The following is a 140170-nucleotide window of genomic DNA, read 5'->3' on the forward strand; positions in this document are numbered from 1 at the left end:
CCCACCACAGACCTCTTGCCCGCATCACCTGGACAGTTTTCCCTGTCCGCTGCCAGTGATATCCAGATCCTCCAGGGTCTCACTGACAAGTATGGGCAAGTCCTGAGTGATGCAGGATGCAGTATGGCTGGCCAAGGGATGCTGGGCGAGCCATCCATAGAGCATCATGGCTCTTCTGGCTGAAAGCCACCTGGGATGCGCAAAGGGAAGTGTGTGCATGTACGAGTGGGCACTGGGACGCACCCCTGGGCAGTGTGGGGAAAGCTAACACGGAGAGCTCTGCCGTACGCCAGGATCCTGTTACACGCCTCGCTGTAATTAGCCTCTGGCTTTCCTTGCAGAATGAGCAATCGTTTCTGTAATCTGCCAGAGCAGAGTTATGGGCATGTCAGGCTGGCACAGGGGGGCTGTAAAATCAGACCTGCCTGACCCACAGCCATCATTTGTCAAAAGGAAACCACCTGGCCAGAGAAAAAGGGATTTATTTGCTTCTTCCTTCATCCCATTCTTGCAGGCAGAATGTCAGCTCCTTGGGGAGTCCCCAGCCCTGCTGCCACAAAAAGCAGCCATTTGTGCCTCGTTCAGCTCTATTCCCTGATGCTTCTAACCTAGCATCATGCTCCACGCAGGTATCCTAAAACCCTGCACTTTCTGGTCCCAGAAATGTCCTGCACTTGTCCCCAGTAGCACAGGGAGAAGTTAGGAGAGTTTTGCACTGGCTTCAAATGGCTCTGTTCTCCAGGCCTGCTCTGCATGGAGGCAGGGTGCCTCTGCAGTGGTTTGCCCAGGGAAACACCCCATGCTTTCCCCAAATCTTTTTTGTTCTGTTTGTTTCCAGGAATGTTTCATAGGAGGTGTCTGAAATGTAGCTGCGGCCAAGGATCATCTCCAGCAGCATGGCTTTTCTACCGACCATCACCCACTGAAATCATGCATCAGGAAAAGGTCACATAATGTCCCCACAAGGAAATACCTTGTTCCCAAGCCCCTCCTGTAAGATGTCAGGTATCTTACAAGCAGATCAAGGACTTGGGATGCAACTTCATTCAAATTTAGAAGTGCATTCCTTTGAGCTGCTAAATTTGGCCTGAAAGATTCAGCCAAATTCCTGGTCCTCCTGGTGCACTGCGGAGACCTGATGAGACCTTCCAGCTCCTGCCACTTTCTGCCCACATCTGTTCCCCCTGTATCTGACCCTATCAACACCAGCAGCACTGGGCCACTTTGCTGTGTGCCAGTTTGGATGCCCAGTGCACGACAGCATCTGGTCTCATGGTAAATGACTCATGTGAGACCTGCCCCAAGTCCTACTCTGAGATTTCCACTCCACCACGTTATTAGCTCCCAGCCTTGATGGATGGGCTCATTAGCTTTAGGTTACTCATGAAGCATCTTCTGTAGTTTCTGATTAAAAACATCTTTCTGTTTCATCTTTATGGGAAGTACAGCACTTATTGCTTGGCTGCAGCTTCACTTAATCTCTTTGGCCTAAGTTAGCCAAAAGTAACTAAACACAGCAGGTTTTCAGAAAAATAACTACCTCCCAACTGTTTCTTCTGGATGTGGAGTGACATTCTGCTCAAGTGTTGGTCGCTTGCCTCCCAAGAGACCCCACTTCTTTGGGCACTGCCAGCACATGGGGGTGCTCTTTGCCTCCGGGAACCTTTTGTGGTTCAGTGGTCATGAAGGTTGGATTCAACAAAAGGCTGGGGAGGCTGACGTGTGTTTGGGGTGTCCCCATCTGCTCTGCTTGGGTACCCAGCACCTCAACATCTGCAGTTGTCCCAAGACTGTGTCTCACCTGAGGTCAGCTCAGCCAAAGGCCACAGAAACTGTCTTACCCCATCACTGAGCGCTGGTGGCATTGCTCAGTTTGTGCATGGGAGTCTACTGGTTAGAGCGGCTGGCCTGTAACCAGAAGACTGGTTTTCTAGGCTGCTGGCACCAGAGAAAACTCCTAGAAAGGGCCTGACGTACAACTTAGCTCCCTGAGGAACTTCCTTGTTGGAGAGAAGCAAAAACGAGGATTTCAGACACTTGCAAGTGGTCAAGGAGGTCAAGCAACTCTTCTGACCCGTAAGTGAGAACCTATGTGCTGGAGAGGTGCTCCAAAGGAACGCAGCCCTTCCTGATCAAAAGAGAAAGTGCCAGTCCCTGTGCCAAGCATAGGAGGTTGTCTCCAACTCTGGTCAGCCTCTGCATGCTCTGGCAGACAGTGCTGAGACTGGACAAGAGACAGCTCCAGCACTGCCCTGCCTCTCGTGTTTCCTACTGTGTGTTTCCTACTGCTGCCCAACCTGAGCCAAGCCCCACATTTCATGCACAGGTGCCTGAATCTGCTCCTAGAGCTGAGACCTCCCATTGGGTTTTGCCTGGTGGATCACTGCAAGGTGGAAGGTCTGCAGGAGAACGCTTCATCCCATGTTCAGCTCCAGCTGGATGACCATCAGGTCAAGGCAGAGGAGCTGCAGGTGAGTGTGTGTGCGCAGGACACCGAGGTTGGAAGAGCAGGGTTTGAGGGGGCTGGATTACAGCGTGCACCCAGAATGGTGTTTCAGTGGCTGGAAGTGCTGCCTGCTGTTTGCTTCCTTTATTTCACCACTTTCAGATCCAAAGAAGCAGCTGAAATCTCTGAAAGCAGCGAATTTAGAAGGGAAAAAAATAATCAGAAACTGAAAAGATCAAGGCAGCTTTGAAGGCTTTATCTTCCAAGAATCTGGGATTATTTTTGGGAAGGCAAGTGGGGCAGAATAGCGAAAGGCAGCAGATAGCCCCTGCCTCTGATCCCATCGGGCTGTGGGTGCTGTAAGGCCAGCTCATCTTGGATTCAGTTGGGCAGATCCCAGGCTGCGGAGAGCCAAGACTCAGATTTATTTCTGCAGTTTCCCATTATCTGAATGTCCTGCTGGAACAGCACCAAAACACAGCGCGGGGAGTTTTGTAACGCTATTTTCTACTGCAGCGCATGGTGCTTGCGCATCCCGCACCCAGTCTGGGCTTCCTGGTGCAAAGGGCCAGATGAGGCCAAAGGGACGCTACCTCTCCTACAGCACCCCAGATATTCAGCTCCAAGATAAACGAGCTCCCCCACAGTGTCACCGAGAGGTGAGAGAGGAAACGATACAGTTGGATGCCAGCCCCGGAGGAGGGGACACGTCCCAGCTTCACTGCTCTTTCCTGGGGTATATGCTCAGATCGCGCGGGGTGATTCATGCCTCTGCCCTGACCCTGGCTGCAACTTTGCCCTTCAGCTCTGAAAGCTCTTCCTCCCCTCTCCAGAAATACTTCTCCAGTAGGGAGCCAGGATCTAGCCACAACTATGAAACGAGGCAGACTGCCACCCATCGTGCCCACGGTTTAAAGATGCTGCAGTGAGAGACATTAGAAACATTACCCTTTGGGGCAACTAAGTCACAGTGGCCAGCAAAGGATTAGCTCCCACCAACACGTGAGCTAAAGGCAGAGATGTGATCTGTTCCTTTAATGCTGTTGGTTTTCCTGTAAAACTACAGCATCACTTAGTGCAGGGACTCCTTTCCACTGGATGCACACATGGTTGCTCTACAAAGCATGCTGGCCTGGCTACACCTGCTGGGCAGCTGGGGAAAAGTCACCTTGCTGGCCAGGAAAAGCCCACATACAATTTCCATCCATGTTTGCAGGTAGAGGAGCTGGGTAGCAGCTGCCCTCCAAGGAGATTTTTGCACATCCACAAAACAATGCTGTCTGCAGTCAAGGGGCTTTTCTGTAAAGGGTTTCTGAGGTGGCAAAAATTGGCCACTCTGTGGGTTTCTGCTTGTAACACATTACTCTTTAGGAATGTGACACTGATTTACAGAGATAACTGGTTAAAAGCTATCACACTCTCACCCTGAACTCTAAAGCACTGCAGCAAAGCATCCGTGTGAGGCAAAGGCATCCCGAGTTTGGCTGGTCCAAGCAAGGTGGGTGATTCACCCTTGCCCAGAAGCAGCGTGCTGTCTGCTCCCCTTGCCGGGAGCCTGCTCCGACTCCAGACAGACGCCGTCTTGTACACAGGTTGCACAATCCTGCTTGGCAGCGCAGGCTGCGGGGTTGCAAAACACGAAGCTGTCTGCAACAGTCACACTCTGGCAACTCATCCGGGAGCAAGCCATTGAGCTCATCTGTCAGGGGTGCCAGGCTTTCCAAAAGCACAGACAAAGATGCCGATAAGCAGGATTTTAACAAGCAGTAAACTGGGAAAGTCCATATTTCCTACTGAAACTGGGCAAGAAAAGCAGCTACTGCAATGCCCCTAATATTGCGGACGTCAAGGCGTGTGCAAGGTGCTGGCAGGGAGCGGGAGGGATGGAGAGGGAGGAGGGATCATTTTTCATTTTTCAATACATTTTTCATTAATAAAGCACCTGCGCGGGTGCACATCAGGCCCCCTGTGTGGTGGGGAGCGGGGGCAGCACCGTGCTGGGTGGTTGTGCTGGCCCCTATCACCAGGCAGGGCTGTCCTGATCTCATGCGGTCAGAAGTAATCCCACACAATTATTCTGAACAAGCACTGTTTTCCTTGGAAATAGCGAGCCTTCTTTCAAAATATCCCATTTTTATGAAAGATTGTTTTTCTGCTGCCAAGTTTGATTGGGATTTTTTCCAAAAATTATGATTTTTTAAATTTTTTTTTTTTTTTTTTTTTAATCTGAAACTCTCCCAAAAAACTCCATCGGGGAGAATGGAAAGAGTGTGGAGAGAATGTGTTTTCTGTTGGCTCAACACTGCACCCAGAGTCAGCGTGATGAGTAACTTTGGTTTATTAACAACGATACCGTGCTGCCCCAGAGCGATGCACTTGCTGTTACTGTGCACCGCAGCTTGCTGCAGACTGCGACTGTAAACCTGATGCAAGCTGAAAAACCAAGAGACTCAAATCTGGAATTGTTCAAACCTCTTCTGACTATTGTTAAGAAGCGAAGTAGCTTGCCCTGAGAATTTATGTGAAAGTACAACATTTGAGGTATGTGTGGTGGGGTAGGGAGGTTGACAGCCTGTACACAACACTCCCTCTGCCTGCTGGGCTGGCAGACCCAATTTTCTCATTTGCACTGATTTCTGCGGCGTCCCTGAGGTCCCCAGGAAACGTTTCTCTTTCCTTCATTTCTGAGGATTGGCTGTGCCTCTGCTCCCTGCTTTTCCCAGAAGATTTTTCCTCAGTTTTTCCCAGATCACAGCCCCAATTCGGGATTTCTCCTGCCTGCATCTACCTCTGCCGTGAAACCATCTTCCTTTCCCTCCTTAGGGCAGCACCAGGGAGGTGCAATTTGACCCATCCTCCAGAGCAGTTTTCCTCCCTGGAAAGATCTGAATAACAGGTTGCAACGAAGCAACTCACACCCATGCAGACATGGGGCAGGAGAAGGGCACGTGCCTGTGCACGTTGTCGTGTCACCCACTAAAACCAAACGAGGACGGTCCCGCTAAGAAACAGCACAGAGAAAATGGAAGAGGAGGAAGCCACAAAGTGCTGGTGCAGAGGAGGCGATCGAATGCTGAGGAGATGAAGGGTCCTTCCTTGGGTATCTCCTCTCCGCAGGGAGATCGTGGAAGAGGAGAAGCTTCTCGTGCGGCTCCGGCTCCCGGCAGAGGAGAGTGTGCAGCTTTGTGCTCGAGCATGCAATATGCAGCCACTAATGCTGTAACAGAGAGGCAGAAAAACACATGGAAAAAGCAAAATCCAGCAGAGTCAAATCATCAGCACCTACCACAGCACGTTCAGCACTCTTGCCTAACATACAGAAAGTGGATTAGGAATATCTCCCAGGAAAGGAAAGTAAGAAAACCTCTTTCTCCTGGGCTAGCTTCTCCTACACAGGGAGAGGGGACACAGTTCAACAACGAACTGGTGTAGGACAGCTTTTCCAACCACATGACAACGGCCCGGGTCTCTCTGTCATTAAAATTGCCAGCCTATGCTTTAAATGGCATAGTTTGCAGGCTGAACTTTAAAGCTCCTTGACTGGTCACTACAAAGTTTCCTAGAAAATTTTAGCATGGGAGCTCGTTGTTGGCATCTCATACCGATAAACAAACCTCGATGTTGGTGCTTTCCATCCCCGACACTGCAAGTGAGAACATCAGAGGTTTCTCTTTCCTGTGAAAACCCCATAAGCCAGCCAGGTAATTAATTTTCTGCTTTTGAGGAGAGCTTAGTCTGGCAAGGAGTTCAAGGCAGGAGCATTAGCACAGCTCAGCTCCTGCTGAACCCCAGGAGAGATGGATGTACCTTCTCCTAGGGTCCCGCTCAGCTGGGAGGCAGCTAGTGAAAGCAAAATAGGCTTCCTAACAGCAATCACATCCTGAGTCATTATTTTCAGATACTTGAGTGGCAGCCAAGGACATACAGCGAGTATGTCCCAGCGTGAGCCCTGTTGATTTTATCGGCCTGTTATTCCATCGTGCAAGAGGTCGCTGCCTATCCCGGGCTTTGCGTGATTGACCCAGCTCTGCCTGACTTCTCACCAGACCTCAGTGCCATCCAGCAACAAGCAGGGCCCAGTGCATGTCTCAGAAAAACGACGCAATGAGGAGGTGTTGTTGCATCCCAGGGTACAAGCATCACATCATTTCCCCGTCCAGCATGCAATGTGTGGGGGTTTCACCATGAGCTGTGGTGTTCCCACGTGGGGCATCCTCTGGGCAGGGGCAGCTCTGGTTACTCAGGGACCTGGAGGCTTTTCCAACTGCTCTTACAAACCAGACGGGTTATTGCACAAATTGCAGCAGACGTTTTCACCTTCTCCTGTCCACGGCTGCTTCAGGAGGTGCAGAGAGAAGGCTGGGGTGTTGTTTCTGCCCCCTCTCATTGTCGCAGTAGTCGTCCTAAGGGAGCGGGGTAACAGCTTTCTCCACGTGCTGGGATCGGTGACCTGCAGGTCTGTGTGAGGTGATTTGATGAAAGAAAAACACACATTTTGCCAAGTCTTTTTGCACTGTTTGCTCTTCATTGACAACTGCCGACTGTGCCCCAACCAGCTCCCCCGTGCAGGTGGCTTGGCTGGTGGCAGCAGGTCACCGTGGAGGTGCTCCTGCATGCTGAGAGCGAGAGCTCTGAGTTCACGGACAGCTGGTGGTGGCCTCTGTGCAAATCCAGATATTGCTCCCAGGTCAACTGGGCTAAACTGGCCAGTTGGGTCAACAGGCTGGGCTAGCACTGGACTTGGCAGTGCTGGGTTAACGGTTGGATTTGATGATCTTCAAGGTCTTTTCCAATCTAAACGATTCTATGATTCTATGGTTTTATGCCTGCCCAGCACACCGTTCCTTTCACGTCCCCAGTCTCAGTGCCTTGCCAGCTCTTGGCCCCGAGGGGTGTGAGCACCTCCTGAGGGTGCTCACCATGAGCAGCCACCCTGCAGACCTCGCATCCTGGGTTGGGTGCCTGGCGCATGATGCAGGACAGGTCCCTTGTTCAGGCTTGGCCTTTTGATGCTGCTGCCGCCGAAGTGGGCGCACACATCAGGAGTTTGTTATGGTCCAACGCAATGACATGGCACATCACCTCGGGGACAAATGCCTGTCTCCAAGGGGTGACACATCTTCCGTCCATTCTGCTTCTCTTCTCTGTCCCTTCCTTTGCCCCATCCTGCTGAGCCCAAAGAGCAGAAAATGACTCCGCAGCAGCTTGCTGCATTTTTGCAGGGGCTGGGGGATCCCCTCCCCCCCATGGCCGTTGCTGTGTGTAAGTGTTTTATTGTTTGCCTGTTGAGGTGTGAATGAAGTAATGGGCTTTCTCCGTCACTTCATCCGTCTCCGGCTGACAGCTTTGCTTAGACACATTGTGCTGTTCTGTATAAACCCTGTCACCTTGCCATCTCCAAACAGACAGCTTCCTCTGGGAAACTGTAATCAAGCCCTCCTGAGCACTCAGCTAGCACTGTCCGCGGCTCGTAAATCACGGCGGCTTTCCTGGAAAATCGCGAGAGGAGACAGACGGACCGACACACACACACAGTCAGCCATGAGGTCCCATGGCTCCCGGGCAGGCGGGCAGGCAGGAGCCGCGGGGCTGGCCACGGGCAGCGAGGTTTTCCGGGAAGGAGGGAAACTTTGGCTGCCGATGCAAGCACGCCTGGCTGGGGTGCGAGGACCTCAGTGAGGCGAGGAAATATTTCTGCTGACCCCAGCGCTGCACCAGCCCGTGCATTGGCTGGCACCGCCACAGCATCTCTGATGTGCCTGAGGCTGGAGGCGCCTGTTTTGGGAGCTGGGGCTGTCCCACTGGCAGTGGGGGTGCTCGCTGAGGGTCATTCATGGTCTCCATGTCCAGCTGTTAGATGGGCGACACCTTTCCCTCAGTGGTGTTGAAGTCTCCTCTGATACCAAGTCGCTGTCTCACGCCACCAGAGAGGGATTGTGAACGTGTCTGGGTTGCTGCTCCTGAGTGCTCAGCCATCTCCAGGTGGTGCTGGGCACCCCTCAAGGCCCCATCCTGGAACAAGTATCCCCTGTGAAGTGCAATGGGAGACAGCACCCAGCCTGCAAGGACCAGCTGCCTCGGGGTCACGGCTCTGCTCCTCCATGTCGTATTCTCCGCTCATCAAGTCCCATCTTCAAACTGCTCTGCTCGTGCATTGCCCTGGGCCCCCTGGCAAGCTGCCTCTGCCCGGGACCCGTCAGTCCTCCCGGGAGCCCAGCCATCAGTGCATCAGCAGCAGAGCTGCTGCATAAACCTCTCAGCATCTGGAGAGCAATGCATGGGGCTTTCCTCCGTCCACCTGGGTGTAAATGCTGTGTCAGGAAGCAAGGCGGCTGCTCCCATTAGCAACCCGTGCCTCTCACTCCGTTATTTTGGGAAGGATGCTCAGCCAGCTTCAGCCGAGAGCTGGCGGGAGGTGACCTGGCCACTGCCATGAGCTGCCACCACCATCCCTGGAGCTGCGTAGGCACCTGTGCAAAGCACCCACCTGTGCACGCCATGGGACCAGCGTCTCCTGATCAGCTGGGGCTGGGCAGAGGTGGCTGAGGGTTTTGCCCTCTCAAATGCTCACTTCTCCAGGGACCCTTCAGCTAGAAAAAAGTTGTGTGCTATTTTTTGGCCATTTTTATCCACTGGCTTGGGAATTTCATGCAGGTGGGAGCAGAAGGCGGGGGGGAATGACCGGTTCAGCACCGGCTGGAGATGGTCTGTCCTCCTTCCGAAGGGACCAGACTCCCCACTTCCTGACAGACCTTTGTTGCCATTGGAGATACCAGTTTTGGAGGACAACAAGGCTTTATGGACCAACGTCCTCATTTCATCCCTCCTTTTCCCTGGATTCCATCACCAGGCTATCAAGCCTTCCCTTTCCTGAACCCAAACCTGTGGCCGAGGCGCTGAGCTCCAGCAGGAGCTGCCTGTTTTGCAGCTCTGGCTGCAAAGGAGATGAAGGCAAATTGTTGGTCCAGCACAGTTGGCAGGGAGGCATATATCTGGCCTGTGATGATGGAGCATTAAATACCAGTGAAGCAGGAGAGGAGACAGGGGCTGAGCCGGAGTCGGGGTTCTCTGTGAAATACAAGAGGACTTTATGTCTCTTTTAGGAGCCTGCAGCAGCAGGCTGATGTTGAGCTGGAGCACGGTGCATTAACCTGGGATTACGAGAAGACTAACGATCGCCCGCCTGGTGCTGTCATCCCTCAGCGTGACGGATGCTTAAAGACTTTGCCGGCACGGTCCTGGAGGACAGACCAGTGCAGCCAGTGTGTGTGCGGAGAAGCTGCCGGCGGGGAGAGGCAGTGAGCCCGGGCCCCGAATCCCCAGCCCAATTCAGGAAACCATCAGCATGATATGCAACCCTAATTAGGGGAATAAACTTAGCAAAGAATTCAAACATAAATTTGCTCTTGCTGATTTCAGACTTCGCACACGTTCACTGAGCGGATGGGTTCCCCCAGGACCCCATACTGAGCTCTGCACTGTCTCTGATTTATAAGGTCCTCTTGGACATGCTAAATATAGTATTAAGTGTAATAAATGTAGATCACTTTCCTAAATATTCTGTGATTTATGCCCAGGCTCGTTCCCCTGAGAGCGGGGCTCATAAATCCTCTGTGCAGAGCTGTCACGGGGGGCACATTTCCTCAGGCGGGTTGGAGAGTTAATAAGCGGGAAGGGAGCACCAAGTGTGAAAGGGAGCAGGGGAGAAAAGCCAATATGGGGAGGGCCAGAGAGAAAGTGGAAGGAGCTGTGGGGAAGGAGCGGGGGTTCCCATCACCCTTTTTTTGGCGCATGTGGCACCCCTGTGTTGGGCAGCGGGATGCTGTGATGGTCCTGATAGGAAAGGGGCTGTGGATGTCTCCTCCATGCCAGGCAATATGGCCCTGAAGGAGTCTGCCAGAAGGGTCCTGAAGCTCTGGTTAATGCTCCGTGGGAAGGAAGTTGCTGCTGTGGTTTGCAGGTTTGCTTGGCTGACCATCCTCCTGTGCCAGCTTAAAATCGGTTGCATCTTACTGGTGCAGGCTGTTCTTTGCTTCCCTTCTCTGCACAGCATCCACCATGAAGATTAAACACGGAAAATGCTGACACGAAGGCTGGAGGATGTGCTGGGAAACCCCGGAGCCCAGCTGGAGGGAGTGGAAAGGGTTTTACCTACATCCAGCAGAGCACAGCCTGGGGAATGGATGTCCCATGGGATGCCCAGGGCAGCTCTCTCCCCCTCCCCTGGGGACACGTTGAGACCTGCACACCAGGATGCCCTGTGCTAGGTGGGGCAGCTCCGAGAGCATTGCAATGGCATTAACCCCACCACAGCCTGGAGACAAGGACTGCTGCAGCGCAGGGCCGTGGGGTGTGAAACAAACAGGGGAAGATGCTTTCGTCAGCTGAGCTGCCGCCTTCTTCAAACTTCCCTTGATACTTGTGTCTGCTGATGCAATCCTTCCTCCCTGCCCTCCCTCCCCTTCCCACCCCTGGGCACCTCTTTTTCCTCGCCTTAGATGTGATTCCCTCCCTTTTGTTCCTCCATCCTCCTCTGGCGAGGTCCAGACTCCTGCCCACCAGCCCATCTTTCAGCCAAGCCTTCGCAGACCTTCACTCTCCTCCCTGCCAACCATCTCTTCCCACCGCTTTCTCCAGTGCCCATTCTCCATCCCCATCATGCAGGACACCAGCTCATCATCCCAGCCTCTCCCTCCCATGGGATCATCCTCTCTGAAGCTGTTGTTGCAGCTCAAGCACTCTCCGGGCAGTGGAGGGACCAGCAGCTAAAATCGTGTCTTCCCTGAAGAAGCCAGGCCACCCTTGTTGCCATTTCCCACCCAACCCAATGAGAAAGCAGCCTAGGATGAGGTGTGCTACCTGATGGAAAAGCAACGCAGCAGGCTGGGAAGGGTTGCAAGTTCAGAGGAGGAACCTCTGGGCCAAACGGGAAGGGGACCTGTTTGAAAAGAGCCTCCCAAAGGGAGGAAAAAAGGGGAAAAAATGGGAGAAGTGAAAAAAAAAAGCTGCAGATTGACATCAGCGTGCCCTGCGGAGAAAGGCTCGTTTGTGATCGCGGACCATGCTTCCCGAGGAGGACAAGAGGGTGATTTATCTGCAGGAACAAGAGATGGGTCAGGCAGGGAGAGATGTGAAATGCGGATTTGGTCAGAGAAAACGGTCCCGCCAGCCCTCGGCACAACAAGGGAGGCTGTTGTGGGAGAGAGGATTCAGCAGTCCCTTTTTTTGGAGATGATTGCACCAGTTTGCCTCCTTGGTACACGCAAGGATAATCTCAGTGTTCAGCTTCACTGCTACTCGACCACAGCCAAAGCAGGAGGGCTAGAGCGGGGCACGAGGCCAGCTCTTTAATGACCGTACTCTGCATTACGGATTTCCAGTAAAAATCCATCATGATTAACGCGTTGAATTTGTCACAGCCTAGACTTTCATGACAAAAAACATGACTTTTTGGGTTTTCTCACAACAAGTCATGTTCTTTGTAATCTAATAAGCATTGCTCCCCCACAGTCCTTTACAAACTCAGCTCTGTTTGGTTCCCGGGTCGTCACAGATGGGAAAATGACCAGAGCTGTGAAACACTTTCATGCCATTTGTCAAGTTTTATTAAATGGCTTGGAATATTTTTATTACCAAACAAGGGTTTCTCAGTGGGGCTGGGGACCCCGCATGGGCCCTCCTCCATCTCCAGGGCTTTCATGTGTTTTGTGAGACTCTTTTCCCCCGTTTTGCCCCCACAAACAGGCAGCCTTAATGAGAATCTGAGATTTCTCAGCAGCCTTGTGTCAAGCAGGGGAAACCTAGAGGAGCATTTGTATTTAGTTGCTTGAGGTATTTCAGTGCAAAAATGTGGACTGAAAATGACGGCAAACAGGCAGTGGGGTACAAAACCCCATTTTTCCCCTATTGGAAGGAGAGAAACCCCCCCCCATGCAGATTTGTTCCCATTGGTATCAGCAGGGCTGTAAGAAGCTCCCGCAGATGAGGATGGGACATGCAGGTCACATTGCTAGCGTGACGCATCTTCTGCCCTCCATCCCTGGCCGTCTCTTCCCTGTGCCGTGCCATTTCATGCCATGCCATACCGTCCTGCCCTATCTTATCTCATCCCGTCTTGTGTTTCTCAGTGCTGGCCTCCTCGTTCCCTGCTTACAATTAGTTTGTAAGGTTGGCGCAAGGACTCTTGCACGGAGAATGCATCCTGTCCAGTCAAAAAGTCTCTTGGTCTAAATTGTGACAATGAAAATTGAGGAAGAACATGAAATCCTGACAGCTGATGTAAAGTAACATGCTGGTCTCACAGCGACCAGAGGGTATTCGTGATCCACGCCACAGAAAGCCTGCATAAAGTTTAGCTATTTATTGCAGAAATTGCAGGGATTTGGCAAAGAATGATAAGAAGGATGCAGGCTTGGAAAGCCCTCTTGGCCACGGGGCTTTTCAATGAGAGGTGGGAAGTCCCCACCGTAGGAAACCATCACGGTCACCAAGGAGGGTTTGTCTGGGAGACAAAAATACCTTGATGGCTTTGGCCAGACTTTAATTACCAGGCAGGAGGATGGGTCTTATCCTGGGGCAGACTGTCCACTCCTGTCAGGTCAGGCAAGGCACAGCCAGGACCTCAGATGACCTGGATGTCCAGGGAGACTCTGCAGCACCGCTGTGTTTCTGTGTCCTGGGCAGTGATGAGCTGCGCAGAATTTAATGCTGAAAGCTCATTTTTCTCTCTCTCGGAAATTTTCTTTCTGTGATGACAGCAGAGCTGGGCTCTCTGCCTGGACTGGTACCAGTCTGGGGGGATGAAGGTGAAGGCCAAGCACACTGGAATGCAGATGAGGGACCCACCAGAGGTGCAGAGGATGTTTCCCAGCCAGAAAGGAGTGGTGGGACAGTCCTGAAGAGAACCCCCTGCACATGTGGTATCAAACACAGACCACTGCTCAATGCCTTAGGGCAATGAATGGCACTGATTTACCCCATAAATTTTGGCACGGTAAGTTCTGCAGTACCTTGGAGGCCGGGGACTCCGTAAGATTAACTCTGAAATCAATAACCAGTAACCCTGGTCCAATAAACCAGGGTCTGTAACATAATGTCTCCTAAGTCTCAAGGGGCAGGAGTGTGATTTGGATAAAACAATGTTATGCACAGCACCAATGGAAATGGACAGGCTGCTGGGGAGTCTGCTCATCGGCTGCTGCATCATGTGTTGTGTGATCTATGTGATGGGATTATTTATCCAGAAACAACATTTTTCTCTTTGTAAAACTCAAAGCAATCACCACTGTGTAGTGTGCATTCCCCTGCTCAGCAAAGAGCAATGCACCCTCCAGCCTAACCTGTCAATAAGGAAGAAACATTTGAATTTTATGAAAGTCTCTGTAGGTTGCAAGACAGTTTATGGGACCAGATCCAGTATATGATACTGGGGTTTGCAGGCTAGTTTGGTCAGGAGGAGAAACCAGTAAGGAAAGTCTTAGCTCAATGCATTTTTTCATATTACAGGTGTCAGTCTCCCATCGCATGTATATAAAAAGGATCCAGGCAAATCCAGGGAATGGTCTTCTTCCAGGAACGGTTGCAGGTAGATGGACGGCGAAAGAAAGGACCGAGTCCTTTGTTAGGGTTTTTGACCAGAGCCTGTGTTTGTTTCCTGGGTTGAGGGTGACGGTGGGAACGTGGTCCAGCTGTGGAGTTCACAGAGTCACAGACCTGGGACACCCAGTGTCCAGTCTCCTGCCGCCCGCAGTAGCGATGGACCTCCAAGAGGTCAGTGAATTGTACTGCATCCAGGCACCTTCTATGTACTCTTCTGCCTGAGACACTGCATTTTCACTGAGCTGCAGATGACCTGGTTCTGAGCCTAACAAACTTGCTTGTATTTCTTTAGAGGTTTGCTGTGTGTTTTTATTTTGCAAATTAATATTATTTCTTTCTGTCCTTAGTCCTAAGCACACTCAGCTCTTTGCAACTTTCCCTATCCTATTTGGTGTTGGCAGTGTGTCAGGTTCTCTCCACTTTATCTTATCAGGATAGTAACTTCTCTCTCCAGATACGAATGTGTCCAACTTGCCTGTTTCCCTTCCCACCAATTTAATTTGTTTCTAATCTTACGGGTAGTTTCAGGGCTGTTGCTCAAACCACTTGGGCCCTTCTGTTGTCTTTTATGGCAAGATAGAGCGATACGGGCCCAGGCTTCCCTTACAGAACCTGCTTCAACTACCAGCATCTGCTAATTTGATGGTGCAAACAGAAAAGTGAGCCAACCGAGCAAACGTGATTGTTACAGCTCTGTACCGATCATTTATTTCCCTTTGCCATTTTGCAAGCACCACTTTTATGATCTGCCCTTCGCTTGGAAGGTGATCCTGAAACGTACAGTTACAGCAAGCGGTCTCTTGCCTCATTCGACGCAGCTCCTGAGAGCCATTCAGTTTCTCAAGAGTTTGACACTGGTTTGGTGCATCATGCATCATTGCTCCCCTGCTGCCACAGGACATGCTGCAGCGTACCCTGTCGCCATGTAAGGTTTTGGGTTTTTCACTTTTTTCTTTTTTTAAACTCCTCTTTCATAGTCAGTAGTAGCACCGGAAAACACGGTCATTTCTGAAGGACGTGAGCTCTTCCATCTGGTTTGGGAAGGCGAGGGTATTTTCTTGGAAAGGATGCATCTGAAAACTGTCTAAAGGGGCTACGTGCAAGAGAAAGCAGAAATGTCTTGGACTGGGACAATAATGCCTGGGGGAAACACAGGGTCCCAGCAGGGCTGGTGGAAGGGGGCTCGGGGGTCTCCAGACCAACCTCCACTGGCAGCAGGACTGTCTCCAGCACTAGATCGGGATGGCCATGGCTTTGTCTAGCTGAGTCCTGGAAAACTCCATCCTGCACCTCTCTGGGGACCCATCCCAAGACATGGGGAATAAGAGTTTCTCAATGTCCTGCCTGGATCTACCAAGCCCCAATATTCAACCATTGCCCCTGCTACCATCAGTTTGGCTCTGTGCTGTTTGTAACTGCCCTCCGAGTAGCTGCTGCTGCATTTCATCGCAGGATGAGGTGGATCTGCCACGACTGCCATACAGTGCCTGGGCTTGGTCAGAGCTCAGAGGAGACCCCAGAGCCAAGATGCCCAGGCACCAGCCCTTGTACATCCATGCGGCAGGCTCCCAGGGACCCCACAGCTGCCACTTGTGTGAGCAGAGGTGATTTATGCTGACTTTTCATTTTGTTGTTTAGTAAATCAGGAACTTGGAAATCAGCATGGTTTCTTGTGCGAGCCTTACTAACGGCCGAGGTTATCACAACAGCTATAAATCCCTCACGATTCTGGATAGGAAATCTCATTATTTCTCTTCTCTCCTCCCCTCCCTGGGCCATGAGACCTGGCAGAGCCACGGGAGAGAGGAGTTGATTCAATCCAGCTCCGGCTAAAGTGATCAACCATGAATCATCATCTCCTGGAGACCCTCTCCTTTGCTGAGCCTTGACTCCAAGGGAAGCTGTGCTGGCTGGTCCATGAGCAGGCACGGCCTCCAAGGCCGAAGCAGAGAGTGAGGTGGGACATCTCCTGCCCTGACAAGGCAGATCGCCATGCGAGAGAGGTGGAAACCATGCTGCTCTCCTTTTTTTGTCTACTCCTTCACTCTCTTGTGGGAACACAAAATGGCCAAGAGAGAAGGTGGACAAAGATGCTGGACAATCACTGTGAGCAGGTCTTCTAGGACTGGATAAGACTGTTAAAGGTCTTCAGCCAGCTAGGACATGAGGAAAAACACTCATGAACAAAGACAGACCCAAAGGGAATTCCTCTTCTCTCTCCTGCTGCCTTCCCATCCGTCTCTGCCCCCCAGGAGGGGAGTGTTTCCACACCACCCTGCCCCATGGGTCCCACTCTCCTGCTGCCTGCGCCCCTCCTCCTGCATCTCCTGGCCCTTGGTGCTGTCTTAAACAGAGCCTTGCAGTTGGCATGTGGGGAGGACATCTTCCTCCTTGCCAGCAGCCCAAGGGAGTCAGATGGTTTATGACCTTCCCTTGCACTTGGCAGCCCTCTGGAGAAGCTGTGGGTGTCCATGTAAGTCGTTCTTAGCTGGTACATTTTGTACGAATTGCTGCTAAAATAAGGACTGCTGCACCGCAGCACGTCAGTGAGCCCCACAGCAAGACGTCTCTTTTTCATCCGCTGTGATTCACTCCCTGCCACCCCATTTTTGGATAACAGAGCAGGGTGAGATGGAGGATACCAAGTTGTGTGGGTATCCCCATCCCAACACCTCCTCCTGGCCTGCTCACCCCATCAAACCGCCCTCCCTCCTGGTGTCCCTGGTGGAGTCCACTGCTGCTCCCCCCAGCCTTTCTGCCCCCCTATATCCCATGGGGCACGACATGACCGCAGGGGAGGGCGCTGCTCCAGAGGAGGGCACCCCGCTGGCTCGTGTGATGGCTTTATAATGTATTGCAGATTCCCCTCCATTCCCATCCCTGCTGCGTCCTATCATTTCCCTGTTTTTTTTTAATTGCTGCTGAGCACAGATCTTTGTGTGCATATTTTTGTTAGTAGCTCAGTCATTTCATTCTTATGTTCCTACACAAGTCTTGGATGCATCACTGGGGCTCAGTGACTTATTGCTCTTCAGTGTGTCAATTTATTCCACCATTTTCTTCTGACACCACTGTTGCACATTTTATAACCTGAAATGAGCAGATCCAGGGCAGCTTTCTCCCCAGCACCCTCTGCGGTCCTGAATAATCTGAAGAAACCACTCATCTTCCTATTGCTGCTTTTTCCCATCACCCTCTGTTTCTCTCCCAGGCTTCCAGCTACTCGCAAACATCAGATTTTATGTCTTTTTATGTCTTTTTATTGCTTATTTTTATACCTTTTTTATTTTATAACATTTTTTGCCATTCGCTCTGATGAAATCCCATCCTAATTCCCTTGTTAGGTAATCCCTGGCATGCTTTACGCTTGCTTCTATTGCCTGCGCTAAGGCTGGATTTCCTTTTTCTGAAGTACCCCGTTCAGCTCAAATACACGATGAAACCCTGTCGTTTCAGCAAATGCTGTTGATTTTCTTTCCCACATGGGTCTTTCTGCTTTTCCTCTTAGGATATGCAACCTTCAAAGCCTCATTGATGGGCACATACACGGCTTCCATATAAAAGCTATGGCCTTAAATGAATTTGCCTTTAGGGCCCTTTAAATGAACTCTCCTCATTTATTTATTTTGAAGTAAGTTCCCACTTTCTAACATTGAGCAGCCTCCAGCAGTTTTGGAGACAGCACTTCCCCCAGTGACTCTGGCTAATTGCGTTGTGATCACTGGAAGTTAATAGCTCGGCACTGGCAGCTTCTTGAAGTAAAACCTCCATGAGACTTCGGAGTGAGGGCAGAAACGGCGAGATATCTGTTAAAAAAACCCAAATAAACAACTGTGGCAGTCGTCGTAACTCTGTGTGTTGCTGTCTGGCTCAGATCAGTCACCCCTGCCTGAACTGGAACCCAAATCATTCGTACTGCAGTTGCAGTTATTTGTGGGAGAAGCGTCAATTTTGATAACAGTCATTACAATCTGTTTTGAGGGACACAGAAGCTTAATTGTGAATTCGAAGCAGTTTTGTCAGATGGGTTCTGGATTCCTTGACTCCAAACTAAAGACATGAAAATGAGGCTTGAAGCAGCAGATATTCCCCCAAATACTGCAGATTTCCAAACTTTTCAAACCAGAGTAAACTTGCAAGCACAATTATATGCGTGCCTGGGCTGCAATACTTAAAAGCATCCCTTGCAAAAATATCCCATGTCCACCGTGGTGAGAAACTATTCCTCTAAAGCATGCCTTGCTGGGCTGTCCCCTTGTGCTGCCCAGATGCTCCAGGGCTTGTGCTGAGGGTTTGCAGGCGTGTTGCATCTCCAATGCATCCCCAACTCCCTTGTAGCAGGGGCTGGCAGGGGCTGAGCGCAGTGTCCTGCCTGAGATGCCCTGGTCAGGACCTGTCTCCCAAAACAGCAAAGCAACTTCTCCCCCTTGAGGGCTCTCTGCACACCCGCTTATTTATAAATAGCAACTTCATCCCCGTGTCCCCGCAGAGGGGACACCGTTCCTGCTGCCCTCAGCCCCCAAATAGCTCCTGGACGAGGAGGGCGGGCTGTGGGCTTTATCGTGGGACCGCCAAGCCTGGCGGAGGCAGCTCCCTGCCAGCTCCAGCCAGGAGCCAGCATTCCTCAACCAGCAAGCCTCTCGCCCGATGAAAAGCCCCAATTCAGCTGCCTGCACGCCGAGTACCTGACACCTTCCCCAGCACAAAGAGGGCTTTCTGCCTCCCGCACCCGGCTGCTGCCGGGGAAGCGGTGGGCACAGAGAGCTGCCTCTCGCCGAGAGGGGTCACCGAGCCACATCCTGCACACACCCCGAACAAAACACGCTTGTCTTGGGGGGGCGGTGGAGAACAGAGCCCAGGGCAGGTGGCTGCCAGCCGGGATCGTGGCTCCAGGTCTGCCAGACTTCTGGATGGGATGGCTCTCCTGGGTCTCCAAGCCTTGCTCAGGATGGCGAGGCTCAAACTACAAAGGTTTTAGGACCAGCCCTGTGGCTGGGCTCCTGTCTCTGAGCTGCTGCCCTGGCCAGGCATGCTGGGGTGTCCGGCGCTCCCCTGTCCCTGTGCTCCTCTACAGCAGGCCCTGAGCTGGGATGGAGCGGGTGGTCACACCGAGACTGCCATGCTGGTGGGTCGGATGGGGCATGATGATACACAGACTTGGCTGGGAGGTGCGGGGTAATCCCAGCACTGAAAGAGGGTTTGTAGTGGATGGAGGGTAACCCATTTAGGGAGGCACCCACTGGGGAAGCACTGGCGAGGCTGTTGGTCTTTATACTATCTTCTTTGCTCTTCCCGTTCCCCAGGAGACCCAAAATTGGAAGTGGTCCACAAAAGCTCCCTCACCCGCCAGTGCCTAAATGCAGGCCACAGTGCGTGACACAGATCCTGCAGGATGTAAATTACTCAGCTCAGAGACCCTGCATCATTTCTGCTTTTCATCCAGGGGCTGTCCAATGCGATGTACATAAACCATCTAGGAGGAGAGGACCAGATCTCAGGGCTCCTATGCTGCAGCTGAGAGCCAAGGTCTCTAGACTGCAGCCAGGGCCTCCCATGCTTCTCTCTGCCTGTGCCTCGGCTCCCTGGCTCCTCAATGGTCTCCTGGTCCAATGCTCCCAATGCTGGATGTGGGGAAGTTGCCTGGGTCCCCTCCCCAGCTTCCCTGTCTATCACAGAGGGAACCCAGCCTTGCAAATCCATGTCTTGATGCAGACGCCTAAAACTCAGGCTGTGCAGTGCAGAGCACTGCAGCAAACCCCCTTCTTGGATCCGGTCCCGTGAAACTCAGAGTTAGGGTGCATATTGACTTCAGCTGGGTTTGGTTCAGACCCTGTGGTCATCCTGCTGCAGAAGCACAAGGGCCAGTCATCCTCCCCAGGTTTGGTGTCCCACAGGCCACATGTGCTGCCCAAAGAGGCTCAGCCCATTACAAGAAACCAGGGAGATGCTGGATGCATTTGCATTCCTTCTGAATACAAGTCAGATGTGATGTGAAACATACAGTTCAGGCAGATTGGCCAAGAAACGAAAACCAGCATTGTTCTCAGCAAGATGTGCAAACCCTTTCCTGTCTCCCCTAATCATCATTTTGCCTTTTATCGCGCTTACGAACTCTCTTGCAGAAAGCAGACGTGGCTTAAAAAACCCCAGATCCATTCTAGGTTATTGCCCACGTTTCCAAAGAAAGAACTGAGCGCTTTGACGGGGAAGCAAGAAATCACTATGAGGGTCTAATGAAGGGATAAAAGGCTGAAGTCCCAGGTAGGTATCATGGGATACCTTTCCCAGATGTGTGACCATTTTGCACAATTGCATATAAGCAGGTATGCCAGCACTGCTCACACATCTCATGGCCACTGTCTACCTCTGACAGCAACACCGAGTGCAGACTGCTGGACGGGTGCAGTGCTTTCAGAAAGAGATGGGAGAGCCTTGCTCCATCTGTACATAACAGCTGGGAAGAGCAAAATAAATCAGGCTCCAAAGCCTTCCCTGCCTGTTTGCTTACTGCACTGAAGGCCCTGGGCTCCAAGCTCTTAAGCAGGCGTTGCACCAGTGGCTTCGTGGAGGCTGCAGGAGTTTCCGATCCCCAGGGAAAGCTGGTGAGTAGTGCAGAAAGGACATTGTGAATGGAAAGCATCGCGGCGCTCACAGCGTAGGGCAGGTCCCTCCATCACTAACGCAGCCCTCAACAACAGCCCAGTTGCTCTGGAGGCTCTCCAGTTGCTCTCCAGGCATTCCCATGCGATCAGCAGGCACTTCTACTGGGGCGAGAATGCGGTCGGGACCATCGGGGGAGACACTTAGCTATGCTGCTGTTGCTCTTAGTGGGCTGTGCTTGGAGGTGGCATCTCTCCACCTCCTTCCTTTCCTTCCACATCTCAGCAACTTTCCCTCAACCCTTTTTCTTTCTCTCTCTTCTGCTTGGAGCTCCCCCATGCAGGCAACCAGGGCAGAGATGCTATAAACAGGATATGGTCTCTCTGGAAATCTGCAAGCAGGAGCGGCTGAAGGTATTTAAGAGTATCCCTGCAGTAAACAGGGATAAAGGGGGATCAGCTGCATGGAGCAGGGAGTCAGTATCAGATGGGGTTGCTCTGCCATGCCGACTATTTACTGAAACAGGAAACAAATATTTTTTTGGCTTTTGCCAAAGAAAGATTTCCTTAAAAATGTGTTAATATTAGAAGTAAAAATGTAGCTTTTAGACATGTTAAGTGGCCACACTCACTGGAGTTTTATTTACTATATAAAGGTTAACATTGGTCTGTTTATCCTACGGACGAGATTTCCAGCAAATTACAAGAAGGGTCATGTAACAGTCAGCTCCTGCTTGCCTGAGCTTATTTGCCAGAGCCAAATCCCTAGAGCCTGCAGAGCTGGAGCAGAGAGAAGGGATATTCAAAAGGACTCTGAGAATGGGAGAAAAGAAATAACAGAGCTTTAAGTTGCTTTGAGTTCACTCACCGGGAAGGTGGAGGCTGGGCTCGTCCCGGTGCTGGGGTGGGGTGGCGAGAGGCAGAGATGCTGTGCTGGACCCCCCGAGCCATCTGCGAGAGCAGCCAGTTGGAGTAAGGCTAAAGAAAACCCATCCTCAGTGCAAGCAAGCTGCTTTCCTGCTAACCCCAAAGAGCCAGTTTAAAGCCTGGATCAGGAGATTTTATCCCTTGGCCAACACTTCTTACGCGGTTTTACTATGATTACTCTGCTTGAGATATGGTGGTGCTCCAGAGAAACGTCCAGTCTCTGTCCTTCATCCAGGAAGGACATCCTGGGACTCGTGCTGAGGGAACACCCCCATTTAAATTTCTCTCACAGACATGCTGCCCCTTTCCTGAGGGTTCAGGCTGCCTTGCACCTCGCCCTGTCCCCCACGATCTGGCAGTCCCCTGCCTTGGGCAGGTTTGATGAGGTCGTCCCATCTCGTCCTGCCAGTTTTGGGACTTGCTTCTGCCTGCAGCTTCCCACACTGCCCTGTGGGAAGCCAATTCTCAAAACTGTTGTGAAAGTCCTGGAAAACGATTCAGTGTTAAAAAATATATCAGAAAATGGGTACATTATTAATGGCCCTGCTGTCAGCACCATAAAATCCCAACTGAACAGCGAGGCAAGGTGTTTTTTTTTTAATGAAGCAGTGCTGGTGCAATCAAGTAACACCGCTATCTGGAAGAGATGCTTTAGCCAAATTATTAGCCCTAATATAGAAAAATCAAGGTGAACATCAAAGGCTTGAGATACCTAGGAGGTTGAATTAGGTAATTTGCTACTTTTCTGGTCTTAAACTTAGTGATTTGCATAGCCTTATTAGCTGGAATCAATATGGCTTTACAATGGTCCTAGCAGCGGACAGGCAGAGAGCGGGCAGGGGAGAGCCTGGCTGCAGTCTAGAGGTCTTGGCTCTCAGCTGCGGCGTGGGAGCCCTGAGATCTGGTCCTGGTAAATGGCTGTTTGACACCTGGGGACACCTCGGACACCGATTTGTGTGGCCATTCCTCAAAGTGGTTGGCACTAAAAGGTGCAGCGTGACCTGCTGCTCATTCACGGCACGAAGAGGCACGCTGGCCCTGACTTGCCGAGTCCTGCCAGCGCTTCCACTCCACATGTGTAAAACCTGGCATCGCCACGGAGGGTGGGGGACAGGTGTCTGGAGGGGAGGGACGGCCAAAGCAAGCTAACACCAACCCGTGCACATCCAGAAAAGGGCCAGGCTTTGCCATGTGTGGTCCTGTCCGGCTTCAGAAGCTAAGGGACCATCTTGCCCGGTCATGATGGGTTTTCATGGAGGGAGGCAGTTCATTTCTCCCTGCCATGTTTCACTATCTACCCACACTGGCAAGGTGTGGGAGCTGTTTAAAGTAAAAAATAAATTAAAATGTCACAAATATCACTTCAGCTCCAAAACTGAAGGCTAGAGGCAGACACAAGCCACTCCGCAAGGGTGCACAATGGGAAGTCTCCGGCAGTGTCAGCCATATCTGCTGCTGTATGCATTGGATATCACAAGAGGGAAAACCTGAATCAGAAATAATGAACCAAGAAACCTGCATGTGGTAGGAGTGGAGACGATTGTTCCCTGAACACCAGGATCATCCCAGCATCAGGGATGATCTGAAAGGGATTGCCCCTCCTAGGTGAACCTTTCCAGGACCAGTTCTCCTCAGGGGTCCAACTTCTTGCCTTCATTGGCTGGTGAATAATGAGAGATCTCCCCAGACCCTCATTTTGCCAGAGAGGTACGAACAGCTTTCCACAACCTTCATGGATCGTGCTCAACAAGCAGGAAAGCTGAGCTCTGTCCTGCTCCAGGGAGTCATTGCAAGTGGAGAGGCCCTGAAGGAAATCTCCAGCATGCCAAATTTCCTTTCCACCTCGTGATGGAGGGGCAGCCTGCACTGTAAAGGATGGGGAGAAGAACATCTACACAGTTATATCCCAAAACATCAGGTTAACTGGGGTCTGTACCTTCTCTGAGGGATCAGCCCAACATGCCATGAAAAAGGATGAGTTTCTGCCCTCTTTTTGGAATAGGAAGCTGGGACTTCCCCCACTGCATGCAAATGTTTCCCCAGATCTCCCCATATATTTCCCCACATTCCATTAGGTTTCCCCATATCTGTGAGAGAGGGTATAGGGAAACAAAGGGAAACAAAACTGTTTTCAGGCACTCAGTGTCTCACACCCACATGCTCACAGCACCAGGACAAGTGTCCAGTGCTCAGGCACTGAGACGTATCTCCAGGTGGTCTGTCCAGAGCTCCTGGCAATGACACAGAAGAGAAGAGATGCCAGCTAGGCAGTCCTCACATCTCCCAGGCTCTCAGGCTGGCGGCCATGCACTGGCTTTGGATACACCCTTTGGTACTATTTAGGAATTGATCTTTCTTTTCATGCTGGTCCACCCCTGTGAGTCAATGGGCAACGCTGCTGATTTACACAGTTTCAACTCTTTTTTTTTTTTGAGACTCCGTTAGACTCCTTTTTTGGGCATAATTTGTCCTTAGTTATACGCTGTTCCTTTGTTTTTGGGCTGTCCTTTGTTTTCCCAGTTGGTCTGTCTTGAAAAGCTACTCACAGATGTGCTATAAGCTGAATTATCTGCTGAACTTGGTGCCATTAATGCCTGATATTCTTTTATCCCCTTTTGATATTCCTTCTGGAGCTTTGACCTCTATACATCCTCATTCAGACTTTATGTTTCTACTACATATCTCCATAGATGCTCACATCTTTTGAAGGAAACCCAGGCTACTCCTGTCCTCTGCTGTGATCAGGGAGGTTGTGTCAATAAGGCATGACTTCTGAGAGCTTTTCTCCTTCTCCTACACCCTGCCACTGGGTGGGAGTGGACACAAAAACTTTTGCATGCTGTTCAGTCTGGTGTCTGCTGGTGGTGATGGGCAATTCTGGCATTATTTCTCCTTTCCAAACAAGCTCCTCACACTCTGAGGCAGGACAAAAGACACAAAGTGGTGGGTACCAGAATGGTTTCAGTAATTTTATTCTGCATGTGTAAAGCTGGCATAGCCCTCAGGAAGAGCCTTTGTCTTCCCAGGAATAGCTGGCACAGTCTCTTCTTTCTTCTCCCCCAGGGAAGGCTTGCATCCACGTTTCTTTGACTGCTGGCAAGGTGATGTGGCCATGGTGAAGAGAGGAGTCATTTGGCTTCCAGCTGCTTGCCCTTCTCCTGTCCAGCTGGTATAACTCTAATGGAATGTCCCCTCTTTCTGGCCATTGCCATCTTCACACCATTGCTGGAAACAGAGGATTAATAAACTGCAGCTCAAAAATGTCCATGAACGTGTGGGTTGGCTGTGTTGGACAGAAGATAATTTGTGGTGAAATCCACAAAACGTCTGGGATTTGTAAATGTTTTCATGATGACTTGGCTCTTCTCCAAACACTCCCATCTACTGACAAACAAGAGCCATGAATCACCACACACAGGAAATCTTCCAAGCCCTTGACTTACTCCTCACCCAGCTCCACTAGACTGCCAGCTCTGATAGCACTCGCTGCCCGGTGAGGAATGAGGGCTTCAGGGTCAAGGTGAAGGAGATGCTTGGAAGCCCCACAGATGCTCTGTGTAAGTCCCTGGGCAAAGGAGGTGGAGACATGGCACACTGGCTTCTCTGGGTAGCAGCCCACAGGACAGTCCTAGCTGATGTCAAGGCTAAGCTCCTTGACATAGCCCAGAGATTACCTCCTTTCCCAGAGAGAGGATTTGCTTTCCACTACTGAAGGTGGGGTCCAGGCAGTTTTCTGCCTGATATCAGCTGGGGTTAATGATGCCTTTCTGCAGACTGGGCTGTTTGGGGTCTTGCAGAGCTCCTTGCTTGCTGCCTGTAGTGTTTCCCATCAATTCTTATTTTTGGATTTAGGAGTAAGCCTCGATCCAGTTGGCTTAGCAAGAAAAGCCCTCAAAAGCTGCTACTGCAGGGCATCTTTGCCATTTGCCACCCTGCATCCAGTAGGACCCTAGGGCAGGATGGTGACTCACCCTAACCAGGCAGCCTGGCTGCTGGGGACCATTCACCCGAACCCAAGTCATAAAATACTCCACCGCTGATTCATAAACAGAGTGGCTGGCAGCAGTACGTTTGCTACTGGGGCTCAGCCCGTGTGCCAGGGGCAGACTCACAAAAATAGCTGATGATTCGGGGGCAGGATGCTTTGTCCCTCTGTCCATGAGCCCATGATCCTGCCTCCATCCCCTAGTCAGGCCAGGATAAGACAGAGAAGTGACTTCCAAGCAGCTTCTCATCTCCACTGTCTCCTGGTCTCTCCAAGAGGAACACATTAAAGGGAGTCCCTCCTTGTCAGAGCTTCTCATATGGGCTGTTACAGCAGCCACGCTTTTCAATCCTGGAGCCCTGCAGCCCCTGTACCCTGAAAAGCAGCACGTCCCTGTAGGGTGGACATCCCATGGGGTGCCTTGGTAGCTTTGTGGTGTGCTGTATGCGCAATATTGCTCCTGGGATTGCAAAGTCACTGCTAACGGCATGTCCTCCTGCAGGAGGGAATCAGACTTGGGGGTCCTCTCCCTCTTCTGCTCCAGTGAGCTCCAGTGCCACAATCTTCTGTGAAAATACAACCACCACTGCTTTTTCCAGCTTTGGTGGCTGGGAAGAAGGACACGTTCTGCCAAGGAGGGCCTCCTCTGGCTTGGGGAATGCAGGTATTTATGCCACTATAGCCTCTAGCTATGGCACGGAGCCCTACAGCTCTTCTTCAGATGCATGTGGTATGTGGTATGTACCCTACCTGTAAATGCAATGGAGCCCACAGCAGTCCCTGGCAAGACACTTTATGTTTCCTCCTAAGTTACCTTCACTTTCAGCATCAAACACAAGGAAATGCCAGGTTTCACTCCTGTTTCCCCCTGGCTATGCTATGTTCTGCTTTGTTGAAGCCCCTTAGATCCTAGGACTGGTTTGAGGCCTCAGCCAGAGGCCACTCCGCTGTTTTTGTCTGATCCAAGCACTTATCTCAGAAAGGACAAAACGTGTGTCACCCTTTTGTTGCCTGGGATTGCCAGAGACTCGAGCCCATTCTCCCTACTGCAGAATTTGTCCTGTGCATTTCTAGCACCTCTTTCCTCCATCCCAGATCCCATCCTTGGCTTACAGCAGATTTTTTTTTTCTCTCTCTCACATTTCCACCTCACTTTTCCTGTGATGTGTCCCCCAAAATGGATCAGTGAGCAAATCCCTATCTGTCTGGCACAAGGTGACAGCTGATCTGGAAGCAGGATTTCCAAGCACACTGACCACCTAGCTGGTCCTGATGTCTCCTGAGAAGCAGGAGTTGCTGTGCTGTCTTCTAGATGACAGGGCAGGGCCAAGATGATGTGGAGCAGAAAGAAAGGAAACTTCCTCCAAAATCAGCTATGGACAAAATCATCCTTTCTGTTTGCCCCTTGCAACCCTCAGGTCTGGATTTGCAGAGGCTGCCTGGCCTCTCTGGCAACCTTGTTGTGATCCTGCAGAGATGGACTGGGCACCTTTGAATGGCAAGTAGAGGAGAAAAACATCTTTCCCAGCTCCAGCAGAACAGTCCAAGGTTAGGATTAGAAAAGGATACCCCACAATTTCTACTGAAAAACATTGCCACTTGTGGGAGAGACATGAGAATTTTGTTTTTCTGCTTCCTGCCTCCTTGTTAGTGATGGGATGTTAGACTGCACCTGCCTCCGTCTCCCATTTGCATTGTGGGAGAAGTGCCAGGAAGGGAAAAGGAGAACAGAGCCATGTTTTGGTGGTCAGACATGTGCCCCCAAAGCTTTGCCAACTTTTCTGCACTGGCAGTACTTAGCCCTCACATGGCAGAAGTGTTCTCCCCAAAAACCATCTGAGATCTTAGGAAATTGCCTTATTCTGAATTGGACTGACACACAAACCTCATGAAATCTTTCACAGGAGGAAAGCTACTGAGATATTTTGTTTTGGAAACACCTGCAGTCCAAACAGTTTGCTATTTCTGAAACCAAACTATTCACGACTTCCTGCAAACCTGGAAGCCACTGCTTCCTGCCAGCTGCTCTGGACGTGGCTGGGGAGCACGGGAGGGCTCGACTCGCGGTTGCCTCAATGCTGGGTGGGCAGATGAACCAGCAGGGAAGCGGGCAGAGCTCAGAGACACCAGCTTGCACTCAGTCAAAATCTGCACGTCGCATGTTCAATGATGCTGCGTTCTGCCAAAAACCATTTGCCACCAAGCTCCCAGCCTGTCCCGGTCCCACTTCCCAAGGAGATACGTACCATTTAGCACACTGTAGCAGAAAGGAGTAGCAGCCGGAATGGGTAAGCAATGGGCAGTTAGGTGTGAAGGCGGAGCATGTGGCTTCCATGCCGCGGGACCAGGAATGCTCTTCTTCCCATGCGAACCTTGAATTCATGCTTTCAGGGCAACGCATGAAATAACCTCAGCGGTGGTACCTCTATACAGGAAGGCGGTGGTGTCTGTGATGGGATGGTTAGACTAAATAGTCTGTGGCATGGACCAGTTCTCTTCCCACAAGGACGTCTTCCACTGACTGGTAGATGTGACCCTTCTGACTATAAATATCATGACATTTCCAGTGGTCTCACACCTTCCTCTGTACAGGTTTTCCTGCAGGATACCTGCCAATGGGTGCCCTGGAAGAAGGCCAGGATAAGGACAGCATTGGAGAACCAACAAGCTAGGACGAAACAAGGAAATATTTCAAACTCAGAGGCATGGAAAATGTCTCCTGATAGTGGCTTTCTGTCAAATTCCTCTTGGGTGAGTGTCATCCTTTACTTTTCTTTATCAGCAGATTTCCGTCTTGGGACTTTTGTGTTTGCTGAATGACTCGTACCCCCAGGACATGATCACTGATGTGGCAAAGGGAAAAGTCCTCACTTCTGCCAGAACTGCAGGGTCTCAGATCATTGGCCATATCTGTCACACCGCTCATGGCTACAACATCTCTGTAGGTCTTCCCAAGAGCTTGTCTGTCTCCATGCACAACTGTGGGTTTGAGATCAGATTTTGCTGGTGGCACTAGGCTTCCAGAGAGGTCATGCTGCAATACAGAAGCCAACTGGTAATTTACAGAGGTCTCATGCTAATGACACTTAGCACTTGATGGAAGCGAAGTTGCTTGAGTGGAGTTTCCAACCAGAAGGAGGTAACTAGAAGAGACGGTTTGGGAAACCCCATAGGGAGTTTGTGGGGTGTGGAGAGCAAGTCTCCCTCAAACACGTACGGCATAGTCTGTAGGGAAGGAGTCTATTTTCTGGGGATTTGCAATGAAGTTTTCATTCAGCATTGGAATTAGAATTCATTTTATTATGGGACCTTTAAATATTTCCAGAGCCTGACCTTTTCTGGAGGCTGTTGACTAATTAATGTCTGGTCTGGTATTCTTCAAACTTTCCACATAGTTCAACTTGTTGCCAGCTGCTTTCAAACACATTTTTCAAAAAATTAGGTTGTAATTAAGTACAGTTATTAATGACTGTTTTTCCTGCCTTTCCCATTGGGTTTGCAACTTACTTTGCTCCATGTGGCAGAAAAGATGGCCAATATTTCACAGGGTGAGTGAAGGAACGTCTAATATGATCTTTGACATGTTGATTTGACTCAGCTCCAACTCTGCAATGCATGGTGGTGACCACCAAACCACACAGGAGAAACCTGGGTAGAAAGTACAGCGTCAGGGTCAAGTCCCCGTAGGGGAGCTGACAGATGGGACAGGGAGCTCCTTCAGCCTTGGAGATCCAGTGTGTGGGGTGAGCGGTTCATGCAGATGGGACGATGCATTCATTGCTCTTTGCCCTGCTCCCCAAAGGATGGAGAGGAGAAGCTGCAGACCCACCAGAGTGATGGAAATCACTCTCATGCTTAAAATTCAGGGCATGCTGATCTGGGAGCTCTGCAAATAATGTCAAGCTCATTCGAGTGAACACTCCTCTCCTGCATGGTCCTCCCTCCACCCAAGAGGGACTAACAGGGAGACCCGTGTGTGGAGAGAGCAGATGGAGCCGAAAGCAGCCAAGAAGGGAAGCGGCACTCCTACGCAGAGCCCAGAAAGGTTTTACACGCTCTCCGCTCTCCGGTGTCTCTGAGGTCACTCCTCTTTGTCAGGCACATGGCAGCAAATCCCCCTCTAAGCCCCAGATCTCGGAGGCATTATAATAATAAAAGCCTGGGCTGAAGCGTCTGAGCAAACACATCGGCTGAGCAAGTGTTTTTCCCCAGCGCCGGGACCAGGTTATTCTGGGAACTGGCAGTGCTGAAACATCAAGGCGGCAACATCATCCAGCGAAATCTGCTGCCAGAGGGCCGGCAGGGGTGCGGGGGACGGTGGGCAGGTGAGGGAGCCCACCCACGAGGGGGGGACAAGGGGGGTGCATAGCACCTATTTCATTTCCTGACTGGCCTTCAACTGAGTCCTGGCAGCTCCGGGCAGCCAAGGCAGCGAGGGTGGAGGCAGATAGACGCTGACAAGTAACACACACGTGCATGGACACGGGGGCGCAGACATGAACAGCCCCTTGCCAGAGGGCTGGGATTTCTCCAGGCATTTTACATCCCTCTTTTTTCCAGAGTCTCACCCTTTTCCTTTTGCTTTCTCCCAATGGTCCCAATGCCACGCATTCCCAGTAGGGTGGAGGGGCCCGGCGGACCTTGTCCATGGGGATAAGCATGCATGCAAGCACACACAGGCTCACACACCCCCTGCACTTCTGGCACACGTGTCCACACATTGTGCACGGCAGATCTGCAGGCACAGCGCGTCCCGCAGCCAGGTGCTCCCTCGTGTGCACTGGGTGATGGGCCAATATGGACGCTGATGCTAGAGGTATCCCAATGGTACAGAAATCCATCTGTGCTCTGCTCCCAACCACAAAAGCCACACTCACGAGCGAATGATGAAAACAAGCCCAGCAGTCACCTGCCTGGAGAGGTGCTGATGGGCAGGTCAGCCCGTAGAGCATCCTTTCTCCCCATGCAGCTCCAGCCACAGCCGGGACCTGTCCCGCCTTGTGCTTTATCAGCAGATGTCCACAGTCAGGCTGTGTTGCAGTTTATGAGCATCTACTGCCTGCCCTTCAGCACCTGGGATCTGATTTTGGCTGATCTTTATGGGCGCAGTACCTGATGCCAGCCCTGGAAGCAGCTGGAGGAAGGAGCCAAGAGGGAGGTGGCAAGAGAGGAGATGGGGAGAAAAGCCGCTGATGGAGGTGAACCGAGAAAGGTGGGACTTGGCCTTGATCAGGACCCAGGGCAGCCTGTGGCCGTTCCCAGAACTGGAGCAAGGCTGGCTTCTCCGAAAGGATGAACAACAGGCCTGCTTCATCAGCTCAGCTGCTAGGAAGGACGGAGCAGAGCCAAAAATCCAGGAGAAAAATGTTATGCAAAATTGTTCATCTGTTACTGATTGGGAGGCTGAGAGCTCAATTCAAACCACCCAATAAAACCGGCTTGGACGATAATTTCCTGAATCCCAGATTAAGTGAATAAAGATGTTTCAGGAGTTCAGGGCCGCAGTTGGGTGGTTTGCACACAATTTGCTGTTGGTTTCACCCTTTGTTGCTTAATGAAGAACAGAAGGAGGATCTCCCATCTCATTTGACCAAGGGAAAAAATTATTTCTTCTAAATTTAAATTAATTTCCTGTTGCAGGCACGGCTCTGTTTATCTGACCTACGCAGGGGCTCCATCTTGGATTGCAGCTCATTCTGCTCCGTGCGAGACACTCTTCCCCTCGGGGACTGCAGCATCCCCAGGCTGGTGGCATCAAGTCAGCATGGCAGGGTTTTTTGCAAGTGGAGCTCAGAGGCTAAAAGCTAATGGTAAGAAGTGCTTTGAAAGCCAGGTCTCAGTTAAACCTGCAATTTTGCACACCCTGTGTGTCCCCCCAACTCATTCAGGGAGTAGGTCCTTTCTCGCTGTACATCTCACTACCACCAACGTGCTCCCCAGTCATGCCCGTGAAGGAAGCCCCGAGGAGCAGTGGGTGCTCGGCTCAACTGTAAGGGCTGAGCAACAGCCACGTTTGGCGAGGATCACATCCCACACCGTGCTCGCTGGGGACCGAGGGGATTCCCCGCCCTTGCAGCATCCAATGTTGGAGAGCTGCTCTACCAGGGGGGTTGCACAACCCTGCAAATTACTTATTTTAATAAGCCTTTTATTCACGGTGAGGGAAAGGAGCCAGGCTGTACGTACTGAAGTCTTTAGAAAGTTGCCAAATCATGGCTACATCTCTTGCTCCTAAAGGCATCAATCTAGATATCTGCCTATCTCCCTTTCTCTCCATCTGTCGTTCACCTTGCTAGTAAATGCTGAAGTCTCTTTTACAAACTGGAAACCTTTAAGTCACCTGGTGCCTGCATCATTCCTCTAAGTGGCATCACGTGTCTTGGTGGGACTTCAAGCTCTAATTAAGTGTGGAAAAGGGATGGAGATCCCTGGAGAAATCAGAGATCAAATTTTAAAGAAGGAAAACTAGATCAGAACAAAAGATAAAGAATCATCATGAGAAACTTCAGAAACACAGAAACAAGCTTTTTACTCAAGGGCCCATCTCTCTAAACCCTGTGCTTGATTTTGCATGAAAACCTCTCCAGAATATTCCCCTTTGCAGAATTTCTGGGGAATCTGGCTTCTTAGGAGGAGTCCAAAGGCTCCAAGGACGAAGCAACCTATTTGCAGCCTTGGGTCTGGAGCCATTACCATCGTACTGTAAAATGTAGCTTGTCTAGATGGCAACCCAGGGAAAATATGACAGTAACTGTCAGCAGGAATGTGATGGGTATGAACACCAAGGAGAGACATGCTTTCAGAGCGCCCCACAGGAGGATCAGCAGGAGTAATGGGATGTATGTGAGCAACAGCAGATTTAGGCAGAATATCAGGAAACATTTCCATCTCAGCTATTAGTTTTATTAGGAAAAGTCTCCCGTGGGAAACTGGAAGCTGCATCACTTGACTCACTCCAAGCTAAGCACTAGATAACATGAAGCAGAGAACAGGCGTGTGTTCGCGGGGGCCGATGGCCCAGATGACCTAATGGTCTTTTCCATCACTCCGATTACAATCTAGCCCGGGTAGAAGCTCTTCGCTTGTCTCTGACTCAGGGTAATGACAGGCTGGAGAATAACATGTGAGTTTGTTCCAGTGTTATTTTCCACTTTCTTCATTTGAGGTCTCTGGGTAAAAGATGGGCTGCAGAGTGACCTCAACTGAAGTGACAATATTTCCCAGTCCTCTTGCCAGGTCCTCCTCGGAGGGCTTGTGTGTGTTGGTGTGGGGGCTGCAGGGTGGCATCGGCCCCAGAGGCCAGGTCCTGGTTCAGAAATTGCTGCTTAGCAAAGGAGTGGAGGAAATACAGATACAGAAGACATCCAGAAAAGCTAGAAAAGCCTCTCACCAGTTTTTGCTGTCTCAGACATGGCTGCTCCAGAGTCTGTTGCTGCCTTTTCTCGGCAGTCGCTGGTTTCCCATGGAGGGACAGTGGGAGCAGCGGGCGATGCAGGACTTTTTGGTGCAGCTGAACAAGCAGAAGGGGCTGAGTGCATCTTCCTGGTGCTCAGGGAGAGCGCAGTTCTGCTGAGATGGGGACAGGGGAGATGCAGGGGTTCATCTCGTCCCCAAAGGGAACCCTCTAGGGAAGGCTGTTCCTCTGAAAACAAAGCTTTTCTCAGCTCCTCAGACCTCTTGCCATGGTTCGAGCTGTCCAGAGGTGTGTAGACTGTCACCTGCCTGGCTGATACCCACGTGGACCCATGCTGGGGTCCTCCTCTCTCCTCTGGGGTGGAGGTCTGGGTTTACGCTGGAGTAGGGACTTCCAAGCCCGTGATAGGTCCCTGTTCTGTTATCCTTAATGTCTGGGAGCAATGTTCCTTCTCTGCCGACTTCACTCTCCCCCTCCTTCAAATCCCCTTTTAAAACTATTCCATCAGAAATCCTCCAGCCTCTGTCCTCCCAGCCTGCCCAGGCTGTCCCTCAGAGGACACAGGGCAACAACACAGGGCACAGACCGCCCTATCTGTGTTGTTCAAAGCTGAGATGAAGCAAGCTGATGATCTACAAAATGGTTTGCACAGCCTCATCCCATCCCTCTCCCTGCCACGTGCAGAGCCAAGGGGGAATGTGCAGGTAGACAGCGAATGGCTCTGGGCTCACACTGGTGGCTCTGGAGCCCATCCAGCTCCTCTGTTGAAACCTCCCAGGTTGCTTCTTGCTTCACAGGACTTGGGTTTGACACCGGCCCTTCGGTGATACAGCCCAAACAGGTACGATCAAGCTGGCTTCTCCATGTTCCTCCCATTGCAAAGTACTTAACTGAAGTTCACCTCTTAACATTAAAGATATTTCTAAGAAGTGCTTTATTAAGGGGCACCATAACCTCTTAAATACCTTGTTAACGAAGAGCCCTGACAGCTAGATGGGAAGTATCCCCTTGAGATGTGCAGTGAGTGCATCCAGAGGAGATTGTGTGAACCCACCATCTGCCATGGAGAAAGAAGGGCAGCACTGGCCAGAGCCGTGCTCGCGTTGCAGAGCATGGGATGCACGGGGATGCTGCTGCCCCGACTCCCATCCGTCCTGGGGGTGGGTGAGGATCCTGAGCTCTGCTAAGAGGCACGTGCATGAATGCTGGAGCAAGAATTCTGGGGGATTTGGATGCTGCATTTCATTGACTCTTGTTGGCTATTTGAAAAATGGGACCTTAACTCCCATTGTCATTCGGCTTTGCCTCACTTTGCTGTCTAGTCTAGGAGCTGTCTGGGGTTCTCTGCAGCTGGAGAAGAAAGGTGGATCCCTCCAAATGGCATGTCTTTCAGTATTTCAGATGCCTTTTTAGAGTGGGGTGCGCTGTCTCTGTCAATGCCATGATACCCTTCCCAGAATGCAAACTTGGGCCTGCCTGTTATGCTTCCTAAAAAGTTCTCATTTTAGAAATACCTGACTTAATGCTGTAGAAATCAACTGGAACCGTCTGTACTGTGCAAGGTGATGGCAAAGATTTTCTTTCCCTGTTGGAAGCAACTGGTATGCTGCAAGCACAAGAACTTCATGGGAAAAGCTTGTTTATGGGATTAATGACAGTAGAGAGTGGTTGCCTGGGATGGGATAAAATCTTATCTAAAGAAAAACATAGACGGATACTTGGTGGCACAGGAAGAAATCAAGCTGGAGGGATGAGGGGTTCATAGGCACCAGAATACAGAAAAACAGGGACACTTCAGTGAACATTTAATGATTGCTTGATATCAGGTCTGCAGGCCACTTCTGCAATGACGGAGCAGGGAAAGCAGGAACTCTGGAGAGGGTTTAGGCTTCAGCTGAAACCCAGAGAACAGAAACTCCCACCGGTGCTGCAAGGCTGAATATGATCTTGATAATACACAAGCAGGGAATATCAGGGAGGTGGCATTGCTCCTGCCTGTGATTTTAGTGACATCACCACCAAAATGGCACATTCAGGTCTAGTGCTTACGCTTGAGAGTGACACTGAAAACTTGGAGAGGACTCAGGAAAGAACCAGAAAATTATCCCAGGGCTAGAAATCATTCTCAGTGAGAGACTAATGGAACATGATCTGTTTAGTTTATCTAGTTTTTAAGAGGTGATTTAATCATGGTCTGTGAGAACTGATGTGAGGGAATACTTTGAGTGCAAAGGGCTCTTTAAGAGGGCAGACAAAGACAGAAAAAGATCCAGGGATTGGAAAGCAAAGCTGGTGGTTGTCGAGCTAGAGATAAAGTAACTATTTTTAACAGTGGGAATAACTGACCATTGGAACAAGGAGCCCAGAGATGTCGTAAACTCTCCATCCCATACAGCCTTGAAAAGTAGACCGGCCACTCTTCTGTGAATATGTGAACTGAAACTCAGGCTGCTGGTCTTGGTGAAGTTAGAAATGTGAATTTTCAGCTAAGAAAACCTGAAATGACCCGTGGTGGCAAGAGAGAGATACTCCATCTTCATCACATGCTGACATGGTGGTAGGGCCAGGCCTGGCTCCTACTGACGTTTGCAAAGACAGACAAACACAAAGCCATGCTTACTCTGTGTAAAGTCCTACCTGAGACTGCAAAACTTCTGCTGTTTGAACCTCCCTTTTCTGGTACATTCATCCGTGTTGATCCTTTCTTCTTTTGTATGTTCCTGGGAGCTCGTTCTGTTTCTGGCAAATGTGAAAGAATACTTTTCTGCATCCAACTGATAGTTTTAAAATATATTTTGAAAATGTATTTTCATGAGGAGAAAGCTCCTGGGAAGTTACCTAGAACAAAACTCCCTGAAACAGGAGCGTCGTGGCTGGGTCTTGTGGCAGTCCAGGTGCTCCTTCTCACATGCAGCACAGCTAACAGCTTCTCCATCACGAATGGGCTGTAGCACTTCTCAGCCCAGCTTGACAAGGACGAAATCATGAAGCTATCAAGGGCAGGATTTCATAAGTGTGCAGATTGTCACCGTTGGTGATGATCCTGGCTGGTGACCCTTGGAGGGGGGTCTCCCCCTTTTCCTCAGCATGCAATAAAGTTTGTTTCCCCAGGCATTGCTGGGAGGCAGTCCCCATGTCTCGTTTCTCCCAAACTTATTTGGTTGCCGCATTTGGAAATTTCTGTAATTCCCCTATGAGGCAGATCTAGAACAACAGCAGAAACAAATTTTATTCTAGAAGAGCAAAAGGTTAAGTTTTTCAGGACAAAACTGGAAATAAACTTGCTAGAAGAAAACATAAAATGAGGAAAATCCATGCCTTAACTTCTCCTGACAATGTCTGCTCACGGGTCAGCAGCAGGGACGTTGGGTCCTGAAGATGCGCGTGCCAGCGGGGCAGCTCAGGTCTGCCTCCCTCCCCAAAACCACTTTGCTTAGGAACCCCCTCTTCCCAGTTATACTAGAGGGCTAGCAGATATGCTCAGACTCTTTTTGGGAGATCGCCCTCCTTCCTCTAGGAAGGATCAATATCATATCATATCTTTCACGGCTGCGGTGATGAAAACTATGCTGGACTGCAGCAGGATCAGAAGAAGTCTTTTATAGGCTGCTTTTGCCCAGGAGGAGTTAGTGGACTCGCCACTCCTCCAGGCACCTTCTTTGTCATCATGACAACACGTAGTTTCCGAATTAGGGAGACTGTCACTCCTGGGACATGCTGCAGGGGCTCCCAGGGCATTGCTGGATTATATTACAACAACTGCAGCATACAAATAACCTAGCTTTGCTCTGTGGGTGTGGGGCCCTCCTCCAAGTCTAAGAAGGTCGCAGCACTGCCAGGGTAAAACATCTTCTGGTCGGTCAGATGAAGCTTTGTGTAGGTAGGTCTTTGCACCTCAAATGTCCTTTCTCTGATGTGAAAGGGCTCAGACAAGCGTTGTGGCAGGAAGGTTGCATCTGACGTTGACGTGACTTAAACCGCAGGCTCCCCACACGGCGGCCAAGCTGGCCACCTCTCTGGTCGACTGCCCAGCAGGAAGGCTGATGCAAATAGCAACTGTGGATGCTGGCACTTGCTGGGGGACAGCACAAACACGCATCTGTGCCGTCTGCCGGTTGCTATTCAGCACCCATCTTCCTTCTGTTTGTAAAGCTTCGGGTCCACCCAATCCATGAGCAGAAGCTGTTGCATGTGGCCGAGCAGCCCAGTCAGGCTTCATGGTGAATGAACAACAAATAAGCAAAAAATATTCTGAAAATAGTTTGAGGCTAAATATTGTTTGTGCAAGTTACTTGACCAAGACTCCTGAATGAGGAAGTCATCGGCAGGAACTGAGATCACCCTGGGAAGGATTCCGAAGAGAGTGAAATTCATCGCCTCCTTTGTCTCGCTGGACAATCGCAGCTTTCATCCTTCACCAGTTGCATTTCGAAATGCATCTCATGCTTGAAGCCAGAGTGGATGCTTTGGTCAAACTATTCAGCACACTGAAATCCTGGGCTTAAACTGTACCGTTCAGCTCATTGCCACAGTAACAAGGTTTATCCAAGCATGTTACCAAAGCTGTGAGGAGTCCTGGATCGTGGTACAGAAGTGAAGAAACACAGCTGCATCCTTAACGCAGTAGTTTCTGGGCCCTGGGAAGGACTAGGATCTTCTAAATTACTTCTCTGTGAAACTGGGAATATGTTGGGAACTGCAAGATGAAGCCTTCTTCCTAACCCAGCCCAATCCATTTTACCCATCCCTAGTTGCTTCCTACATATCTGTAAACGAGCACTTTCTTGTAAAGGGACAATTGCCGTAAGCTCCGTATTAGTTGGCTGGGAAGATCGTTCATTATTATCATGTCCTAGGTCTGCCTGATCCTCACACCATGGCTGCTATTCAGGCGGGATTCATTTGTAAAGGAGTCTCAATAATTCAGTGGAAATATGTTGGAAAAAGCAGATGAGTTATTTGCCTCTGCAAAGACCCTGAGGAGAAAGAACAAAAACTGAATGGCCTGCATGTGTCTGTATGGTATGTGGTACACAGCCTCCGCTGATGGGTGTACAGGATTTGTGCGACACTGGCAAGTCCCCGTTGGACCCACGCTGGGAAAAGGATGTCTTCTTGCCCCTGGACCAGCACAGCTCTATCCACTGCCTGCATTTTCTTTTTGAGGAGGTGCTTGGAGCTGTGGCCCACCCCTGGGCTGCATGTCCAGCAGAGAGAGGCACAGCAAGACTGCTGGCTCCAGCACGAGCACATCAGGGCTGTGCAGGGAAGATCTAGCTGCTAAGAGTGTCATATGTAGCTGACTGTGGATGGTTTCAATGCCTGGACATGGACACAGCACACACTTCCCTGTGTGCTTCCTCCCTATCAATAAGAGCTTGCCCTCCCCATGGTGAGAGTGGAGGTTATCGTCATGGGCACGTCCCTCAGCCCCATTGCTGAGACGCCCCATTAGCCGAGTGCTAACTGATGGAAAACTCTTGCAGCAGAAAATTGGAACAGGAGAGGTAATAGGAATACAAGAGACACCTTACTGGGTCAGAGCTACAGCCTGTCTAGCCTGCATCTAGTAGGGCAATAGGAGTTGCTGCTTCGGGTGAGCCTTCTGCAGCCTAAGCACCTCACACTTTAGCATCCAGAGTCACTGGGCTTGGGACAGCAGAAGGCACATACCTGCCTGTTCCCTCTGATATTCCCTTACGGACCTGTTGCCCATTAGCTGGTCTAATCCCTTTCTGACCATGCAGACAGCATCTCCCTCCACAGCCTCTTGTGGCAGTAAATTCCCAAGGTTTCTTCCCTTTCCTCTGTTTCAGAGCTGTATCCCACCAGTTCCACTGACCGCCCCTAGTTCTTGTCCTTGGGATTTGATTTCATGTTCACCTGATTCACCACCTTGGCGATTTTTTAAACTTTAGTCACATCCCTCTCAGCTTTCTCCTCTCCCAAATGATGAATCCCAACCTTTTCAGGGCTTCTTCACAAGACAACTGCTCCAGCCCCTTGCTTGTTTTAATTTTTAATTGAATTGCCCTTCTTATAGGGAAGTTAAAGCCTCCAGGTTTGTTTCTATCCTCTGTTTAGTTCTGGAGAAGATCTGGAGGATCTTCTCTAGGGGCTGTAATTGCGGTGAATGAACACTCAGCTGCTTGGAAATATATCCTAAAAATATCAAATGCCTTGTTTGTGATGTTGGCTATAGTCCTTTTGGATTTATAGTTTCTTTATAGGGTATTGCTCTTGCTCCAGCAACCTGTATTGGTAGTTGAAGACATAAGTGACCTACAGCTAAAGAAAATCTCAGGAACTCAGCTCTGCAAAAAGAAAAGGCTGTTGTGGTTTAACCTCAGGCTGAGGAACAGCAAAATTGTGAAGACAACCTCAGATTGAGGTCAAAAATCTCACAGGCCAATGTCCCTGGTGGCTTACCATAAATATGCATTTAGTTAACACTGGGCTGCATGTGGTCCTGGAGCATTTGCCGGAGGATGGTTGATGTGTCTCACCCTGCTTCCAGAGCTGTCTGGAGATCCCAAGTCTTTGCTCTGCAGAAGCACAGCTGTGCTTAAGAGTCTTTTCTCAAGGCTCACTGCAAAGGTTAAGCTGCGTCAAAGGAAATTGTTTTTCCAGAGTCAGGGTTGAAGGACAGAGCTCTGGTATACCAGCATGCAGCTTGTGTGGTTGCGACAGGCCATCAGAAGGGCTTTGAGACAGAGAAGATGGACATTTATTTGTAAATTCTCTGGTCTCCTGAAATGCTCACGGATGAGTGAATGAATAAAAACCAACTCTCTGCCATGTTTCATCTGCTTCACCTTCTGCAAAAGCATACACCTCATGCACAACTGAATGGGATAAGTTCATCTTGAGCATAGCATCAAGCTAAGCATCTCCCCAACTTAATATTCACCCCACATCTTCTGCTCCTTCCTGGCCCCACGCTTGTATGTCCCCACCCCTGAAAAGACCAGGCAGAGCTTGCACTTGGCTCTTGAGCCCGTTGCCCACAGTGGCAGCTCTCCAGTGAGGATCCTGGTGGCAGTACACAGCCATCCATCAGGCTCCTGTCCATTGCGATCAGCACAGTGCGTGCAGGAAGCCATGGGGCAGGACGGGGCAGCACCAGCATTCAGGTACCTGCTCTCTGCAGGAAACCGGGTGGGCAAGCAGCAGTTCGTGACTCATGCAGAGTCCTTTTGCCATGGCCACAGATGCCAGGGAGCAGCGGGTGGTGGGCGAGGAGATACCCTCCTGCCCTGCTCCGCTGCTCTGAGACCTCTGCATCCCACGTGGGCAGATGCAGGCCTGCCCTCGGCCGTCCCCTCGCAGATCCTGTGCAGCAGGAGTGGGACACTGACCTCTCCCTGCACAAGGCTGGACGCTTTGGTCTGTGCTTTGGGACCCGCTGAGTCACACCTCTGACTCACTCCAAGGCTGAATTTCCATTGCCCCAAGTTACTCCGTTTTGCTAACCCTTAAGTGCCCCCCAGCCACGGGGATCCTCTCCCTGTGGCAGGGAGGCTCTCAGCCCTGCGGCAGGACAGCAGCAGCTTTACTGAGAGTCAGCAAAGTGGCTGAGAAATGACAAATGGGTTCATGGTTTTGGCTCCAGCATGTGCAGAACAGAGCCCTTGAGCCCTTGCACACAGCTATTGCCTGTACTTGCTACCTGCTCGCTGGAGCAGGGCAGGGGAGCCCAGGAGGCCAACTCCAGCCTCCAGCGTTAGCCTGCAGAAGGAGGCTGCCTGGGACAAGAGCTGTCTGACATCAGCCAGATGGTTGACCCCCTCAGCCCAGGGCTCCAGCCCTGCAGCCACCCGCGGACCTGCCCAATGCGTGCTCTGCTCCTAGCTGGCCACGTGCATCACCAGTGGACCACCTGGCTAGTGCTGCCCGGTGCTGCAGACCAGCCTTTCTGTTTTTCCCTCCGAAATGGGGCACATGGGGACACACGGAGCAATTTGCCTCCCTCTCAGGAAGGGATGCAGAGCCTTGCCCAGGTGGTAAAAGAGGCTGCAAGATGCAGAGGTCAGGAGGAAAGGAGAGACCAGAACGAGTGTGTGCCAGCTCCGATCTTGCTCTGGCTGCCTGGTAAGAGTGGCTCACCTTGCCTTATGATTTTCAGTGCACTCTGTGCTTCACACCCCATCTCACCAGAAACCTCTCACCCCCAAAGAGAAGCACAGTCCTCCAGGAAAGTGTCCCTCTGACAGATCCCTGTGCTGGCTGAAAGGTGCAAGAATCAGCTCTTCCCTTTGGATACAAGAAGAGGATCTGCCCTGGGTTAGGGAGAGCAGGACTGACACTTCATTTGTCCCTGTTGGCCCCAGGAATGGGGTCTCCTCAGCCCAGCTTTGCTCCCAGCCCATGCTACGGCACTGCTGGAGCAGCAAACCCACTGCCTTGGGAAGGGAGGGCAGGCTGGCTCGTACCTAGCTGGTTTGAGTTAAGTGGTGGGGATCTCCGGGATGCTTGTTGTCCCCAGAGCCTCCTCTGCCTGCCTCGGCACCTGCCTGCCCATGCTTCTTTAAAATTTATTGGTCAAAATCCCCCCCAGATCCCACTAGGATGGAGCAGCTCTGCGCTGTCCCTGGGGCCTGGCCAGGCTGGCAGCTCTCCTGGGAGGATGACTGAATGCTCACCGTCCATCTGGTCTGTTGTCCCCATGCCTGCCCTCCCCTGTAGGAGGTCAGCCTCAAGAAGAAATGACCACAGCTGCCAGGTCAGAGCAAACAGCAAAAGGTCTCTGAACTTCTACAGAGAGGAAGACTCCTGGTTCACAGCTCCCTGCCCAAGTGATCCAGATGATAGACAAACATGGGTTTCAGTTGCTTCTGCTAACCCACTACGGTTACCTCTGTCTTATTTGTACTATGTCCCAGCCAGGGCAGTCTTATCCACACAAACATGTAAGCAATTGTTGCTACAGAGATGTCCAGCACTGCCTCCTGAGGGATTACATGGCCCTCAGGGCTCAGGACCCTGGCAGGACCATGGCAGGATGTGCCTCTAGCTCCAAATGGGAGCCTGCATCTTCAGGGATGGAGAGCTTGGATGGTGTGGCTGAATTTGAAACCACTTATCATGATTGAACCACTTTCTTTTTCTGGAGGTTCCCCATCCCAGGAGATCAGGCTAGATCAAGGTCTCTGGGTTCCACCCAGATGTGTCCACCCAGTGACCCTCCACTTACAAGAGCAGTGTCCCAGCCCACCAGAACATGTGCCATTCTTCATCCTTTGCACCTGGAGTAAAAGATCTCCCAAGGTTGATTCACAGGCTCGATTAGAAACGCTGTCTCAGTCACCAACAAACTTCTGGAGCTTTGCAAGGCCCTAGAAACCTTTTGCAAGCCTATTTCTGAGACTCCCCTCCATTTTCTAGATGGTGCACATGTCTGGGAGGCACAGAGGAGGTGCTGGTAGTGTTTTTCCCAGAGGGTGACTGTTGCTGGGTACCACGCATCAGAACAGAGCGTACCGTACAGCCAGTGCAGCGTTACTGCTGCCCTGAGCCAGCTCTGGAGGGGCGGGTGGGTGGCCGCGCACAACCTGTCCCCAGTGCGTGGGGAGAGGGCTCAAACAGTCAGAGGGCTAAGCCGCTTCCCTGGCAAAGAGCTCTGTGATAGACAGACCTTTTCCAGGTCTGCCCTGCCCAGAGAGACCCCAAAATAAATATCCCCGAGGCACCGAGCCCCAGGGGAGAGAGGAGCAGGAGCAGGGAGCAGGAGCAGGCTCAGCCCCGCGCACAGGGCAGCCACACAGATCCACGCTGTTGACAGATCCAAAAATAACTCCAGCATCTCTATTTAGTGCTATTTAGAAAAACCTCCCTCTCTGAAATGGTGAGCTTCCCCAAAGACAGGATCAATATTTATAAATGCCGCGACTTCCGTGACCCGGTGATTTATACGGGAACCGGGCTGTCGGGCAGGGTCTGCATGCATTAATAGCATCAGTCATTTTTGCTGTTCCCCAGGGGAGCAGGATGGGCTGGGGCGGCCAGAGGAGGAGGGCTGGGCTGTGCAGGGAGGCTGCTGGGCAGGGGCAGCTCACACGGAGGCTGAATTTTCCTCCCACGTGAAAACATAATGAATTTTTGAGGAAATTCAGTGTCAGTGCTGAGCAGGTTGAAGCTGCCAAGTAACATTGGCTGGTGGTAAGCTGCTTTCCCACGTCAGAAAGGGCTGGGGGCTCCTCTGTGATAGCAGAGGGAGCGTGGGGCACCCCCCGGACACAGGAGACTGTCCCCATCCTCCCGTGCCCAGGATTCAGATCAGCTTGCCTCTTCCCAGCAGCCTGTCCTGCCCACGGGGAGAAGAGTCTGGAGGTCAGTGCCTCAACTTTCATGGACATGACCAAAGTTTGAACCAATAAGGAAAACTGCAAAGAAATAACCATTTTGGGTCAATGTGAACTGTGTTTTCTGGATTGCAATTTTCCAGGCCACAAATCAGCCAGCAAACACAGTACTTGCCCAGCCCTGATCAGGATGGCTGTCTCTTCCTACCAGACTGGCTGACAGTCCCCCGGTCCCCTCCCACTACAGCATGCTTTCTTGGGTGACAAAGATGATTTTAACGATTTCTCTCCTTCCTCTCACGCCTTGCCATCCCCTCTGCTGTTCCTATCCAGCTGCCTGTGGACTGCTGTAGAAAGCAGATGGGGGATATATTTAACCCCAAATCATCTCCACGGCTGGAACTTTAGCACAAACAAATGTGTCAGCAGATGGCAGGGACAACAAGCTGTGGCATGAAGATGGAGAGATGATTACTAGCAACTCCACAAACTGACTTTCCCTGATAAAAAAGCCTCCTCTGCAACACTGGTTCCCAAAATGTCCTGCCTGGCATTTGGACTGGGATGTCTGAGGGATTGCATATGGGCTGCTGGTTGCTCTGCCTGCATCAGCTAGGGATAGGTCCCACCTTGTTAGATGCCAGCCATCAGGACCTCTCCTACTTGGCCTTCACGGATCCCACAGGACAGGTCCCAGTCCATGGGAAAGGACCCTTTTGAAGTGACTGGGGTGCTACACCTCTGTGATGGAGGCCTGGAAGCAGGATGCTTCCCAGGCAGGTGCGCAGGGCACAGATTTACCAGCACGGCCGAGTGATGGAGAACATCAAGCCCTTCTCTGTTCTGCAGCTCAATTCTGCTGCCTGGAAAGGAGCTCATGATCCAAACCATAGCACTACCTTGGCACCATCAGGGGACTGCAGGAGTCTCCATCCCCTGCTCCTCCAGCAGAGAAAGCAAAGCATGGCGGTGGGAAAGCCAAGCCTACTTTCCACTCCCAGCCAGCAGCAGGCACTGGCGTGCAGCGGCCTGCATGTGCTGGGGGCCAAAACAGGGACTGGCAGGAGTCTCTGCCCCAGCAGGAACATGGTCCATGCAGCAACTGGGCTGGGACGTGCAGAGGGACATGTGCCCCAGGGGGCAGTTTGGAGGGAGAGCAGCTCAGGCAGCAGGCGAGTGCATGGCTGGAGCCCCGCCAGCACCTGCCACCTCTGCAAATAGCTCGTACAGAACCGGCTTACAGGCGTGGAGTACCCTTCCCTTGTGTTATTACGCAGCACATGATACATGAAACGTATTGGCAGCGGTCAGTCTAGGGAGAGTTGCAGCAAGAGAGGGAGAGAGATTAATAGGAAAACAAATCAGCACCTAGAAACGGAGCAAACGGACAACATGGAGGGACCCGGACCACCGGGGATGCTGGATCGCAGACAAACCATGCACATGCATGGAAGGAAAAACAGGCTGTGTGCAGAGCTGGCCACCAGGAGTAAAGACAGGAAAATGAAAGGAAAACCCTTTATTATCTAAATGGGGATACAATTTCTGGAAGAACAGACTCTTCAGCCCAGGAATGGTGTCTGAAGCACTACAACAGCTGAGAGAGGTGTTGATGGGTGCTGTTACCAGAAAAAATGAGAGTACGGAGATACTGTTTTTTACCTAAAGCCAAGACACGGGAGAAGAAATAGGTACTCGATTCTGGAGCGGGGAACTCTGCATCAGCATGGGCCTGCAGGTAGTAAAGTGGAACATGTAGGGGAGATGCTGAGAGAAGCAGATCTAACACAGAAGAAATGTCACAAGACTAACAGTTACGAGAAATGATCGATAACGAGTGGTAGCTGCTGGCTAACAGCAATGTACAATGGCCACGAGGGAACAGAGCGGACAGAAAAATGTGTGGCTCTGGGCAGCAGTGGAGGAACTGCTCTGTGCTCAGTGCCCAGCGCAGTCTGCAGCGCGCAGATCTAGGCGCAGGGATCCTGCCAAGCCAGAAACTTGCTGCTCCACTAACAGAGCATCTATGGATAGGAAGGAGGTTGTGCTCAGACCAAACAGGAGCTGCTGACCGCGTCCTCTGGAAGGGGACGAACCTACCAGCTCACGGCAGCGCATACACTGAGCGATCCCCGGTCACCATGAAGAAGCCCCTACTGAGGAGCTTTGGAGATCAGCTCTGAGAAACAAGAGTTCAAGTAAGTTAAGCTGGGCTTACCTCGCACTGCACATGCAGATTGATCTGCAGGCTTTTAGCCTGTTACAGCACTGGCATGGCTGGAAGGAGAGGCTCAAGGGCTGTTACAAAGATGCCAACAGAAACGGGTACTGAGACAGGACAAGGATTTGTACAGCGAGGCTGGTGAGATCACGGAAAATCAACGTGACAGATACCAGCAGCGCCTACCAGCAGGTGAGGGGCGAGTTCCGGGCCACATTTAGGGTGGGATTTTGCTTAAAAGAGGCCAGGCACTAATACCAGGGGACTGAAGAGCTGACATCATGGACAGATGCCTAGGCATGCTGAGTCGAGGATGAAGGCATGCCTGGAGTGGTGCCAGGGCTGCATATTGATGCTCAGCTGAAGACGAGTGCTGTGCCCCATCCTGAAAGGAATCTCTGCAGCCTCCTGAAACTTCAACCTGTCTGTGAAAAGACTGGAAGAAACCTGTTCACATTTAGTAATGGATCACAGACACGCCATCGCTGCGATAGCAACCACCGAGCCTGGGAACTGGACTTTCTTGAGGCCACTGAAGTCAAAATCTGATGGAGGAGGTGAAGATGCACTTCGGAAAGCCTGATGTTCTCAACATGTTCTGCTCAGACACTGGGCCACCACACTCAGCAACAGAGTGGACACAGCCTGGCATCCTGTGGGAACCTGGACACAGGATACCGTTCCCCACATACCACAGACTGGGGCAGGAATGGCAAATGCCAAGGAGATGGTCCCCCTTGGGAATCATTGCAATAAAAAGCAATGAAGTCAAAAGCCAAGGAAGCTGGTGAACCAGAAACTACAAGAGGGCGTTAGGAAGTCAGTCTGGGTGCCGGCAGTCCACCTCTTAAGTGAAAATTCAGTTTGGCTGGAGAAACACACAGTGAAACACTCCAAACCCATTTACAGTCCCTGCTTCTTAAGGTGAATGTCCCCTTCCTCAAAAGACCTCATCAGACTCGGTTTCGAGGGCAATTTAGCTGGAATAACAGGGCAACGTACAGTCTCCGAGTACAACCCTGGAATGTGCTGGCAAAGGCAAGAGGATGGGGCAAAAAGGGGGACAGAGACTGCTCTGCCATGGAACAGTGGCTCCCCTGGGAGGAGGGGGAAGGACTGGGGTGGGGGGAAATCTGGAGTGTGGTACACGGAGAGTGCACTTTGCTTGGTAACTCCCAGTGTCTCCTCTGGGACAGCTTGGAGGGGTTGTGCATGCTGTTCCGCTCCATTAGTAATTACTTTATGCCAGCACATGTAAATAATTATTCTGGCACAGCTTCCCAGCAGAGTGCTGTGTGCAGTCCTTCTGAGCCGTTGTAGCATTGACCCCGGAGCGCAGCCTGCTCTGCTGGCTCCCTTGGAGGCCAACACCAGGAGCGATGAGATTTGTGTTCGCACATGGCCAGGCTGCAAGTCCTTGCATCAACAGCACTTTGGAAACTTGTGGTATCTGTGCAGGTGAAGTGTATTTCCGTGTGATCAAACTCAGTGCTTCCCCTCAAGAACTGATTGTGCAGCCACCCCTTTCCCTGACATCAGACCCTCAAGAGGGAAGCTTTGGGGTTAAAAAGATGGAAGGGAGAAATGCTTACAGAAAAAGGAAGATAAGTCTCCATCACCTGACATTTTCTGTGAAAGGTTTTGCCTGAGATGGGGCGTTTATGCCAAAGTCAGAAACCCCTGCGAACAGCAAGGTTTCCAGTGGAAGCCAGAGTCCTTGCAAACTGACGTGCCTCTGCGTGGTCTGACATGAAACAAATCTTTCACCCCAGAAATCTGCCTCTTTCCAAACTCCAACAGTGCCCTCAAGTGCTCAAAGGAGAAGCCGCAAGCCAGGGATGGAGCTTGCTACCACCCAGGCTGCGGTGCAGAGGAGAGATTATGAACTAGGAGGGGAAAGATGTGGTTGTATGGCCTTGAGCTTGGCTCGGTGCTGTCCCTGCCTGTGCTAAGCTGAAATGACCGCATCCCCCTGTCTTGTGTCTGTTCCCCTGCGTGGGCAGATCTGCGATATGTGACAGCCCAGCTGTCACCAAGAGACGCTCCAAGAGCATCCAAAGCAGATCCGTGGTCTATGTTGCCTGGAAAACATGCACACGTCAAAAGCAGTGTGGTTTGGATTTGACCACTGGAGTGATCCCACCCAGCCCGACCTCCTGGACCCATCCCTCCAGAAGATGTGACCTCCTCTGGAGAGCAAAGGACCGAGTGCCAGTGTCCCAGCTTCGGCGGGAAGGTTGTGCTTCACCCCGTCTGACTCCCTGCCGTGAGCTTTCCAAGCTGTGTGGAGACAGTTTTGGCACAGCGAGGCAGGGCAGTCCTCGCTCCTTCAGTGGGCTGCCTCTCAGCAAGAGGGGCTCTTTCAGGGAACAAGAGGTAAAGCCTGCTTGGATCTGTGGGACCTCTGCCTGCTCCCAGTGAGACAGCGGGAGCTGGAGACACTGTACGTGCTCATCTGGGCCCCTTTGTGCGACACACAGGTGATCCCTGGCAGGATGGTGAGCTCAGAAACAGCTCACCTCGCACAGGTCTTCCCCTGCGGGTTCCCTGGAGAGTCACCTGGTGGAGCTTTATCCTACGGTCCTACAGTTTGGGGAAAAAACAGCTCAGATGGTACACCTCCACTCACCAGTACTTGCTGTATGAGAATTAAGATGTTTCCGGGGTGGAAACAGGGACAACAGGATGTTACTGTGATGGGAATTGACAAAGGTATATCGGGACACCATTCTTGTCCCTGTTTCCTCACCCTTTTCCTTATTCTTAGCCTGGATCATGGCGTTGGTTTGATTTACACTGTGTGGCCCCAAAACCCGTTGAGTTAAGCAGCAGAGGGGACAGACACAGGCAGATGGGGAAGGGAACTTCTGAATCCGTTTTTGTCCCTGTAGCCAGAGTATCATGGGACCGTCCCCTCCGCCCACCTTACCTTCAGCCCTTGGAGGAAAGCCTGCCTGCCTGAAGCATGTTTGTCGTTCTCTTCTGTCACTTCTCATCATGCTACTGTCCCGTCGTCTCCATGCACCACTGTCCATCACCTCCAAGGCAGGAGACCGTAGCTGCTCTCTCAGCAGGCTGCCATCATCCCGTCAGTCCACCCTGAATCACAGGCACTGCCAAGCAAACAGCGATTTCGGCTCCAGAGCCGGTTTCAGCAAAGAGCCACCCTTCTGTCACCTTTTGGTGCGCTGCCTGGGTCTGGGCGGTGATGGGCGTTCAGCTTTCTCCTCTCTCTGATCCTGGTGAAAAGCTGCTATCACAGCTGCCTGCTCCAGGGGTTCACTGCAAGTACCACAACACAAAGCCAAAGCAGACACTACACAGGCAGGCTTGCAAACACGGAGCCAAAACCTCACGCCCCACTAGACTCCTTTTAGTGCCGGAGCTGCAAGTTTCTTCCCCAAGGACCAATTCCCAAGGTACGAGACACATCGGGGCTCCTCGCTGCCACCCTAGACTTTGCAGGCAAGGTTTTGCTGCTCCGGAGAAGGCACTTACTGCAAGGCACAGCTCCTGCTCTGCTGTGGTTCACCACTGCCTCGGACAGCACGAGATGACCCTGCCAGCAAGCGCCGATCCGACAGTGATGAGGATGGTCCTTCTGGCACAGCGGGAGCGCTCACTGCCCTTCATCTCACCGATGCTCCTTGGCAAGCGCCAGCCTCTCCCTGCGGCAGATGGGGAGCGGGTTTTTCATCTGACACAGCCTGCTCATCATCTTCAGGTCAGCTGCTGCCACAGAGCAACAGACACTAGTGACTGCTCAGGGCTTCAGCATCAACTTGCTCTGCTCATCACCTGCCTGGGGCGAAAAATAACCAGATCTGGGTCCAACTTTTTTCACAGGGACCTCTTCAGCACGTAAATAGGAGCGCATATGAGAAAACTGATGGAGTGGGAATTGACAGCTGTAACAGAGACAACTAGTTGCAGCAGACCGGCACGGGACCATAGTCTGCGCAGGTCCCCCAGGAATGTCTCCACGCCGCTGCAAGAAAATGGCCTGTCCTGCTTTTCTTGCATTCACCAGAAGCGACCTTGAAGCCTGCTGCTGTGATGCCATGTCTATTCTAACGGCCAGCATAGCTGGCTGTGCCACTCACGGCTGAGGATCCCAGCCAAAAGGTATTTCCCTGGCAGAGCGCAGAGGCCCCACACCAGAGCAGGTCTCATCATGACGTTGTGGGTTTCTAATTAATACCCATTTGTGTGCAAGCTGATCTGCCCAGCCACATGCCAGCCCCAGAATTTCATCTGCATTCCTCCAGAGACGGCCTGACAGTCGCCAGGACCCAATATCCCAGGCCCTGCCAGCCTGCCTGCTGCTCTCTACCAGGTCACACACAGCCTGGTCTCAAAGCTGCATAGCCCAGGGTATCACCCTCCTCAGCCCCCTGCATTTATCCCGAAATTAGCACTTGTTTAGGCAATCCATCAATAGATGGCAGCAGATAGCCCCCTTCCAGGCCTGGGAATACGGATGGCAATGCCTGAACCTGCTGCTCCTCGCAGTCCAGCGACTTTTGGTTTTTTTTTTTTCATGCAAAATACAGCTAAAACCTTTCTGCTTCCACAGTGACACAAGTCAGACGAAACTTTCCCTGTGGGCAGAGGAAACAGTGGCTTTCAGGTGTGCGCTTTGGCACTCTGCAACCGTTCAGCTAAGAAAGCAGAAAACACCCGCCCGACGTAACACACGGGAGAGGGATCACATCTTCGCTGGCCGAGGTATGATAGTGATTGAGTGAGGCCAGCAGGGCCACTTGGTGGCCTGGCTGTTTGATGGCAGGGGCAGTCCCGCTTACTGGGGCCATCTGGAAGCTCTCAGAGCCCCCTGAAATGAAATGCACCCAGAGGCCCTTGCTGAGCTACAGGCTGGGTCAGATTACTGACAGAGAGACAGGGAACATAAACACACCAAGGCCTCGGGGAGGAACAAGGAGCACGCCTGCTGTGCCAGCGTGTGTCCGTACAGAAATACAAACGGGGATCTCGTCCCTTCTGCCCCTGAGCAGGTTGCCAGCGCACGGCTTAGCGAGGACAGCCTGTTCCCACCCCACCTCCTGCCGTACGCAGACTAACGCATGGCATAGGTACACAGGGCCTTGAACAGCGCAGCAGCCTGCAGCACCTGGTGGCTCCTCGCATTAACTGGGGCCAGCCGGACACCGCGGGGGTCTCTGCTGGCATTGCCTGTGAGCGCCCAGTTCGCCTGCTAGGCCTGGTGACCCTGCTGGCTTCCCCAGCCTGTGGTGCAGGGCCCCCGTGAGCCGGGCTGCAGGCTTGCTGGGGAGGCTACCTACCCTCAGGGTGGCTAGGGGAGGTGTGGGGGGCCACTACAACGGTGAGATGGCCGCCAGGAGGGAGCAGGCAGCGGCGCCAGCAGCGCGCTGCGAGGCCAAGGGCCGGCAGCTGGGCAAGCGGCTGACGGAGCAGGGCGAAGATCGGGCCGCGCCCCTCTGCCCTCCCACAGCCTCCGAAGAACGCCCATAGCCTTGGCCCTGGAAGGCCCAGGTCCTTCCTCCCCCTCGCTCCCGCCAGGGACCCCCCTCCTCAGACCGGCAGGGCCCTCGCAGCCGGCCGCCCACCACCGGGCTGCTCACCCAGGGCCCCCGCCCTGCCACCGCCGCCGCCGCCCTCCTCAGGGAACGGGCCCCGGCTCTGCCCCGGGAGGACGATGGTTTATTAACCGAGGGGGCTCCCTGCGGCGGCCGGGCGGGGCGGGAGGAGCCGCCGCGGCGGCCATCGCCGATCGCTCCCTCAGGGCGGCCCCGCGGGGGGGGGGGGGACGGGGGGGGGGGCGCGCGAGAACCGCGCATGCCCAGCTGCCACCGCTCTCCCGTCACGTGCCGGGGGAGCCGGCCCGCTGCCGCTTCAAGATGGCGGCGGGCGGCACAGCGCCGCTGAGGGGCGCCTGTTGTTGAAGCTTTATTGTTCCCGCGGCGGCGGCAGCGGCTCGTGCTGCCGCCGCGCGCCGTGTCCGCCGCGCCGCTCCCAATAAAGGTAACCATGGCGACGGTGGCGCCGGCCGGGGCGGGGGCGGCCGGGCCCGGCCCGCGTCGCCTCGCTCGGCCCCTGCGCTGCGGGCCGGCGCCGCGGGCCTCCCGGAGGGGCCCGGCGGGCAGCTCCCCCCTCCCCGCTTCCACCCCCGCCGGGGCGCGGCCTCGCTTCCCCGCCTCGGTGCCAAACCCGCGCGGGGTGGGCCCAGCTGGGCCGCGGCTCTGCCGCGCCGGGGATGGGGCGGTTTGGCCGTGTCCCGCGGGGGGAGCAGGGGGACGGGAGCGGCTGTCTTCCCCCGCAGGGAGGGACCGGCCCCCGCCAGGCCTTTGCGGGCGGACAGGGAGGTTGAAGGGAGCCTGCGGGCTGCCCTTGCCCGCAGCCTGGGCGGGAGGTGGATCCCCCGGGAGTGCTGTGGGAAACGGAGGGGTGCTTGAGGGGTGCTCCGCGGGCGGCCAAAACCCGCCGGACGGCTGGCCCTCCCCTTTCAAACACTGCCCGGGTAGCTTCTGCCGGAGGGAGCTGGTTGAGTGCATCGCTGCCATGGCAAATATGGCAGGGGTCCTTCCTTTTGTAACCTGCGCTTAAAAGCAAAGGTGCTTCCACCAGAATTGTGGCTCTGCCTGTGAGCCAAAGCCTGCCAGCTGGGTGCCGCTGGCCCCCCAAAGATATTTCTCATTAGATGTGCTTTAGGGGCTCTTGGAGCTGTGTCCCCTGCTTGGGCAGAAGCTGTGAACCTCCCAGAAAGTATTTTAAAAGTAGGCAGGGAAGGGAATTACCTTCCTCTTCCATGCCTGTTGCTGTAGATACCTCTCCTTTGCTTTGGACCACTAATCGTGTCTGTTCATTGAGATGGTCGGTTAGAAGACTGACCCATCAAGAGACAAATAAATAGTTTTTGTGCACTGAGCCAAGAAATCAGCAGTCTGATCCAGTTTCTTGTGTGATCACCAGCTCGACAGAGCTGCTGGAGAGGAGCAGGGCTGCCCCGTTCTGTAGCAGCCCGTTCCCAGGTCGGGTTAGATGTGTTATGGAAATGCGCTGTGGTGGGTCCTGGTCAATAAAACCCACCTCCTCCCCAGAGAGGGACAGGCTTGTACGTGAGTCTTGGCGGTAATTTCTTCTCCTGTGGTGGAAAGGAAGGCTGGCACACCTTGTTTATTGGCCCAGATATGACATAAGGCAGCATGATTCTGCAGGTTTTTGGGTAAGGGATACCAAGTGTCTTGCGTTTGAGGAAGAATTTGGGTTTCCAACCCCGGTCCAAGGACAGGGTGATGCAGGAACAGCCTGTTGGAGTACGGACCAGAACGGAGGTCCTCCCCCAACTGACCGCCCCAGCCCTCGTGCCCTGCTCATTCCCTCTTGTTTCATCTCTCTTACCAGTATATTTTGAGTTAACTGCCACGACATACTGCTTAAAGAGGGTGCTGAAAATGTGCCCGATGTTGCCTAGACCGCAGCTCAGCAATTATAGAAGTCTTCCAGGAGATGGAGGAAGTGAATTGGCCTCCTGGGGTAGATGCCATCAGGCTCTTACATTGCTGCATCCTTCTCTGTCTGTGTTTTAAAGCAGCTGCACTCACATCTGAAGAGTTGTTGGAGGATCTTTTGCCTTAATGGAGTTTCGGGGCCATGGAGGTGCCTCTCTGATAGCGTTAAGCAGGAGGTGACAGCATTGGAAGCCCAGGTGCCTCCTGACTTGCTGTCTCATTAGATGCAGCTCAAAGTAATTCTGTGTACTTTACTAACAGGTCTGACGGAATCGGTCCCTGATTGGGGCTGACCATGCTTGAGAAATGTCGTTCTAAACCTTTTTTTTTTTTTTTTTTTTTCCCCCTGTGCACTTGAAGAGGCCTTTGGATCAAGGCACCTTACAGGTGCATTGTGCCTTGTCTGCTCTTGGGTGTAGGAACAAATGTCTTCTGGACTTCTGCTGACAGCAAAATGGATCGCAAAAGCTGGTCAAAGTAGTGTGGTTTTTTCTTTTGTGGCTTTTTGTTTGTTTGTTTGTTTGTTTCTAAAAGGCCACTAATAAATTGCAACATGCAGTCTTCTCTGATGTAAATCTACCTGACAAACAGGAGTTCAGATGTCCAGCTTTTGTTTTTTGAGGATGTTATGGGAACCTGCCAAATACAATTAGCACTTTCAGCGTTCTCGAGCTCAGTGAGACGTGGATGAGCAGCGACTGGAGCAAACTTGGGCTGTTGCTTTGGGTTTGTGCTGGTTCTCCACTGTGTGATTTCATTATCTTGTTGGGGCAGCCCTATTCCAGGAGGAACAGGCAGCAGCCCTCGCTTTGAAGAGGGATGGAAAACTTGCTGTTAAGAGTTGGAGCATACCCATTTGTTTTTCAATCTATTATATTTCCATTAAGAACATCAGTGCAGACAGATAGCCCAAGTGTGGCGTGTTTTTTTGAGCGGTATATTCTGCTGCCTTTGGAGACCATGGAGCGCTGAATTTAGTCAAAGTGTTGCTTATTTTCCTCTGTTATCTGTCTGCAGTGATGCTCTGAACTGAAATAAAATAGATTGAAAAACAAATTGCTGTGCCCTGGCTCCTCGTACTGGATTTCACATTATCCTCTGGGAGAGCTGCCTGTGCTGGCCCTTTGGAGCACCCCAGGGAAAGGTAATGACCCCTCAGCCTTTTTCAGCACTTCAAAGACTGAATTACTTTTGGTGGGAGAGGTAGGAAAATTGAATTGCAGTACATGATTTTCTGGCTTTCCAATAACCCTCTTTGTAAGGTCATCATTTTAGTAACAAGAAAACAGGAAACTGGTAAACGCACACAAAAAGTATTCAGATTCTGATTTAAGGCTGTCACTGTCCTTAACACCTCAGAGCTAAAAACAGAATGTTGCCTGTTGCTTGGAGGCTGCTGTCGTACCCGAGGGACTGCAGCGCCAAGGAACACGAGAGAACAAATCTCAGCTTTCTGTCCTGCTGCATTTCCCGAGTCACACGAGTCTTTTGAAACGAGTAAGTGTAAAAGGGGTAGCGATGGGGTGAGCTCCTCTCGCAGGGGCAGGGGGCCTTCCTGGGCTGAGCCTGGGCTGGCTTCGATGACCACTTCGGGTGGTAGCTCCGGTGAGCAGAAAGCTAAGAGCGCAGGGAACAGGAGGGATGCGGGGCTGCCCCTGCGAGACCCTCCAACCAGCTCTAACAGAAGTGACGTTTACTTAAGACAGAGAAGTTGGATTCTTCCATTTTGCTTCTCTCTTTCTGTCCACTTTATTTTTTTCTGCCTGCTTTGTTTTAGCTTTTTAGAACTTGTGGAGGATTTGCTTGCTTCTACTTTTGCACCGAGCGAGCAGGTTGGTCTTGGTGAGCTGCGTTATCCGCCTGGGCCTTGCGTCGCACAGCGCTGTGCTGGCAGCAGAGGGAGCGCAAGGCTGCGGGTCCGTGCCTTTAAAAAGCGGTGGGATGGTATTGCTTCATTTCTTGGTGGCCCAGCAATAGTTGGGGTTTTTGTTGTTCTGGGATTCTTTTATTATTATTATTTTTTCTGAAAGCTAAAAAAAGCCTGCTCCATGTGCATCCCAAAGAACAATTTCAGGCACGGAACACATCTTCAAGCTGGCCACTGACATGCTACTAATCAATGCGGAAAGTAGCTTTTGGCGTTATTTTATTAATGCCAGCAGCTGTGTTGACCAGCACCTTGTAAAAGCCCTTAATTCTGGCAGCGAGGGGCACACAGAATCCTTTTGCTGAGGCCATGGGGGCATTACAATTCTTTCTGTGCCTCGTGATGGGCTTTCTGCCGATGCGGCAGCCTCGTAACTGCAAGGGAGGGATGGCCTCGCCTGTGCGTCTTTGGAGCACCAGTCTCTGTAGCGTCTAATTGATAAAGTGCTCAGTCCTAAATTTCAATTATCTTTTGATGAACCTAGTAACGTGTATGGCTTTTGAATCTGTTGAATCTGGATTGAAGTAACTATATGAATAATGAAGGGAAGTAATTTAATTTGGGAACTCCTTTTCAGTTATGTAGATAGAACTGGGTGTTTCTTTTCCTGTTCTAATGTAGCTTAAAGAAAAAGACGTGATCCCCTCGAACTGTGGAGGTGTATGAGGACAGAAATACCTGGGAAAGAGAAGAAGGAGCTGGAAGTGGACAGTGGAGGGTAACGTTTGGCACAGAACCATTCTGGACCTCCTGTAATTGGGAGGTTCAGAAGAAGGGGCTTCTTTGCTGAAGCGGGTGTCCTGAGAGCAGTCCCAGATGATAACTGCTCCTTAAGGGTGAACAGGAGGACGTTTATCAGCACGTGGTTGAGTAGAGCCTTAGGAATATTAGGCACTTTTGAAAATGTGACTCAAATTGATTGACTTTGTAGTCTCACGGGAAATCAGTGGAATGAAAACTCCTAAGCCGCCTTGGTGTTCTCCCTGGAAGCTTAAGACGTGGCTTGGTGTTCCTCGAAAGATTCATCGTTCTTCTGCAAAGCCCATCTGGAGGGCAGCTAAGATGAGCAAATATCTCTGTCTCCTCTGTCCCCCCTTCTGACTCAGGTGAGGCGATATTTTGGAACAGGGCAGTGCTCTTGCGGCTCAGGTGTCAGAGATCCCAGAAGCAGCCCATTTACCTTAAGTTTGAAATTCATAAAAAGCCCCAGTGAGCCTGGCTCCAGAGAGGATGCAGAGAAGCAGCTTTAAGCTGAAAAAGTAATAAATGGCTTTTTCTTACCAGTAGTGCTGGCAGAGGCAGATGGCTCCTGCTCTGCAAGCACTCATCGCTGCTGAAGTATTAGTTACCTGCTCTCAGAGAGATTCCCAGTTCAGCAAAGTCCCCCAGCCAAATCTCCCAAAAGCCATCGTGAATATGGCTGGGAAGTGAAGCCGGACAAATTCAGGTAAGAAATGAGGCATGTAATTTAACAGTTAGAATAACTATGGCAGTGGAGGGTCCTCCCCCTAAAAATCAGTTCTTATCGTGACTGGGCACCTTGCTGGAAGAGAGGCTTTAGCCAAACCCACGTTACTGAGTCCGGAAATCGAGGAGGCAGTGACGGATGAGAAATCGGATTGCTGGTGGTGGTCCCTTCTGGCCGTAAGCTTTAAATAAAAGCCTGAAGCGTGTTCTAAGTAGGGGGCAATTGCCTTGACGATGGTCTTGGCCATCACCCCTTGTTAAAAAATGTCTGTTCTCTTCGGTAGTACTAGATCTTTGGGCCTCTATAATTAAAGAAATAAAACGTATTCAAACAAATATGTCTGATCTAATTGCTCAGGACACATTTTCCAGGGCTCTGGGTTGCTGTAATAAAGAAGGGGAGGTGCTGCTAGGCTGCTTAGAGCTTTACTGTTTTGAGCTGTCATGGGCAAATATATCTTCTATATTCGTGCCAGGAATAGAGGGAGCAGACGGTGCTGCTGCTTCTTCCAGCTTGCTACGGTGGAAGCGATAGGTTTTATGCAGAAGGCTATTCATGGCAAAGTGAGCAGACGTGTCTTCCAGGACATCGATGTTTCCAGCTTGTCCTTTTGTAGGAAGATCCACAGCTATTATTATTTAACCAGCAGACCCCATTTCATCTCAGATACTGGAAGTCCTTCAGCTCCAGGGAAGGAGTGGGTGGACTAAAACTGCTATTACATTGAGCCTGGCAAAAGAAATGGGTCTCTTTCTTCTCCCACGACCAGCAGCAGCTCCGCTGACGGCAGCTTGGTTACTCATGATTTACAGTGGCGTGGGAGGATAGCGGAGCCTGCGTGTTTAATAGGCTGGAAGTGCAGGTGGCCAGGCCTGTGGATGGGCGAGGGGGCGGATCTGGTACTTGCAAAGTAGCAGAGATGAGCTGCAGACCAGACAGCCTGCGGTAGCGATGTGCCCGGAGAAGCTCTGGCTCCTGGGAAGCAGGAGGGTGAGATATCAGTGACTACTTAGGTTTCATAGAATCGTCAAGGTTGGAAAAGACCCTTAAGATCATCGAGTCCAACCGTTAACCTATCAGTGCCAAGTCCATCTATACCATGTCCTCGAGCACCACATCTATCTGTTCTTTAGATACCTCCAGGGATGGAGACTCAACCACTTCCCTGGGCAGCCTGTGCTTGACCACCCTTTTGGTGAAGAAGTTTTTCCTAATATCCAACCTAAACCTTCCCTGGCGCAGCTTGAGGCCGTTTCCTCTCGTCCTATCACTTGTTAGTAGGGAGAAGAGAGCAACCCCCACCTCACCACAACCTCCTTTCAGGCCGTTGCAGAGAGCGATGAGGGCTCCCCTCAGCCTCCTCTTCTCCAGACTAAACAACCCCAGCTCCCCCAGCCGCTCCTCCCCAGCCTTGTGCTCCAGCCCCTGCCCCAGCCTCGCTGCCCTGCTCTGGCCACGCTCCAGCCCCTCCATGGCCGCCTTGGGGTGAGGGGCCCAACACTGAACACAGTACCTGAGGTGCAGCCTCACCAATGCCGAGTACAGGGGCACCATCACCTCCCTGCTCCTGGAGGACTGTTTCCCTGCCTTCCAGAAAAGGACTCGCCTGCCCTGTGCTCTTGCTTCGGCGGTTTTCGGATGGAGAGCGTGGCACCTCTGCTTTGAGGTGATGTCAAAACCATCTGTGATTTTTTCCTCTGGTGACTGAGAGGCAAGTTACATAGTACTTCATCCTTAAAGCACGGGGGAGCTCTTGGCTGAGCAGGAGAGCTCTCCTGCATGGGTGGTATCCACCGACCAGTTGCTCAGCCGTCTGCAGCTTGGCTATGAGGTGATGTCTCTTGGCTCCTCCTGTCTTCCCGCAGCCGCCGCGGGCAGTGCCGTGCGGAAGGACGGCTGGAGCCCTGCCTGCCTGGGGGCAGGAGGTCCGGCTTCCCACCCAGTCTGAGTTCCAGCGGGGTTGGTGCCTCGTGGGAGCGAGACGCCAGCTCAACCCGTGCCCCGTGTCTGCTTGCAACTTGCAATTTGGTGCAAGTTGGGAGTTGCTCCGAGCCTGCTTTTCTGCGAGGCGGCGCTTCAATGCGGTGTATGAGCATTGGCTCATTATTGTGCCCTGATGATAGACAATATTACTCCTGTTGTCTACGAGACAGGAGGAAGCTGGGTGCAAAGATGTTAAGCAGTTGAAGGTCATGTAAATCGTGTCCATCCAGGTGCTCTTCCTCTAGCGCTCATGCTGTTTTGTTTCAGCATCGCTGCCAGCACCAGTGCTAGGCATCCTAGTGTGTAGACAAGGCAGTAACATCTTTATCTTGTCTAGCTTAGATAAAAACTCCAGATATCCCGCTGATAAAAATTCTGTTGGCAGATGTCCTATCTGTTCTCCCTCCTGCAATGGGGCGGGGGGGGGAAGTTAAAGGGGGGCTCTGGTAGATGGGATTAGGGGCCACAGACTTCTGCAAGAAATTACAGCTTGGGGGAAAAGACTCGTACGTCGATGAGTTAGGACCGTGGTGTGCTGAGAAGGGAGGTGCTGAAGGCCCCGGGCTGCAAGCAGACCTCTACCTCCAACGCTCGCGTGCCCCTGCTGATCTTAGCAGTGATGTGGGGAGAAAATTAACTGGTCCCAAACCACTTAGTGCTTTGCAGGTCAAAACCACCACCTCAGGTTCTCCTCTCTGTTTGGTACTGGTCTGAACAGGTCTTGCTGCGCTGCTTCCTCACCTGCCCTTTCAGAAACCAGCCGCTGAATTCGGCGTCGGTGCCTGATCGGAAGAGCGTTCACACCTCCTTGAGCTCTGTCAGGGGCACGTCAGGGAGCTTCTTCTCCCTTTTAATAACTCCTGTACTCGTTTCCAAGCTCTTTCTGAAGCATTTATATTTGAACGTTATCTAGACTCTTCAGCTCTAGTGGGGTAAGTTGCTGAATTTGGGGAGTGCGAGTTCAGGAGGGGGCCTGTTCTTGCTGTAACCACTGAACTGCAGCAGAGTAGGCTACTAGGAGGTGTAAACTGAAAAGTAGTATTTGCTTACTCTTTCTGTCATGCTAGTATCTGAGCAACATGCTAACAGGACCCTTTGTTTTTTCACTAGCTGGGCTTTGTGAAAGCGGTGTGGAGACCACGGCGAGAGGAGGCCGGCAGAGCCTGGTGCCATGGAGCTTCCCAGTTACAGCAAGCAGCTGCTGCAGCAGCTGTACGCTCTCTGCAAAGAGCAGCAGTTCTGCGATTGCACCATCTTCATCGGGAACGTTCATTTTAGAGCACACAAGGTGGTTTTGGCTGCTGCCAGCCTGCTTTTTAAATCCTTGTTGGACAGCACAGACACCATCTCCATCGATGCTTCTGTGGTGACCCCTGGGGAGTTTGCGCTCTTGTTGGAGATGATGTACAGTGGCAAACTCCCACTGGGGAAGCACAATTTCACCAAAGTAATCTCCGTGGCAGATAGTCTGCAGATGTTTGATGTGGCTGTTAGCTGCAAAAACCTCCTCAGGGACCTCATCAGCTGTTCGACTCAGGACCAGGTAGTGAGAGAAGTCTCTGGCCAGGCAGCAGGCTCATCTGGAAACCATGCTGAAGCTAATAACCTGCCCCAGTCTGAAAAACCTGCTGAAGGAAAAACAGATATCCTCCTCCCTATCCCGAGAGTTTCCTCTTCTCCTGGCCCTGTAGAAGCAGAAATGGGAGCAAATGTTTCTCCTCCTGGCCAGGAACTTACCATGAATCACACCTGGGTTTACCAGGATGCGATGCCGAGTGACTCCCGATCCGTCCGGGAGGATTCAGGCTCTCGTGCTGATCCGCCTGCGCGTGCCGAGCAGGGTGGCAGTGCAGAAGAGGAGCTTGCTGAGCCTCCGGAGGAGAAAGGAGGAGCGAGGGATTTAGGTGAGACTTTACAGGTCTGGGCGCAGCATTGCCTCTTATTTGCAGCTGCAGTGACTCACGTTTTCCTCTTATGAGGGATCTTTTCCTGTGTTTTTTCTTTTTGGTTTGCCCTGGGTTGGCATCAGCACCAGCACGTACCCCTTTTCCGCAGGGACTTTCTTCCTTTGGCTCTGTGCAATGCTCTCCTTTAGCCTTTGCATTTGCTTCACTCTCACCACTTTACCAGAGTCGTAGTGAGGAAAACTTTTCTCACCCATGCATGTGATTGCATCTGACGTACGGTGGGATCTGCGTTAGTGCAGGACGTGAGGTTGATAAGGCAATCTGTATAACAGCAAGTGAACAGAGTTGCCTGCTAATGCTACCTTATCCTTTAAACTCCTGTTCAGCATGGGAGGAAAACAGAGGCTGTACTGGGTTTAAAATAAATGTTCCATTTATAACTGCTGTTAAATAAACTGTTGGTTTTCCCTCCAGGCTGCGTGATATCTTTAGAAGGGATTTGTGAGTCACAGTTTCCCTATTATAGCCAATGTGCTGGTTACAAACTGATGCCTTTCAATCACATCACGCTTTCTGTGAATCCCTTCAATTAGCAAATAACTTATCTTGTTTCTCTCACACAGCAGCAGAGAGCAAAAGCTGTAAACTGGATTTCTTTCTTCGATATGAAAGTGTTTTCTCTGAGGCCCTTTCTGATGCCCGAGCTGTGCTGAAAAGACTGGAAGAGTGCAGAGAAATTGATGCCTCTCAAAAGGAGGTAGGTGTGTTTACTTGGGTAAATGATACAAGTTTTTTCTTCACCCTGCTGAGGGCTAGAATAGTTTGTGCCTTGCTTAGGAAATTGTTTGATGGGAAACTGGGGCTCTGGTGCCTGGTTGTTTGAAGGGCAACACGTGCTCGCCGGAGCAAAGCCCCGGAGAGAAGCATCTGTAAGAGCAAGCTGCTCGTGCAGGTGGGTAAAGAAGTATATGTCCTGCCCTGAAGACGTCTTCATTGTGTTGAAGGAGAGCTCTGGTGCTGATTTCTCTCCTCTTGTTTGTGGCATTTGCTTCGGGAACTCTATCGACTTGTAAATGACTGACATATGAGATCCCGAAATAGAGCTCCCGAGCCCTCAGCGAGGGCTTGCCACGGAGCATCTGCTCCGCTCTGCGTATGGCAATCTGCTCGTGGGGAGCGTTACGGGGGGGTTACGGGTGCCGCCCCACCGCGCTTTCTCCTGGCGATGGGCTGCTTTAAAAGCAGTCGTCGCTGATGAATAATGCTTGAGTTACTGTCGGAGGGGATATTTGAGTCTGGTGCTTGGTTAATGCTGAAGGATACTCTGGGCTCTGAACAACGGTAGCAGATGCCAGCTGTCGTACCGGCTCTAAGCCACCACGGAAACAGCAGGTTACGTCTGTATTGGCGTAGCAGTGTGCAGGAGGACACGGAGCTCAGAAACAGTTGCCTGGGTCCGGGCGGGCACTCGTGCTGGCTGCGCGCTGCTGCGCGACGCAGGGTGTGTGAAAAAAGCTGTGGCCACTATGGAGTGAGGATGGGACTGTATCTGCTCTCCTCACCCCGGCTCTTTCTGATAGAGTGGTTTTCATACCAGGCTGCGTGAACTGCCTTGTGTACCCTTTCTGTAGGTGGAAAAATGCGGATGTGACTGCTTTATGGCCAGCTCTTCAGTGGCTCCATGGTTAGCTGACCTTTTGAAGCTGAGAAATACGCTCCAAAGCCTCCCTAGGTCGGGGGGCTGCGATGCTGTCCAGGTTCCCATGCTCTTGCTGGCTGGGAAGCTGTCTGGATGCAAGTCATTTGGTCCCTCCAGTACCAGTGTGACCATGGGACATTTTGGCCGTGGTGGCATTCTGCTTTTAGAAACCCAAGGCAACATATTTATTAGGAAAAAACCTGTGTGACAGCAGGGAAGAGAATTCCCTTGAGTTCGGGAGTGCAGGTTTCTTTTGTGACAAGCCTTTAAGTGTTCACGGAGGGAAGCCTGTTTTCCCTGAGCTGCTGAGCCTCCTGATGGTGGTGTTCTTAACATCTCTGGGGCTTTAGGAAGGAGATGTGGGTCCTAATTCATGTTCATAGCAGCAAGCCCAAGCCGGGCCAGGCTGACGAGCACCTGTGAGTGCATTGCTCTCAGCATGCCTGTGTGCCCCAAGAAGGATTAGGTTTTTGTACACTTGTTTGTTGCCCTGATCAGAAAAATATGTCAGGTTTAAGGTTTTACCTATTCCGCACCTTGACAATTGGAGCAGAGCTGGGGAGGGTGCTGTGCGATGTGGATGGGCGCTGCCAGAAGGGATTTGGCAGCTCCGTGCCCGTGCCAGCAGGCATCACCCGTGCTGGCATGCCTTCCCTCGCCCGCTTGTGCTACCTCCGCGGTCACGGGGCAGAACAGCACCTGCACAGCGCCCAGGCAGGCCTGCTGCCTTGCTTCTGCTCTGCATAACAGCCCCCTTTGCTATTGCATTGCAGTAACTGTTGTTTCATGTTTCCTCAGCACCTCCAGGACCCAGCAGGTGAGGTTCGCAGACCTGTGCCTGGCCCCTTATGCTCCCAGATGAGCTGTTGCAGCAGGAGCCAAGCGAGAGGTTGTGGAGCTCAGAGACAGTTTGGGTGTCTGACTGCAAAACGGCAGCTGGACAATTTTTCTGCAGCTATAAATAAACCTGAATAAATGAGAAATGGATTTTCTTTAAGCCTTCCCGAAAAATCACTTCTCAGCTGTGACAAGCATGAGAAGTGTCAGCCTCAGGGCAGTGGGGGGGACAGACTGCAGCCTGTTGGAAGCAAGGGCTCAGCCAGAACTGTCCCTCTCTGAGCTCCCCTCTGGGACACGCAGGACCTGTGGGCACCAGCACCGAGCCTGGGTTCTGTTTCCAGCAGACGGAGTAGCTTTTTCCCCCAAGGGCCCGGTGTTTTCTTCGGGGGAAACACAGCGGTGTGTTTTTAGTGTCATGCTTAAAGTGCAAGTTCAGCTCCAAAGAGCCCAGCTCGGGATGCATAATTAAGGCTGAGATTGTGCCAGTGGTAGACATCAGTGGATTTTTTTCTCTCTCTCCTTTTTTTTTTTTTTCCCCTCCCCGTTTTTTGTATTATTTTGCTTGAAGTCTCTTAGGTGCCTCGGGGCAAGTAGAAGTCGGTCTGGAAGCCGGTGAGATGCCGTTTCTTTGCACTAAGCAGTCTTGCTGGGCACGCTTGCCCTGCCGCAGGGGAGATCTCCCATCCCTTGTGCGCATCCCTCTTCTGCTCAGGAGCCTTTCGTGGGTGGCTTATCTCTACAGGCAAGCAGCAATGCGCTTTGGACAGCAAAGCCTGGGCAGCGTGGGGGCTTGCGGGTGTTCGTGGGGGTTTTGCAAGCCTGCCTGTTGACACCGAGGCTGTCCTGGTGTTTAGGCTCCTCTGGTTTCAGTGGCGTTTTGCCTTGGACGTAGCCTCTGTGCTTCTATTCCTTTGCTCGTGAGCTTGTCCCTGCGTGGGTGCCTCGTTCCCTGCCGTGGTCCTGTCTGCTCCCCTCCGGTGTTGCTGCCTTATTTTCTGCTACCTCCAGTGGAGATTTGTTAGGCTGTGGGTTTTTTTCCCAAGGAGATTTGTGGTGCAGGGCTTGCTTTTGTGAGAATTGTTGCTTCTCTCTAAGTTTGATGTTATGTTCTGCTCCCTGGGCTGAAAAATGCGGACGCATTGCTTTTCTGTGTAGGGAGATGTGATTTTTGGGGTTGTTTTTTGTTTTAGAGTCTCTGTGTATCTCACATAAACTATTCCTATCTAATTTGGTTGTGGCCTGGATGAAACCTGCTTGGAAATGAGAACAAGACTGAAATTGCAGTAATTTGGGGAAGCGTAGAAGAGCTTTGCTGGTGTCAAGTCTTATCTTCCTGTGCTCTCTTAGAGAAACTCAATTCAAATTATTGCACAGCTCATTTGTTCCCTCTACTTTCAGATGTTCAGATGAAGTGGGGGAGCGTTGATTCTCCCGCGCAGAATAAATGTCGCTGTGCTTGTGGATCATTTTCATTGCCTATGGGCCTGTGCAATTATTGTCGTCCTTCGTTTGCAGCTGCAGGGATTTCTGGATGCAGCAGAAGAAAGAAGTTTCCCATTATCTTCTGCATCCTGATTAGGAGTGATAGGTTGTGAAGGTTTTATTTTGTGATGGCAGAGCTGGAAAACTTTTTCCCCCTATTCTGGTGTACTTGTGTGGAAGTTTGGGCTGAGCTTTTGTTCCTGTTGTGTGGAGCAAGCAGGGGCCAGCGTTCTCCACAGAGCCTTCCTGGGGCTGAGGTCTCCCTCATCAGTCACGTACAAATGCAGGCTTGAAAAAAAGCACTTCAGATACCTGAACCAGAAGTGGGAACCTAGTTTTTCTCTGATTATGGCATGCACAGTGACAGCTGATAGACTTCATGACACGGTCATAGCCTACGAGCTTCTCTGTGGTCCAGATGTGTAGAGCCAGTCCCTGTGCCGTCCATGCCACCGGCGCTGTGGGCAGCGGCTGTCTGTGCAGGTTTCCAATGGCTTTTTTCTATTTTTTTCACCTTATGCACATCAAAAATAAAAAAACCCAAAGCAGCTTGTGTTCACGGGGGACTGATGATTATGTCTCTGGAAGCTGCCCTGCGGTGCCCAGCCTCCTGTGGCCGGGGACTTTGCAGCTCGATGCACGGCCAGTGCAGCTTTCCCCAGGGAGCGGAGGTGGCGTTGAGGTACGAGCACAGGATTTACCACGTTCAGGGGTGTCTTGTAAATGAATGTGCCTCGGCTTGTGAGGGAGGGGTCTGAAGGGAGCTAGCTTTTTCTGTCACCCTAAACCCCATGACTTTCCAGCCGGTCTCTTGCAGATCCCTCCCCACCACCCTTTGGGTGCTCGCATTCGCTTTAAAGCTGATGCTTGAGGGAGATCACTCAGTCACTAAAGTGGCTTTTTGCTGAGACATGCTCTCACGGTGGGAGCAGGAGCATGGATAAGGCATGAAAAACCATAACCCTGCTCGCCCACTTGTAGGGAAGAGGCTAGTGGCCACACTGCCCTTCCCTCCCTCTCTCCCCACGTCCCTCTTTAGTCTCGGTTATGGGCCGTTGCACTCTCGGGTGGGATGTGCATTACTTGCCCATCTGGTTGAGGTCCTCTCCGTGTCCCAGGACCTCCCTCAGGATGGCACACCAGCTGAGCCCAGCCCAGCCCAGGCTCAGGGTCCAGCCCAGCCACCAGCTGCTCTTCGGGCATCCCTGTCCCCACCCAGAAAAACTGAATCTCACGATCATGTTGGAAGGGGAGGTGGGATCCCAGAGGCACTGTTCCCTCGGGGTGTTGTGGATTGGTGTGAGGTTAGTGCCTGGCTGGGAGGACACAGCGCTAACTCAGCTCTTGCCGAGCAGGTTGTGGCTCTGCCTGAGCAGCCTGATGCATCTTCCTAGCCAAAGCGGCAGGGGACGTCGGAAGGAGCAGAAGATAATAAGGAGCAATGGGGCAGAGCAAGAGGTCCTGTGGTGGGGCGAAGAGACACAGGAATTGATCGTGTTAGGAAGGAGATCTGGAAAAATGTGGAAGATGTGGAGACGATAGAGAGACAGGAGACCTACGTCCTGCAGCGTTACCTGCAGAGGTTCCTGTTCAGAGCTTGCCTTGGGGCTGCTGTGGACATGGGGAGGTTTGAGATGACCTGGGAGGGCTGTTTTGTGGTGTTTGACCATTGCGGTACTGGGCTATTGAGTTAGCGGTGCTGTGGCCACCAGGCCTGACACCCTCAACTGGGACCCAGCTTCTTGGTGGACATTGAACCTGTTTGGCGGCACAGCTCAAGCTTAAGCTGGATCTTGGTGAGCAGGATTCCCTGCTCAGAGAGCCCATCTCTTCCTCCCTGCATGCTGGATGCGTGCTAATTTGCGCCCATTTGTCCATGAAGGGTTTTGCAGGTGTCCCAGGTAGCGAAAGCCTAACGGGTCAGGCTGTAATGCGTGGGCACATTATGACTAAGTGGAAGCTGGGATTCCAGCTTCTCCGTTTTTTCCAGGATCTTTGGGAATTGTTAGTGCTTCAAAGTAAGTCTAAAATGTGCTGTGTGCTCTTTCAAAACAATGTTAAAAGGCTGTTGTTCCCCCTGAGCAATGTGTCCAAGGAAAGGTCTTCCGGAAAGGGACTATAAATAGCAGAGCCTTTCAGTTTCTGAAAACTCATTTCCATTAGCCAAAACCACGCACTGAGGAAGGGATGTTATCTGGAGCTCTGGGTAGCAATGCTGTGCTGATTTTAATTAAAAAAAAAAAAAAATTAGAAAGAAAAAAAATATTGCAACAATACAAGCTACTTTTCATCCATATTAGTAAAAACATGTATTTGGCAGGGTGCTGAGCACCTTTAGGATGGTGAGAGTCAAGGTATTTTGTGTTTTACAGGATCGTTTTGATCTGGAAGGGGCCAGGCATGCCAACTTGAGAACAAACATGATCTGGTTATCGAGTCTCATTACAAATTAATGTTTGCATTAAAAAAAAAATACCTTTAAGCTTGCTCTTCAGCACGTCTGCGGCATCTTCTTTCTTCCTTTATAACAGAGCCCTTCATGTCCACGTCTCTCTGTTCGGCAGGAAAAATGCCGTTAGCGGGTAAGAGCTGGGACTCCTGCAGCTTCCCCTCTGTGGATACGCTTTGCAATAGGTCATTGCACTGTCACGCTGCCCTAATATATGAGCGTTTACACCTGCTAGGAAAAGCAAGTCCACCATCCCCCTGGTGCGGCCCCAAGCAGTTGCATTCAGTCTTTTTTATCATAGAAATAAAAATGACAATGACAGCAGAAAATGGCCGCTCTCTCTGGAGCTGGGCTAAGCTCTCCACTTCAAAGGTACTTTTATAGCATCCCTGGAGTCTCTAATAAAGGACGCCTGCTCTGAAAGGCTGGCATCTCTCCTGGAGAGCTGGGGAGCCTGTGTCTTTAGGGGCAATATTTACAGCGTTAAAGGGCTCCGGGGAAATGGGAGCAAGAGTTACAGCTTATTTCTTTTCCTTTTATTTCCATAACTGTGCAGGCATGTTTGCCTCTGGTTGCTGTTTCAGGTCACTGGAGTGGATTTTGGAGCTCTGGGCGTGATTGCCAGGCGTGCTGAGAGCCCGCGACACTCAGAGCTGCGTGCCTCCTCTCCAAAGCTTTCTCGAGGAGACGCAGCTCCATCGTGACTTGAGGATGGAGATTCCTGAAAGTCCCACTTAAGATGCTCTCTGCTTTCTGTGCAAGTGATCTCTCCTTGTTCTGCAGTGAAATCTAGTATCCCCTGCCCTGGCCTTGGGCTTCCAAAGTAACGGTGTTTAAATCCTGTTTTATTAGGTCTCTTAGACTTATTGACATTTGGCTGTTAGGGGAAGAAATGAAGAGATCTTTGGTGCTGGAACCAGCTCCAGTTTGTGGGACTTGCTGTAAAGATAAGAGCTGTCAGGCAGGGCTTGCTGCCCTCCTTCCCGGGGCCGATGGCCGCAGACCAGAGCTCGAGTTCAACAACGTGTGTCTATGTGGTTATTTTTTTGTTTGTTTAATTTTTTGTCCCCTGAACAAAACCCCAGGATTCTGCTTTTTGTGTCAGTTTGCGTGGGGCAGTTGACTCTGTTATTAAAACCTTCCGTGTCTGCCTGTCCTGCTGTAGGCCCTGGTTGCCTGTCTGGCAGAGGCAGGGGAAGAGTCGGTGTTCAAGACGCTGCTGCGCGAAGTGAAGGATGCTCGGCCCCTGGCTGCTCAGACCCTCCTCTCGTTACTGAAGCTGTTTCAAGACGCGAATCCCACGCTGAGAGCGGCTTTGCTGGAGAGGGAAGGGGGCAGCGGAGAAGCCCTGCGGCAAACAGGTACAGAAGTGGGTGCAGCCTCTAGCAAAGCGAGCGGGCAACCTTACAGGCAAAGCAGGTCTCCAGAAACCCCGTATCCTTACTGGGATGCAGGAGATTTACCGCGTGCTGGCCAAGATCCTGGAGTGTTCCCGTCCCGCAGCAGCGGGGTGCGGCAGCGCAGGGCTCTCCCCATCGCTGCCTGGAGGGCTGGATCGATGGCTGCGCAGCCAGCGTGGGGCAGAGCGCAGCTGAGCCTCGGGATTGAAAGCTCCTTTCTTACTTGAGTCTGACACAAAGCAGTCGCCTTGCAAACCTGGTGTTAACCTCCAGCTTGCTTTATGGCTTTGTGCTCTGTTAGATAAATGAGACGTTTTCCTTTCATAGAGTTTAAAGAGAATAGTAAAGTGGTTTTCCTCTGCTGCTTGTGCTTGGGATGAGCTTTGCTATTCACTTAGATCTTTCACAGAGTCTCACTCACTTCAGGAGCCTGTCAGTTCCTTCAGACTGACTTGTTTCTTCTCTTGTGTTTCTGAATCCTTTTCCCCCCAGAGAGCACAGACGAGGGAGAGACGCTGACCGCTCGCTTGCTGGGATGCAAGGAGGAGCTGATCCAGAGTGTGACACAGCTGAGCCCCATCGTAGAGTTCCTGGAGGCGGCAGAAGAGGGATTCCTGACCGCCTTGGAGAAGCGGGTAAAAAAAAACCTGAAATAAGGAAACCTCTGTGGGCGAGGTGGGGGGGTGTGTGTCTGCGAGGCACCGTCTTATTGCGTGGTTTGCCAAGTGATGTGCTAGCCTCACCTGGCAATTTCACCACCCTTTTGCACAGCACGGACTGCACGCGCGTGTTGTCCCAGGTCCCTCTGCGCTGAACTGTGGGAATGGTGAAAGCCGAGCTGCGAAGGCATCCGCAAGACCAGGACGAACACTGCCTGGCGCAGTGTCAGACTGCCCCGCAAGCGGAGCCTGGGGCAGAGGAGGTGCCTGGTATTCCTCCTGGGCCCTGAAAATGCCTTTCTGTGAGCCCGGAGAAGGCTCTGTAGCAGAGGTTGGTTTCAGCAGAACCGCTAATACCTCTGTGCTGCCTGCTTGCCGGTTATGTCCTTATGTACGTGGTCATCAGCTTACCTTTCAGCTGGCTCTCCCAGCTTTAACTCTTTTCTTTAACTGTTATCGCACAGTTGCCTGCAAGAGTAGCACATCCACTGGCAGTTTTGTTTTGTTTTTTTTTTTTTGATGTGTTGAGTGCAGCAGTTGGTGGGGAGGACTGTTGCTTTCCTGTAAGCGATTGCATTATGTATGCTCATTTGCAGAAGTCATAGAGGACAAAATATTGTGTATAATCTGCTTTTCTTTGTGTTTTGGGGGGAGCTGGCTATACCCTGCCTGCGCAGCTGAAGCTTGCAGGGTGCCCTAGCGCGCTGCGTTCAGCACGCAGCGTGCAGACCTCCTGTCCTAGTTTGTCACATCAGTTAGTTCCCCTGACGCAGGATTATAGCGAGTGGAAAGCACTGTTGTGCTCAGTGGCATGAATGATGTCTGCTTTCTGTCTGAGTGAGCCTGACCAGAGCCATGACAGGTGGGCTGAGAACCTCTGCCCGTCTTTTAAGTCCCTCAATAACGTCTTGCTCACCTGCACACGGTCCCTGACCAAGTGTCCAGCGTGGAGCATCCCCGAGTACGGGCGCAGCTTGGTGCAGGAGGGCCGGAGAAGGTGCTGCCAACAGAGGCATCCGCCTTGTCCTCATGGGCGAGCGTGTGACTGGTGGCTGATGAATTTTCCCCTCTGGAAGCAGCATGGCTGAGCCTGGAATGGGGATGCGAGAGGGAGGCGTGAATGCAGCAAAGGACTCGGCATCTGCTGGGGATATTGCGGCTGTCAGCAGAGACCCGCGCAGGGGTGCCTGGAGCTGAGCTCCTGGCCACGAAAGCTGCATCAGCAGTGGGGAGATTAGCATTTTTCATATATACCTGTTCATGTTGCTGTGCGGCCTTTCTTCTAAAGGCTGCACCTTTTCCCTGCACTCTTCTTTTTTTCTTCATGAAATTAGATGGTTATAATGCAGCCATTTTTAATCTCCCTTTCCATTTTAAAAAAACAAACAAACCAGCCACAAACTGAGACCATTCTGCCCTCATAATTCTGCCCCTTGGGCACAGGATCCAGCCTTTAATTGCATCATCATATACTACGGGACCCCTGCCTTGTTTGGTGAAGGGGTAGTGTTATTCAGTATTTCTTTTTATCCTCTTCAGTCGCTCTATGCTCCGTTCGCTGCAGAGCCTCCAAACCCTGCTCCGAATGCAAAATCCTTCTCCTCTCTATGGGATCCCTTTGTGCTCTTGTTTTAGCCCATGGGTTCCCAGCAAATAACAGCTGTATTTGGGGAGCGCTCCGGTGAGGCTGGGTGCATCGCGCTTTCCCTGCTGTGGCACAGGAAAATAAGGTGGAAATTGCCAAGTGTAGGCTGACCTTGGGAGGTTCCCTCTTTTTTCTTTTCAGGCTTCGTTTATTTGTTTGGGTTTTTTTCCCTCCAGAAAAGTGGAAAAGTGCTTAATTATTTCAGAAGTTAAATTGATTAAAACGGTGGGCCTGTGGCGTATGTGCAGTTGAGATCTCTGGTGTCTCAGGTGCAGTACTGGGAAAACAAACATGGAATTAGCAGCCACCTCTGAAGGTTTCATCTTACCTGGTTCATCCAGCATGGCATGAGAGCTCTGGGCTGGCAGGGGTAGGATCTAGTTCTCCAAGGGTTCATAAAGATGAGGCTTTCCTTTTCCTTTTCCTTCTCACAGTCTCTGCCTTGTTACCTACACATTCAGCAAGACAAGCGTGAGTTTTACGTGTAACAGCCTTTTTTCTAGGCAGCTGGCTTCTTTCTGTGCCTGGTCCAAGCTATGCGTGGAGCAAGTCTGATTTTCTTTGCTCGAAAACCAGTACGCGATGTGTTGCCAAGGCCCTTTGTAAATCCCTGTTTTTCTGGGGAACTACCTTACATTTCTATTTTTTGAGGCTTAACAGTATTTCTGTGATGTGGGGAGGTAGGGTGGAGGATTTGGGGGTGGCTTGGATGCAGATTATCACTTAAAAGAAATAAACTTGGATACAAAGGAAGAGCAGGCAACCTCTCATGCGTGGTGTCCCATGGCTTAGGTCGTTGCAGAGTTGAGAGCAACCAGCCCGCAGTACAGCCCTGAACCCGGAGTGTCGGAGTAGCTGCTACGAGCATCCATCCTCTCCTTCTGTCCAGGCTCTCTTCTAGAGGGGAGTTGGGTATTTTGAGCTCTGTGCTTTCCCCACCTTTGGCTCCAGTGCCTACACAGGTTGATGCTCAAACCGAGCTGCTGCAGAGCTAGGACAGGGATCAGTGACAACACAGGCAAGATTACTGGCTGTTGTAGGAGCGACCTTAACTGGCCGCGCTGCGGGACGGAGAAGTCCTGCTGCGAGCAGAATGGGGGGATGTTTTCCGACTGTCTCGCCTGGTGTTGTCAAAATGAGTCTCAAAATGTCCGCGCCGCATCTCCCCTGCCAGGGGCATCGCTTCTGCGCCTGTCGACACTTGCCTGGGAGCGGTGGTAGGGTACAGCGTCAGCTCCCCGAAAGGATGCTGCTCTTGTACCCCTTTCTGTGTTCTCTTAAAAGAGGACTTCAGAGTGAGCGAGCCAGAGTCAGCTCAGTGTGAATTAGATGGGAGGATATGTCAACAGGTTCACTAACAGTGTTTTGGCTATAAAAGAACAGATTTTTAGAAATGAGAAAAACTAATTAATGAGATCAGCTGCTCGTAAGAGCGCAGGAGGAGCTGTTGAATTAGTTTCTTTTATGTTAAAGGTAGGAGAACTGTCTGAAGTTTGCATCCTGAACAAGAGAGGAGAATTTGTATGAGAGGTTACAGACCTGAATGAGTGAATAACTTGAGGAAGAGTATTAGGACCTGCAAGGAATGGCTGAAATGTCTGACAGGCAAAGAAATGTACTTTAGAGGGATGAAGAGCCTTCGGTACATCAGGCTGCTGGGCATCGCAGCCTGTATTGAGACAAGCAACAAATGTTTGTCTGATCAAGTAAAGAAAAAGAACAATGAGATGACCCTCAAACTCGCGACTGAACCTAGGGACAAATGCAGGAGAGACATGGAAACAGAAATTTCCTGCAGCTGAAGTGAAACCACAACTCGGGGCATCCCCCAGCAGACTGGAGGAGCTGACATGTGGCTATGGGAGCGACAGCAAAGTTTATTACTGTATTCTCCAAGTTGAGAGTGGTCCCTACAACTGATGACCAGGACAGACATGCGGGAGAGGTGATGCAGGCAGCCGGCCCTGTGGGTGCGCAGGAATATGTGCTGAGCAGGCTGAAGGATGCGTGTAGCTGAAGCACTGGGTGTAAGCAAAAAAATGGGATAAAATGCAGCAAAGGGTGTTCAACTAAATTGTTTCTGCCTGACCTGGAATCTTTATTTGATGAGATAAAAATGGGTTTTTCTGCCTCAATCTAGATGTGAGCAAAGCATTTGAATTCCATGTGAGGAAATTGTTAAACTAGAGGAAGCAGTGATATTAAAAAAGGAGGTATCTTATTGGGAGATAACTACAGATTGTGCCGAAGGCAGGACTGACGGGTCGGAGCAGGGTTACCAGTGGGATTCTTGGCACTTACTTAATATTAACACTAATGTTATTGATGCAAAAATACCAAGGCATGCTTAGCAAAACTTGCTGATGAGCAAAACTGGGATCTTTTGTCCACGCAGAGGAGGATTTGCAAGAGGGAGGAGAATTACACGGCTGGAGAGCTGAGTAGCGAGAATTGAATGGCGTGGTAGTATAAAGTGAAGGGCACGCATTTAGATGCAGTAACGAGAACTAAGAATTAAGACCTCATCTGAAATTTCTGTGTGCAGTTGTTCAAAAAAGGTGAATTTGTATTGAAGCAGAGACAGATCTGCAGTCATAAGATCAGGGGAGTGGAGAAGGTGTTTTACGAGAGGAGCTGCCTTATTTAGACAGTGAAATGAAGACTGAGAGGGAATATGATCGTGCTCTTATAAAGAAATTGGAGAGGAAGGGTAGGGTAAACACCTCGGAGAGTTTAGAAGAGCTTTTTAAGCTAAAGGATAACGTTGGCACATGAACAAATGGGTATACACTGGCCATGAATAAATTTAAGCTGAAAATTAGAAGGATCAACAGGGGAATGAGACTGTGGAAGAGCTTTCCAATGAGGGGAAAGGGAGCAAAAATGTAACTAGTTTTAGGACAGATCTTAATAATTTTATTAATGGGACTGTGTAGTATAGTGCTTATGACAGCAGGGAACTGGGCTGGTGACTACAGGGTTTCTTCCAGTCCTACATTTCAAACGCTTAGGACCGCAGTGTTTGCGGAGAGGAGGTCCACCTGTATTTGTCGATTGGCTTTCCCTTGTAGGAGCCTTGTAGGTACTCTGCTGCCATACCAGAGCTTTTCCAAGCTACACTGATTGCATCTCACATAAGAGATGTCTCACGTGACCTCATCATAGAAATAATCATTCAATTAATAAGATGTTTATTTAAATAACGCGAGTCTTTTTTTTTTTTTTTCTCTCTCCATCCCCGTCTTTTGATGACAAGCAGAAAAATTGGGGAGACAGGGGAAAAGAGACTGCCAATTTAAAAAGTATTTGCTAAAAATACTAAATGAAATATTATTTTGAATCCTGTCTTTAAGTCTTTTTGGTGTGGGGTATTTTTTTTTTCCTTCCCTTTGAAAAAATGTTTTTTTGCTTGTCAGCCACTTCCAAGAGCTAGACTTGGTGGAAGAACCCACCAGGGTAGTTTTCAAGGTGACACATGTCAGATATACCTGGGGCGTGTTTAGCTGTTCCTGTAACTAGTACCCTGTAACATCTCCCAGTTAATCTAATTAGGGGAAGCAGCAAATATGGATTTATTGCAGTGCTGTGCACTGTGATACTCTTACTGTTTCTCTGATCTCTGTTCATCTCCAGGAGTTTGTAGGAAGCTCTTACAAACACAGGTTCTTGGCTGTTTCTTCATCACAGGTGGTTTTGGATTGCTGTGAAGGCGTCTCTCGGAGGGAAGCCATGGACAATCTGCTCAGGAAGGTGGATGAAGAGAAAACCCTGAAAGCAGAAAGTCTGGTCAAACTTCTGGGGGCTGTGAAAGCATCATTCCCCGGTCTCCACCTTCTGCTAGACAACTTGATGACAACAGCAAATGTCTCTGATGGCAAAGGTATGGGTGCACTAAACTTCAGAGCCTGGGGGCTCAGTTCAGGAATCGCCAGAAAGTTTGGATGTTTGTCGGGACTTCAGCGTGCTCTTATAATCTTACTTTCATGTAAGGGAATGGGATGGCTGTTTTATGCAAACAAAAATGGTCTGGGAGCACCGGGGTAGGAAGACTATGCCAGCAAGAAGGCCCCTGCTTTGCAATGAAATGAGGAGTGTTGGGCAGAAGCTTGTTGGGCTCCTTCCTTGAGTTTGACACTGATAGGGTAGAAACTGGGATGTCATATCTGGAAAAAGGGAGAACTGTTCCTTCCATGTCAAATTACTTCTTGGTTTTGAGTCACTTTAAAAGCAGCAGCATGTGTCTCCATAATAAAAAGAACAATTTTCACATAATAAACGCATCGTAGGTGAAGACATCTTTAACAGCTCTGGTCCATAGGTGACTTAACTCATGGTACTTCCTGGCTTTGAAAGCAAGTACCTCAAACTTCCCCAAAGTCGTAGATGTCTTGACATTAAATACAGGCGATGTCTTTACCTGGCTGCTGTCTTTGTGAATTCCTTGTGATTGAGGGATTGTAGGAGAATTTAGTTGGGCTGTGCTCTTCTCCTAGATCCAGGCAGTGTTTCTGCATGTTGTGGTCATGGACTTGTGGTCTCCTGTGTGGAGCAGAGTGTGCTGATGGGAGTCTCACACTTAGTGTCCCCATTAGACATCCTTATCTTGGACAGCTAGTCCCCTCCTTTTTGTTTTGGTGGGGTTTTATTGTTTATTGCCCACCTATGGTCATTCAGGGACTCGTGAGCCCTCATCTTTCGACTGGTGGGACAGCCTCCCAGGTTCGGGTGGGTTTAGGCACACCCCTGCGCGGTTCGGATAGAGAGGCGAATTTCGGCAGCTCTGAAGTTGCTTAAAAATTAAAAACTAAATTAGCATGCAGTGAAATGTAAATGAGTGTTTAATAGAAAGCAAAACTGTGCTCATAATGCTGATAATTTCCTCCGTAGCAAACATTCCCGACAGGCAGCTTGCTTTGTCATTTGTTAAGCAAGATTGCTTTCTTGAAACACCAGATTCCCAACATGGTTAATTATCTGGTGGTAATACCCATTCCAAGGAGGAGCATTCCTTAATTACACAGAGCTGAATCGCCTCAAATTGCAGCTTGAACAAACAGAAGCACAAGTATTTCTTATCGTGGAAATGAAGAGGAGGGAATGATTTGAGCCACTGACGGCAGCCTTTGATGTCCTGTGCTGTCCTGCAAACAGAAAGGAGGACGTCTTGTGTGCCCTGCACGCTCAGTACTCTGGTTACGGAGCTCACCTTGGTACGGCAGCAGAGCTGAGGGGGCATTCATAACAACTCGAATTTGTGTAATAAAGCCAGAAACATTCCAATGGGAGAATGAGGAAAATATTTTATTTGTAAACCAGCCCCTGATCCATGTTGGGCGCATCCAAGTCATACCTAAACCCTGTGGAGCTCAAGTGCTTAATGAGGTTCTCTTAGCTTTGCCAGGGAGCAGACTTGTGTCTCCAAGAAGTCTTTGTCCAGGGAGTTTTTCATATTAGCTCAAAAATCTTCCATTGGTTATTCCCACAGCCTGCCATTGCCTCCTTCTCCATCCTGGAGAGCTTTCTCTTCTTAACTGGCACTGTATGTCTTCTGGGTCCCAGAGACTGTCTTTTCTTTTCACCAAGCTGTGTCTGTTTAGCTGCTTTTCTCCCAAGTAGTGCTGTGCAAATAATAGGTTGTTCTGTTTGGTACTGAACCAAAATGATTAAAAGACCTAAGCACACAAACAAAAAACATGCACAGATGTCTTGGATGAACTACAGTTTTTGTTTTGGTTTCTCCTACAAAAGTATAACTATGCATCTTCTCCAATTTAGTAACTCCAACAGTGAAAAAAATCCTTTTCAGATTCATCTATTTAGCAATTTCCAGTTTTGTTTATCAACTAATCTGGTGACAAGTACAATCCTATATTACTTTTAGTACACAGTATATTCTGTCCAAGTCTCTTCATTATCCTGAATAAACACTGTTCCTCTTTCTTGAATGAGTCCATTGCGTCCTGATACTGGGCTGTCTTTAAAGGGTTGTGGTGTTACTCTAGAGTCGTCGTTTCTCAGATTCATCAGGGCAGACCCAGCTTGGAATTAGGTATGGGAGGGGGAAGGAATGAGGTTAAAGTTGCCTTTTTTTGGTGTAAGGGAGAGAAAAGGGTGTTAGTGCAGCTTTGCAATCACAAGTCTGGTTTGTGTTCCCGTAACGCTTTCATCAAGGACAACTCATCCTGCTAAGTTCTGGATTACCTTGGACCACCTGGATGTTTGTAGACTGTTAGTATGTTTGATAGTCATACACCGCTGAGACAGAGCATGTTGCAGAGCTCCTTCTTGGTGGAGTGGATCAAAGACTCTCACTTACAGACCTCTTTCAATGAAACTACAGTTAAGAGTCAGTAATGGGGTCTCCTTGATTCCAGGGCATCAGAAGAGGCTGATGAACATATTGAGGTGTTGTCTTCACAGACAGGGCCACAGGTTTACCTGGTGAACATGGCTGAAAACTGAGACTTTCTTCTTCTGGGCTCAGGCCAGGACTGAGACTCGGAAGGCATTGGGGTCCAGAGAACTATTTCTGTAGGCAGGTATGGGCAGAGGATATTCTGTGTTGTCTTTGATTTGGACAAGTTCTGATTTGTCATGTTCATCCTCTGCTTGAAGGTGAATCCAAGCATCCTGAGCGTAAGGCCTCGAGCGTTAGTGACCTGGGGAGAAAGGGCTGCCTTGGCTTTTTCAGTCTCCCGTAGCTCTGATGGCCTTTGGGAAGATGCTGCAAGCTGAGCTGTTCTTATTTTCATTCACTTGCATTCAGCCAAATGGAGCCCAGAGGATTATGGAGCCAAACTGTTGAGACGATACCGAGAAAAGTTCGTGGAGCTCCTGACAGACACCGAGATGCTGCTGCAGGGCATCTCTGCTGCACGGAGCCTGGCTCCTGCTGAGAGAGAGGTAAGCAGTCTCCCGCACGTGTGCAAGTAGATACTGAGCTTTAATCCCCATCTGGGATCCCTATCAAGTCCTGAGGACTTGATTTACTACCTGTCATGGCTTGGTTTGGGGCAGTCCTCCAGCAGGACTTGGTTTAATGATTTCTTAGCATCCCGTAGTGGGAGTGAAGCGGGTAATGTATATGAAGCTGAAGGCTGGCAATAAGAGTGGCTGATTTGGGCACTGACCTTCGGCTGGGGCTGCACGGCTAGAAGGCGTGTCCCCTGGGTGGTGGATAGGGGATCCCTCTCTGGAGGGTGCACCGGATAAAATTGAAGAAGGTGCCGCGAACCAACGCAGCCTAAGGGAAGGCCACCCTGACAGAAAAACCACTGGCCCTCCAAGTCATGGGGGTTGGGCAGGAGGCCAACTACCTCCTCCCGGGAAAAAAAAAAAAAAGTTGCAGAAACGACGAGCATCAACTCGGAGATGGAGAAAATCAGTAATGAAGTGAGGAGGAGGAGATGGAACTGGATTGGTCATGTCCTGAGGAAAAAACCAACAGAAGACTGCGCTGTGGCCCTTGGCACGCAGCCGCAGACCGATCGAAGTGGAAGAACGATGTTCGCGCCTTGTGTGCCTCCTGGCACTGAGAGAATTCAGATTCAGATTTGGGCACTGAGGCGAGATGCTCAGCTTTGGAGTGAGTCGAGGAAATGGCTGATGTGTTTGGGTGAAGGGCTGGGCTTCAAAGCTGTCACTGCTTGGGTTGCACCATGAGCCAGGACTTCAGCAGGGCAGAAGCAAGGGAAAGCTGGGTCTGGGGTAGCCACGGTCGTGGCTTAGCATGACACGGGGCAGATGGATGGGGTCCCTTGTTAGTGCCTCACTGTGGGTCTTTCCAAGGCGATGGAGCGGGTTGTGAAGCGTGAGCCTGGTGGTTTCGCCTCCCTGGTGTCGGCGGCGCTGGAGGAGCGGTCTCTGTCGGTCTCTGCCGTTTGGCAGCTGCTGCTGGCTGTGCGGGAACCTGCACCGCTGAACCTGCTCATGGAGGAGATCCGGAAACAACCCGGCGCAGAGTTTTTCTTCCAAGCAGGTAACGGCTTTGGTGTCCCCCTACGCCCTCCCTGAGCTCCTGTGGCTGGCAGGAGCTGCTTTCTAACTCCTCACCCTCTCCACAGCCAGGAACCTCTTTTCTTGCAGTGGGTCTCAACACCCATGTCCTCGGTGAAACAGTGGATTGGTTGGAAAAGCACTTCTGTCCTCAAGCACGGCTGCTTTGCTTGTGGTTCTGTGCCTTCAGGTTTTGTAATGAGCAAGCCTTTTGAGAGCTGGCCACCATCCTGCGCTAATAACCAGCTGGAGGCCCATCAGACTGAAAGCACGGGTTTCATCAGAGGTCTGTGTGCAGCCACCACCCTGTCCTCCCCAGAGCCTTGGCCTCTGGCTTTGAGTTTTCCTACTTTAAAACCTAAACTCTGCTTTTCGCCAAAAAATTCTTGCCAAAATCTCATGCAAGTGTGAGGAACGCTCAGGTTGGTGGTCCTGTGGGGCAGGAGAGGTTGGCTATGCAAGGGCCAGCTGTGTGTGCTGGCCCTGTGGGCACAAAGCCGGGGTTCACCTGCCTGCAGTCAGATGCCCGTGGGGTGGCTGCCTCCGTCCGAACTCCTCCATCCCCTCCGTTCTCCCCGGAGAAACCAGCCCTTCTGGTGCATGGTGCACCCGGTTGCTTTTTACATGGCTGTCCCCAGATGAGGCAAATGGTCCCTAGAAACGCCTGTTTCTCTGCAAAAGGCAGAATGGGATGTCTGTAATTGGGGGAGCAAAGAAATCCTGAGTCTTGGGAGAATCATGCCTGCCTTTTGAGGTCGTCAGTGTCTCTTTCAGCAACGTGCTTTGGAAAACCTGATCTTTTTACCCAAAGTTGGACAAGCAGTGAGAACTGAGGTCTGCTGGGGTTTTATGCTGGATGTCAGTGTTGCCATTAGTGTAGCCAGAGCTTGCCTGTAGTTGTTCGCTGTTTCCTGTGGCCTAAAGAAGTCATTCCTGCTGTTAACAGCTCAGCTTTGGGATTGGGCTGGGCAAAGCTAAGTGAAGCTAAGGCCTTCAGCTTCTCCTTGGTTTTGTGTTTTTTAAATACCTTTACTTTTTATTTTCATCTTCAGTGGCCACCAGTGAGAGCACAGCCATTGAGATCATCCTGCGGCACAGCAAGCTGATCTCGGAGGCCATCCAGCAGAGAGTGGACCTGGAGGGCTTGGCTCCGGGGGAGGCAGGACTCACAGAAGCAGTAAAAGAGGTACGAGGGATGCTCTCAGAGCTGGCATGGCTCAAAGGGTGGACAGGCCCTAGCGTGCACCGAAATCAGGGGACATTACTCAGGTTGGGGAAGCCATCCAAAGTTGGAGGTGCCCCTCTGCTGAAGTGAGAGTGTGTTGGGTATTTTATAGAAATTCTGCAGGAGTTTTTAGGTAAAAGAAATGACCGGTGAGATTCTCAGCTGGTGAAAATGTGGATGTTCAAACACAGCAAAACTGTTTCAGCTCTGCAAGGGTGCTGAAGTCCTAGAGAAAGCAGAGCTGCCAGGGAGTGGGTTTCCATTTGAGTTGGCTGTTCCAGGACAGATGGGAATGAAACGCTCCTAGAAAATGCACTGAGAACGCCCTGATTGCGTAGCGTCCCAGAGTGACTTGCCTGCTTTCCCTTTGGCAAGGAAAATGGTCTGTGTGTGTTATCAGCTGGCCTTTTCCACCGAGCAGTCTGTGGTTGCTCATTCCTGCTCTGGTTAGCTGCTGTTGGAGATCTGGAAGGGGGAGGTACGTAGGGGCCTGCACAGATTCTCGCCTAGGTTGTCCTTGCAGCGGCTGGCTGAAGCAGGTTTGGATTTGGGAGTGAGAGAAAAGCCCAGAGAGAGTTGTGTATGAAGCACAGATTTATAAGTTAGGTAAGCTTGTAATGCTGTAAGGCATTGAGGAACCGCTCTTTCCATGGAAAGGTGGTTTTAAGTGAGCAAAACAGAAAGTCTGAGAATTTAATTTGTTGTAACTTTTTTTTAATCCTGAAATTCTCTCAGCTGATGCACATGTATTAGTGGAGGGGCAAAGACATGTATGGAAAGGGATTTCTTTTCTGGTTTCTTAAAGCAGGTTCCCAGCAGTAGAGATGAAACAAGGAGGATGTGCCCTCACTGCCAGACCATCCCGACCTTTCACAGCCCAAAATCTCTGTCATGTGATGTTTTCATCTTACTTCTGCAGCTGCTGAGTATTTCTGCTCAGAAGGAAAGTTCAGAGGCCTCCTTGAAAGCAGCTCTGAGCACAGCCCAGGAGAAATCCGTCCCGGCCATCAAGATCTGTCAGCTGCTGTGCAATGTCCATGAGTCCTTCCCGGACCTGCAGCCAGTGATGCAGGAGCTGGGGCATGTGGGTAAGAAAAGCACAGGCTTTCATCCTTCTGTGGTCTTTTACACATGGTTATGGGAGTCTTGGGCAGTTTGGTAGTGGACCTCAGTGTCCTGGTGGCCTGAGGTCATTTCACAGAACTGCCCCTGGCCAGATGTCAGGGTTGTACTTGCGGGAGGATTCACAGGGGTGACCTCTGGATCCAAGCGCTGGAACGTGCGTTTCTTCTGCTGGTAAAATGCACCAGATTAAAGTTTTGTATGTTACGAGGGTTGTAGACCCCGTACTGGTATTCCTTAACTGCATTTGCATTTCTTCACCCCAGCCCTTGCTCTGGAGGCGTTTAAGCAAGTTAGTTATGTAACTTGTATCTATATTGGGCTATTTTTCAGAATTGTTTTCCTTAACCTGTGGGGTTTCTTTGGTTCTTCCCATACTGTTGGATCTGTCTGAATTTGGACTTGTGTTACACTCCCTTGACTGTATCTGTGTACGTGTGGATACTTCACAGGCTGATTGCGAAATGGTCACATCGGAGCATGCTTGTCTTGTGCAAGGATGACTAGGATGGTGCATTTTGTAGTCCCAGACTGTTCTCTCACTTAATTTTCTCATAGTGCCTTAACTTGGTCTTGCTATGTATACACTTTACAGAGCAAACGATCCCCTGGGAGGGTCCCACAGCAGTAGGGCAATGTTACATACTGTACTAGTTTGGCAAAGGTATGAACGAAACATATGCAGATAGCAATTTGGTGAACTCCAGAAACAAATGCATAGCAATAACCATGTGTGAGACCCTGCCCTGAGCTGTGGGATGCTTTCCAGCTGAGCCGAATTGTATCTCTGCATCCGTCATTTGAAGGAAGAAAGCTTAACGGAATTTGGTGCTTTAATGAAAAAGACGACAGAGGGCCAGGAAGCTAACTGCAGGTTTGCATTCTCTTGAAAAGGATGCAAATGTGACTTGCTTATTCTGTTTGCTTGCATGCATTTTTATGGCATTGTGCTTCCCAGCGCATCCGAGTACAGATTCTTTGGGCTGCGGACTCCACTGGGATGCACACAGTGTGGTTTTTATCCAAGCGCAGGCACAGGTTCAGCCTAGTCCGTCTCTATTTACTCGTGGTACCAGAGCTGTTTAGCTTACGGCGCAGTGTGGAAATACTAGCCGATTGCTAGGTGGTCAGAGTAAGCAGCTTGTTATTAGTGTCTGGTCTTTTTTTAGGGCTAGAAGGTTTGTCTGAAAGTTTGGGTCAGCACCATGATCGGGCTTTATGAATGAACACAAGCCTCCTGGCTTTGATACTCGCCATCGTTTCACGTTTGACAGTGACAGGCGAAGCCAACGTTCCCCGCGTGCTGGGAAGGGGCAGAGAACGAGCTGCCGTTCGTTAACTTGCCTGTGTTCTTGAGCAATGAGGAGATGTTGTTGGGGTGGTAGATGGGATAGGGTGACTGGGAGCAGTGTGGAGAAGGAACCGAGGACCTGGCATACTGCTCTAGCCGTAAGGCTCAGAGGGTGATAGCACATGCTCTGCTCCCCTTTCTTGACTTAATGGCCTTAGTGGTCTCCCTGAGAGATGTCCTACACTGTAGATCCACTATTCATGCCCACTTCAGATTGAGGTCCTCTCTTCTAACTCCACCAAGAGCTGCCACTGATCCAGTTGGCGTTTTCACCTGATCATGGCTCTGATGAGGATTTCCAGAGAAAAGGCAATTCCTTCTTATCTGCCATTCCTTCTCTGTCTCCTGATGTTGCAGGCATTTGCCCCGCTCCCCTTGACTCTGTCTGACCATGGGATGTGCCAGGGTTGATGCCCTGGTGACTCTAGAGGAGGTAAGCCAACAAAAATTGCACATGCCCGCCAACGTGCAGCCCACCTTAGCTCCTGAACACCTTGCAGTGCTTACCAGTGAGGGACTTGGGGAGTTGCCTAAATTGCTCTGGCAGATGCCTGCTTCTCTGGCACCAATATCAAAGAGAGCAGACTGCTGTTACTAAGTGTCTTTGCAGGGCTTCAAGCCAAGGTTGAGATGAAATCAAGCAAGAAGCAACATCAAAAACAAGAGCCCTGGAAAAATGGTATTGACTTGGCAAAAACATGTATTCTGTATGAAGTGTCCAGAGGAGGATTGCCAGTTACCAGCCCCTTTTTGGCATCCTACAGATCTTTACACTGAACTTCTATATCTTAATTTCTAGGCCAGTCTCCTCAGCTCTGGTATCGCTGCTTACCAGCCCTAAATGTTGCAGGTGGCTTTATGGATCAATAGCCGTGTGGCTCTTGGCATGAGATATGGATGATAACTGTGGGCCTCATGCTTGAGGGATGTGACCTTCCACTTGCAACAGAGGAGATCTTACATTTCTGAAGAACATATGTGCCACATGGAGATGTGTACAGTTTGCATTTCCACTTGAAAGCAACAGTTTTTACATCTCTACCGGAAAAAAAAAAAAAAAAGAAAAAAATTCTGATACTTAATTTAGGTGAGCTGAAGCACTTGGAAAGCACTAGGCATCCCTGTGGAGGAAACCGTCTGCGTCCATCCCCAACCACACTCAGCATCATCAAAGTAATGGTTTGGTTTCTTTGGTGGAGGTACAATATGAAATCTGTTGGCTTCTCCTTGGGTCCCTTCTGTAGTTGGAGCACCCTCACTGTTGGCAGCTGGTGCTTGCAAGGACGTGGTTTGGCTCTTCCAGCCAACTCCATAACCTCTCTAGCCAGCTGCTTTCCAGGTCTCTGTACAGTCACTTCTTGGGAGATCATGTTTGTCAAGATATGCCCCACTGTCAGATCTTAGAAATGTGTGAAGAACTCCAGTGAAAAGGCTTTTCCTCTGCATAGTCTTGTGTTTAAAAAAGACAGTTAGCACGTAACTTAGGCCTGAGTCAGCTCCTGGAGTTGTTAAACTGCAGGGTCCGCAAGCAAAATGCCATTCTCCCCTATAAAGATTCTGCGTTAGAAGCCACCATGTGTGTCAACAGCCATCGCAATGACCTTCAAAAGGCAAAGGGGTAGGTGGAATTTCCTTCCAGCTTAAGCTGAAGAAGTTGGAGATGGGATGGTCACACACCAAGAGATCTTCTGCTTCTGGGGTCTAATGTCTATGATGAGCTGCAGGGAGGGTAGATTACAGACTCGGCAGACCACTTACGAAAGAGAAAGAGAACTCGGTATGAAATACACCATAATTAACAGCAGGGTTTTTCTTCCAGTGCTGAATGTCTTTGCCACAAGAGAATAGAAAGTGATGCAAAGTCCAGAGTCCTGGAGGACCCCGCAGTCAAGAATTCATGTCTGGGACCTTTCTGGTGTACGTTTACCCTTGGGCTCTGTCTGCTCCCAGGAGGCTCAGCCAGGGGCATGGCCAAGGCATGCTAAGCTCCTGCCCCTCAAACTTGATGTGCAGTCATTTCTTCAGTCTGGTCTTATTTCTCACGAGAGCACTTGGTTTCACCTCCAAGCTTCTTGCGTCTCCAAGGATGGAAGCTGACTGGGTAACGTCTGTTGCTTGATGCTGCTCTAACGAGGTATGAAATGTTGTCTTCACCCACAGGACGGGTTGTGGGAGACATCCTTGCTGCCAAGCAGAAAGGAATTGCTGCCCTGATGTAGCAGTGCCACATGTCCCCACTTCTGTTCAGGCAGCAGCCAGCCCGTGGTACTTGACGCCGTTAAAGGAACCTGCAAGTTCAGCAACCTGACGCCTGACCTTAGTGTCACGTCAGCTTTGCGTCATGCAGTTTAGCATGTCTCCCATTCTCCTGTCTCATGGCAGCCAGACTTTGAAAGCCTTTTGAGGGTGTATCCCACCATCAGGCAAGGTTCTTCCTGCCATCCAGGATTTCTATATTACACTGGCACGGGACTGCAGGGTGCAGGGACCTAGCCATTGATTTCACGTGATCTGCTTCAGCTTGCTTTCAAAACTGTTCTCTGGGAGTAGTAACATCCCCCTGAAGATGGAGAGCTGTTCCTGGAGCCCCTTTATGCATTTCCCCATGGAGGTGGACTGAAGTTGAGAGCTCCCCCTGCCTTTATACCATTACAGTCCTGAGCTGTTGTCTAGGCTAAAGGTTTGTAATCCTGAACAACATTTTAAGAGCAGGAGGACCACGAGCCAGCTCTTGGTGCACTGGGGTCTATGGCAAAACTCCACTTCATCTGACTCAGGTTACACCCCTGCTGCCATGGCACTTCTTCTAGACATTTCCAGTCCTGGTTTCCTTAGCGCTCATATCTTCATCCACATTCATCTTGCCCAGCAAGATGACTCTTTTTGATGTTCAACGTTTCTGGGAGGTTTAAAGATACTTCTTCACTTGGGTCAGAAGAACTGACGGTGTTGGTTGTAGGGATGTGGGAAGAGACCTTAGAGGTGAAAGATGTGTATTGCTATCTTGACAGAGCAGGACAAACTGGAAACCAGTCTTCCAGTCAGTTTTTCTCCCTTGATGTGTTCCCAGGTCGGTGGGCCACCACTTGACATCTTAAGATTTCCAAGTCTGTTGGAATATGTCATCTGGTTTCTAGTCGGTTGGAAAGCCAGGGCAGTAGCGCTGTGCAGGGAGGACACTTTGCTGAGCTCTTCCCATGGTGAGGAAGGCAGAAATGAAGTTTTGCAAGCACAGGCTGAATTTCCTGTGCATTGGCAATAGGAGAAGTCTGCACTGGTTTCCATGGCCACACAGTTGCATGGTTCTCATTATAGCAAAGAAGCCAAATATATCTGTTTGTATTTTGATTTCTTCCATATGTGCATTCCCTGTGGGTCTTTTCTGTAGATTGAGATCCTAGGTGAATTTTCCAGCTTGTGCTTTTTGAGATGATGGTGTTACAGGGACTCAGAAAAGCATTAGACTTTGTAAGAAGTGAATGTAATGAGCGATTTAAAATACCTCAGGGCTCTAACCAGAAGACTCAAAAGGGTCGTAGCAAGATTATCTGTTCCCTTTCAAAGAGTTTGCGTTTGGGAAGTGTTCCTGAGATTTCTCGTAATTAATGGCTGGATATCCACTCTCAATGGCAGACTTGATATCATACCTGAGGCTCAGATCTTCAAACATTTAAGCACTGCCATAACTTCACATGTCGGAGCAGGAGGCAGGCGCTTGGAAGCAACATTTGTTACTGTTTGAGGAGGAAACTCTTTGGAAAATCTGGCCCTGGCTCTTGCCATCTAATCCAGCCCCTGGTACATCTGGGTGGAGAAACTCAAGGACCGCTCTTTCATGCATTGTACCATGCGTGGCCGCGGCCACTTTTGGGCAGAACCATGTGTTGTGATGGGACAGCGTGGCCGACGTGTGTCTCTTCTTGCTGTGCAGGGACAACTGGCTGTGTAGGAGCATTCAGGAGATGGGAGACCGAGGGGCTGGTGCCCAGTCCTGCCGGTCACCACCCGAACAGGAATTGCTATTTCTGCAGGTTTCTTGACTGAGAGAAGCGGGGAGAAACCTGGGATCAGGAAGTGGAAAGTGAACAGTGAATCCCAAGTTGAAGCTTTAGACAAAGATGAGGACAAGGTGGGAGGTGCTGGTGCCAAGGAACCGAAGGAACCCCAAGAAAAAGCTTCTTCCAAGAAGAGTTTTGTCTGCAAAGCCTGCAACAAGACCTTCCACTTCTACTGCCGCCTGAAGGTGCACATGAAACGTTGTCGAGTAGCCAGAGGAAAGCAAATCCAGTGTAAGGAGTGCAGCGAGGTCAAATCAACGAAGAAGGAGCTGGAGAAGCATCAGCTGGAGGTCCATGGGGTGGTGGGGACAGTCAAGAAGAAGAAGAAGAGGCTCCCCGTGGCATGCGACATCTGTGGCCGAGAGTTTGCTCATGCCTCAGGTAGGGTTGGTGGGAGCGGTGGTGTTTGGACAGAAGTCTGGACAATATAATAAAGCAATAGTCTGAAATCTCCTCCTCCTCCTCCTCCTCCCTGCAGCTCTGTGAGCATTGTGTGTGAGAAATGTGGCTCGGCTCATTTCTCCTGCCCCACTGAGCGCAACTGCTTTCTGATTAGTTCTTCCCTAATTGGTTTTCCACATGGCTCATCAAGGAAAAGTGGGGCTACTGGCAAATTTAAAAGCTTCCAAAAATAATCGAGCTGTTCCAGTTCTGTGGCTGGTTTAGCAGGACGAGTAAGAGGAATTGAGTCTCTTTGCCTTCCCTGTGGCAGCTCACAATATTCTGGTGGACCTCTGGGTCGGAGGACACTGGTGGACCCCCCTGTGTCACAGGTGGGCTGGTGGACCTCCGGGCTGGGTGGGATGGTGCTTCTGCAGCAGGGCTGGGCAGGGCTGGCACTGGGTCCCACCAATGCCACCTTGGTGTCCTGCCTGCCTCCCCAGGGATGCAGTACCACAAGCTGACGGAGCACTTCGACGAGAAGCCCTTCTCCTGCGAGGAGTGCGGGGCCAAGTTTGCAGCCAACTCCACGCTGAAGAACCACCTGCGGCTGCACACGGGGGACCGGCCCTTCATGTGCAAGCATTGCCTGATGACCTTCATGCAGGCCTCAGCCCTCGCCTACCACACCAAGAAGAAGCACGCCGAGGGTGAGCCTTCCCTGCGGGAGCCCGGCCACGGGCTTGGCTTGCTCCATCCACCCCTTCCTGCCCTGTTCCTCTGTCTGCCCCCTGGCCGCTTCCCCATCCTTTGGGGGAGCCCTGGGCAACAGGCTGCTCCCAGATCTCCTTCACCCACGTGGTTTTGCCTCCAGTTCCCCACTCTGCCTTTCCCACACCCCCTTCTCCAGGTCCTCTGATTAGCGACCCAGTTAGCAGTTTGCTCTCCATTAAGGGGATCTTCCTCTGCCTGCCTTGTTTTTCTCTTCGGTAGCTCTGTCCCCTCCCATCTAGGCTCCTGTGATGCATCCTCCTCCCTCTGGTTAACTTGCTTTCTCCCGTCCCCTCCTCTGGCTGAATTTCACATAGTTTTTCATGCCAGTACTTCTCCTGCCCCTGCACCCAGCCCTTTCCACTACCAGGGCATGAGCATGTTGCAGCTGGGCTGTTAATTCTGAACATGAGACATGCCAGCATGTAGTACCTCCAGAAATGTGTAGTACCTCCAGATACTTGAGGTCTTTAGTAATTTAATACTCCCTGTGTGGTTTTCTCCAGCACCTCTAGGACCTTTTTGGCCCTGTGCTGAGATGCTCGGCTACCCCAGGAAAGCCTGTCCACTTCACAGTCTCTTCCCGCTCCCTCTGAAATTAGGCATAGTCCAGACAGAGCTCCTGTCCTGTTAGGTGCAGGCTCTCACCCTGGGTGTCACTGCAGGGAAGATGTACGCCTGCCAGTACTGTGATGCCGTGTTTGCCCAGTCCATCGAGCTGTCGCGCCACGTCCGGACTCACACCGGGGACAAGCCATACGTCTGCCGGGAGTGTGGGAAAGGCTTTCGCCAGGCCAATGGCCTCTCCATCCACCTCCGGACCTTCCACAGTGAGTGTGGCCAGCTGCCTCTCCAGCTTGGGCAGTCCAGCCTGCAAGACATGCCTTCCGTGGGGTCATGCCAGACCCATCCGTGCCAGCGGAGGCTTGTACAGGTGTTACTGGTGCCTGCAAGCTGGCTGGGTGTCTCATGGTGGGCTTTTTCCCTCCCAAGAAAAGCAAGACTCTAGTGATTTGATGCTGTGGGTAGGGTTATCCCAAAGAAAATGGCAGGGCTGGCTTCCAGCAAACCGCAAGCTGCTGGGAACCTACCAAGGGAAGCTGTAGGTGAGCAGGAGCAGCAACATCTCTATGCAAAGCCAAAACTCCAGTGCTAGTTTTCATCTGGGAAGTAACAAGCTTTTATTTCCCTTTTCTTTCCTCCCTCTGTGAATTCTCCTCTTAATTCTCTTCTTTTTAACTTGATTTCTTTGTCCCCTGTGGTTCTTGTTGCATTTCTGGGTGGCAGACATCGAAGATCCCTATGACTGCAAGAAGTGCCGGATGAGCTTTGCTACCCTGCAGGAGCACCGCAAGCATGTCCACGAAGCCCACTCCCGGGAGTACCACCCCTGCCCTACCTGCTCTAAAGTCTTCAGCGCCCCGTCGCTCCTGGAGCGCCACATGGTGACCCACGTCGGAGGGAAACCCTTTAGCTGTGAGATCTGTGATAAAGCTTACCAGGTGAGCTGGTGCAGCAAGGATTTGGTCTCATGTGCTGGAGGTTGCCGTTGCCTGCTCCAGGATGATTCTCCTGCCCGTGTGCACTGAGTGCAGCGGTTTGTGGTCAGCAGAAAGAAAAATTGTACAGGGGAGGCAGAGCCTGTAGGGAAAAGGGAGGTCCATGGAGAGAGATGGGCCGTGACTGTAAAGGGCTACATACCTGCCCGTCTGGACCCTGAGGAATCTCTTTCACCCAAGCTTCTAGCTGCCAGGAAGCGTAGGAATAAAAATACTCATGTTGCAAATGGCATGCCTCAGTGGCAGCGTGTGTGGGAGCATATTCCTACAAGGGAACAAAAATTCACACCAAAAGGAGACCTGCAGCAAGTGAGATGAGGGTGAGGGATTCAGCAGTGTTCAGCTCTTCGGGGACAATGGAGAAACACAAGTGAGGCGTTAGCTGTTGTCCTGTGGGAGGATGAGCAGGTCTGGTACCTGCTGAGCCCAACCCCGCTGTTCCCATTGCTTTCCACGCGGTTTCTTGCTGTCATGATGTCCCTGGAACAGCTTTGTATTGTAACCATGATTTGATCCTTATCATTGCAGCAGTTGTCAGGGTTATGGTATCACAACCGGACCCACCACCCTGATGTCTTTGCAGCTCAGAATCACCGCTCCTCCAAGTTCTCCTCCCTGCAGTGCAGCTCCTGTGACAAAACCTTCTCCAGCACTGCTGCTCACCGAAAGCACGTCAAGGCAGAGCACGCAGGTAACAGCCCGTTCATTAGTGAACAAAAACACGTGGCGATTGCTGGGAGAGATGTAGTAATAACTCTGATAGGACTAGGTTGCGCAACCTGTTTACATGGAAATCGCAGTAGATTCTTTGTATTCTGTAGCAGTCTCTTCTGGCAAGTCTCATCTCAGCGTCTTGCAGCTCATTTGCTCTTGGCCTCTCCTTTTCCTGCCGTATCTCCAAAGATGCTTCTCATGTCTGTATGCATGTGTAGCGTTGCTGAAATATTGACAGAGCTCTGGTCCAGAAAGTCTCTTGTAGAAGACCTTGGGTGCACACTTCTGTTCTTGGCCTCGTTTGCAGATGTGAAGTTCCACGAGTGCGAGACGTGCAAGGAGCTGTTCCCCACGCTGGCTCTCCTGCAGGTCCATGTGAAGTGCAGGCATTCAGGTCTGTTACGTTTGCTGTTGTTCGTGGTAACCCTGTGAGCAATGACTGCTTCTCTGTGAGTCACGTCTAAGCTGTAAGCGGGAGAGTAAAGATGGACATAGTAAGGAAGTAGAGTGTGAGGAAACAGAACGTATGGATGAACTGGAAAACCACTGGTTTTGATGAGGCTGGGACATGTTCGTTAAGCTTCTGGAGCTGCTGGAGTCAAGGAGGGATCTGGATTTGCTTGTTAGAGCAGAGAAGAGAGCTAAGTGCAGGTGAGGAGACATCAGCACACAGGAACGAGGAACTGAGCCCCGAGCACTGGGGTCTGTGGAGGATAGAGCTAGGGGGAGACTGGAGAAAAGGGAGTTTAGCACCAGAAAGATTGGAGAGGGACCTGGGCTTGGGGAGACCACATCAAGGGCCCTTTGGCAAGTGTGCAAGCTGAAGCAAGGCTGTGAGGGCAGAGTGAACTGGCAGACCAGACTGCTACAAGAGGTGGGTCCCCATGGGATAGCATGGGGATGCGGGTGAGGAGATGGATCAGGAGATGTTGGAGGGGGCAGCCAACAGCAGCCTGGAGAGTGAGGAAGGAGAAGACCTAGACGTAGCTCTGTCTGAGATGAGAGAGCCCCTGGGGTGGATAGTGGGTTTGCAATAGCTGAGTCAGCAGGTGCAAGCCAGGCCAGCAAGGAGCAGTGCTGGATGGTCCAAGGGAACAGGGAGAAGAGATGTTTGCGAGAAGGGACAGCTGCAGCTACAATCAGATAGACCAACCTGGTGTTTGAACGCAGGGAGTTAGAGCTGAAACAGATCTGAACAGCCACAAACTGTTTGACAGATAGTGGTGTAGCCAGGAGAAGGGACGCTGGCACGTGCTGTGCCCTGAGGCCCTGGTGGGTTTCAGCCCTGCGCGTCCTGGCCGTTTGCAGCTCCGGGTGCCCTTGGGCTGGCCCTGGCCATCGCAGCCCAGGCTCAGGGCAGCACTTCTCCCCCCAGGCTCCCAGCCGTTTCGCTGCTTGTACTGCTCAGCATCCTTCCGCTTCCCCGGGGCCCTGCAGAACCACGTCACCACCGAGCACTTCAAGCAGACGGAGAGCACCTTCACCTGCGAGCTCTGTGGGGAGCTCTTCCCCTCCCAGGGCGAGCTGGAGGGGCACTACAGCACTGAGCATCCCAAGGTGGTCTTCTCCCAAGCCACCACGGCCCAGATTGTGCAGGTAAAGACTGCTCTGTGCCACAGCCCCTGCGGTTGTTCATCCATCCTCCCCCTCCGATCCTCTTACTCTTCCCAAATCCACCCTGCGGCTCCTGTCACCCCTTCTGCTCCCTGATTCCCCTGTCTTAGAGGGGTCCAGGATGCAAGTCCCCCAGCCCACAGTGCTCTGGGATTTCTGTACTAGTGCGAGGTGGGCTTGCTGGAGGAGAAGCAGCACGGTCCTGGTTTTCAGGAACCGAGGAGGAGGGACTGGCAGTGTGTGCAGAGGTGCCTGCTTACTCAGAGGCTATTAAAACCCCAATGACACACCCCGTGAGATTATAGCTGTTTTGTTGGAGGCCAAATGCTAGGCTGGAACCCAGACTCTTTCTCCTCAATATCTCAGCCATCAGTGGAGAACAGCTCCTTGCATGAGGGAGCCCAGTGTGCAACATTCCCTGGGCTGGCATTCCTCCAGTGGATAATCACAGAGCGTTTATTGTCTACGACTGCTTATGGAGCTAAATTATAGCAATTTTGTGGAGAGAAATATTTAAATTACTCTCCTGTCTTCTCTTTTGCATCATCGGGGTGTGTAGTTTGGTGTTTCTCATTAGTCTCACGCCTATTGTAATTGCAGACCTCTGGCGTGAAGCTAAATGTTATTACCAGAGCTGGGGCTGGGAGAGATGTGGGTACCAAAGGGATTGTGGGGAGAGCGGTGCTCTAAGTGTCTGACTCTCAGGTCGTCTTCCCCGCAGGTGATTCAGACGTCAGAGCAAGGAGCAGCAGAGCACATCATCTCTTTTGATGAGGCCCAACTCGCTGGCTCCCAAGTCTTTGTGACGTTGCCCGAATCCCAAGTGAGCCAAGCTGGCTCTGAGCTGGTGGCAGTGGCCATGGAGGACTTGTTTGATGACAAAGTCACTCTGATTTGTGAAGAAACCAAGTGAGAGTGAGCAGGAGCCCCTGCGTGGCACCTGGTGTCCACTGGACTGGTTCAGGAGCTGTACCTCATCGTGCTGCTCTAGCAGGGAGATTCAGGGTTTCTCTGGGAAAGCAACCTGGGTACGTGATGCTGCAAAAGAAGTGGCATGCAGCAAGCCCAGAAGAGGTTTATAGACATTCACAAGGGCCTGGGAAGTCTCCCCGCCGTCAGCAGCTGCTGGCTGGGGTGAGCTGGACCACCCATCCCTCCTGGCTCAAGAGAAATAAAGCAGCAGAGGAAAAGATGGGAATTGGGTGTGTTCACATGTGTTCCTCTGCTGCTGTGACCAGAGTGGCGGGGAGAAGACTAGTGCAGGGCAAAGTTGGGGTGGTACGGGTATGTGAAAGCAAACAAAAAGCTGTCCTGAGAATTCGGGGTGGAGGTTTTTATGGCTGGATCAGTGATGTGCTTGCAGGTATCTGCTATTTGGCAGGGTGAGTAAGGGCTGCTTTGTCTCTTCTCTTGCTCTCCCTCGTACCATTGTGCTGCTTGTTGTGCCAGCTAGAAAAGTGCCCCAGCGCAGAGCTGACATTTGGGCCTCTCTGCTCAAGCAGAGACTTCTTGGGAGCTGTGCTAAATGGCTTCGGAGCTGTTTAGGTAGTACCTTATGTAGCACAGGTCTGATCCCATCCACGTTTTTGCTGCGGCTGCCTGTTCCAAAGGGTCACAGGCAGGTCTGGGCATCCTCATCCTCTTTGCGAGCAAACAGCCCTGCGATCTCCCACCCCTCCCCTAATTCACCACGCACACGCTGAAGCTGCCACAGCTGAGAAAGGAGAAGGAGCTGTGCCTGCGTGCCAGGGCCCCTCGTTACTGGTACCAGTGGATTGGCGCTAACGAAGGTATTTCTGTCGGAGTGTGCAATAGCTGCTGTGGCTGCACGTAGCGGTTCCCCGTGGCCCCCAGGGCATTGCTTTGTACAGTGCATTCAGATACCTAATGTAAAGTTTGCTTCTCTGGTACCAGCACAGCGCAACAGCTTCGTTGCAGTACACTGGCCCCTTTAAGGCTAAATTTCATAAAGCCTTTTTATCTGCAGTTTCCTAAAATATAATCTGATAATTAATGGTTTGCTGAATCCATTATGAAGTGCAATTAGATAGATGCAGCGTTCCTGTGGCTCTGAGGGGACTGGTAGCATTTATCTTCCTTTCCCTCATGCCAAAAGGTTGAACTCTGCCACTGCGATATTTACACACGGAGCGGTGATCCCCGCTGCATCTCGCAGCCTGAGACCCTGCGGCGAGCAGTGCCCGTTTCATCGCGCTGCCCAGAGCCACGGGAGTGCAGGAGATGAACAGATTGGAGTTTTCCAGCAGCATCTTGTGCTGGCTGCTCACAGCCACCAGGCAGAGGCGGTAGCACGGGAGCGTGCCGCGGTGGTTGTGCCAGCGAGATGGTTTGTGGTTCCTGTTCCAAGTTGGAGAGAAGTGAACAGCAAGGGGTGCCCCCAGAGAGGGGCTTGGTGGAGCTAATGTTCTGCATGGCATTTTTCATGTGTGTGTGGCAGTGAGTATGTGACCCTGTTGAAGTGCTGCACACGTGGAGAAGTGCTCCCACCGTTCTCTTCCTCGGCTGCGTGCAGGGTTTGTCCCCCAGGCCGTGCGGCAACGGTGCAATGGAGGAAGCATGAGGTTAAGTTGCCACTGAATCCAGGAATGACCAGGAGATGGTGCTCAAGGTCTTGAGGATTAGTGCTAATGGCCAGGTGCCTCTGCACCTTCGGTGAAGCTCCTCTTAGCCTTCCCAGGCCTTACCCAGCTCCTGGGCTGGCAAGTGTGGACAGCCCTTGAGCCATTGCCAAGCTGAAGGACAACTCCAAGCCCTGGATATCCTGCTTAAAGAAGAGCCTGAAACTGGGCTGTGGCTACCTGTGGAGAGGGTAAAATAGATCTGTTACTGGGGTGGAGCAGCAAAAAAGCCTGGGATCCCCCTCGGCCAGGAGGAGAGCAGAGAGGGAACTGCTGGAGACCATCTCATGCCTGCCTGGACACGGAAGAGCTGTGCGTGGTGCTTGAGATGAGCGCAGGGATAATGACAGAACACATCTTGATGGTCTCAGAGCAGATGTGTTGGGAGGTAAGCAGTGGATTTTGCCCCACAAGCTGGTGGAGATGGAAGTTGTTCCCCCTTTTCTGGCTCTGTGGGGGCTGGGAGCTGTGGAAATCCTGCACGGGCTGTGGGAGTGCTCTGGAGCAGGGGATGAATTGTCCAGGCGATGCTTTGCAGATGTCCTAGCCTTCATTTCGGAGCCAATATCTGCAGGGAGTGCTAGATGAAGCTGATCTCCCTTTGCTCCTGAAAAACTCTGGAGGAAGAGAAAAGGTTTAGCAAGGTTTGGGGAGATGTTGCCTTATTTATTAGCCCTCTCGTAAGGTGGAGGGAACTTAGCTAGGGAAAAGCATGCAAATGATGCATTTTGGCTTTGATCCGTTTGGTCCCTGTTAACTGAGCATTGTCACCGTTGAAGCAGGACAGTGTAGATCACACGTCAGGCACAGTTCAGGCTCACATCTCCTGCTTAGGGCCATCTCTTCTGCCTTTGCGCCCTGCAAGAGCCTGCGCGGACGTATCCTCAGCAGAGTCCTGCCAGCAGTATACACCCAGTGAGAGCTCTGCAGCTCTACAGAGACCCTCAAGGATCTCTGTATCATTATGAGGAGACAATAACTCAGATGCCCCCCCTTCCAGTTCCTTTTTGATGGATGAAATATGCACGTCGGAGCAAATTGCAGTGTTAGCAACACCTATGTCCTACCCAGAAGGAAGCTGCGTTTCCCAGGTCACATCCTGGCCTGGTGTGCGCAACGCTGAAGATGCTGATCACTAGCGATTTCTTGTTATGCTGCATATTCTTTTTCTTTCTCTGTAAAAATAAAACATGGAGAATGAAAGATGTAGCTACACAGCATCATGCAAAGCAATTGATTTGAAGGAAAAATCCTTGTTTCTGAAAACGTGGTTTTTGCCTGTCTGCTCCCTGGTGCTGGATGACCCATTGAGTTGTGTGGGTCCTGTGCCCCTCTTGACCTTGGTGCTGTCCTCTGTAAGGAAGCGGAGGAGCTGCTGCCAGGGCAGGCAGGAGCACGGGACCCTCCTGCCCTTCGCTGTGCCCTGTTGCCGGTGCCAGATGCTTTTGGAAAAAGGGCAGAGTGCCTGTAAGAGAAGCCTGAGGAGTAACATCCCGTGGAGGGCGTTAGATCAGTTAACGATTTATACATGTCCATGCGTTAATTGGTGCCATTTAGGGTGCAGGACTAAGCTTGTGACTGTTAGGAAATGTCTGTTTTCTGCACAGCTTTCATTCTGACCTGGTGCCTGTCCTGTTCACTGACGGATCCTGTGGAAAAAGGCAGGGTGCCGCTGGTTACGGCAACGGCTGTGAGCAGCCCTCAGTGGGCATTTCCCAATGCAAAGTGTAATTTTGCAGCCCCAAGGTGTTATTTTAACACAATGTATGCAAGTTCTGTGCTCTGGGCTTTGGTTTTGGTTGTTTTTTGTGGTTTTTTTTGTTTGTTTTGGGTTTTTTTGTTTTGTTTTGGTTTTTTTGTTTTTTTGTTTTTTGTTTTTTTTTTTTTGTTTTAAATCTAACCCATCTGTGATTAGGTGCAAAGATGCTGCTGCCTTGCCCAGGAGCAAGGGATGGAGGTGGCGGGAGCACGGAGAGAGCTCAGACATTGCTTGAAGCCTCTCCTGGGGGAGAGGAGGAGGAGGAGGAGAGCAGGTACCAGCGGTCTGAAAACCCTCTGTGCGAGTCGGGCAAGCCCTGGCAGCCCCTGCGCCCCGGCCGATGCTGATGTCTTGGCAGATTTCATTATCAGTCTGGCAAGCTGCCAGCCCGTCCCCGGCGAATTCAAGCGCTGGAAAAGGGAAGCGACGTTTTCAACAGCCTCCAGCTCAGCAAACGCCGAGCGGCGTTTCGCAGGGCAGAGTCGAGATGCTTCAGCAGCCAGAGGGAATTCCCTCTCCCGAATATCGGTGATTTGCTGCAGACTGTGAGAGCTGAGGCGCTTCCCTGGGAGATGGGCTCAGTAACCTTTTGTAATGGGGAGGAGCAGGCTGCCTAATGGAGGGGGCTCGGCTGCCTCTCCAGCCTTGGTTAATGTGTCTAATCCCCCAGCACAGTCGACTGTACGGTGCCTCTTGCAGTAAGTCACCGCGATTCCTAATTTCCTGCGTTAAAACAGTAATTCCTTTTATCATCGGCTCTCCAGCCAGCCTTTTGCACACAATGAGAGCGCAAGCAGAAGCTCTCGCTTTGCCTTCCCCACACCATTTATGATCACTCAAAGCAGGAAATCTGCCCAGGTTTCTAATCATATTTAAGCAAACCTGATAAAGTGTAGCTCTTAGTCCATTTAATACGAGACACGTGGATGCTGTGCAGCACCTGCTGTTAAGTTGCTATATATAGCTCTCATTTACAAATGGGGCTGGGAAGCACCCGTGGGTCGGACCATGGCACCTGTTTCTGTGACCTGCAAGGAAACAAAGTCCTTGCCGGCAAAGCGCGCGGGCGAGACAGGCTGGAGGAGCAACGAGGAGCAGTGGGGACCCAAACTGCCTGGCACGTGGGCGCAGTCGAGCTGCGTGCATCTCAGCATTGCTAAGCGTCAGGCTGTGTATCTGGGAAGAGGCGATGCCGGCCGCGTGGAGAGAGGATGGGACTGCGGTCAGGATGTCTGAAAGGATCTTGAGGTCTGCTGGTTGCACCCAGCGGCGTACGGAGCCGTGAGTGATGTTTGGGGGCTGTAGTGGCTGCTTTTGGCAGAAGACGGGAGTTTACTGCTGCCCCCTGCTCCGAGCATTGCTGCGACTGGATGCCATTCCCGTACAGCTGCTCACCCACAGCAGTGTATGACAAGTAAATGACAAACTGGAGGCTGTGCAGGCAACAGCTACCAGCACAAGTCAAGGGCTGGAAAATCTGCCTGATTGCACGCGAGCGCAGGAGCTGTAATTGCTCGGCGTGGCTAAGGGGTGACCTGGCGGCAGCCTTCGCCCCGCTATGCCAGGGGACTCTGTTCGCTCCCGTCTCTGTACTACAGCAAAGGCAAAGTGCTGAAGGCCATCAACGCTAGTAAGAGGCCATCTGTACAGAGCACAAATGGTTGGATTTGCCTTATTTCCCTTCCTCTCTCGGACACCCTTGAGATGCCCAGCATTGAGGGCAGTCCAGACAGCGACCTTTTCACTTCTAACGGGAGCAGTTGATCCCTGTTTTGTTCCCAGGGAGCTCAGGGTCAAGTTTGCTGGCCAATATTTCCTTCATCCCCTGGATTAGGGATACTTAGAGCCCTGCAGCACATGGGAAGCCTGGTCTGGGCAGGCTGTCTACTTGTGTTCTTCTCTGTGCTTCCCAGACCTTCTCCCGCTGCCCCAGAGCCTCTTGCCGGTGGGGAGGGCTGGCCAGGATGGGTCTGTTGTACACATCCTCACTTGGAGCATGAAGTAGCTGCCAACAAACGGTCTGTCCAGATAGATTAGATCTAGCTTGGTGCCATGCAAAATCATCTCAGCCCACAGGTCTTCCAGCCACTGGAGGCTTCCTGCCAGAGACGGAGGTTGCTCTCCTCCTCTCGGCTGTAATAAGGTGAGCAGAGCCCTGCCTCAGGTTTCAAACCGCCTGTGGAGATAATCCGTGCCCCTCCAGCTGTACTGAACCTGCTAACGGGGATGATGATGGCTTTCCCTGACATGCGAATCTGGCTTTCTCTGCCCAAGGAGGCCAAGGCCATATGCCACCTACTCCATGGCGTTGTCTTTCTTGGCCAGCACTTTGGTAGGGAAGGGTTGAGCTCCAGTCCTTGCCATCCACCCTCATCCTTCCGCTCTGCTGTGTTTCGCCTGGACAAGGTTTCCCTGCAGGTTCCCCCAGCCCTCCACCCGCCTTCCCCTGGGCTTTGGCATCACCCAGAGCATCTTCCCCAAAGCTCGTCCCACAGAGATGGGGCATCTCGACGTACGCTTGCCATGAGCTGAGCCCCATGCAGGGCTTTGCTGTCTGTAGAGACTACACGTGAATGCACATCTGGGAAGTCTCCAGTTGCCGGTAAATAACTCCCATTCTGGCCTCCTGCAGGAGCTGCAGGGAGGGCTCTGTGCTGGGCGGAAGATGGGTGGGACGACTGGAAGGACCCCTTGGCAATTACAAACGTGTGGGTGTTCCCTTTATCCAACTTGTGTTGCTTTCACTGGCTCCAGCCCAGAGGCGACACCTGAGACAGTATTTAGAGCAGGGCTGCCCCGTTGATACTTACTGCCATAATAATATTACATTTGTTTAACCCATTGCACTTCAAATTTTAAGTTGTTTCTTTTGTCTCTGAGCATTTAATAGCTGTTGTTATCGAGCTGTCCAGTGACACACGGGGCTTTTTCCAGTGTGGTTATAGATGATAGTGAATTTGGCGATACGCAGGAGTAGGTCAGATGATCCCTGCGGCGTGCGTGAGCTTCCATTTATCAACACTACGTTTCCCTTGCAGCGAAACTGGTCTCTGTTAGCAGTGAATTCCCTCTGCAGCTCCCTACAGCCTCTCTCATCGACTAACCCAGATAATCCTCTGCTATCTGCCACATCTCAGTAGATCTATTAAACACACAAAAGTTCTGGTGTCCTTGTGTGTAACCAGGGTAGGTTGCAAGATTTTAAATCCCCCAGTGCAGGATACTGTCAAAGTTTTATTGAAAGTCTAAATAAATAAACCACTTTTACTCATCCATTTCATCCAGTGGTAGGAGAGGGCTTTTCTTTTTTAGAGGTGAGGCATTGCTGTTCATGTGATGTGCTAGTTTGGGTTATTGATAGAGCTGACCAGGAGCTGATGCGGCTGATGAGGCCCTGTGGCACATGATGGGATGTGGGGTCCCAGGAGCTTTGCGCGGTTGGGTTTGGGTCTGCCTGCAGCTCTAGTGGAGGACGTGGACAGGGAGGACTTGCTTCGGGGCTTTGCAGTGACTTGCTTTCACGCAGAAGAAGCCAAACCATCAGCCCTGCTCTGTATCCAAACTCTTGTTGCCTGTGTCCCTCTGGGATGTGCACAGGTGACTGCCAAGCTTCGTCAGGCTCCGTCCCCTCCTCCGCTTCGGAGGGCCAGCAGAGCAGGCAGCACAGAGTCTCACTGCTGGTACTTCTTGTTGCTGGTGTGTCGGTACCTGTCCCCCCCTTCCCGTTTCTCACTGCAAAAGGCTCTACTGCTCCTGCATACCTAATGCAAACATTGCAGAAGGATGATTCAGCACTTGGCAGAGAATTGCAAACACCTGAGAGATTATTTTGAGCATCTTGGAGCAGCTCTGGGAAGCGGCGGGGTGATCGGGGTCCCTGCGCTCCTCCGCGTGTCAGCCGCGTCCCTGCACAGCCGCGTGCCCGAGCAGCCCTGGGCCGCAGCCCTGGGCCAGCCTGGCGCGCTGCCGCCTGCTGCCTTCCTGCCGCTGCAGCTTGCCCGGCTCCTTTCCCCCGCCAAAGCTCTGCCGCCCCGGCGGGGACCCTGGGCAGCCCTTTCCCCTCTGGGGAGCTGGGAGCTCACCTTGCCAAAGCGATCGAACACAATTTCCTTTTTCTATGTCACGAGCCTTCCCCTGGCTGGGGGGGGATTACTCAGGTCTGTAATTTGAGGGGGGACTAATTGGTGTTGGTTTAAACGTGAAAGCAGCCAGGCTGTCTCCCGCGATGGGAAGCAGAAAGAGTTTGAAAGCATCTGGGATCAATGGCTGCAGGTCAGGGGGATGTATGCAGCCCTCAGCTGGTGATGGGCTGGGCCCTCAGGGCTTGGATATCGGCATCTCCAGAGCTGGCTTGGCCCTTCGCCCTCCCTGAGCCCACCGCACCGTGCTGCGGGGCTGACGGGTGGTGTCTTGGGGGGAAAAACATGCTGATGGTGCTCTGGAGACCCCAACAAACCTTTGAGGGCTGGAGCCTGGCGGTTTAACCTGCAGATGCTGTTTGGCTCCAGGTCCTGCACTGCAGGGAGCCATCGCCATCCTCATTTATTGGAGCAGGTGTCTGCTCATCGGTGGTGGTGCTCCATTTTCTTCTGGCCCTGCCTGCCATGCCATGTCCCTCCCTGCCTTCAGCGAGCTCTCTTTGCAGGTCTTCCTCCATGCTCTGTACACGGGGCTGCATGGGCTGGGCAGACCTGGACCAGGTCTCCAACCCTGTGCAAGCGTGGCCAGAAGAATTGTCTGCTGAGACCGAGTGCCTCCTGCCTTGTCCTGGCATCGCCAGCTGGTGCCATTGGTGCTGAGCGTGGGGGAACCAGCCTGGAAACTGCCCTGGAGGCAACAGGGAGGTGGCAGTGGGGGGCCAGAGCCTTCCAGCTGCCAGCCCGAGGGATGGTCGAGAAGGGCGTCTCCCAGGCACGCGTAGGTGCCCCGGTCCACCCGCCTGCTCTGCTCTAGGTGGTTCCAGTGGGGATGGCAGGGGTTGCTCACACGAGGCTGCATCGGCGCCCGGTCTCGTGCAAGGAGCAGGGGCAGAGCGGAGCGGCTGTTGCTGGGCAGGATGATGGAAGGAGAGGATTATGACAAACACTATTACCAGGGAGTGCTTTCCCCCCTGCTTTTTTTTTTTTTTTTCCTTTAAGCTCAGATAATGCAGAACACATCCACGGAGATTTCATCTCAGTTTTCCCCAAAAAAACCCTTTTGTCTGTGATGAAGCCTGAGACATCTCCAGCACAAAGAATTCTCTTTTTTTTTTTTTTTTTTAAAGTTGTTAACGCCTGAAAAGAGGGGTGTAGGAGAGAACGACCTTCAGTGTCGGTTATAATCTCACTGCACGAGTCTCTAATATCCCTTGCTCACACGAATACATACACCCAGCTTCCTCCAGCATCCTTCAAGAAAATCGATGAGGAAACGGGATTTGCCATGCTGGTCCAGCTCGCTCAGGATCCTCTCTTCAGAAGTGACCAGTCTCATGCTCCGAAGGTGAAAATCCTCTGTCACCCACACAAACACTTCTGCAGCGGCCTGAAGGGGCAAGAAATCCCTTTGGAGCACTGCAGCCCCCTCAGCTTTTAAGTAAATTTTTTTGGTCATCCCTGTTGGCTGCAAAGCCTGTGAGGGTTGTCCAGGTTGAAATGAATTTAGGGGGCTGGTTGGCAGGACCTGCTCCAGGCCCCTCGTGCCCAGGGTACCAGCTCTAGCCATATGTACTCCAGTGAAGCAGAAGTCCTATCTAATGGGCACTGGTGATGGTCGCCCATAGAAGGATGCTGGCTGATGTCCTGCTGTGCCTCTGTGTGCTGTTAAACCCCGCAGCATGAACCCTCTACGCCAGCATGGCATCTCCAAGAGCTTTGTTGGGAGGAAAAAGGCACAACAAGGAGCAGGGTGGGTTGAACTAGGTGATCTCCAGGGGTCCTGTCCAACCTCAACAACTCTGCAATTCTGCGATTGCAATTTTTTTTGCAGATCTCTCCAGTCTTCCCCCCAGGGATTGAGTCCATGGCTTTGGCTGGGCTTCCCGACTGCAGCACAGAGGAGCATCAGGCAAACCTCAAACTCAAGAGCGCTGCATCTGTTTTCCTGCTAGAGAAAAAATGGACCAAACCCAAGAGACCTTCGGTGTGGGCTTCAGTGCAATCCTAGTGCCGAGACAGGATGGAGCTGGACAACTTGAGGCGGACAATTTGTCTCGCTTGGCTCCTGGGGAAGAATAGCTGACTCCCAGTTATGCCATGGATCCAGAAGGACTGGTGCGTGGTACTTTGATCTGCTCTTTGCAGAGCAGGTTTCCTGTGGTTCAGGTGATCATTTGGCAGCTTTGTGCCCGCTGCAATAACCCTATGGCAGCACTGTTACAACTGCTCCCACCTGTGTGAAGAAATGAAGGGGCAGTTTCTGACCTCTTATACTTCCCACAGGTCCCGCCAGCTGTATCTTGCTGTGAATGTGATTTGGACCCATCTCTGGAGGTGCCAAAACGTTGGGTCCCTGGACCACACTGCTCTCTCCTCCCAGTGATGCTGATCTGACCTTGCTGTTTCCCCGAGTACCCAGACATCTGGCTGGATGGCAGCTCCATCCTCCCAGTATTGCAGTTCTGGGGACTTGGGCTTGTTGTCACAGTGCAAGACACCGCAAGGTAGGTCCTACAAGCAGTGGGACCACACACCTGCGCAGGGCATCATGGTGAACACCCTCACTGGGGTCAGGCAGAGAGATCAGCACCTCTCTCTGTGTCCAGCCTCCGTGCTGGCCGTGGCTGTTTGCCAGCCCGAGTCCATCCTTCCAGGGGTTTCCTTTCTTCGAGGAAGCCGATCTTACTCGGTAACGCCTGACGCCTGTCCCCCGCTCGGGGGGGCAGGGCCAACCATCCTCCCCCCCGCGCTCTTGCTGCGGCTCCACGCCACATGCTCCATCTGTGCCAGGGACACGGCGGCTCTTGCTGCCTGCAGGCACGTCCTAGCATTTGCAGAGTTGTTTTAACTTTGCCCTTCTGCCTTCTGTTCACCATCTTTCAGATCTGCCCTTTCTGATTTTCTCCACGGGCCTCTCCAGCTCTAGGCTGGTATCTGGCTTCGTATGCAGGACATTCCCACTCTGGGCTGGCTCCAGTCTGTCCTAAGTGGGGCTGGAGAAAACTCTCGTGTACCAGGGCAAGGAGCCTGGTAGTGTTCACTTTGAAAACCCCTCGCTCGTCCAAACTGTAATGCGCTCGGGTCACTGTTATTCCTGCCCAGGAGCCATGCAGTGGGTTACCTTGACTTTATTTCTTTTAACAATCACGCTGCTTAAAGAGCAGGTACCACAAAGGATGCTGACTCACTGCCGATCACAAAACAGGGCTGCAAAACCCAGCCCCTCGTGTCCCACCGCTGCGGTGGTGCTCCTGGCTGCACCTCCAGTGGGCAAACCCAGTCCTCTTGCAAGATTCCCTCTCCTGCTGGGCGCACAGAGGCATGCAGATCTTTTAATGACAGCTGAGATTTGTGAGTATTGACTTCATTATTCAGTGATTAAAATATTCCAGCTTCATTGCGACGCAGGGGTGCATTAATGATTTATAGTATTGCATTTTGATTCAACACCTTAGCAAAGTTTAAAAGCAGCTTGTGCTATGGATTCTGCTGAAATCTGGAAATTAAATCTGAAAATTTAGTAGTTCATTGGCTTGAAAGATAGGAAAATGGGCTAGATGCACCATGGAGGAAAAAAAATCTTAAAGAGTCTTTGAGGAGTGACCGTACCCAGATTGGCACACGGATGCAGCCGTTGCCCGAGGAGGCGGCACTGGCCCTGGGGGCACGGCATCCATCTCCACACATGACAGGAGGCTGGCGCGTGGCTTGGCTGCTCTGACCCTCTGTCATTCTTCTCGAGGCAGCTTCTGCAGAGTTTTTAAGTCTCTTCTAATGTGCTGGGTCCTGGGAGCAGGGGAGCTTCCAGGAGCATTTCTGGGCTGTGGGGGCTCCTAGCCCGGCATCCCTCTCCACACCACTGTCCCACCTCCCCGTGGGACACTGCACTGTGATCGTCTGTCCCAGCAGACGATCCCAACCCTTTCTCTTGCTCCTCTGGTGTAGGAGGCTGGGAGTGAGACACAGTCGTTTCTTTTCTGTCCCTGCAGGGAATCCAGCATCACTGAGTGTCCGTCTCCATCCTCTGCCTCACCTGCTATTATCAGCAAACACTTTGAGACCTGTTTGTCTGAATCTCTTGTACCCGGTGGGGTTCCCCATCGATCGCTTTATTTCTTACCTCTGCTCTTAGGAGACCCCTGGGGCTGTGTCTTTGCCTCTTGCCTGCGTCCTGAGACAAGCAGGAGGGACAGCGAGGAGGGGAGCGCGACCTGCTCTGGATGCAGGGTGTTTCAGAGGTACGAAGGAGTGGAGGGACGTTCCCGTCGCAGGATCTGGCCCTTGAACGGATGGCTGCGGCAGCCGCAGCCCCCAGGGACCCCCAGGTCCCCTTTGTGTGTGTCGTCCCCATTGCCTTTTATCCCCGCTCCCTTCACAGCCCAATTAGCTGTTTGCTTAAGGTACGGCAAACCTCACTTGATAAGTTTACCTAATTGCTTCACTTAAGTTAATTACTTCTTGGCTGAACAAGAAAGCAACATAATTGATGTCAAGGCGTATTTGTCGCTTCGATTAATGTCCCGGGAGCGGGGAACTTGGCGCTCCCCCCGCTCGCACCCTTCCTCCCCGGCTGCAGCCATGGGGGCGGCCGGCTGTTGCAGGAGAGCAGAGGCAGGTGCTGCGCCTTGGGCAGCCCTGCCATGCCTGCGTGCCCTCCTGGGGCAGCCTGCAGTATGCTGGTGACGCTGCCTCCAGCCCCCACCTCTTGCCAGACCCTGGGAGCAGGCGGCAGCTTCCAGGCACTGATGATAAATCCCGTTATACGGCACTGCCTGACGCACGGGAAGCGGAGGTGAAGGCAGGGAGGCTGCCCGGTGCATCGGTAATGAGAGCAATTACCCGTGGTGCGGGCAGCAAACACCTTTTACATTAACCTATCGATGGGGAAAGAGATGACCCTCATGGCTCCAGCCTGCCCTGCATGGGGAGTGGCTTCATGGGGACAGGCAGCAGGCAGATCCAGACCATAGCCCAGGCAAGGCTAAATTCAGCCCATGCTCTGCCTGCATGCAGACTGGGATTTGGGTCAGGAGACAGCCTCAAGTGACTTCTTTGAGTCCTGGCTGTTTGCTGGGAGTCAGGATAGCTGGTGGGATGCTGGGCTGAGGTCTCTCCTGCTAAATGAGGCTGGCAGCGATTGTCAGGGAGTTTGTACCCGCTTCTTTCTTTTGGAGGGTTTTTTTTTTTTCTCTTCCCTTTGCATCTGAAAGGATTTGAGGCAGTAGGTTAGCTCATAAAAAGCTTTCCCTGGGAGCGGCTGCCTGCCGGACTTGGGGTGAATGCCCCAGAGAAAATGCCTCCCACTCCAGTGAAATCTTCCTCCCGTGACCTGCACCAGGAGGTGAACTTTTGTGCGAGAGAAAGATAATCCCTTTTGCTCACCGGGACTGAAAGCTCTGTGATAAAAGCTTTATTCAAGATCAAAGACAGATGCTGGTTTTTTTAATTTTTTTTTTTTAACTACTACCTTAAACAAAAAGGTTGGTTTATGCCAGATTGAAGCTCTGAGCGGTGACAGCTCTGGAGCTCATCTTCCCGGCTGGTGCTGGCGGGGAGCGGGACGGTGTGGGGATGTAAGGCACCGTGACCATTATCCCAGCACAAAGAGGGTTTGGGGGCTCAGCTCCATTTCCCATTGCACAAAACTACTCAGGGTTCAGGTTCCCTTTCAGTCCGGGGGATTATCTGGGCAGCTGGAGGAGGCAGGGGGGAGCCTGGGGAATGGTTTGCGTTTGATCTTGCTCAGCAATTTCATCTGCACGAGTGTCTGGCGGGGGCTTTGCTCAGGGGTCCGAGAAACCTCCTGCGATGGAGGTGGCACAAAGGGCTGTGGGCTTTTCTCGGCAGCGAGCTGGTCAATGGGGCGGGTGTTGTGCCGGTTTGCACTTCAAAAGCCATGAGCTGAGCTTCCAAAACTGTGAGCTCAGCTACAAATTGCAGGGTTGTTTCTTCATTATTGGAGCCCCAGTGCTGGGACCCTTTTTGTTGCTTTCTTCCCAGCTGCAGACGTTTCTCTGCAGCCAGCCAGGCTGGTACCTAGTAAAAACCAAGCCAAACTGCCTCTTTTCAGGGTGCTGGGTGTCCTGTATCAAGACCCACATCCTCAGGACATCCCATGCTGTGGGGTACCCTGTATCTGAGGACATTTTGTGTTGTTGGGTATTTCACAGGGCACGCCACTGCAGGACTCCCCACATCATGGGACATTCAAAACACACGTACCTTGTGTCTCCGGACACCCTTTCGTGTAAGACATCCCATACCCTGTCCCACAGTACAGAATGGCAGCTATAACGCGAGAAGCTTGATTCCCAGGACCATGCATTTCAGACAGTGAAACAAGTCCCACGTAACCCCGCTTTCACCCCCAGTACTGATTTTCACATCACAGCCGAATCCTCCTGTGTGTAAAATGGCAGAGAGCCTCTCACTTCCACTGCTACATCCTCTCTGCATTTAGCCCTTTGTAAAATGAGGGATCACAGGTCGAACTGTGTGCTCAGGATAACTCCTCTGAAGCTAATGGACTTACTATGGTCCCTCATTTCAGAGCTAAGCTCAGCAAACCTGGTCTCAGTGGAAAAAAAAAAAAATCTCTCCAGGAATGAAATTCACTCTGTCGAGTGTGACACGTTTTGCACAGAGATAAACCTCACTGCTCTGTGTGGCTCCTGCATGGACCGGTCCCTCAGCTGTCCTCCTTGGCTCCCCAGGCACTGCTGGGCAGGCAGCCCACGACCCCAGTCCCCAGACCTGGAGCAAAGTGGTGTGTCCCACCTGTGCTGAGTGAGGGACACCAGATGATGTTTGCCAGCTTGTTCTGGGGAAAATCTGTTGGTCCACAGGCCGGGGCATTGGGAAAGACCAACTTCCCTTACTCTGTTAGAGGAATAAAACCATTTAGAGAATCAGGGTTGACCCTGATGTATCTGCTCTCCAGCATCCCTCCAGCTGGCTCAGGCACAACTGTCTCACCGGATCAGCATTAGGCTGGGAGAAGATCATCCCCAGTAGGACCAAGGAGCCAGGAAGGGTGGACAAGCAGCTGTATGGCTGATAGGATGTCACCACCTGCAGTCTGAAGCCTCCTTTACCTTCTGCTCCTGCTACACAACCTTCACTTGCATCCACAAGCAGATGCCAACTTGGATGTGTCACTGAGAAGGTAGCTACTGAGATTGAAATGAGGGATGGAGGAAGCCCAGGGGACTGCTGAGTTTGGGATCTCGTGGTCCAAGCAGAGGGAAGGGGTTAGCCCACACAGGTTTAGGAAAGGAGGACAACTTTCCCTGCGCAGCCCATGAAGACCATGGCCATACCGTAGGCTGCTACCTACAAATGGGTTTGGAGAGGCTGAAATAGGATTTCTCCTGATCCCTGGTGGGCACAGGTCAGCAAACTCTTCACTGAGACTCACCACAGAGCAGAGCGGAAAATCAGCACAATGTCCTTAAACATCTCTCCAGAGCCAGGGGTGATACGGACACTTGGTCCCACTAAAGTGTTGCAGGGCTCTACCTTGCAGCTTGAGGTCTGTCTTTAATTAAAGGAGGGCAACTGAGTTGGGATAGTTCCCAGAGCTTGGGGAGGATTTTCCTTCCCTGGGAAGAAAATGCAGGAGCTTTGTAATGTGGGAAAGAGCTTCGCCTGAGGGTTGGTCCAACACCGAGCTCTTCTGCTCTGTCTTCTGTGATGGAGCAATGTCCCCCTCCATGATGTGCCCCAGCTTGTACCAGTGTGGCTGCCAAGGACGTGGCCACGAGCCGTGCAGAGCTGGCTGAGATCAGTCAGGGAAGAGGTGGGCAGAGGAGAGGGGCACAGCTCAGACCTTTTCCGAGGGAAATTGTCCTTTTCTTTAGAGTCAAAGCTCCGCTGTCAAAGGGGTCGTTCTGGACACAGGGGAACCAGCAGCACAGCAGCTGATGGAAGTGCACTCTCACTGGGTAATCCAAGAGCTCTAATGATCTGCCTTTGATCTCCTATTCAACAGGGAGATTTATTACAGCTTTCATTTCAAGTCAGAACTGATGAATTTCAGTGGACCTGTCGAGTGGCTACAATCTGGAGGCATTTATCTTTCAGGAGGAAGAGTCAGTCTCTCTTTGTCTCTTTGAAATGACGGGGGGAGACACGGTAGCCAGCTAGTGAGGGTCAAATGATACCTGCTGCATGATAGCAAGGTCTGCCTTACTCAGGGCAGGCTCCCTGCTCCAGCTGTGGCACAGCAGCTGCTTCAGTGGCCCTTCTACTCTGGCACAAAGTTAATCTGCTTAATACGTGTTGCTCTTCCTCTTCCCTGCTGTCGCAGACAGCCCAGAGAGGCTGAGATCCAGCATCACGGGACAGGGCTCCCAGGGCTCTTTCCCTGGCACCAAGCGCTGCTCGGGATCTGGAAGATGCCTCTGCTTCTCTAGCAGATGGTGGCCTGGAAACCTGGTGTCCAAAACGATCTCTTCTGGCTTGGGTTCTGCAAGGGACCTCTGTTGCATTTAAATTGTTTTCTGCAATTTCACCAGAATCAACACATTTGCTTCTGACTGCTCAAGGATGCTGGGAGCCTGTTTCAGACTTTTACGTGTAGGTGCGGTTTAGTTGTCCTGTCTAACAGTATTTTCACTCGATACCTCTCCACCGAAGCAGGTCTGCAGCAGCAGATCCCTTATATGAACAGCGGGATGGCCTGTGCCATCCTGCGGCACACAGAAACACTGGGGATCTTTGCTAAACAATAACAATTTTATCATTGCTAAGAGCCACAGAAGAGCTCGCAGTCATTATTTGCAGCCTCTTATCAGTTTGAAGGCTGATCCTCGGCAGGGCCTGCCCTGGGCACCTCTTTGTGCTGTCGCTGCTGCTCCCTGCCTGCACCCAGCGGCAGCAATGGCAGGAGAGTATTTTCTGTTACATATTAGCACTGGTTTGGGGTTTGGCTTGTACTGAGAGATGCGTTCCAACATTAGCATCTGCAGCTATTTCTCCCAGTTGCCAGAGGTGGTCTCACTGCTTTGGTTCACCCTCTACCCCATCTTGTCTCCATCTCTCCCACCGAGGAAGAGGCTTTCACTTGGTCAGAGACTGCACCTTCCTGACGCTCTGTCTCAGTGCTGCAATGTTTGTTCTGGGAGCACTGCACCAGTGAAAACAGCATCCTTGCAAGCTCCCACCGGTGTCCGGATACCAGTCATCCTGGCCCTGCACCGCTGTGCCGCTGTGGTCCCACTGTGCAGTTCTGTATCATGTCCCAGCAAGCTCTGCACTGGCAGTGGCACCTCCACGGGGCCGCATGCTCCCTCCCATCAGCAGACAACAAAGAGGCTCTGACGTGCTTCTGCTCTTGAACAGGGATGGGCTCTCCTGGGACAGGCTTGGCTGCCTTCCCTGGCTCATCTCCGCTTCACGAGCGGCTGTCTGAGAACGCTGCCAGCCCCGCAGACTCTGTATCAAGCCCTTGATCCTTTGCTCCAGCGGGACCTGTGGTGGCAGCAGGAGATCGTTCCTGTCTTCCCTGGTCCCTTTGAGGATCTTACCCGCGGGAGCCTCAGGGACAGGGCAGCAGCAGGATTTCTGGGCTGCTTGGGCTCCCCTTGGCCGCGCGTGGTCCCTCAGGACCCTGCTGCTGGCCCTGGTCACGTGCCGCAGGGAAGAGCCCTGTCCCTGGACCAGCACAGCTCAGTGGCATGCAGGGGTTTTGGGTGGAGAAGAGCTGGGTACCAAGCACTGGTGCAGCCAGGGGCAGGAGAGATGGATGTGGTCCATGCAGACAAAGAGCAAGTGCTGTGGAGAGGTGGCACCATCCCAAAGGGCCTTTTGAAGAACCAGGGTGCAGCCAGAATGCTGGAGTTACTCAGATCCATTGCGCAATGTGATGGACTCAGGACTTTCTGGGAGCAATGCTTGGCCCAGCTGGTTGCATCTCTGTAGCTTTAGTTTGTTATGAGAGATTTGTTCGTTTGGGCTCTGCAGCAAGACAGGTTAAGCCAATTTAAAGGAGCTAAAATCTTTTCTTACTCCTGACCACGATGCCTGCTTCCTGGTGTTCATCTGCCTCCCGCTGACAGTGGGACTGCACACGAATTGCATGGATGGATGCTGGTGGCATCATGCCACGAGCCCTCTGCGATGTGCCCAGGGCTGCTCCGCTGGCCCAGCACAGCTGCGGTTGCGGGTTGTCCCACTGTGCCGTGCAGTGTCCAGGGAGCATGTGGTGCCCCGTGGGGCCTCAGGATCAAGGGCCTCTGTGAAAGCCAGTGGTGTCCTCCAGCACATTCCCGAGCCTCACACATGTGGGTGTGCATGGGATGTGTGACATGGCCCCTGTGCCTCATCCCCATCTATTTCCAGGCTGCCCTGCTGCGGCCGTGCAGCACAGCTGCAATTTGTATGTGTGGGTGGCAGTGGCGGGGGAAGAGCCACCCGTTGTCAGTCTGTCCCCTAATCCATCCTGCAGACGAGCGGCTGCCTGCCTGGCTGGCAGATAGCGCTGGGAGGGCTGCTGCTCCCTGCCAGGGATTGCTAAAGAGCAGCCACTGTATTGATTGGCCCTGTCACCGCTTGAGGGATGTATTCTTGGGAACAGCCACCGGCATTAGCAGTCTGCTCGCATGTTGGCTGCATCAAGGGCCACCAAGGTCTCCATCCCTGGCAGGTGCAGCGGGGACAAGGCTACACCTCGTGGCCACACTTGGCAACTCCTGCCCCAGAAGCCAGACCACGAGGATGGCTGAGGTAACCCCCAGCAGTGCAGGTGGGGAGGGAGAAGACCAAGATGGCGTTGTGTCCAGGGATTCAGGAGATGAGGCGGTGCTTGGTGAGCACGTCTGGTGAGCACCTCGTGCTTTGTGCCTGCTGGATTTGATAGGCTTCAATGTCTTCAGTGGGATCAAGGATGCAGGATGATGACTGGGGCTGGACAGTGATTTCACACACACCCCCCCCCCCCCCCCCCCTAGAAAATGCTGATTTGCTAATCTCAAAGCCATTAGTATGAAATGGCTGGCTTGGGCAAAAATTTCTTCTTTGGAAAAAATAGGATTCAGGAGTCTCCAAATTTATAGTGACCCCTTTGGATGCCATCAGATTGGAGAAGCTCAGGATCTCTTTGTTCAGAGCTGGTCTGGGCTTTGACAGGTAAATGGTGATTCCTCTTCTTCTGGTTGGAGATGCAAAACTTGTTCACAGTCCTTCATGTGCTTGTGGGGACTGGGGTGTGTTTGCTGGGCCCCTGCTGTTTGCAGATGTTATTTCTGCTTCTGGAAGGAAAACTGTGACCTAGTACATGTGAGAAGAATTGTGCTGTGCTGCACCAGCCTATCTATATGGCATCAGGCTCTGCACCAGCCTTTCCAAACTCCACTTGCTCGTGTTAGTGGTTGTTTATTTGTCTCTTGAATGGGCAAATAAGATATATGTAGTTTTCTTTTTTATCTGCCCCCTCATTAACATAATGCTGAGCAGGAGAGCAGATCTGAGTGGTGCTTAGACTTCATTACAGGGATCCAGCCCAAAGAGAGATGTAGCTCTGGGAGCTTGCTGCAAGGCCATCCGTCAAACCAGACCCAACTGTCCCTATGCAGAGAAAATGTCAGACCCCCAGCAGAGAGAGGCAAGCACGTGATTCCCTCCGCCCAGCACAAACTGAGCTACTCTTGCCATTAATCCTTCCAGAGAACGCGGCTCCTTTCTTGAGTAGCATTAAAGAGATCTTAATTTTCTAGTTACATACCTGCATTCATGGTGCAGTCACCCAATTTCTGCCTCTCAAGCTGCCCCAGTGGTCGCTGGGTTATTCACCACCAGACTGATGCTGATGCCAAACCCAAATGGATGACAAAGCTTTTCATGAACACTATGAAACTATGTTTGCCTCTCTGACAAATCCTTTCTTTGAGCAAGATGTTGAAGGGATGCTTTCTACAGGTTGGGTGTGTTGGTTTGAAGGTCCCCTTGGCGCAGCAGATGGTAAATCCCCACCAGCCTGCAGAAATTCGGACTAGTTCTTCCTTCCCCACAGGTCCCAGACCAGACCCCACCCTGCAAACAGCTCATGACCTGGGCTTCTCCCTCCATACCCATCCTGCAAAACCATCCTTTCTGCCCTGCCTTGGGGAACAGCCCGCAGCAGAGGAGGTTAGTTGAGCTAGGTCTGGGAAAGACCTCCAGAAGGAAGGCTGTAGCTGTAGACATGCAGAATGAGGACACAAAGAAACACAAATGAAGAAATGGGCAGCAACTTGGCCCACAATCTGCAAGGGCTGAAGTAAACAAGATCCTGAGGGGAGACATCACCCTGTAATCGCCGTTGCCTCCCAAAGGGCGTTAAAGCCAGTTTGTTATCACTAATGCTGAGATAGGATCACTGACTGATGTCTCATGTCCCCTCTGTCATGAACAACTGATCCTGGCCAGACCACTTGGACACTCATGTGGGTGCTGGGGGTGAGTGGACAAGGTCATCTTGGAAATGGCATTAAATAAAATCCTGTTCTCGTTCATGCAGTCTCCCCCTGAGGTTTTTACATCAATTTCCTGCATTTTGAGCTTATCAACAGGATCTTTTCCAGTAAAACCAAGCATGTTTAAATGGAGAAGTCTCAAGATCACTTCCTGATGAGCGGGATGTTGTGGCCATTGCACTGGTCCCTGGACTGACACTGTGTCTGTGCCTGGGATGCGCAGTCCCTGCTCCCTCCTCCAGCCCACTTCTTGACCCTGTGTGATCCCATGAGGAAATGATCCCATCGATCCCGTCTTTCTCACAAGCTTGCCAAATCACTGAGGAAATGTCCTGTAAAGGAACTCCCATGACATGCGAGGCTCTCTGGGCTCAGTGAAAGGGGATATGTGGGGAGCTGACACCCCAGCTGGTGGGACCCTGTCCGTTCTTGCAATCTCCATGTGCAAGGGCTGAACTGGAAAACCCCCCAGGCTTGGGCTTGCAATGCAAGGACTGCTTGGCACGTGGCTGCCTCTTAGGTCATTAAAGCGGAAAATGGTGACGTTTAAAGCCTTTCTCCCTAAGAGGAAGTGGCAGACGCAATGAAAAGTTAATGACGGTGGCTGTGCCTTGCCAAGCCCGGGCTCTCCCCTTCCCTGCCATCCTCTCCACTCTCCAATTAACGCCCTGGCTGGATGGCTGGGCCAGGGTACGTTTGCCAAGACAGGAGGCGGTGGGGCAGGGATCGATCGGAGGAGGCACCAGCTGCTCCTCTCATCGCGTGGAGCAGATGAAAGGAGCAATCCTCCATGTGTTTGATACGGGAAGAGAGGCCCCTGCACTGCCTCCTCCTCTCCTGTTGCAGCCGATGTCTCGGGAGCCGAGCATGACAATGGCAGTAATAAGGAGCATGGCAGCTATTGTTATTGATGCTCAGTGGTTTTGGTGCTCAGGGTGACTGATGGAGATATTTGTCCCATTGGGGACAGGGTGCTTCTGCCCTTGGTGCAGGGTGCCCACCTGCTGGCACTGCCGGGGCCTGCAGAGGGACGGTGAGCTGCCGCAGGAAAAGCAAAGCAATCGGAGCCTACAGCATCCCATCCTCTGGCATCATCTTAGAGAGATGACGATTAACAGCCAGGAGCTGCAAGAAATTTGTTTCTGGCATGGCTTTCTGACCATCCTACTGCTTTCCCATCCATGCTGCTGGCAGCCAAAGTGATGAGGGTTTTGGGGGAATGCAAGGGGATGAGGTGAGACACCAAAAACCAGGTTTGGAGGTTTGAACCTCCAGTTCAAGCAGCGCCTTGCCCAAGGTGATCAGGGTGTGACACCACTGGGTGCAGACCAGCTGGCCACCAGTTTGCCAAAAGCAACAGTGGTGAGATGTTTCTCCTGCTCCTCTCTGCTTCTCCTTCCAAGTCAGAGGCTCATGACCCTTGGCAAACTGCAGTTGCTGCTTCAAGCCCTCCTCCTGCCTGGTGGATTTTGAATTGCACAGCAGAAACACATGACCATAACCCTTGCACCAGCTTCCCTGCTTGCTGCTCTTGCCTGGGAAATTGGGGTGGTGGGCTATACACAACACAGTCCGCATGACCCCCAGCAAGTCCCCACCCCGTCCAGACACTTAGGTGTTGGACCCGACCGAGGCTGGGAAATGCAGCCAAACACCAAGAATTAACCAAGACAGTGGAGAAAAAACTTCTCACTGTGAGCCCTGACGGTGTAGTTGTTTGATTTGATCTGTGCCTCCTTGTGCCCTTTTGTCAGAAATCCAGGGCAAATCCACAGTAAACAGCTAACAATTTGGAGGGGACATTCAGCCCTGGACTGTAGCGACCTTTCTAACAAAACCTGCAGTGAAAGCCTCTGCTCAGCAAGTGCCATGTGTTCTTGCAATGGCAGGAGCTCATCTCTCTGTCTGTGTTGGTGCAATTTGCATCAGCCCAGGAAAATGTCACAGGTTACATGCTCTGGGGCAAGTTCTGCTCCATCTTCTCCTGCAGCTCAGGGGGGAATTGGCCACACTTCCCGCCTCTGACCTGCTCCCAACCCCTCTCAAAGCCGTGTGAAATCTGCAGCCGATAGCTCTTGGCTCAAAGACATTATGTGTAAAGACGCAGGAGTGTAACTAGTGCCACTCAAAATCCCATCACATCAGCTCGGTAATGAAAGAAACAGCTCTATCCAGAAGCAGCTGACATCTCAAGGTTTTGGGCTGACAGGGAAACCTCTGCTTAGAGATTCAAGGCAGGCAGAGGAAACTGGATGCCCTAGGCTAGCAGGGCTGGGGAAAGAGCCAGCAGTGGCTGGCTGCCTCCTGGGTAGGCAGCAATGCTGTGCTCAGCCTCTCAGGAGAGCGGAGGATGGTGTGGTGCAAAGCCTGGGAGAAGAGGGTTGGTATTCATCCTAAGGGCCATTATTTCTGGGCAAATGTCTGGGTTGGACTGAACTGGAGCTGGATGTCAACCCAGTTTTGTCCGTGTTGAGAAATATTCACTAATGGGAGATGCTACAGCTGTTCTTGGGGGCACTGGCCACCACCCCACTGTGGCTGGTCACGGGTTTCCAGTGTCCTGGTGTGCTTCCCATAGTCCCACCATGCTGTTTGGCTCGTGAGGACCTTGGGGGCTGTGAATTTCTTTCATCCCTGACAGGTGCCCAACTTGGAGATGCAAGGCATGTGGGGTTCGTGTTAGGAAGAGCCACTACTGGGACTGACCCTCTTTTTCAAACTGGTGCCAGACGATCAAACAGAGGTGGTCTGTCCTGGGCTCCTGCTGGCTCTGCTGCGGCTTCTCAGGGATGGTCTGGGGGTCTCCAGGGCCCTTCCTTGGGGCTCAGGTACCTCTGGGGCAGCGGGATGCTGACTCTGGTCTGTCTGGAAGGTTCTGGAAGAAAGCACACTGTGGAAAAAGCCAGTGTTCAGGGGACCGGACTTACTTTCTTGGGACTGATGCTGGCTCTGCATCCTCCCCAGAGGGCTGTGATGAACTGTACATCCTGCACATCACATCAACTCTGGGAACTGCCGGTCCCTGGATTGGAACTGGAGAGGGCCTCTCTCCCCTCGTCACCGAGCTGGCTCTGCTAACGAGGCAGCTCCTCATTTGCATGGGCTTGCGATGCTGCAGCCAGGAGGTTGGCTCCGAGGGCACGAACGTGGGGACAGCACTGACCCCTCTTTGCTGTCTTCTCTCCAAGTGCCAGCCCGTCCCCCTTAATGGGGAGCTTTGAAATGACTCATTCATTTCTCCTAATGCAATAAGAGCCCGGTTTGAGTGCGGTCTTTGTGCAGGAGCAAACTGTCTCTGCTCCCTGGAAAGGCAGTATTATGCTGTCTCTCGCACTCCAATATGCTAATACACCAACTCCCTGCAATTTCATTTTCAACAGGGACTAATTTAAAAGAAATGACCAGCCTGCCAGTGGACTTCAAAGATATCTTTTGATGAGTTTTAGCAGCTTCAGCAAAACTCTAATTTGAATTTCAGTGGCTGCCGTGTGATTTTCTCGGTGACAGTTAAGAGAGATGATAGCGCCAGCTCCATCTGTCATTGGAGCCTCTTCTCTTCCCTCTTTTCACTGATTTGTTACAGAGGGGGGGAAAGGAGAGAGGGAAAAAGTTGAAAGAGAGGGTGGCTAAATTCTGGCGCCCTTGTGCAGAGGCGCACAAAGGGGAAATGTGGAGCTGGGAGGTGGGAGGAGGTGATGGGGGGCTGCGGGGCAGCATCCCTGCCAGCACAGGCAGTGCGCTCGGCAGCTCCGGGGGTTTTGACAAAATGGTGCAATGGCTCAGGCAATCCGGGTTAAACTGATAACAGCGCAGAAAACACTTTCACAGGGAAATTAGCAAGCGTTTTCTGTCCGAGTTGGCTGCCCAGGCTGGCTGCCCAGCGAAGATGAGGTCTTGCAGCAAGGGAAAATGGCAGGCAGGTTTTGGGCTCGTCTGTCAACAGCTGCCCCTTGCAATCCTGCACCCTGGGTGCTGCAATCCCCTTCGTGGTTCAATGCATTTCATTGGAGGTCACAGCAATAGATGGCCAGCTCCAGTGGCTGGATGGCCAGGATTTGGCCAACATGTCACCCAGTCCTGGTGCTGGTGAAAGACAGGGGACAGAGCATCACCAGGCAGCGGGGCCAATGCAGCGACTGTCTCCATCTCATGCGTTGGTCCTCCACCCCACCACCGCATGCACCGCTCTCCACAAAGGCGGCAGAGCCTCCTGGGTGGATGCAGCACAGCTCCTGCTCCCCCTCTCATGTCTGGAGCTGCCCTTGTTATGGTTGTCACCCGTGATTTCATGCTCCCTCTTACATCTTTAGTTTCCCTTGTCAGAGACAGCTTCATCGCTGGCTCCCCTGCGCCTTGGGGAGTCCTCTCACGCTGAGCTGGCAGCTCTGGGGGCAGAGGCGCTGTAGCCTTTTGTTCCTGGAGACCCGGATTTACATCCTCTGTCTGATGTCCGTGGACAGAGCCGTGGCCGGGCGTGTTTATGCACCAGTCCCAGCATCTGAGCTTGCCCTCCTCTCACAGGGAAGCCCTGGCCCGGATGACGGGAGCCACTCGGGGCTGCTCTAGCTGGCCGGGGCATCCGAGCGGCGTGAGAGTGGCTGTCAATCCCACCATAAGCCCCAGACAAGCTGATCAGGACCTGTTCAGCTCATGTAAAATCTGGGATTAGAGACTGGTTCGAGTGCCCCCTGTTCCCGATTACAGCTGCTCCCAGCGACCTAGGCCAGGAGTCACGCTGGCAAGGCCTTGTTTCATGCATGCTCTCTGGTACCCTGCATTGCTAGCTCATCCCTGGGAGTGAGATGCTCCCAGTTCAGGTTTCTTAGTGGTGAGCATCCTGCTAGTGCTCCACCCCACACTGCTGCCAGGCTGGGACCCTGCCCTGGCAGAAGAGCCTGGAGAAGGAAAGTATGTGCCCCGTGCACACACATGCATCCCAGCGAAGTACTGCCCATGCACCCTGGAGCTGTGAACTCCCAAATCTCTGGGAGCCCAGCACTGCAGGGGTCAGTGCCAGGAGGTGCTCGTGTGGGGCATGCTGTGCTGCCAGAGCGGGCAGCGAGACCCTGAGAGCTGGAGGTGGTATCTCTCTACGCGCTTGGATGCAGAGTGTTCTGGGGAGGTGATGGAAACCATACTTGGCTGGGATGGGCCGCATGGATGCCCTGCCAGATTTGCAGGGGACTTTGCATGATATGAGAAGATGACATGGCAAGGAATTAGACAGGAGCAGCGAGGAAACACTGAAAAAAAAGACGAGGAGAGCAGGCAGGTGAGAGCATCCTGGAAGGCAGCTGTGAGGCAAAGGAAGGGTCGCACCCTGTGTCTGCTGAGCCCAGGAGCTATCGGGGCCAGTGCTGCCAGTACCGATGGTAAAGGCAATGGCACTGCCCCATGTTTCCAAGCATGCGTCTCTTTTCAGGTTAGCAAAGCTGATCCTACTACCAACGACAGCTCATGAATACAGCGCTCGCCCATCCCACCCCGCAGGTGATACCCCAGGAGTACGAGCAGGCTGGTGATGCCCTGCAAAGCATCCCTGCTGCTTCCATTGTCTCCTGCAGCAAAAAGCCGGGGTCAGTTGCCCTCTAAGCCCGTCTGACAGTGCTGCCGGGGCTCTGCGGCGGAGATCGCAGCTCCCGGAGTCAGCCTGCCGCTCTGAGATCCGCCGTGAAATCGCTCCGACATTAGGCACTTCCTAATAAAGCTGTCACAGACACCCCCATTATCTCTCGGCTCAGCCCCCTGCCCTCTGTTTAACCAGATAATCTGCTTTTTAAAAATACATTTTCCTCTGGCTCAGTGGAAGCTCAGGTCTGTCCCAGTTCCTTGTCACCGAGGCGCGCTGAGGAATTATCAGCACGCCGGCCTTTTTTATTTTTCTTTGTCATTGTGTGAAACTGAAAAGTCTATTTTGTGGCTAATTATGCTGGCATCTGCGTGCCTCCCTCGGTGTGCGTTTGAGTTTGTCTCCGCTGCAGTGGAACAGCCTGTGTGGGGAGGCATCTCTTTCCATTAGACATGCAGAGATCAGACCTGAAATTTGCCCCAGCCCTATGCACAATGCTGATGTTCTGGGTCCTCATCCATCCTTTTGTCCTCGACCCTGGGAAATTCCCATTTCTCTGCCATAGCCTGGGGGATGAGGGGGTTTTCTCTCCAGCAGCAAGGTCTGCCACCAGATGCTGGCTATGTGTCAGGATTTGAGAAGGTTCCTGGGATCAGTCTGCAAATGTTGAATGTGAGACCGCGGTCATCCTTTCCCTTCCTCCAGCCTGGGCATGTCCCGCCCCGCCCCTGCCAGGAGCCAGTGCCTGAGTGCCCATGGGTCTGCGGGTAGAGCCAGCGTGGCCCCATGCTGCTCCCCTGCCCGTGGCCCTGAGCGGGGTGGCCAAGTGGGGCAGTGCTACTGCAGATGTCACTGCCCCTTACACTCACCCCAAGAACCACGGTGTGAATCTGTTCACCTTCTCCACTGCACCCAGCCCAGGTACTTGCCCATGATGCTTGTAGGCTTAGGCATGCGGGCACTGGTGGGGAAAAACAGCACAGTTGCTTCCACCATGTGGAGAAATGGGGTACGCATTAGGCTCATTAATCACCTGAGAAGTGCCATAACGGTCCCCACTCTAAGGTCTGCCCTTCAGAAAGGCTCCCTGAGCCCAGCAAGCATTGGGGCAGAGCAGCATCTCCCTGGACTGTCCTCAAGGCTGGCACTTTCTCTCTGCTTTGGTGAGCTAGTGGTGGCCCTTTCATTACCTGACCTGGCTCTATGGGGAAGGGTTAATCCTGTGCTTTCAATCTTCAATTTTGCTGAGAGGTAGAGGGGTGGGGTGGGGAGTCAGGGTGAGCCCCCACCATTTCCAGGCTCTGCTGGTGGTGCTGGTCAGGCTTGGTGTGACACACGGTCATGACCTGGAGACCACACTCAATAATCGTTTGGCCATGAACTGGAAGACCCCAATGACCAGCTGCAATTGCTATTGCTTTGGTTAGTCACAGGGGAAACGTGGTGTAAAGCATTGCACCATGCTCTGGGGGGGTCACGTGAAAAAGGTGACATATCAGCCTAGAGAAGAGGCTGATTTATATTCCAGGACTGAGCTACCATCTCATGGGAGGATGATGTATCTAATCCCACTAACCTTGCTGAGACAGAGCACCTGTGACACCTACAGACCTCACAGAGCTGGAGGCAGATCTGGATATAATTACCCAAGTTCACGCCAATGTGTCCGGGGTTAAATTACTGCTTTGGAGAACTACTGGAGCAACACTGTGGATTTGTGTTAGATAAGGAGTGTGACATTGTTTTGCAGAATAAAAAAGAGCCTTATCTGGAATGTGCCAGCCTGAGTGTTTGTTCAGCTCTGCAAGCAGCTGACTCTGCAAGCGGTCAGGTTGGCTGTGGCTGGGGAAGGCTGCCCGCTGTATCACAGACGGGAGAGATGCTGCCCTGGCAGGGAGACGGGTCCCAAAACTGCTCCATTGAGTGTAACGGAGAGGCTGATCTATTCAGCGTGAGCCTGGCCCGCAGGAGGTGCTATTAGCATGATGCTGGCAGTTCTCTGATGGCTGAGACGGGACCACACCATGCATGACCCACAGGTGGAAACGCCTCAGAGCTGCTGCTCTGAGCCCTGATATCCAGGAGCAAATTAATGGGGAACCATGGAGACACATGTGATGCATCTTCATATACTGGCATGAGAGGATGAAAAGAAGGAAATTAAAGAGGGCAATGCAACAGCTAAGAAGGGAACCATCTAAAGCTGGAAACAAGACACTCGCAATGTGTTTCTGATGCCCCTGCATCGACACAGGGCCTGGGAAGCACAGCAATGAGCTCTCACCGGGGGACAGGATCGCCACTAAAAGGGAGGAAATGAGTTTTTCCACATGCATTAAGACAAGACATGCCAGCGTGAAGGAAGATGTTGCATGTGCCCAGAAATGCACGGGGAACTGCTGCGTCCTGGTGTCTCATCACAGAGGATATGGCAGAAAGTGAAATCATGAAAATGATAATGGGTGGAGAACGATTTCCACATGAGAAGAGAGAAGAAAGGAGCTATTTAGTTTGAGAGGGGATGAATGAGAGAGAACACGGTGAGATGGAGATAATAATGAATGGGACAGGGAAGGTGCATCCACCAGTCACCCTCGACAAAGCAAGAGGCACCTGGGGAACTGAAAGGGCCCTTCCTGCAAATGGATGCAAGAAAGTGCTTTTGGCAGAGTTCAAGTGATCTGTCCATGGGATCCAGGGCAGCAGGAAGCAGAGGGCAAAGTACCATCTCATTTCTGCTGGAACCGCCTGCATCTGCCTCCATCTCCCTCCACCTTCCCGCCAGCATCGAGCAAGGCAGGATCTCTGATCTGCTCTGTTTGCTCCCCGAAATAGCAGTGATCTCCAGCAGTTCGCTAGTACGGTGTTTCCTTCTGGTGTCAAGCCAAGCAGGTTGCAGCTGTGGCTGCTCATGGGCACAAAGGCCATGGTGACGGCCACAGGGCTCTGACACATTGCAGATGGGTCGGCCAGGTATGAAATGCCTGGATTCCCTCTGGCAACAGCTCTCAGGCAGTGTGGGACATCAAATGCCTTGTGAAATGACTGTGTGCCCAAGACACGGTGGACACGGCCCCAGGGACTGGAGTGCCCCTGCCCCAGCTGCACATTCCCACCTTACTGTGTTGCACCCCAAGGCAGTGAATGCAAGTTGGGGTGAGTTCAAAGGCAGTTCCCTGCTGAGTCCTGGCCATTCAGTGCATGTGTGAGTGGTCAAGGGGCTCTGGAAATTGGAAAATACTGCCTAAGATGCTGTCAGGTACTCCAAATTAAAGGTGGTGGGTGATGGGGAGCCAACTGTGGGGAAGCTGCATTGCACAGAGGCTCCGAGGAGGGCATGATGTGGGCATCGCTACCCAGAGGATCCCCACAGGATTTAGGAGTGGTCAGAAGGGAGTTACCCATGCAGAGCAAACAGGGAAGGAAAGCAGTTTTAATAACAAATTTTTACATGTCCCTTCTGTCACCCTTCCCCAGTGTCAGAAAGCAGTGTGGCTTCTGGGGCTTCACGGTGGGATGGGGGAGTCGCTCTGTTCTGTCCCTGGGGAGAGGGGAGCAGCCAGGTCTCTTCACCCTCTCCCTGGGGCGCTGCTCCACTGGGCACACTGGGCATACTGGAAGCCGGTATCAGGCTGCTGGAGGAGCTGATCCACAGCCCCGTACCCCTGAACCCACACAGTGACAGCAGCAGTGGGTGATGATGCTGCGGGCGGTGGCGTGGTGCGTGTGCGATGCCCGTTGCTCCCGCAGAGCTTCATTAGGATCCCTCTGTTGTTTTTTTTTTTTTTTTTTTTTTCTCCTGGGGCTGCTGCCGTGGCACTCCAAAAGGCTCTGCCGCCACGGGGAGGTGCTTCGCACATCATTTCCATCCCAATTCGTGTCCCCTGCTGGGGACCACCTGTGCCCTGGCCTCACCATCCCCGTTTGGGCCAGACGGAGCAGGTGGGGATGGAAAAGACCTGAGGGCTGCTCCTCCTTGCTGCATCCCCATGGCATCCCCTAAGGTTTTCCTAGCCATGCTCGGCTAAACACCACCGCCTTGTTGTCTCATCTCGCTGCAAAGCATTTCCCTGCCCCATGGCCCAGCTGGGGTGCGGGCAGTGGGGCCGGGTGGCTGTGGATGGTTGCAGGGGCATGTCCCCACCAGCAGCCCATCAGCACCGAGGGGCGATGCTCGCAGAGAGCTCGGGGCGAACTGCTGGGAGGACTCACTGGCTGCTGCTGCCTTCAAAGCTGCACCTCCCCAGGATGAGGCAGGTAGATCAGAGTTCAGCTTTTCTGCCAGGTCTGAAAACAGTGCTTTTAAATTAACACCTGGGACCAAACCAGAATAATACTGGCGCTTTTTTTCTTCCTTTTTTTTCTTTGTTTTTTTTCTTTTTCCTCCCCAGAATTTCCCACAAATCAAAAAGTCAGAAAGAAATTGGTTTTGGGGTGAAGAAGTGAGTGATTTTTGGGCATCAGCATCATTTAAGGCCACAGGAAAAAAGGATACAGGAGCAGGGAGCTGGGGTTGAGTTTTAAAGGCTATGGACTTTGCAGACGTCCTGCCAGGGGAAGGAGAGCATGCATCCCCAGAAAGCTTCATGCAGAAGGCGATGTGAGGGGATGCATTGCATTTGCTTGCTAGCCACAGCCTGCTGCACATCAACTCTTTAACCAAGGAGATCTGCACCAGTGCTCCTCCCTGGTGACTCCCAAGTGCTCTTCTAGATCCACCACCAGGGTGGGGCTCGGCCAGCACGCAGCTCGGAGGACTCTTGCCGGCCACTTATATGTATTGATTGGGAGGGCACGACTCAGCGGTCCAGCACATCCCTGTGCTTTCCAGCCGGGAGCGCCTCCACATCCCGACACTGACGGGGTAATTGCAATATTGTCATGACATGTAGAAGGTCAAAGGCTGGGTGCAGGGGAGGTGGCAGTGGTGGTAAGAATGACATGCAGTTTGCATTTAGAAAGCACTTAAGAAGCAATTATCCAGTGCTGGGAGCCCTGGCCAGAGAGTGTGGCTCATGTATTTTAATGCATATTTCAAAGAGATGAAGATTGGTGCCCAGCGGGAGGCCTGGCAGTTGTGGAGCAGCTGTGTGCAGCTTGCTCCGGGCCAGGCTGCACTGCAGTGGCCTCACGCGAAGCTGCAGGCTGCCTGCACATGGGCAGGCTCTCAGGCAGCTTGCCCTCATCCCCTGCCCCTCTCTGCTCTGCTGCATCGAGCCACCTCTCCCTCTCCCTGCAGCGCCGTCCCGCGGGCGGGTGGACAAGGGGTGAGGAGAAGAGGGTCTAGCGTTGCCCCCGAGCACCACCGCTCTAGGGCAGCTCCTTGTTCCTGGAGAGGGAGATAGGTGCTGTTTCAGATGGGATGCTGGGCTCTGCTCTGGTTGCAGCACCCAGCTGCAGCAATGCCAGCTTTGCTGCGCTGCTGCGGGGAGGCTCAGGATCATCCTGGCATGCTTGTACCAGGATGCTTGCGCATCCCTCTGCAATGAAATTCAGTACCTCCTGTGCACCCCTCCAGGGCAGCACACGGTGCTTCAGCCCTGCTGATGGCTTCCCTGAATCAGCCAGACCCTCCCTCTCCCCAGCTCATCAGCACTGCATCGCTGGGCTGTGGGAGGGCAGTGGTCCTGCTGACTGCCTCTCTGATTAGCAGGGGGCATTGCTAATGGAAAAGACTCTTTAGGGAAAGAGACCACCTAGGAGAGGCAGCCTGGTCCTTGTTTTCTAATTAGAAGCAGGCTGAGACAGACTAAATGGGTTAACCAATAATGAATAAATTATTGTTCATAATTATCTTCATCAGTACTGGCTGGAGTAGCAAAAAGCACAAGGGATAACCTGGTAGCCTGAGCTGCAGACCTGTCATCTCCAAGGGAGCATCCCATGGAGACCTCCCAGCTCCTGGGCTGCCCCAGGGTGGGCAGCCAGCAACACCCCGGGGCAAACCCATCGGTGGGTTGATGCTGAGCTGGACCTTCAGCATCTGTGTGTGAGGAGGCGAAGGACAGCAAGAGGGCAAGCAGGTGTAGCTGGCATTGCGCTGTGGATGGGGTTGGGAGCATCCCAGATGCCCAGGCACTCCTGTGCAGGGCACTCCATCCCCTCTGTGGGACCAAATGGAGCTTGCCTTGCAGTGAGTGCAGACATGTCTGGACAGGGCTGCCAGCATCGCCCCCAACCCATGCTCTGGCTTGACGGGCTGCTGACAGCCCCGGGTGGGCGCTCCCCGGCCATGGGGCCGGCAAGGGCAGGCTCGCAGCCCCGGCATGGTGCTGGCGCACACCCAGGGAGGTCTGCCCCCACATCCACCCCAGCGCCTGTCTGTCAGGCCATCCCGGGGGAGCTTCGCTGCCCTGACCTGCCGCTGGAGCCTGCTGCCTTTGACAAGTCTCTCCAGTGGAGGTCTGACAGTCCGTTTCAGGGGAAGGGGGCACGGGGGGGCCACGATATCTTACTGCGGTGCTTGAAACGCTTGTCCGCATCCTGCTTGGGTCCCTGACCCCCCCGCCTTGCTGGGTGCGTGGGGATGCTGTGAGCTGAAATCAGCACCCATGGCACGACTCGGTGGACCCCTCCTGGTGTGCTGCTTTCTCCTCCCAACATCACCTCCTCTGCTCACCAGGGACCTCTGGTTTCTGGAAACACTTTGCTCTGAGCTGTGGGGGTGCTACTCTGCTTTCCCTGGGACACAGAAAAGCTGGCGGGGTATTTCCAAAGAGCCCCAGCAGCCCCTGTCCTTGCTCCCCTCCGTCTGTTGGAGCAGGGAATGCCTTTGTGGGAAGGTCAACAGATTTGTGCCAAACTGGGACAGGCTGAAGATAATCCCAGAGCTACAGGGATATTCATACTGATCCCAAATCGCAATTCTGACTTCTGTCTAAAGCTGTTTGCTTTCTGTTGCTATTCCCATGCGCAGTAAAAGCCACTGCGGCACCTTTGTGCTGACCCGGGAAGACGACAACGGGGAGGGTGGGGAGTGCTGGCATCAGCTCTGCTGGAGGGAAGGAGATGTGAACAGTGGATCCATCAGGCCCATGCAGATCGTTCCTGGCCCAGTCCTTGACTTCACCCATTGATTTCTGAGCCTTTTCCTTGTTGATGTGTATGTCTTATCCACATTCACTAAATGATTTAGACAGGAGAAATGTTCCTGCTGTAGGTTTAGGACCTGTCTCCTATCAGCCATTCAGGAGGCTCTCCCCTGCATGGGAGACCCTGGTGCAATTCCCCCTGTGCCAGGCTGGAGCCCAGGCTTTAGGACATCTGCTGTCCTCAGCCCCTCTCTTCTGCTGCATATAAAGTACTTGCAAAGTCTTTGGGAGTACATAAGATGATTTTTCAACCCCGTGGGTCAGACCTTGCCCAAAGGGTGGGACAGGGGCATTTCATTTAATATGCATGTGGAAGAACTTGAGAGATGGTAGCCTCGCCAGGACATCTGCCTGGTTGGGCTTTAAGGCAAGGCAAGACTTGGGATGTAAACCTGCAAGCAAAGGAGAGAACAGGACCTAGATCTCCATCTGCTGTGCAAAAGCAGTCCTGTCCTCTCTGTCCTGTTCTCTCATCTATGGTGCACTTAGATCTTCAATTCCTTTATTTAATAGTCTGGGGCAGCAGCATTTTCTTCTGGGTAGCTGTGGTGGGTTGGCCCTGGCTGAATGCCAGGAGCCACCAAAGCCACTCTGTCACTGCCCTCCTCAGCTGGGCAGGGGAGAGGAAATATAACGAAAGGCTCCTAGGTCGAGATAAGGACAGGGAGATCACTCAGCAATTACCGTCACAGGCAAAACAGACTCAACCTAGGGAAAATTAATGTGATTTATTACCAATCAAATTGGAGTAGGATAATGAGAAATAAAAACTAAATCTTAAAGCACCTTCCCCCCCCTCCTCCCTTCTTCCCAGGCTCAACTTCACTCCCGATTTCTCTGCCTCCTCCTCGCCAGCGGTGCAGGGGGATGGGGAATGGGGGTTGCTGTCAGTTCATCCCACGCTGTCTCTGCCGCTCCTTCCTCCCCAGGGCAGGACTCCTCACACTCTGCCCCTGCTCCAGCGTGGGTCCCTTCCACAGTAGACAGTCCTCCACGAACTGCTCCATCGTGGGTCCTGCCCACGGGCTGCAGTTCTTCACCAACTGCCCCAGTGTGGGTCCCTTCCACAGGTGCAGTCCTTCAGGAGCAGCCTGCTCCAGCATGGGTCCCCTGCGGGGTCACCAGTCCTTCCAGCAAACCTGCTCCAGCCTGGGCTCCTCTCCACAGGGCCACGGGTCCTGCCAGGAGCCTGCTCCAGCGTGGGCTTCCCACGGGGTCACAGCCTCCTCCACGCGTCCCCCTGCTCTGGCGTGGGGACCTCCATGGGCTGCAGGTGGATCTCTGCTCCACCATGGAACTCCATGGGCTGCAGGGCACAGCCTGCCTCACCATGGTCTGCACCACGGGCTGCAGGGTAATCTCTGCTCTGGCCCCTGGAGCATCTCCTGCCCTCCTTCTGCACTGACCTGGGTGCCTGCAGGGTTGTTCCTCTCGCATATTCTCACTTCTCTCTTTGGCTGCAGTTGCTGTTGTACAGTTTTTTCCCCCTTGTTCTTAAATACGTTATCCCAGAGGTGCTGCCACCAGCGCTGATGGGCTCAGCTTTGGCCAGCAGTGGGTCTGTCTTGGAGGTGGCTGGCATTGGCTCTGTTGGACATAGGGGAATCTTCTGGCAGCTTCTCACAGCTGTAGCCCCCCGCTACCAAAACCTTGCCATGCAAACCCAACACAGTAGAGGAGAAAAATAGTCTGGAAATCCCCAGGCTGGATCATGTTATAGGGATCTCTGCCATTCAAGACTGAGCATCCCAAATAAGCAGGGAGATATAACTTTTACTTGGCTGGTTAGAGCCTGTTATGCTTCACTTCAAGGCACCTCAGCCATGTAGGCAATGTCTTTAGTGGGATTTTGGCACCACAATACCAGCTTGGTTGGTATAATCCACCTTCCCACCTGATATAATGCTGAGACAGACTGGAGTCTTCTTGAACTTGGGAAAAGCTGGGGAGCAAAAATTTCCACCCTCTCTAAGGTTGGAGTGCGCCTCTCAAGTATGATCCCAACTCCAGAGCCATCTTCTGAGTTTGGTCTCCATGCCTGACCTCTCAGGGACCTCACTGGGACAAAATTTGTCTTTCCAAGCCCTGTGGGAGGTTGATCTGCTGCAAGAGGCTCTGTACTCAGGACCCACATCTGTACGTGCAAACATTGACCAAGGGGTGCCCAGCCATGCACCCTGGGAGAAACATCTCCTGCCAAAGGCTGGGGCACAATCTGGAGAGGCAAAAGGTGGGGTTTTAATCCTCTTGGGAAGAGGGAGGTGTGGTACTTCTCTCCCATACCACAGGTGAGTCTGCTGGTTGCTTGTGCTGCTGTATAACAGCAGTGTTTCTCCTCTTGCCCTGCTGCTACAGCTGCTCAGGTGCAGCCTGGTCCACGAGAGGATGCTAGAGCATGGTGAAGGAGCTTCAAGCAGCTTTTCTCACTGCCACTGTAAGCAACAGGTTGCAGTAAAAAGGAAGGTGTCAAGGCAGTAGCCTTATTTTCGACACTGGTTGGTTTTGAAGCATTTGATTTCTCTGGTAGCTTTCAGTTGACTCAGGCCAAAGAAGCTAATTATGGAAGTGTGGCACAGAAACCTGAGGCATGCGGGAACACTGTGGAAAAAAATGGAACATATAAAAGACATGGTTTAATCAGAGAGGACTGAAAGAAAGTGAAATCTCAGAAGAGCTAGTGACTGATCTGCAGCTGGAGAACAGGCAACTGAGAGAGAGACAGAGACAGCAAGAGAGGTCTGGTTGCAGAGGTAACTCCAGGCAGTGCAATTAGAATTTGCCAGGCAGCGGAAGTCACCCTGTCCAGAGTGACAACTTTGAAGGGTGAGTAGCGCGTAGCCTTCATAGACACGGTTGAAAACACTTGACACCACCAGAGTGACCCATGGCAGAGATGAGAGCAGATCTGAAAGCAAGAATGAAGCCAGCACAGCACCTGGATGCTGCATGTACTGTGATAAGCAGTGAAAGCTTATACGCCCTGTGTACTGGGGAGAGGCAGCAAATGCAGGAGTCTGCAAGCACCAGCAGATGCACGGGAAGGATAAAGAAGGTGACCATGCTATTACCTCAGATGATTTCTTCAAAGGAGCAAAGAACAGTGCAGCAGCAGAAGGCAAATCGACCCTAAATCTTCAGGCCAAGGCAACTTGTTTTACTTTGAATACATATATTTGAGAGCAAGCCAGAAAGTATCTCTGCAAAAGGAGCTGCCTCTGACAGTGGTGAAGAGACTTCTCTTTGCTACATGTGGACATCACCTGAGTGGGCCACTGACCAGATAAGAACCTATTTCTGCTACCATCATCACCCACTCAAGTGTCCCAAGACCCAAGTGCTGTAACTGGAGGACCAAAGGAGTGGAAGATGTTATGGGGTGTCCTGCATGGCCAGATGAGAGGAAAAAGGGGCACGGAGTTTACTGCAAAGCTTTCAGTGGCTAGACTGGTATGAGAGACCCTCAGGGCATAGGATGGTCAGGACAAGTGCAACTGGCTTCAGTTGCTGAAGAAGCAGAAGAAGGCAGCAAGAGCTGCCTTCAAAGGGAGCCTATTGCCTAAGTACTCTCTTAGGGCACCTCGAGACCCTGGCCACACTGTTACTAAGGAAAATTATTAGCTTGTTGAGAAGTATGTCTAAAGATAGCTTGGAAAGAAGCTATGGTCCTGGCCGTGCTGCCTTGGTGGGCTGAGATGCCCAAGCAGGAGACAGTGTCTTGCCTTGCAGGCAGACCAAAGCCTTGGATGGTCTCTTGCCAGTGCCTAGTGTGCCATGGGACCTCAGACAACACAACAGGGCCCATGCAGGGGCTGCTAGCAATGGGTGAGGAGCTTTGCTGCAATGTCTTCAGGATGGGGTACTGGAGAGAAAAACCCATGGGGAAGCTGGAGTGATTAAATCAGCTCTGCTTGGGGCTCTTTCTATTTTGCCTTATGGAGGGAGTGTTTCCAAAGACAGAATAGGAAAAAATATATATATTTAAAAATTAGAGACAGCTTGCTGTCAGTCAGAGCAAGAGGAAGATGACTGTTTGGTGGCTGTTCTGCCAATTCCTGGGCACTTGTCTCAGGCCCTGTAATATATGGGGTTTCACGAAGCTCCCTTCTGAAGCTGCTTGACTTCAATTTAGCCCAAATTCCCCAAACCAGAGGGCAAATAAACGTCACCCATGCTGGGGGCTAGGTAAATCTCATGATGTTTAAAAACATGGTATGGGGAAAAGTGATGCCAGAATCTGGCAATGTGACCTCTTGCTCCTGACCTGCCTGCTGATGCCACTGCCTTCAGATGAGCAGGCAGCAGCATAACACATTTTGGTCAAGCCCTTGAAGACTATCCAGGGGCAAAGTTGAGATCTAAACCCAGAGCTGTGAGACGACACAGCAGCATTGTGCCTGGTTTAGCTGTAAAGAGGCTGTGGGTTGGCAGCCAGAGCCGCCCGGTGATGCTGTATGCTGCCAGCCTTGGCTTCTCTATAGCACAACAACTGCGTTAAAAGGCTCCTTGCTCCTCTGTGCAGCTTGGACTTGCTTGCAGTGACCTTTGGGAGCAGTGAACAGCCTCCTGCTGACCCTGAGCAAGCGAGGCTCTGGAAGAGAGATGTGGTTTCTCTGCTGCCTCCAGCTGCAGCGACTGCGTGGTCACACGTCGTCCTTCCTGCAGCAATGCCTCAGCTCCCGCCCAAGGGCTGGGTTTTGTTGACATCTGATTCCCAGATCTGAGTCCTTCTCTCCATGTGAAACACATAGCGTGTCCTCCCTGACCCTTCACCACCTACCCTTGAAACATAGATTATATTCCTGACAATTTCCAAGTGAATCTGTTAATTAGTTCCTGAGACAGTATTAATTAAATACACGCTCTTTACAAAATTTCAATTTGTTTGTTCATCTTCTGCTGACCCTTGAACTAATTAAGGGCTTTTCACTGACCCCTCACACCCCACAGGGAGTTAAATCGCAGTGAAATAAGGTGGAGAGATGGATGTTTGAAGAAATTAGGCTGCAATTCTACAAGGTTACCCAAGGTAACCAAGTTATTTATAACTTTGTATAATAGCCAGGGCTGGGTGGGTAGCTCCAGTTCTTCCTAAATAGTCCTATGTCCAACATCCCACACGAAGGAACACAGCTCCTGGGCAGGAGGCAGGCTCCAAACTGCATACACAGAGACTTATGCTGGGTAATAAATAGTCCCAGCTGGTGGCAAGGTCCCTGATACAGCTGGACTTCATAATCAGAAAAAGTAAATATTAAACCTGAAACTGCAGCTGGGGATCCTGGGATGTGCAACCCAAACTGGAAGAGAAGATCTCAGCTTGGGACTGTCCTTTGCCATTGCCAGCCCCACCTTTGCACACTGGTGGCCTGTTCCCAAATCTCCTAAGGTGAGAAATGATAAAGGCAGAGCCCAGCTCCGTGAAAGCATAGCCCAGGTAAGCAGGACCCAGGTAGTGCTGGCAGGGAGCCGATGTGCTGGCATCTCGTGCCCAACCGGTGCCCCTCTCTGCAAAGGGGCAACCCTGGCTGAGCTCTGAAGTGGCTGTGGGTGTTCCCATTTGTTTCACTATTGTTCCCCGATCACTCACCCCATTTTAAATGGAGCTTTGTTTGGTTATTTTTGCAGCGTCAAAATTAATTTTGGAGAGCGTCTCATTGTAAGCTTTCAAAAGGATTACGCCTGTGTCTGCTGAGCTCTATAATTAAGTCTCTTTGAGATTTCCACTTCCAGCAGAAACAAAGCTCTTGAAATAAAGCCGGCAGTTTAGGCAGCTATCAGTGTGTTTTGTCGGCAGTGCAAAGGATGCCTGGGATGAGGCTGGAGGTCTTTTCTGCTTGTCTTGTGGCTATGCCAACAGCACCGGGGTTTGGGGCCAAGCAGAGATCTTTTGCTTGGGATGGCAGAGGCTGGGGATGCCAGAGGGTGTTAAGACTTGCTGTAACGTGCTTCCAAGGGAGGCTGCAGGACCTGGAGGTGCCTGGTGTGGGTTGTTCTGCTTTGCTTTCCATCTCATTGTCAGTGCCTAGAGACAGGCTTGGCTTTTGGTCCAGGAACCCCAAAAAGAAGCAACCATGGAAGTGCCCCCTTTGATCTTATGGAGTATTTGTATCCCATAGCACAACTAACGGGGGTTTTAAGTGCCTTTGACAGCACTCGACTCATTGCTGCTGGAGAACCCTGATGGCAGGGTAAATATGAAGCTGGTATCAGGGAGAAAAGTGGTGACTGGCTGTGCAAACAGAGGAGGCGGTGGTGGGTGGCAGGGAATGGGGACTGAGGTGCTACCACCATCTGGCAAGACACAAAAGCCGTTCATCTGTCCATGTGGGATAAAGCCCTGGAGACAGGAGAGAACAAGCTATGCACAAGAAAGGGAAGAGCAGGGACAGAGGGGAGTGAAGAAAAAGGTGTGGAATAAATTGGGAGGAAAGAAACACAAGCTGGGTTAAAGAAATGCAAGGCGTGTCCCAGAGCAGGATGATGCCAGGGTCCTTTGCGGCGGAGGGGTAGTGAACTGGGTTGCAGGCTCAGCTCTCCTGCAGGAACCCTGTGTTTTCTCGAAGTCTAAGTGTTTCAAACCACCTGCTTAGCCCACAAAGCCATTCCCTCCAGCAATATCAGAGCTGCTGTGCTCTGGAGACTGGGATTAAATACACGCAGCACTGCCTGGGCTAGTGGCGGCCCCTGTTTTATTAGCTCCAGCTAATTTCTGTTTGTTTGTACCAGTCTTTCCCAAGAGAGCACCAGGACTGTTCCCATGTCCCTTTCTTTTCCAAATGCATGTGCATTGGATGGGGAGAGGGGACTTCAGCCGGCCGGCCCACTGCCTTCCTCCACAGTTGCTGACTCTCACAGTACCATGGGCAGCCTTGTGTTATTTTCAGGTGCTTTCAAGCCCCGGCTCCTGGAGGCATATGATTATAACAGCAAAGCCTTTGGCCTCTGACCATGCAGAATGGAGCCGTGCACATGCCGAGGTTAGAAACTGGAAGGCAAAGGAGAGATATTAAGAGCAACAAGGTATATTTGTGGCTCTCATGCCATTTTAGCACCTAATTCATGGGTTTTGTTTCCTGATGTGTCTTTGAAGTGCTTGGACTTCACTGTGTTGCATCTCTGCTTCTTCAGCCAGCAAAGCATCATTTCTTGGACTGTCTGCAGAGAAATCGAGAAGCTGTCACAGCCTTGTCTGGGAGTCAGAGCTGTGAGTGTGGGTTGAAGCTCCTGCAAGTGTTCAGCTGGCCATGCCAGCACTGCGGCCAGGCTTGAGACCCTCTGCAGAGCACCCCAAAGCCCCTGCCGCGGACCCTGTGTGGCCCCAGCTCTGCTGTGTGCTCATGCTGTGGCACTGTCTGCTATGATGGCTTTCCTCCAATGCTCCCCATACCAATGTCCCCATTTGGGAAGCTGAGGGATGGTCCCTGAGGTCATTACAGCACTGGATGCAAAGAGGGGCAGAGATGTTCCCCAGACCTCCCTTCAGACAGGGCACAGATGCATTTTACTCTGTGCTTGGAGATGCCTGGGGATCGCCAGGACTTACTGCCATACCCATTTCAAAGGAGTAGCCCATGCCTCACTGTCCCTTGGGATAAGGGCTGCACAATTGCCGGGCTTGCAGGTGATGCTTCCAGCCTGGGCCTGGGGGTATTGCAGCGATTTCACTTGGGCTAAACTTCTTCTGACTGCCCATCCCGTCTTCTTCTCAGGACCAGGCTGCCCCATCAAGGCATGAGCATTATCTCCTTATTGAGCAGCATGGACCTGGTGGGGCTTGGAGATGCCGGTACCAAAAAAAATGTTCCCTGGGACGCCTCTGCTTTGCATGTCTATACAACCCTGGTCCCTAACAGCTTTGTGGCAACCGTGCACCCACCTTAGGGAGCAAGGACTTAGTTCCACTTCAGCAAGACAGAAAATAGGCAAGAAGGGAAGCACAACCCTGGTGCTCTTGGATAAAAGAACATTAATGCCGTTAATATCCAGCAATCAGAATTTCTTAGAGCGAGAACAGTGCTGCATCCCCTTCCCTCCTGCTCATCCCCTGCTTGTTTAATGAAAATCAGAGACAGCCATTAAAGAGCTGCTTAGCATTTCAATACGTTTAATATCCTCACTGATAAGGGAACGATGGATATTACCAAAAGGCCTTTCTTAAACTCTCCCCTTCTGCAGCCGGTGCTCCTGGCTTGTGTTTGTCTCAATTCTAATTCCAAACCATCTCCTTCAACGAGGAAAAATTATGATAAGATTATTTTTTTTAATATAAAGGATATTAATACACAGCATTTCTGATAATGACAAGGAAGAAAGGCACGCTAGGCCTCCCCAGCCTTGACCTGAATTAATTGGGCACTGATTGCTCAGCTGGCCGAGAGCCTCCCACAGTCGTACCTCGTCACGACTAATGCCAAGGGCTGACCCTCTCTGCTGGTGTTAATGGAAGAAACCGGGCACCCGCCTGCAGTATGAGGAGAGAAGCAGCACCCTCTGCCTGGCCGTGGTGAGGCGCCCAGTGGGATGCTCGGCCATGGCATCCCATGAATGATACTGGCTCGATGGCCAGGCGGTGATGGGGCTGTGGGTGAGCCCCAGGGAGTGTTGGGGCAAGCAGGGAAGGCATCACTCTGCTGCTTCTCAGGGCAGGCACCTTGCTGAAAAAGAGGCCCAACATGTTAGGAAAGGGAAAACCCCCGGGGACTGGAGAGGGAAAAGAGCCTGTTGCAGGCTGCCCCAGGAGGCAGGGAGGAGGTGAGACGCAGTCCCTGTGATGCTCGACCTTGCTGCCAAGCAATCTGTCCCAGCCTCGATACAGCACGAGGACTTACAGTGACACTGATGTAGCATGGGTATTGCTCCAGATGAATTGTTATATTGATGTAGATAATGTCAGCATGTTTATATAGTAGATGCCAGTTTAAAGGTCTTCCCACATGCACCGTTATATGGGGTACACTGAAGTTCTCTGGGAATTACTGCTAAGAGCTCAGGCAGGAGCACCAAATGCAAGTTTTACTGGTGGATGCCACAGCCACGTGAAAGTGCAGAGGAGGGAGGTACCACCTGCATGGGTCCAACACCTCCCTCCTGTCCTGCTGCCCCCAGGGCTTTGCTGGGGAGGCCAGGGCAGAGGGGTTGGGCTGGGGGGAAGGTAAAACCCCAGCTTGTTTAATCAATCCCAGCTTTAAAAGCTCCTCAGATTCAGGGCTGTTGCCTGTGCAAAAGATGGAGGGGCATGGCCCTTTGTGTGGGGAAAGCCACCCGCGACTCTTGTCCCCCCACCCACAGTGGCACACAGCTTTGCCAGGTGGCTCCCAGATCTCTGCACAGCATTGCCTGTGCTTGGGGACCCACTCAGCTCATCCTCCTCCTGCAGACACCTTGTGAGTGGGACAGGGATGCACATTGGGCTTGGCACCCACGCCCCATCATCTCTTCGCACTCCTCCTCCTGGGAAAGGAATGTACTGTGAGGGACAGACAGATGGACAGGCATCAGGGGTTAGTGAGACCTGCAGCATGGCTCTGCCTCCTGCCCTGAGCACCCCCGTCTCTGCGGGGGTGGGAGGGAGGGTCCTGGGTCTGCTGGTCTAACACAGAGTGACACCGGTTCTGGAGATGGTGCCATTCCCTTAATGACTCTGCCACCCATGCTGCCTGCACCAGCCCTGATCCAGAGGCGCCTGGCCCTGCAAATGCTACAGGAGAGCAGAAGTGCCTGGACATTGCTTCCCTGACCCAGGAGGAGCAGGGACACCGCAGGCAGGGCTGCTCTCCCCGCTAGCCCAGACACAGATTCGCTCTTGCAGGGCTGTGATGGGCAATCTCTGGCTGCACAGCTGGGTGGAAAGGGCAACATCCACTCAGGTCTGAGCTGCCGAGTTAGCGAGGAGGCTGTGATCTCCCTGGTAAATACCTGGGTCGTGCTAAAAGGGGTATAGCCAGGCTTGGCTCCCCTCCTTCACTGATCCTCCCTGTCTGAGCTGCACTTTCCTCTCTCCACAGCATCTATAAATATCCTCCCCATCTCCGTGACAGCCAGGTGCGGGACCACGTCTGAGGAACGTGGCAGTGGCAAGAGACTCACCGAGGAGCGGAGGCAGCAGCACGCAGTGAGGTGGGGGAGGCAGCTGGCGGGCAGGCATCATGCCCCATCCAGCTCAGGCCAGGGAGAGGTGACTGGGAGCCTGGGGAGGGATGCAGGTGGGGAGAAGGGCTGGGGATCCTGGTGTGATGCCTTCCATGTGTCTGGTCCCTGGGCTGTTTGGGGTTCCTGGGATGCCTTGTGACTGCGTCCACGGCTGCACGTGGATCCTGGTATGGAAAGGGTCTGCATTTCCAGACAGGAGCATCCCAGGCTCTTGGCACATGTGTTTGCATCCTGTACCAGCTCGCACACTCCTGACAGTGCCCAGCCTCCAGGCACATGCACTAATTATGCACACGAGGCACATCCTGACCGCAAAACCAAGTGTCCAGTGAAACCAGGATGCCTGCCCCTACCCCCACACTGCTTTGGTGCTCCGCATGCATGCACTACCTTACGCTATGCAGTTCACACTGAGCCAGCACAGTCCTCCACCAAGGCTCAGCACCCTGCTGCAACCACCACTGCATGCCGGCACCCCAGTACATGTCATCCTCTCTCCCCAAAGCTGACAGTGTATTGGAGAGGCCTCCTATTCCCTGGGAGGTATTTGGGGCACACTATTCTGGAGTCACTGTGTCCTGTCTCCTGCAAAGCCGCTTTACACTCTGTAACAGTGCCCAATCACCGCAGCTTCTTTAGGATCCTGGGTCATGGCAAAGCAAAAGCTGTGGGGAGGTGCAATATCTGGCAGCCCTGGGCACCTCTGCAAGACCTGGAGGACCCACATTCCTGGGACACGTGGGGCTGGGATGGCACCAGGGGACTGGAGAGCCTGTGTAGGTGCCCGTGTTGTGTTGCAGGTCTGCAGGGTTAACCCCCTGCGTTAGAGCATCACACTGGGAGTGGGCATCACTCAGCACTGCAAGTCCAAAGCTGGCTTCTGCTTCCCCAGAGGTTCATTTCCAGAGCTTGGGACTGAGATGGTGGCAGTGTGGATGGTGTCCCTCTGGCATGCCTGGCTCTGCTTGGGCCCTGGGTGACAAAGAGTTGAGGGATCCAGCACTAAGCTGTGACAAGCCCTTTCAGCACAAGGAGATTGCTGGGTTGGGTTAGCAATGCAATCGCTCTCCCACCAGCTGCAGGGGTGCAACCATCACGGCATCAGCTCTGGGGCTTCCTGGTGGCTTGGTGCTATTCAGGAAACCATCAGCACTGACCCCTTTGCTCCAAGGCCCATTGCAAAGGCTGCTGCTTAGCTGCACCCCCAGCCTGACAACGCTGCTCAGCCTCTGCCAGCTGTCTTGGGAACTGCTGGAGTACTCCCTGAGCTACGGCTGTACCCCTGCCTGAGCCGCTCTGCAAGCCCATCCTGTGATACTGCTGATGACAGGATCTCTCCAGTGCTGTCTCCGGATGGATGTCTTCCCAGGCAGGCAGAGCAAAAAACCTGGAGGGACCTGACACCCTGGGCTGTTCCCAGGTCCTGGTGATGAGTGGTGCAGACGTGTCCTTGCAGCCAGAATCCTTATCTGCTCTGAATGGGGAATTGTTGCCACCACGCGCTGTGAGACGGACAGGGAGCCCCTCTTGCCCCAGCATATAGTAAGCTGCTGGCGGCGCCATGGTGTGTCCAGGCACGGGGTCCAGCATCTCCAGGGAACATGCTGGGAACCAGGACGGGATGGAGGGTATGTGACACTCCCCCTCCCCACCCCGAGCCCACTGAGCAAGTCTGGGGTGAGCTTTATCCAAGGGATGGCCCGACAGTCGAGATGTCTGTCCTCTCTCATGTGCCTTTTCCTGGGGTGAGCTGCTGGGGGTAGGGGAGGGCTGCAGTCACACCTCAATCCCCTGGCCATGACTGCATGGAAGAGCAAATAACCCCACTGCATGTGGCATAGGTGGGAGTCAGCATCTGTGGATACCATGGACAGGTATTAGTGATCGTTCAGCATTTAGATGGGGAAACAGTCGCGGCCGCTGTAGGGGGTCTGTTGACAGATGCCGAGTGTTTAATGCTGAGCAAGGTACTCACCCGGCTCTGCAATTCAGGCAGCTCCAAGTGAGAGGGATGCAGAGGCTTCCTCGGCAGGGCTGTGGAGAGGATGCTCAGTCCTCCCGAGGCAGCCCAGACCCCCATCACAGGGCCCCCTTGCGCAGCACCTGGCCTTGCCCGCCCTGGGACGACCGCTGTGTCCTCCCACACTCTGCTTTTGAAGGGGCTGGCCCTGCCTCAGGTGGCCAACGTGGCCATAAACAGGCTGGGTGTTGTGAGACCTGGCTGTCTTGTCCCCTGCTCCTGCTGCCCCAGCTCAAGGGCGATTGGAGAGTGTCTATCCCAGGATGATGTGTTGTGAAAAACATCAAGGTGGGGGGTTCTGCCTGTCTTCCCTGGCCCCAGACATGCAAGGGGAGCATGTGCAAGGGGTTTTCCTCTCCGTGCATGCTGGGACTGAAGGGCAACCCTGTCCCCTTCATGCCTGACCCTGACTGAGCATGGAGCTCTCCGCCAGACCACAGCTTGGGCTGCAAGTTTGGCTTTCGCAGCAGCCGAACGAGACCAGCAAAGAGCGATAGGGAGCACGAGAAGCGATGGGGGCTGCTCGAGCATCGTGAGTGAGGGAGGATGGATGGCAGGGGGGAGCGGGAGCCTGCCGTCCGGATGCTCGGGCTGGGTACAGTGTGCGCGTGTGGTGCGGGAAGGGGGGCTCGCTGCAGAGCCCACCCACCCCATTGGCTTGCGAGCGGTGACAGGCAGGCTGCTCCCTCCCTGCCGAGCCGCTCGCCTGTGTGGATGCGAGCAATGTGCGCAAAGTGCCTTTGCATTAGCCGGTGTGTGCCGTAGCTCCCGGTGCTCGCTCGCAGAGGTGCTGGGACGACCGAGATGGCCCTGTCCCGTGCCTGGTGGCCTCACCGCACCATGGCATGCGCACAGGGGGATCTGACATCCTCACTCTCCATCATCATCGCTTTGGCTGCCTGCCTCTCTGCTACCACCAGTGAAGGTAGGAACCGGGGTGGCCCTGGTGTGACGGGGCAGTGTTGGGGGGACCTGCAGGATTGCTGCGGTTGTTTGGATGCGTCCGCATGGGCTTCCTCGGTCTGCCGGTCTTAGCTTCTCCCTCCTCCCAGGGGAGCACAGCTTCAGGTTCCTGCCTGACTTTGCTGATGCTGGAGCTTTTGCACCAGAGGCTAAACTTCAGAACTGGGCAGGAGGACTTGATTTCTGCAGCAATGCCTGCTGGCTCTGCCTGGCCTCCCCTGCAAGGGCTCTGCTGCAGCGTGCAGGGGTGGCTGCAGAGGGGACAGGGACACAGGCATCGGCTCAGCCATGGCGATCCCCATCACCAAAGCTGGTGGCAGCGTGGGGCCGTGCTTGCTGGCTGGGCAGCATGGGCTGTGATGGAGCAAGCGCGTGGGCATGGGAAGGCATGCAGAGGATGTGGGGAGCTGGCACTCAGGTGGGAAACTTGTCGTGAGGGAAAGGGCTGGAAACTTCTGAAGTGGAAAGCAGGGATGCAGCCAGGGACCCTCTCCCAACATCTCGGTGTCAGCCACATCAGGCCTGCTCCCTCCGCCCAGCCGCTCTACTGTGCTGCCGGCTACACTCATCCCCGGCCCTTGTCGGCAGTTCAACCTTGCTCCGGTGTCTCGGGCCCCCCTTGGCTTCGGCAGCGCTGCTCCTGTTGCCTACCACCCACTTGCTCGCCTGCCTCCTTCCACACTGGCAGTGGCAGCACGACTGCCTCCCAGGTCTGCTGATCTTCATCACCCAGAGATCTGCCGTTACCACTCCTGAGCGTGTCCTTGGCACCGGCAGCAGCATCCTTCCTCCCTTCTGCTACGCCTGAGATCCATGGCCAGCACGGTGCAGCCCTTTACAGCAAGCCCCGGTGCCGGTGTCCTTACCCAGTGGCGGTGGTGGCAGCCCTCCCTTCTCCTGCCCCTGCATCCCTGCCATCCTTCCAGCATGCTGAAGTCCATGAGCTGGCACTGCAATGCCTCGTGCACTTTGCGGCACCCCGCCGGGCTGGGTTCTTGCGCCTACTGCCATCTTCCAATACCCACCTGCACCTCCCCTCCCATCCACGTTCCTCACCTGTGTTACCCATTTCTAGCTATCTGTGGGTCCTAACTATGTTTTCTGCCAGCTGTCCACTTCCTGGCACTCCTCCTGCTCCTTTCCCCACCGGCTTTCCTGCCCTTGCGGGGGGATGAATTGGGCTCTCACTGCTGCGGACAGGCTGTGTGTGTGCAGGATGGGACCCCAGCACCCCGACACCCCCAGCCCTTGCTTGCCCTTCACTCCATGGTGCAGCAGTTGCCCCGTGCCCTGAGCCCTGGGCAGAGTGCGGTGCAGGATGCTGCCCGCACTGCCCTGGGCTCTTGATGCTGCAGCCCTGCAAAGCCAAGCAGCCCTGCCTGAACTCGACTAACCTTGGGCATGGGCAAGAAAGGCTGGGACCTCTTTGCTTTCCTCTGTGGAGAAGATCGCTGGCTGCTGGGGTGGGTTTTATGGTGTCTGTATGCACAGCCAGGCCCTGGACTGCTGTCTGCCTGTCCCTGGCTGGGAAAGACCTGGGTTTCCCACAAGACTTTTTGGAAAACAAAGCTAGTCTCAATAACAGCCTTGGTCTGGAGGAAGTGTGGGGTTGGGGATGAGGCGGGCTCTGGGGAAGACCAAGCAGGCTGGATCTGGGTTAGACCGGGCAGAAGGTGCTGGGTGGCATCAAGACAAAGTGTGGGACCCTGCAGAAAGCTGGTAGTGCTCTCTCCGCCGCCCCTGAGGATGCTCGTGCCCCCACGGGTACCGGGGCACTGCTCTGCAGTGGCACGGGGCAGCTCAGTGCCAGCTGGGCCCTGTGATATGGGCAGTGGAGCTGGGGATGTGGCTTCAGGCTCCTGCCAGCACCCGGCATCTCAGGGTGCTGGGATGGGCTGGTGACAGCGTCCATGCCAGGGCGGTTGCAGTGCCGGTCGTTGGGCGCCCTGGCATGGGGATGGGACTAGAAACATGGAGAGATGCTGGAAAGTGCAGCACAGCCCTGGTGTCTCCTGCACGCTGATTGTGCTGGGCTTTGCTATCCCATTTTTACAGCGTGTGGCATGTGCAGGCACAGTGTGAGGGTGTAGCCGTGGTGCACAAAGGTGCCCAGTGCTGCTGACCGTGACTTCTGCCTGCTGCCACAGCCACAGTCTGCT

At 52.2% G+C, this 140170-nt stretch overlaps 1 protein-coding gene across 24 annotated transcripts; it reads left to right on the plus strand.

The window, feature by feature from the left end:
• Positions 1 to 51355: 51355 nt before the first annotated feature.
• Positions 51356 to 104110, plus strand: ZBTB40 (zinc finger and BTB domain containing 40). Of its 24 annotated transcripts, none has more exons than XM_082329276.1 (29): positions 53986 to 54125; positions 54341 to 54478; positions 55530 to 56014; positions 56193 to 56355; positions 56852 to 59291; positions 59470 to 60263; positions 60890 to 61023; positions 67902 to 68097; positions 68629 to 68771; positions 68908 to 69126; positions 74128 to 74320; positions 77207 to 77343; positions 78229 to 78418; positions 79488 to 79621; positions 80466 to 80748; positions 82744 to 82812; positions 86165 to 86572; positions 87076 to 87282; positions 88009 to 88173; positions 88631 to 88845; positions 89431 to 89593; positions 89924 to 90010; positions 90992 to 91212; positions 91952 to 94257; positions 100895 to 101112; positions 101599 to 101882; positions 102051 to 102271; positions 102927 to 103118; positions 103900 to 104110. In XM_082329276.1, the coding sequence occupies exons 6-24, from the start codon at positions 59531 to 59533 to the stop codon at positions 92141 to 92143; spliced, it is 4089 nt and encodes a 1362-aa protein (XP_082185402.1). In that variant the 5' UTR covers positions 53986 to 54125; positions 54341 to 54478; positions 55530 to 56014; positions 56193 to 56355; positions 56852 to 59291; positions 59470 to 59530; the 3' UTR covers positions 92144 to 94257; positions 100895 to 101112; positions 101599 to 101882; positions 102051 to 102271; positions 102927 to 103118; positions 103900 to 104110. The 24 variants fall into 24 exon arrangements, with proteins under 24 accessions (XP_082185391.1, XP_082185394.1, XP_082185401.1 ...); XM_082329277.1 differs by having other exon boundaries at positions 102973 to 103118; XM_082329279.1 differs by having other exon boundaries at positions 55530 to 55626; positions 55840 to 56014; positions 102051 to 103118.
• Positions 104111 to 140170: the final 36060 nt, after the last annotated feature.

This window comes from Platalea leucorodia, assembly GCF_965183815.1.
Source record: "Platalea leucorodia genome assembly, chromosome: 17".
NCBI classification, from domain to species: Eukaryota; Metazoa; Chordata; class Aves; order Pelecaniformes; family Threskiornithidae; genus Platalea; species Platalea leucorodia.

What these genes read in the sequence shown, in the direction of transcription:
- ZBTB40 (XM_082329265.1), top strand. Translation starts at nt 59,531, where the DNA reads ATGGAGCTTCCCAGTTACAGCAAGCAGCTGCTGCAGCAGCTGTACGCT. An exon ending in ACAAGAGCCCTGGAAAAATG is followed by an intron (nt 82,813 to 86,164) that starts GTATTGACTTGG and finishes CTATTTCTGCAG; the next exon opens with GTTTCTTGACTGAGAGAAGC. An exon ending in CCACGGCCCAGATTGTGCAG is followed by an intron (nt 91,213 to 91,951) that starts GTAAAGACTGCT and finishes TCTTCCCCGCAG; the next exon opens with GTGATTCAGACGTCAGAGCA.